We start from the raw sequence: 141,182 nt of genomic DNA on the forward strand, positions 1-141,182 counted from the left end.
ATCGTGGTGGAAGCTGGGGATGGTGTCAGCCCATCAGGTCCTTATTTTAAATGATAACCCCATTAACAGCCGCTCCTCAGTATCAATCCTCTCCTCTGTGCAGGTGTGATGTGGGGGTTGGCTCCTGGGCAGCAACGATTCTTCAGGGCAGATGCCAGAGCCCTAGATTGCAGATAAAGACACTGAGGTTCCCAGAGACAGGATGTGACTTGCTGTGTAAATGGCAAAGCCAGAATTTAAAGTCAAGTCCTCCAACTCAAGATGCATGTTCTTTATTATTATTATTATTATTACTACTACTACTACTAATACTACTACTACTACTACTACTACTACCAGGGATTGAACCCAGGGGTGCTTAAACACTGAGCCACATCCCCAGCCCTTTTTTATATTTTATTTAGAAACAGGGTCTTGCTGAGTTGCTTAGGGCCTCACTAAGTTGCTGAGGCTGGCCTCCAACTTCCAATCCTCCTGCCTCAGCCTCTGCTGGGATGACAGGATGCACCATCACACTCAGGTACGATCCATGTTCTTTTTAGGTGTCAACATCCTCCATTCAAAGGTGGGAGTTATTAACCCCATTTTTCACAGGGAGCAAAACTAAGCTCATAACCTCGCGACAGCGCTGAGCAAACTGAGTTTTGACTGACCTCAAACCTCGGCCAAGAACTCCTCTGTAAGAAACACTGGACTTTGTAGACTGCCAACGTTGGGGCTGACCACAGGACACCCCAGTACATATCTGTCAAATAAACGTCTGACTTCAAAGCCATGCCCTTTGCCCCCCATCTTGCTGCTTCCCGAGAACTCCCATGAAGGGAAAAATTCAATTTTGAGTAACATTAGACTTGGAGGACTTGCATCAGGACTGTGTTTATGAATTCCTTTTCTGTGGGTACCTTTCATGCTCAGCAGAATATAATAGAGAACACTCTCTGAATAGGGTGTCAATCAGATTGTGCACATTTTTATGATTAGCAATTAAGCCTCTTGTGGAATTAATTTCTTCCCCAGGCCAGTTCAGCGAGTTGCTCCTTAGTTCCTTGCTAGACCATGCGCACCAGGAGACATTTATTTTTCTGGGTCTGGTTCTTTCTCCGAACGTTCAAAGCCTTTTTGATTTTGCAACTCGGAGTCTCTAGGGCTCTTTCCTCAAGCTGCGAGTTTCTGAGACCTTACACTTTCCCCAGACTTTGGTGGAACAGGTGGACAACCCAGGTAGTCACAGCAAGGTCAGCTGGCGGTGTCGCGCCCTGGGTTGCTCACCATGGTCAAGTTCACCAGATGTTCTGCTGGTTGGGTCACTGGCGTCCATTCCATCTGCACTCGTTTTAGCCACTGGAGTTCTATGAATTGCCACTGAAGCCCCTCTGAACTTCACTGCCGCCCTGATTGTGGTGGTGGTCAGGATTCAGGAGGCCATTCAGCATCCCACAGAGCCTCAGTTTCAAATAATGCAGTCTGAAGTCAAACCTCTGAGCTGAAAGGGATCCTGCAGACCCCCGAGTGGAACTTTCCCCAGAGTCTGTTCCACAAGCCGCCTCCCCGGGATACGGAACCCAGGAAGGTTTCCTCTGTCGATGAGCCTGGGAACTCTTCTCTTCCCTGCCTCCCTAGGCCAGAGTGTCGGTGCACAAGACTCAAGTTTCCAGATCCTGGGTGGGGGGTGCAGCTCAGAGGTAGAGCGCTTGCCTAGCATGTGTGAGGCCCTGGGTTCCAGCCCCGGTACCATGAAAAAGAAGTTTCCAGGTCCTGCAGTAAATATATTTTATTGAGCTTTGTCCTAACAAGTATTGCCAAAATTTCTGGACCTGGGATTGGTGGGTGGGGTGGCAGAGGTGGGAGCCTGTCCCCAGCCCCCTGCCCAATCCCTCTCCTAAAAACTGCCCACTGGAAAACACACCACCTCTCAAGTTTTCGTATGTGGAAAGTAGTGATCAGAGAGGGGAAGACGGTCACCTGCAGTTGTACGTAGATATTGGCAGAGGTGGGCCTGGAACTCTGTGAGCAGCAGGTTCACAACTCATTTCTTTCTTTCTTTCTTTTTTTTTTTTTTTTTTTTTTTTTTGGTACCAGGGATTGAACCCAAACCCTTTTTTGTATTTCATGTAGAGATGGGGTCTCACTGAGTTGCTGAGGCTGGCTTTGACCTCTCAGTCCTCCTGCCTCAGCCTCCCGGGCTCTTGGGGTTACCGGTGTGCGCCACTGTGCCCAGCTAGGTTCACGATTCTCATCAGCTACGCCTCCAGGTAAGACTGGAAACGGCGATCAGCAGAGACAGCCAGGCAATAACGTGCTAGCTGACCTAGGTTTTACTGTACCAGATAAACTGATTCTGAAGTTGATTATATTGAAAAGGTAACTGTGGAACAAGATAGCTTCCATTTGGGAACAGAGGGTCCAAACATAAGTCATTTGACCCCTTTTCCAGCTATAGATTGCTTCTAACCAAGCAGAGGTTGATTGGCAGGTGAGGAAGGCTGTGGGGGGGCGGGGATGGGAGTGGGTCATGGGTCCACCCACAGGAGTAGCTGCTTGTGACTGTCCATAAGAACAGCCGGGACCCCTGCTGACTGGGACAGGACCCTGCAAAGATGAAACCTCGGGTTTGAATCCTGACTCCACCATGATCTCAGACAGGAATACTGATCTCTCAGGGCCCCAGTTCCCCGCTGGGCAAAGGGGATAATCATAGCACCTTCATTCATAGGGAACGCTGGGTAATAAACACAGCAGTTCCTGGTTTAGAAGCAGTTTTCACAAAAGCTCTGCCGAGGCTTGCTTGGCAGCTCTCTCTCACAACCCTGGGGGCTCGGGAGAGGCCGTCCAGTAGCGTGCAGCTCAGCATTCCACCAGAAGAGCGGCAGGGAGGGAAACAGCTGGGGTGAAGCTAAGTAAAGACATACTCAATCCTTCATTATCAAAGGTGAAGGGCCTAGTTTTTCAAATGAAAATTCAGACGAGAAGTTATGGCAGGCAAATTATATTAACTTTTTGGTTAGCAATCAATAACAAGAGCAACAATGACAAAAAATCCCTCAAAACTGGCTTAAAGAAAAAAAAATGAAGAGGGGTCGGACTGCAGGTGTGGCTGTATCCAGGAGCTCGGGCGATGTCTGCCCTGCTCCATTCCATGGCTCCACTGACCCTGCCGTTGACTCCTCACCCCAGTACTCCCTTCATAGCGCCAAGATGGCCGCAGCATCGCCAACTGAACATTCTACAGCTTAGCCGAGCCTCTCTTCCCCGAAGTTCCAACCAAAGTCTCAGGATTCTTGATGCTCCATCTGGCTCCACTCGTTTTCCCGGGCTCACTGGCCAATCCTGGGTCACTTGCTTCCTCCTGGAGATGAAGCAGACATGAGTTTGGGACCCGGGTCTCCTGCCTCATGTTTCCTACTATCTCTTTCAGTTTCCAAATCTTGTCCTTTTGTGTCCAGCTAGCCTGCTGCATGCTTCCCGGGCTCTCGGGCCGCCTCGTTCAGATCCCCCCGTGAACACATCATTTTCAGGGACTTTTGCCCTGAGTTGGGCCTCTGCTGGCTAAAAGGGAGATTCAGCCGATGCCAGCTCAGACAGAACAGGGCAGCATCGGGTAGGCCCCAGGAGGGCGCACAGGCTACCTTCTCCTGTGCCGCGGTCTCCCCTTATCCACAGGCAAGACCACAACCTGCACATACAACGCCACGATCACCTTTGTGATAAAGGCTAATTTATAAATCAGGCACAGTAAGGGATTGAAGGCAATAATGTCACAGAACAATTATACAATAGACGATGGTCAGATGCACGTGAACACATGCTCTGTCCGTCAGAGTCTCGTCACCCTATAGAGCTCGGCCGCTTCGGCAGCCGACTCTTTTCCTAGGACATCAGGAAGCGTCACCTGTTCACTTAGAGCCCTTCCCAGCTTCTCTTTGGCGATTCTCAACACCAGCACCACAGCTCTTGCGTTCCGGGGTTGTTGTCACCTAGACCAAGGTCACTTGCACATAAGCACTGTGACACAGTGACGGTCAGCCTACTAACGGAGGCAGCCACTCCACGACAGCCGGACAGCAGGCACGATGTGGACCCAGGACAAGTGGTGATCCCCGTCCCAGGAAGGACCCCACAGGACAGCACGAGACCACGTCACGTCTGTTACACAGACCAGCACGCGACTGAAAACCTGTGGGTTATTTCTGGAATCTTCCACTGTGTATTTTCAGATCACGGTAACAGAAACCATAGAAAATGAAACCACAGACTAGGGGGAGCCGCTGTATGATCAATGGTCACTACTGCCTGAGGACTTGACCATCGCAGAGGATGGTCAAGTCCGGACTTGGGAGAAGCAGCCATGGCTGATGAGTAGCATCAGGAAGGCTGGATGGGTGGGGGGAACAGGATCGCCACGGTGGGCCAGATCTCATGAAGGAGACACCAGGGCGCTGTCCACACGTTCATGGACACCTCGCCCTCTCAGGCCCAGGGACACCAGGAAGTGACTCCAGTTTAAGTCAATAGAGCTCCCGCGGCCGGGGTCCTGGCTCAGTGGCGCAGGACTTGCCTAGAGGTGTGAGGCATTGGGTTCTCGTCTCAGCACCACATAGGAATAAAATAAAGGTCCATCAACAACTAAAATACATATTCTAAAAAAGATAGTGCCCCCGTTTGCACAACAAAGATGTTCACCCTAAAAGGAATAAATGGAGACAGCAGATGTCAGGTATCGCCATACTGCCCCTCAAATGGAGTAAGTGGCAGCTTTGGTACCAGGGACTGAACCCAGGGGTATTTAACCACGGAGCCACATCTCCAGCCCTTTTTATTTAGAGACAGAGTCTCACTGAGTTGCTTCGGACCTCACTAAGTGGCTGAGGCTGGCCTCCAAATTGTGATCCTCCTGCCTCAGCCTCCCAAGTTGCTGGGATAACAGGCGTGCGCCACCACCCCTGGCTTCTCTCTCATTTTTGAAGGCTAGTTTTCCTGGATATGGGATGCTTGGCTGACCATGTTATTCTTCAGCACTCTGAATAAGTCATCCCACTGTCTTCTGGCCTCCATGGTTTCTGAAGAGTTATCAGCCATCAATCTCACTGAAAATGCCTTATACACAATAGGTTGCCTCTCTCTCTTGCTGCATTTAGAACACCGTCTTTTTTTTGTTGTTAGTAATTTCCACAATTGCAGAGTGCTGGGGACTCGAACCCGGGCCCCCAGCATGAGAGGCAGGCACTCTACGAGATGGGCTATGTGGCCTGCACTGGAACACGGTCTTTTCAGTTTCCAACAATGTGATCATGATGTGTCTCAGTGAGGATCTGAGGACTCACTGAGATTCTTGGTTGTTCAGATTTATATCTCTGATCGAGTCTGTTATGTCTTGGTCAGTCCCCTCTCTCTCCTCCCTCCAAGACTCCTATCATGCACCCGTCGGTAGGCTCGGTAGCAGACCTCAGGTCTCTACTCGTTCCTCCTCCGCCTCTTCTTCTCCCTCCTTCTGTTTCCTCTTCCTCCTCCTCCTCCTCCTCCTTTTTCCTGTTCTCTTCCTCAGATGAGACGATCTCATTTTACCTGTCACCTAGTTTGTCGAGTCTGTCTTCGGCGTGCCCAACGATGCCGTTGAACATCTCGGAACACTTTTAGCATTTTAGTTATTATACTTCTCAACTCCAGAACTGCCCTTCAGCTCCTCTATGATCTCTACTTCCTACCAACATTGTCTACTTATGGAAGCGTCTTAGCTCTTGGAGTGTCTTTGAAGTTCACTAGTTCAATGCCTTTCCTTTCTCATTTCTTTTTTTTTTTTCTTTCTGGGTAGAGGCCATACTTTAAGTCTCATTTCATGACTCATAATTTTTGGTTGAAAACTGAACATTTTAATATCACAATATTCTAACTCTGGAATTCACGTCCCCCCTTCACCAGGGTTTGTGGCTGTTTCCTGTGATCACTATTGTTTGCGTGCTTAGTTCTCTTTTCTGAATTGTGCAACAAACTGCTCCTTATCAGATACCAGCGCTGAGGTGTTCCGTGGTTAGCTGGTGATTTCAGCATAGACTTGCATTGTTCTCCTGGGGGGAAGATTCTCAGCGCTTGCAAACGAACAGTGCGTTCATGGTGGGACATGCCATCGACTTAGACATTCAACAACCCTGCTTCAGTCTTCACTTCCTGTTGTGGGGAGTCTCAAGGTCAGCCCGAGGGGAACTTTTGGGTCTTTCCCATGCTAGGCATGCTGCCCACTTCTAGATCGGTGGGAATACGCAAGAGCTTTTCAAAGTCTTTATTTCCCCAAATTTCAATCTCCTTTCCTCCTGACCCTTTGGCTTGTCTACAGTGTGTCCCAACTATTCCCTGCTGTCCCAAGTGGGAGCAGCCTGTGTATTTCTCTTCTAATATTTTAACAAAGGCCTCCAGGAAAGGTGAAGCCCGCGAAGGCAGCTGGCTACGCTTAGGGAGGCACTAGACACGTCAAAACAGACACCACGACTGTGGGAAGCAGGTCCCTTTGTCCTTCATGGACTCGGGACATGTACCAGGCACGTGGGGAGCTGTCTTCAAGGCCACTGCTGAGCCAGGGGACCTCGAACACCACCACACTCAGGTACCAAGAGTCCGGTGAAGTTCTCGTTTTCTGTTTTTTCTCGATGGAGCACTCTTGGCTGCTGGGAAGTTTCAGTTTTCCAAGATGATTCTGATAGATGTTGCCAGGTCATCTGCTCCTTTTGTGGAGGGACAGGCTTTCGCAGGGCCCTGCTCTGCCGCCTTTAGTCTAAGATGCTGTAGGAAGCAGCGCGCAGTTCAGAGGGGCGGCTGCCACATAGTGCTGGGGCCCACCAGGCGACAATACAGGGAAAGGAGTGCAAGTCAGAGCGGACGAGGTCCACGTCAGGGAGCTCCATGGCCTTAGGCTTGCGGGACTGAGTTTGGGCCTCTTGATGTGCCAGGGGTAAGTGAAGGGGACCTGTTTCTCCCAAGCACACCCAAAGCTACGGCTTCCCTCATCACTTCAAGCCGCTCTCGCCAAGAGAGCAGTGAACAAATTTTAAAAATGAATTCCTAGGCTTGTAAGGATATTAAATCCTGATTACCAGAGGAAACGGGCCTGCTGTCAGATAATGGGATCAGGAAAGAACTCGCTCAGAACTCGGGGGACTCATTCGTCATCTTGATGTCTCTCTGTCCAGTGACGAGGATCACGGGCCATGTAGCAAACACAGTCTCACCACAGCCTAGTGCCTGGCAGCTCAGTCCCCAGGGACAAAGGTCCCGTCACCCCAGCAGACCAGCGCCCTCCGTAAGCAGGAGGGCAGGTCCAGAGGGAGGGCTCTCCAGAACGACTGGGGCGCAGACTGTGACCTGGGAGCCTGTGGTGGCCACGCCCTGCGGCTTGTCTCACAGACACCCTTTCTCACCTTCTGAGCAGAAAGGGTGACGGGAGGCCCAGAAAGAGCCAGCAGCAGGAGGGAGCAGATTCGTGCGGGGCGTCCCGGCCCACCCCTCCCTCCTCAGGTCTCGCCACTTGGGCCGGGTGGCCTGCCCCCTCTCGGCAGCTTCTCCTGGCCGCACGCCCCGCCCCCAGTGTGGCCCTCGGGCGGCCATGTCTGAGGGTGTCAGGGTGCCCCTGTGCTCCCCACTGGCCCCCAGAGTCCCCAGGAGGCTTAGGCTCGGGCTGCTCCCATGGCGACCAGTGCGGTGACACAGGCCTCCTCGGCTCCGTCCCCTCTTTGCCTGCGTCCCATCCCCTGCACGTACTCCTTGGCCTGAAGTAAGCGACTGGCAGTCAGACCCTTGGCTTGCATTCTGCTTCTGGGGGAGCCAGGCGGAGACCCATCCGGCCTCTCCTTCCCACCCTCGAGGAAGCCCGGGTGCTCCTCCCAAGTGCTCTCCTTCCCTTCCGACCAGGAAAACGGGGCACGGAGGTGGACGTGACGCTCTGCTTCCTGGACGGCTGCCCGTCACACTTGGAATGAAAACCACCTCGACAGTCGTGGAGTCTCCCCAGCAGTGTGCGCGACCCAGGACGTCTGACCCTAGCCTGCCTCCGCCCCCGGCACCGCACGCCACCGCAGACCCATCCTGCCCCTTGGTGGCTTGGCACGCAGGCTGCAGGTTACAGCGTGGATGTCATTTCCTCGGGGAGCTCTTCTCCAAGCCACTTCATATAAACCGCTTCTCTCCCTGGTTTTCTTTCAAAGAGACTCGACCTGCCTGTTCCCTGCTGTTGGCTGTTGGGGTATGTGTCTTGGTCCATTTATCCAATGGACATCTTTCTGCCAATCAGACCACAAAGAAATGTTGGAACAGGCCCTGAAAGTCTCTGCAAGGCAGGTGGATGGGGAGGGGGAGGCTGGTGTCCAAGGATGGGGGTGCCGAGACTTGCCAGGAGCACAGAGCCCTGGACTTGATCTCTAGTCCTGCTCAAGGACGGGAAGTGGGGGAGCATCTGCAAGAACTTCGAGAGCTGACTGCTCTCTTGACCCTTGACCCCTCTAGCGAGCTTGTTTTTCAGCGTCTCCTGACAGCAAGTCTTCAAAAGAATCCTCCCCACCATCCTCACCTTGGAGTCCACACGCTCTCCCAGTCTCAAAATCAGGCGTTCAACCCATGTATCTCCACAACGTTCCCAGGATCCACAATGACCTCCAAGCTGCTAAGTCACAGGGTCAATGGTCACTCCTCATTGCTTCCTGACCCAACAGCAGCAATGGACAATGCTGGTGACTCCCTTTCCAGAAGCACTCTGCTTTCCAGATCGTTCCTCTTGGTTTTCCTCCTCTGTCTCCCACTGCCTTTGACCTGAGGCTGCAGGGCTTAGGCCTGATTCTGCTTCTTCTCCAACCACATGCATTCTCTTGAGGAGTGACGTCAGCCTGTCTCATGTAGGTTTTAAGGGCATTGCTGAGGTTAACGACTCTCAAACCAGTATCACTACGCTTCACTCTGTATTCAGCTGCCCCCTGCAACCTTCTCTTGAATGTCACACCCATCTTCTGTTAGTTAGCTTTGTATTACTGCAACAAAATACCTGAGATAATCAGCTTAAAGGAAAGAAAGGTTTGGATCACAGTTTCAGAGGATTCAGTCCATGACTGGTTGGCTCCTTAGTCTTTGGGCCTGTGGTGAGGCAGAACATCATGGCGGGGAGCACAAAGTACAGCAAAGCTGCTCACCTCACGGTGGCCGGGAAATGAAGAGAAGGGCTGGGATCCCAAAGATCCCTTCAAAGGCACACCCCCAATGACCTAACTTCCTCCCAATAGGCCACACCTTTTAAGGGTTCCACCACCACCCCCAAGAACACCGCAGACTGGGGACCAAGACTTTAATACATGGGCCTTGGAGACACTTCATATTCAAACTGTAGCACAAACCAAAATCCGGAGTCTCTCCTCATCCCAACCTGTTCCTCCTGCCTTTTCTCCACCTCAGTATTTAGCAACTCTGCCCACGAGCTCAGGCCAAAGCCACTGTGTCCCCTTGACTCCTTACCATTTCCAGTCCATGGGCATGGCAGAAACTGGTCTGTTTCTCCCCTTTCCTTCCTATAGTTCTGTCTGTGACCCTGCAGCCTGAGTGACCTGTCAAAAGGTCGACAGGGTCAGTTTACTTCTTGGCTTCCCACATCTGCATCAAATAAGTTCAAAATCCCAACAGTGATGCACAAGGTCCTGTGTGATCAGCCCCTGATGCCTTCTCTGTTCCCTCATCTCCTCAGCCCTCCTCTCCTCTCTCCCTTGGCTCTGCAGATGTTCCTTCAATGTTCCAAGCTCCTACCCCAGGGCCTTTGCACTGCTGCTGTTCCCGCCTGGAGCACCTCCCACAGATGGGCCCCAAATATGAGCCCACATTTCTTCAGCTTTCTCCACACATGACAGCTACTCTGTAATACCTTCTTTGACCATCCTGTTATCCACAGCAACCTCATCCTAAAAACTTCCTATGCCCTCTGCGTGCTTTGATAGCACCTATCCCTGTCTGACATTCTCCAGGTTCTCGTGTATCATCCATCCCCATTTGAGAGTGAGTTACACCAACGCAGGAGCGACGTCTCCAGTCACCTCTGTAGCCCCGGTGCCTGGAACAAGTCTCACTAAAGGAACGAATCTGGTGTGCTCAATGAAAGTGGGTAGATTGAATCAATGCATGTTTACTTAGAATTTCTCTTTTCACATGCACCTCAGGGATATGTTCAAGATGTCATCTAATAAAGAGTTATAAACTGGGATTCTAAAGAACTAGCTTCCTGCTGACTCCTTATTGATTTCTTTGTATGTTTTCAGAGCAAATATGCAAAGCATCACGACCCTCGAAGGCTCATCTGTTCCCTCTGGTCGTCAGCTCACAAAGGGCACAAGGCCCTTCTTTGCTGGTGGGAGGCCCTGAGTCTCTGCCGTGATCTCCCCAGATGACCTTGGTCAGGTCTGGTCCCCGCATCAGACTCCATTTTGTCCCCAAGCACAGCCTCGGGTCTTCTTCCCTGGTGTTCCGCAGCTTGTTTCCACTTGGGACGGTCCTGACATTGGTGTCTGACCTCCCGGGAAAAGCACGTCGGATAAGCAGGCCCCACAATCTCAGAAGCCCTCTCTTCACCTACATTCCTTCACGAGAAACCCAGCACCAGGGTTCCTGGGACTGCCCCTCATTGATAAAGTGTCCCGAAACTTCTCAATGAGCCACACACTGTACATACCACGATAACAGACTATATCTGGCCAGCCCGGAATCCTGCCCGTGTTCCAGAGCTCGCCATGGCCATCCGTTATCTGCCCAGTATGAATGACCAGAGGCAGAAAAAGCACAAGGAGCCATACTGGTGAAAAGTGGAAGTGATTAACCGATGTCGCATGCCCCTGTGCCGGTCCCAGCCGGCGACAGGCGGAGGGCGTGCTGACAGCGGCCGGCCTTCACACCACACCCTCAGCACTCGGCAGGAAACAGATTACTTCAGGGCTCTCGAACCTGTCAACGGCCCCAGCCCTCTGATGAGGTGGACAGAAGCTGAAAAGGACAGTCGCAGGAAGTGGTGAGCTTCCTGCCCTTGGAGGCCTTCTGGTCAAGGAGGGTACGCGACGGATGGGATGCTGCAGAACAGGCTGCACCGTGGAGTGACCTATCTGCCCTGTGCTCCACGGTGCCATTGTGACAAGCACAGAGACGCAAGGGCCAGGACTGAGCGGGCTGGGCATCAGTTAGGGACAAAAGGCGAGATGCCATGAGCTAACCTCCTAGGAGAGCCAGGCCCAGGTGCCAGGAGGAGATCAAACCAGAGATAATCGGAAAAAAACGAGGCTTTCGGGACCAGGCAAGACGTCACAGGAGGGGACAGAAGCCGAGAGAAAACGAGTCAAGATCAACAGGATCCGAGGACGAGGGTACCAAGCAATCGCCGTCCTAAGCGTGGCAGAGGCTGATGCCTGGTGCACTGGCCTGACATTAGAAATGGCCGGAAGTGGGGTGCCCGTCACGACTTGCGGACGACACTGCCCCGCGGAGCCCGGGGTCGCCTTACAAGAGGGCGAGTTCAGCAACTCCTGCGGAGAAGGGGGTCCTCTGCGACTTCGAGCACCCGCTCCATAGGAAGCCACTTCGACGTCCTGGCTTTTCAGCGCTTCGAGGTTACTTTCTCGGCCCACCTGAACGGCCCAAGGCGGACGCTGCTCCGCCTTCCACCCCAGCACGGCCGGGCGGTGCTCCGCGCTGCGCCTGCGCCGCACGCCCCCGTGACGCCACCTCCACCGCAGCGCCTCGGCTGCGGAGTCCCTGCCGGTGCAGCCTGTCTCCCTTCTCTTTTCCACTCCAGTCTGCGGCCGTCTGCAGTCAGGCCAGCAAGAGCGCCGGTGCCCCGTCCCAGCCTCCGGCGCCAGCCCGTGGCTCTGGCACCGGTCTGCAGGGGCCGTGCCGAGCGGGCCTGGCCGGGGGCGGTGAGGAAACTGGACGGCTTCCCAGCCTCTCACGGGTCAGGTGTTCATGGCCTCATTCTTTGGTCCGAAGAGAATTCCTGGAACATCACCCGTTTTCTGATATCAGTGCAAAAACACCTCCAGCGCCAAGCGGTGTCCTTTGGGGTCACATCAGGGGACCCTACGGGCACCTGCTCTTCAGGATGAGAGGGATGGGCTGAGGGCAGCAAGTAGGGGTCCCCTTTGCGGGGTCGTGGGGGCAGCGAGGGGGGATTTTCTTATCAGAGCATCTGGAAGTTGTTAGAGGGTTTAACAGGGAGAGGGGCCACGATCCGGTGTTCGTTTTTACAATCTGTCGGCACGTGGCTGACAGGGTGGAGAGACCACGAGGGTGAGGGAGAGGCCACCGTCCACCCGCTCATTCTCTGCATAGTCACTGTGCCCCGACCCTGCAGGCACGGGCACCAGAGGTCAGTTCCCTGCCTCTTGGAGTTCATGGGGGACAGACAGCCATCCGATGAACAGGAGAGACCATTTCCAACGTGGCAAGTGCTGTGCAGAAAATAAAACAGGGTGCTGCGATAACGAGGGGCCAGGGAGGGAGGTGATGGTCACTTGAGAGGTCACAGGCTGGGCCTTTCGGAGGAAAGGACATTTGTGCTGAGACCTAAAGAGCGGGATGTGTGAGTCATGTGCAGATGTCGCCGGGAGGGGGTCGTGTTGTAGGCAAGGAAACAGCAAGTGCAGACCTGGAGGCAGGAACGTGCTTGGCCGGGGCTGGGGCATGGTGGCCAGGGTGGAGAGGTCAGCAGGGGCCACCCCAGGCCACCCCCTGCTGCCCAGAGGCAGGAGTTCGGGCTTTGCACCTAGGGAATGAGACACCGTGACAGGGTTCTGAGCAGAGGGGCCAAGGACCAAATAAAGAGGCTGGCCAACTACAGCCGGCCTACGGGGTGTCTCTGGCCCGCCGTCTGTCTTTTACAAGTAAAGTTTTACTGGGACAGTCTGGCCCGCTGGTTTACACATTCTGCTCTTACACAGCCATGTTGAGCACCTGTGACAAAACAAAAACCACCAGCCCCACAGGGCCTAAGCCATCCCCTCCCTTTCTGGCTCTTCATGAGGAACCTCTGCTGACTCCTGATCTAAAGGATGGTTTCACTTCTCTTCTCAGCGATGGTTTCTGCTCCTTCACCATCAGAGCATGGGCCCTGCTCGGCCTGCTGGGCTCGCCCTTCTGGGTGCCTGTGAACGGCTGCTGAGGACAGATGCTGCCTGGTGTCCAGCAGCCAGCCGGGCAGACTCTGCTTCGCCTGGTGAACTTGGCAAGAGGACTCGGTGGCTCCTCACGGAACCCCCACCCAAACCATAACCGCCTGTCCTTTGTCCGAGGCACCTCGTCACCAATTTGGGGCTCAGGAGACAGCTAAGCCAAGCAGCTGCTTCCCATTACCTGATTGTCCCATCTCCGCAGCCCGCCGTGACTGCCAAGTATGCCCACACCACTCCCAGCAGGGAGCAGGGGACACTGTGAGAACCGGATCTCATTTCCAAATTGCAGGGCAGATTGGTTTTGTTTTGTTTTGTTTCTTAAGAAAAACATTAAATAAGTAGAATAGTTGAGCCTTGTGTTAGAAACTAACCCCAAACATCTGGGGGGTTTGTGCTCTGGAAGCTGATTTTCATTCCTTTGGTCCTAACTGATAAATATTCACAGAATAATTGAGTTAGTATTTTTTTTTAAAGGATGAAAACCATCCATGTTATGCAAAGAAATGGTGAGGGTGAGGGCAGGGACAAGGGCAGAAGATTTGGGGTGACCCAGCCAGCTATTCCCTAGTATCCCACTCTAGTTGGGAAGTCAGATTTATTTTCGAATTTATTTTGACAAGCATTTACTGGGCGCCTACTCTGTGCCAACCACTGCTGAGTGCCGGGGAATCTGTGTTGAGTTAAAGCAAGTCCCTGCTGCCTGGGGACTTGCAATCTGTTAACAACAAAGGCAACAGGACACTAGGACGGTCAGAGAGCAGAAGCGAAGAACTTCTCCTGACCTTTCAATTCTCAGGACATGCCTCTAACCTCAGTATAGGTTATTGTTATTTATTTACTTATTTTTTGGTACCAGGGATGAAACCCAGGGTTGCTAACCACTGAGCCACATTCCCAGCCCTTTTTATATTTTATTTAAAGACAGGGTCTTGCTGAGGTGCTTAGGACCTTGCTAAATTGCTGAGGCTGGCCACCAACTTCCAATCCTCCTGCCTCAGCCTCCCGAGCTGCTGGGATGACAGACGTGCCACCACACCCAGCTGTCATTTCATTGTCAACTAGGATTTGGAGCTGTATCCATCTGTCTTCAGAGACCCCTGCTGCTCTTCAGAATGGGAGAACTAGGACTGATCAGTGTAAGTTCCAGGGAGGTGGGTTCTAACCCCAAAATAGTGTGAGATACGAGCTGTGTGCCAAGGGTGGTGTGTTCAGAGGCCTGCTCAGATCAGGCCCTCCAATAATCCCGTCAGAAAAGTCTCTCTCCGTGGCTTGCATCTACCCTCTCTTGGTCTGACTTCGGTATCAAGCAGGGTGTCCCCCATGGAGCAGCGGGATCCCCCCAGGCAACCAGCCTAAAACTGCACCTAGTGGTCCCCACAGAGAAACCACGTCTTTTCCTTCATTTCAGAACAAGCCCCACAATTAGCTCTGATTGGCTTGGCTTCAGTCACATGCCCATCTCTCAGCCAATCCCTGCAGCCATGCAAATGTAGGACTCAGCTGAGAAAATTCCCCAGACCACATGCACTGAGAGCAGTTCTCACCCCCTGCCTGGTCTGGAGGGGGTTTGTCACCCAAGGGTTCATGAGTCGGAAGCTTCCTCTCCAGCGTGGCGTCAGACGTGGTGGGTGTTTAAGAGGTGAGACTGAATGGGAAGGGCTCACTCACTGAGGGGCTGCACTCAGAGGGGATTAAGGTAGCTCTCATGGGATCCTGGTTAGTCCTTGGGAAAGGGTGAGCCTGGCCCCACCCCACTCCCTGGCTTCAGGTCCCACCCTGTGAGCTCTCCCTCCCACAGGCACACTGGCTGTGAAGCCACCACCATCTTGTTGTGGTACAGAAAATGGGACCCTCAGCAGTGGCTGGAGAGGGTTGCCTGATTTTAGATTTTAAGCTTTCAGAACTGTGAGCTAAATAGGCTTTTCTTTTATAAAGTATCCAGTCTTGGGCATTTTGTTATAGCAACGCAAAACAGACTAGCTCAGCCCTCTGTCTTTCAGGTTTCCCTAATGCCACTCCTCTCAAAGACACACAGAGGCGGGGCTCTCTGGATGGAAGGATGGATTTGGAGCTCAACAGACCTGGCTAGTTGACTGTGTGACTTTGAGTGAGGACCCTCCTCTGAGCCTCATCTATAAACTAGGGATCGCAGTAGCTTCCTTGCTGGCTACGGGGATGATTAAATAGATACTTATCACTGAGCCTGGGCCAGGAAACGATGCCAGCATCCCCTGGAAGGGGTCTGCTTCGTGGGAGAGACGGAGCCAGGCCACCTGAGGACCAGGGCTGTGGGTGGTCGGGGATACACCCAGGCTGGCAGGCGTGGGGCAGGCCAGGTCTGGCTGCAGGCGGGATGCCGAGCCCCGACACTGAGCTCCTGGGAGGGGCCGCCTGGACAAGCTGCTGTGTGCGGAGTCCTGGCCAAGCCCGCTGCCTCTCCAACTTCTGCGCTGCCAGCTCCCCAGAAAGCTACTGGCCCAGAACGAACCGGCTCAGGTCCTTAGAGCAACGCTGCCAGAGGAGAACGGCCAGAGGTCAGCCCTTGGCTTTCCGGGGGCTGCATGAGACAGAGGGGAGCGGGAGGAAGTGGACGTCAGGGTCCTCCGGTCCAGCGGGAACGGGGGTCACGGAGGCAAGCACAAGACCCTGCAGCCGAGCCACCGAGCTCCGAATCCCGGCCCTGCCTCTCCCCAGCTCGGGGAACTCTCCTCCTCTCAGGATAAAGGTGACGGCCATGACGACTGTGCCGTCTCAGAAGTCTGCTGTACGACGTGGAGAAGCAGATGTGCAGAGTATCACGAGACAAAGGAAGGAAGAGGACGTCAGGACATCAGGGTGCCTCTGCATCCTACACGTCCTGTGGCTCGAGTCAGTGGAAGCCACAACAACCCATTTCTGTCAGGATGATCGATGGCCTGGGCCCCTCGGGAATGGAGGTTCGGGGTGCCTCACATGACCAGGGAAAGGGCCACGAGCAGCCAGAGCGCTTGCTGAGGGCAGAGAGGACAGGCAACAGGCAGCAGACAGAGGTGGTCATAGAGCCAGGACAAGCAAGCGGCCCGCTGCAGAAACGAGGACAGGACTACCATAGTCATGCACATGGTCACGCTTCACTTAACGGCAGAGACACGGGCTGACAGACACAATGCATCTGTTAGGTGACCCTGATGTCACGTGAACATCACAGAGTCCACTTAAGTAAAGAGGACAGCCTACTGCCACAGAGACCACGCGGCGGGGGTCTGCACCCTACTGCTCCCAAGGCACAGCAAGCACAGCAGGGCGTTAAATCAAGCACAGAAGAACACAATGCGACCGAGAGACACGGATGCCCAGGAGGCCGAGGCAGGAGGATCACAAGTTTGAGGCCAGCGTCAACAGTTTAGTTTGGCCCTAAGCAATTTGGTGAGACCCTGACTCGAAATGAAAAACAAAAAAGGGCTGGGAATGTAACTCAGTACTACAGCGCTCTGGGTTTTAATATCCAGTACTGAGACAGAGAGAGAGAGAGAGAGAGAGAGAGAGAGAGAGAGAGAGAGAGAGAGCAGCGCCTGCCCTACAGTGAATGTTTTCATAAGTAGAAATACACTCTGAAATACTGACTGAAAAGTACAGTGTAGTGCCAGGTGGGTTTTTCTGCTAAAACAAAACAAACACCCAAACCCTTCTTTAGCTGTTCTCCTCGGGTGGGTCTGCTGGTGACATACCCTCTTCGTTGTCCACGTTTGAGAAGGTTCCGATTTCTTCCTCATTCCTAAAGGGCAGCTTCCCTGGGCTTAGGACTCAGAGTTGACAGTCCTCTTCTTTCAGCACATGAAAAACCTCACTCCACCTCTTTCTGAGAAGCCTGCTGTCCTCCCGTCTCCTCCTGCCGCCTCCTCCTCCAGCTTCCCTTGTCATGCTGAGCGGATTAGCCTGCTTACGTCACTGAACTCTGAAGCTCTAAAATGTCTGTTGGGATCTTCTTCTACCTTCGATTTCTTTGTCGAGGGCCTCTTTTTTTGCTTTTGCTTTTTCAATGTGTTCCTAACAGCTCTTTGATGAGACTTCATGGTGGCCGCTTTCAGATCTGTCAGACCATCTCTGCCATGCTTGTGGCACCTAGTGACTATCAATTTTTTTTCCCCTGGTACCAGGGATTGAACTCAGGGGCCCTCGACCACTGAGCCTCTTCCGCAGCACTATTTTGTATCTCATTTAGAGACAGGGTCTCATGGAGCTCCTTAGCACCTTGCTTTTGCTGAGGTTGGCCTCCAACTTGCGATCCTCCTGCCTCAGCCTCCCAAGCTGCTGGGATGACAGGTGTGGGCCACTGCACCTGGCTGTGACTGTCTTATTCATTCCATTGGAGAGCTTCCTGGTTCTTGATAGGACGAGCGTTTCTGGCTTTGCTGATGTTGCTGGACACTTCTGTATCTAAAGGCTTCTGCCTTGCTGGATCTTCCTGAGCCCATTCCACAGGGGCCACGTGCGGCACTTGCTCACGATTCACGAGTGAAGGCCCAAGTCCGGGGCCCCATTCGGCCTCCATCAACACCCAAGGCAGGGCTCTGGCAACTGCTGAGGGGGGTGAGCTGTAGCTCCCTAGCACTTTGATGAGGAGACCTCAGCATGGGAGGCCACGCCCAAGGTCCCACCTTCCACTGACCTTTGACACCACTCCAGTAGGAAGAGCGAGAGACGCTCATCACTGCCAGTGAACATGCAGACTTCCCAGACCTTGGGTCCAGGGGAGTGGGAAGGGTGACCTGCTGTCACAGCCCTTTAGCTGGCCCCTCCCACGCCATTCCAGCAGAGGCGCCGAGGTGCCTGTGCTCAGCCTCATGCAGACGAAGGTGAGGCTCCCGGTGTAGTCTGGACGTGGTCTGAGCGCCCCTCATGATGTGGGCAGCTTGGTACCCCAGGGCAACGCCGTGGTGGCGGAAACTCTAGGACATGGGTCCAGAGGAAGGTGGCGAGGTCACTGGGCGCCACCCTTGGAAGTGGTCAATACTGTGCTCAGGGGACACTCGTCGGGGTGCACACGTGCGTGCTGTTATCGGGAGCAAGCCTGGCCCTTACTTTCTCTGGCTTCCCATCTCACTGTGCCATCTCCCCTTGGCGCTGCACTCTCACCATGATGCCATCTACCAGAAGGCCTAGCCAGAGCCACGCAGATGCTGGCACCAGGCCCTGGACCTCCAAACCTGTGAGCTAGCCAGATCCCTTCGCTCTGTAAAGCTCCCAGCCTCGGGTATTTTGTTACAGCAACAGATCATGGGCCTCAGCGAGTCCACGTGCCACTGGCTGGTGTATAGATAGGCAGCAGGTTCCCTGAGTGTTCCGCCTTGTCAAGACGCCCTTTTTCCTATCGATGGGCTGGAGAGAGTGGAGTTTTGTCGGGATTTTGTTAGTGTCTCCAAATCATTACCTTCTTTGGCTCCTAATTCTCTTCCCAGGACTTTTTGATTCCCCGGTGAGCTTGGGACATCTGTGCCTGCGTGACATGCTGCTGCAGCATCGCTGGAAGTGTGGACTGCCTGGTGCTCTCTGCCCTGGGAAACATCCTGAAGGTAGAGAGAGGTGATCAGGCTTTGCTCCCGGTCCCTGGGTCCCCCCGTGAGAAGCCCGGACACTGACGTCCCCCGCAGAGGCCAACCTGCCTTCTCTCCCCTCTTCGCATCTAACCTGGTTGCTAACTTCCCCAAACAGGAGGCACCCAAAGAGATCCACAGGAAATGGCTGAAAACTGGAGATAGAAAAAATGGTGAATCTAGGTCAGCTGCAGCGTGGATGATTTACAGAGTTAATAATAACTCCACAAGTGTGTGCGCAGAGCTGCAAGTCCTCATGGATGTGCTCTTTCTGCCAGGTTTCTGGTACCCAAGTTATGCTGGTTTCATAAAAGGAATTTGGAAGCCTTCCTTCTTTCTCTATGCCCAGAAATGCTTTAAATAGCATTGGAGTTATCATTTCTCTAAAGCCTTGGTTGGCTACATTTGTGGGCCTGGTGATTTTCCCCTACTATTTTTTAGGGGGCAGGGAATACTGGGGATCGAATCCAAGATGCTTTACCACCGAGCCATACCCCCACATCCCCAGATTTTTTTTTTTCCTCAGCATCTTGCTAAGTTGCCCGGACTGGCTGCAAACTTGTGATCCTCCTGCCTCAGCCTCCTGAGTAGAGGAGATGACAGGCGTGCGCCACCACACCCAGCATGCCGTGTTTACTGCGGTTCTCCGAGGAGAGATGACAAGCACGTCCCTCATCCTCAGAAGTGTCCTCGTGTCCCTTTGCAGCCCATCTCTCCCCCACTTCTATTTGCAGACACTCCCTTCTTATTTTAGATTTAGATTTAAATTTTTATTATCCATCGGCTTGCATCATTTGTCATTTTAGAAAAATGGAGTCAAACAGCAGCACGCCCTTTCTTTGCTGGACTTTCGCCTGCAGCTTACCTATTTTATGGAACCGCAGTTGTGCATGGGGTCATCACGCAGCATGCGACTGTATTTTGAGAATCACTCGTTAATAGTTCACTCACTTTACTGCTGAGTAAAATTCCATTGTAGGAATACGCCACCATTTGTCTATATATGCGCGAGCTAAGACCGCTGAGTTGTTTTCAGTTTGGGGCCAGCATAAATAAAGCTACTGTAAACATTAAAGTACAAATCTGCAGTACACATGCTATTTTCCTCCTCTTGGATAAATACTCAGAAGTGGAAAGATCAGGGCATACGATAGGTATGTGCTTGACCTTTTTAACAGATGGCCTATTTTCTAACGTGGCTGTTCCACGTTACACTATATGAATGTTCTAGTTGCTCCCTACCCTGGTCAGCACCAGGTACAGCCAGCCCTATGAGTTTTGGGGGGGGGGGTTGCTATTTGATAACTTTCTCAAATTCTTTTTATTTTAAGATATGCTGCCTCTCCAACAGACCCAGAGGCAAAACTCGGGTACCCGTATCTCACTGCGAGGTCAGGAACGGGGTTACTGACGGTGGGAAGCCCGGAGGAGATGCAGGGACGGAGAGAAAGCAAGAGATGGGTAGTGCGAACCTTGAGCTGAGAGCGACCCACAGGCACACCAGAGACCAGCCAGCTCCAGAAGAGCTACCCGGCTGAGCGCAGTCAACTGCTGAGCCCTGAGCTAAGTAAGAAGCCATTAAATTTAAGCTGTCATGTTACCCGGCAACAGCTGACGAATACAGCGTGTAAACTGCTTAGCATAGCGATCACTACCTGATCGACAGACCTGATGACCACCATCGTCACCACAGTGGTGACCGTATCCGTGCTCAGGCTTCTGCTGGAAATACAAGAAGAGGCTGTTCCGTGACCTCTTCCCTAAAGAAGATCAGGCATGACATTAGCTGCAAGACAAGGCAACAAGTACCTCCAGGGAACTTTGTCACTATTTATTCTTCAGTTGTGACAAAGGCCTCAAGTGCCTGCTAAGGGCGCTAGGCTTGTGTGCACAGTGAAGTCACTAGCAGGTTCTAAGGCCAAGAATAGGTGAGACAGGAGGTATTTTGGGAAGACCCTCAGTGAGTGGAAGGATCGGAGGAAGAGCCGGTAGGGGGTCTGGAGCTGTGGTCCAGGGGAGCAGCCAGGGGCCTCCTGCTCGCACCTCCTCAGCTGCTCAGGCTCCAGAACCAGCTGCAGGCCCCCTGCTCTCCACTGGCCTTGCCCCTCGTGAGGGGCTCTCCTGCATTCCTATGCCTGCCTCTGGGCTCCTCAGGCATGCCCTCGGCCAGGCTTCCTCAGGGCCTTTGCACGTGCTGCCTTGCTGCTTCCTCTCCCTCTCCAAGTCGCTGGGCCCACCCTTCAACTTTCTGCAGCTCCAATCAGTGAAGCCTTCACTAAATCAGGCTACCTGCTGTCCCCACCTAAAGGCCACGCACTTCCCTATGTCCTCCTGAGCAACTTGGCAACGCTTAAGTACTGTGACTGACGTGTTAAGACCTCCTGCTTGGCGGTGGTGGTGGTTCTGGGGACGGAACCCCAGGGCGCTTTGCTGCTGACTCGCATCCCCAGCCCCTTTAACTTTTTTAAGACAGGGTCCCGCTAAGCTGCTGAGGCTGGCCTCGAACTCGCAGTCCTCCCAAGTCACAGGGATGACACGTGTGACCATGTGGTGGACATCTGTCCCCTACCAGCCTGTGCGCTCCACCGGGGAGAGATCTGGGTCTGTCTTGCTCACTGTCCTGCGCCGGAGCCTGGCCCAGTGCCTTGTGTGCCAGACGTGAAGGAAATGCTAAGCTGGATGGAGGCTCTGGAGGAAAAACCGCTAGGGACACAATATCCCGTGATAATCCAGAATCTCACCTCGTGACATGTGGGGACAGGCCACAATCCTTAGAGCCCTTCCCTCAGGGGACAAATCAGTCTCAGCCTGGAAGTACGGCCTAGGACTCTGGCACCAGGTTTACAGCCAGAGGACATGTTTCATCTGGTCAATAAATAATCCCTCGCACTGGCCCTGGTGGCTGAGCAGAAGGTCTTGAGGAGAGAGCAACACCGACGCGGAACACCGAGTTCCAGCCTCAAGGACACGCAGCTCTCCTGCAGGGCTCTGATGTCCACTGGAATAAGGAACGCGTTCCCTGGCCATCCTTTGTAAACAAGTCTGTGAGCAGAAGCAAACAAAGAAGCCCTGCGTGCACATCTGACGCTGGGAAGAGCACATCTGGGCAGCAGCAGACAGACGAGAGAGAGAGAGAGAGAGAGAGAAAGAGAGAGAAGCAGAAACAGCAAAACCATCCGCCCCAGAGAGGACAGGTGCCGCGTCCCGCCCCTCCGCTCTCCCCTGCTCCAGCCCCACAGTCATCCATGGGTTTATCTGTCCACATCTCCCCCAAGGACTTAAGTCCCATGAAGGCAAAGCAGAGTGGACATGCTCATCGTGTCCCCACTCCTCGTGGCTCAGGGCTCGGCACAGAGCTGCCTCCGTGAGCGCTGGCCGAGCTCCCGGGAGGAGTGGGGAGGTCGACCAGGCTGAGAACGGGCTCCTGCGCCCAGTACGGAGAGGAACGGAGCGGACACGGAGCAGACACGGAGCAGATGCAGAGGCTCTGGAGCGAGCCATTCCTGAAGCCCTCGCCAGCACCGGAACTTCCAGTCACGTGTGCCGGGGTGTTCCCTTGTTGGTTAGCCGGTCCACACAGAGACTGCTACACAAATGTCCACAGCATGTTACTCATGACAGCCCTAAGCTGCAGACACCCTGAATGCCCCCCAATAGGTAATGAATATAGCAATATATAATTAATTCATATATCAAATACAACTCAGCCAGTCCTTTTTATCATTCATCTTGAGACAGGGTCTCGGTAAGGTGCCCGGCTGCCCTTGAACTTGGGATTGCCCCCCACAGCCTCTCAAGTCACTGGGATTACGGGGCTGCACCCGCATTGGCGGTCTCTGAATTTTTAAAAAGTTAGATTAGATCCTCTTGAATTCAGAGTTCTGCGGAAGGTCCTGGCATCCCTCACTTCTTGGGTTCCCGTGGAGGAAGTGTCCTATAACCAGAAAGGCAGCAGGACAGGAATCCAAAGGCCCAGGTGCTGGACACTGGCCTGGCCAACGGTTAGGGCCGCAGAAACGGCAGAGGAAGTCAGGGAGTGGCGAGAAGACAATGTGTCACAGAGGGAGAAGACCACGGGAGACGGAAGGGCAAAGACCAAGACGCCCAAGGAGACGCGAGACAGGTGGCAGCCTGGGGCCCGAGGCAGCCATGTCTGCCCTCTGCTGGGCTCTTCCGCCTTCCCTTCCACCTCCCCGTAAGGACCCCGGGGCCCCACGCCCTCTGTTGTACCCACCAGTAGTGAAGATCTGATTTCCACTTGAGGGAGCCCCTCTTCCTTGTGCAGCCCTGACAGTGTCCCCAAACCACGAAGTCACCCCTCCTTTGTGTCAGCCTCGCCCCAAGAACTAAGAGTGTCTGGAGAGCAAGGACCTGCCCTGCTGGCTGCATCCTCTGGCCTTCCACAGCTGTCCCCAGCAGGCAGGGGTCAGAAGCTGAGCTGAGTGGTTAATTCGCTGTCCCCACGACCAAGCCTTCGAAGGCACTGTCCTCAGGCCCTCTGGGTGTGTTAGGACCGTGGTTCCAGCCTCTGGGCCTCCCTGGCTCTAGTCCTGTGGGGAAGCTGTGCTGCCGTTACACAGGACGGGGGCGAGGGGAGCCAGCCACCCCGGCTACCAGGCTAGACGGGATGCGCGCCAACAAGGCAGGACAGGCATAAAGGTGCACATCCACCACGGTGCCTCCCCAGACACCACGAGTACAGTCGGGCAGACTCGGGGGCTGGAGCCGCTGTCCCGGACACAGCGAGCCCAGAGGCGTTTGCAAAGGGCACGTGGGGTGTGTGTGTTGCACAATTTTCCAGTGGTCGGGGAACAAGGGGCTCAGCAACCAGGTCCAGATCCTCCCCGCCCTGCTTCCCTTCAGGCAGCCGGAAGGCTCAGAGCCTCCACTAATCGTCACAGAAGCCACCCGCTTTAACACGTCGGGGTGACACCCAGTCTGGGTTCCACCAGGACCTCTCTCATCCACTGCCAAGTTCATTTCCTCTGAGGGCAGCCCTGACCACAGGCTAGCCAGCCTCCGCGTGGTGTCCAGGATGGCTTTCTGGGTCTGCGCAGTCTCAGCCGTGTCAACAGAGGTTTGTCTGCAAGGCCAGCTGAGGGATCCGGGGCTGCCCCATCTTTTGCCCCTGGTCTCAAGTGCTGGACTCTGCTGAGTGTCTGCTTGTGCTCCAGGGACGACACTACCACGGTCCGCGTGCTCTTCTGAGCGTGGTGGGGGACGTCCCCAGCATGGTTCTTGTCTGTATTTTCAAAGTCCTCCTGCAAGAAAGGGGCGCCAGGTCTGGATCTCTGTCCTAATGGCGACTGCCTCCAGGGCTGCGCCCACAGGAAGGTCAGTCTCTGAAGGATTGGGGAGGAGGCAGCTCAGCGTCCACTCTTCCTCCCTCCCCACCTGCGTCCACGCTGGCTAAGGTGCATCGTTCAGACCTTACCCTGCAGTAGATTCTGGTCCTGCTAAGTTGCTGTGTGACCTACGTCTCCTGGGTGCCATCTCTGTGCCTCAGACTTCACACCCAGCTGGCCTTTCAACTGGGTGATTCCTGGCTTCCCTGAGCTGCAAATCCTCCAATCCTGTGCTAGAGATCAGAATTCCACTTGCTTTTCAAAACCAAAGGCCAAGAGCCAACGGACAATCCTTCATTGCCCCTCCTCCTCCCCAACGACGGGAGCCTTGGCTTCTAGGAGCGGGCGTGACCATCTCTCCCAGGCTGCAAAGAGGCACAAATGCCACCGCAGGACTGAGAGGACTCTGCAAACCCAAGTGCACGATGCAGGTGTTTACAGCGGTCTGGCCCGAGCCTCTCCCAGGCCCCACGCATGATCTGGTGAGACTGGTGTGCCAGCTTCCCGCCAGCCGCCCTGGGCTCCGTGTTCCTAGGAGGGTCCTCCCTCCACAGACAATGACCCTCCACAGCTGCAGTGACCCGTCCTTGCATGCCGGCCCGGTGCTAAGTGTAGTGTGTGATCACGTTTCTGGGATGCAGGCACACGGGGTCACTTGAACCTTAAAGTCTCAACACCACAGCACAAGGTCAAAACGATGGGATCAGCAGCTCTGCCTGAGGCCCACACGCAGCAGTGCTTTGGAGTCGGTGTGTGTGTGCGCGCGCATGCGTGTGTACGCTGTGTGTGTACACGTGTGTGTGTCTGCTGAGGTCTGTTTGGTCCCTGTGCTAGTCAGATTTCCACCACTGACAAAAACACCTGGCATAAACAGCTTGGAAGGAGGAAACGCTCACTTTGGCTCATGGTTGCAAAGGTTTCCATCCGCGGTCACCTGGCCGTCGCGGGGAGCCTGTGGTGTCAAGCCACATGGCTGCATGTGAAGCAGGGGAGGGAAGCGGAGGTGGGGAACCAGGGTTCCAGCGTCCCTCAAGGCCACGCCCCCATGACCTACCTTCTCCCACGAGGCCCCCCTCCTCCAGGCCACAAGGCCTCCCCAAAGGACCAGAGACTGGGAACCTCGGCTCTTAACACATGGCCTCCGGGGACGTTCCCGATCCAAGCCAGCCGTGTGAGTGTGCTGGAGCACGTGTTGGTGTGTGTGCACGTGAGTGTGTCCGAGTGCTTGTGTGGTTGTGCCCTAAGCCTGGAGGGGTGTCTGGTGTGCGCTGGGTTACGTGCATCTGGGCACGGGCAGTAAACGAGCCCCTGGGTGGGAAGCATGGGGTCTGGACCACGGCAGTGCTAACGAAGGCGAGCATGACGAATGCTTGGGGCTTCCAATTTTTCAACCTATATTTTTGTCAAAGGGTCACATTCAGTAAGGTGCCCCGTTCTTCACTGTCGACCCCGATCAATCTGTGCATGTGTACACGTGCACACCACCACCACCAGGTCCATCCAGGAGCTGAACACTCCAGTTCCCTAGCAGGCTCCCTCCAGCCTCAACGTCTCCATTGTTCTGACCTCCATCATCCTAAATTAGCATGTCAGGGCTTGAAGGCCACAAGAAGGGGACCACACGCTAAGTCGTCTCTGGTACCGGGCTGCTTCTGTTCAGCAAAATGCCTACGACCGACCCGTGTTGTTGTGTTTAACAGCACGTTTTTCCTCCTCATCTGCCGCGTCGTGTTGCATGGTGTGAACTTACTCCAGGTATCTGCCCACTCTCTGTTGATGGAACTTTGCTGAGCAAGACTTCTGAGGATGTAAGCCATGGCCACGCTGGGCATCTCCCCAGCAGAGGACTTGCTAGTCCCTGGGTCTGTACTCGGTTAGCTTGAGCAGTTGCTGTCAAATAGGTTTCCAGGGTCACGTGAAGTGGCGTCCTCTGGGTCACGTCAGTGATCACAATCGAGGGTTGCCCTTGCTCCGTCTCCACACCCTGGCTGTTGCAGGCTGGTTTTTCCAGAACAGACACTGTGACAGTTGGGTCGTGAGTGTTCGTTAGGGAATAAGGACACCTGTGAAGAGAGGGCGATGGAGCAGAATAGGGCAAAGGGAGAAGCTGCAGCCAACCCAGCAGGGGCTGGGGTGAGGGCAGCAGAGACCCACATCCAGCGGAAACCCAGAGCAGGTCTCCAAGCCCTGCCTCACTAGGTCACCTGGCGTGGACTCACCCAGAGGGGTGTGGCCTTTGGTGGCAGATGGTGAGGGAGCTCACCCCTGGAGCACCTACGGGTGGCAGCATCCCCATGCACCACACCCCGCTAGCCAGTTCACCCGGCAGAGCGATGGCCTCTTACTGTGATTTCAATCTGCATTTCCACAATGACGCACGATGCTTAGGAGACTTCCAGCCACTCGATGTGCTCTTTTCTGCAGTGGCTGATCCTGAGTTTGGGCCATTTCGTAAACTGGTACGTATGCCTCTTTCTTATTGGTTCTCATAAGATCTTTATATATCTGGATATGAGTTCTGGTTTACAGATATACGGCACACATCTGCTTTCAATCTACTTGAGGAAATTTCTGGCCGGGCACAGTGGCGCACGCCTGTACCCCAGCGCTTGGGAGGCTGAGGCAGTAGAACTGTGAATTCAAAGCCAGCCTCCGCAACTTAGCAAGACCCTGTCTCGAAATAAAAAATAAAAAGGGCTGGGGATGTGTGTCTGTGGTCAAGCACCCCTGGGTTCAATCCCTGGTACCAAACAAAAGAGGAAGAAGAAGAAAAGAAAAAAATTCTCTGTTTTGCCCAAGCTCATCAGGATATTCCCTTTTCTTTTTCTAGAATATTCCTGACTTGAATTCATATCTATAATCCACCTCATATTAATATATGTGCATGGTTTAAACAGGTTTTTTCCCCACAAATAAATATCCATTTGAGCTAATATCAGTTATTATAAAGACCATCTTTCTTATTGAACATGGTACCGGTTTATTCAAATGAGGGAACTGAATATATATGCGTTTGTCCCTAGGTTCCCGATTCTGCTCTGCTGGTCCGCTTGGCTGAGTATACTATTTGCACACTATCTTATTCCTGTGGATCATAAAACTCTTGGTAACTGGTACGGTTAGTCTTCCAGCTTTGTTATCTTTTGAGATCATGTGACCTCCTCTAGGTCCTTTGAACATCCATATAAATTTTATACTCAATGTACCACTTTCCATGTAAATACTTGCTGGGACATCACCTGGGTCTGTATTGAACGTAAAGATCAATTTGGGGAGATCGTAGTACAGTCCTCAATGTATTCAGGTCTTAATTTTCTGCAATGTTTTGTAGTTTTGATCACAGAGGCTCGGTACATCTTTAGATTTATTTTTAAGTCTTTCATGATTTGGGATATTACTGTCAGTGTCAAATTTTTTCCCTGCTGTGGATTGGACCCAGGGGTGCTCTACCACTGAGCTACATCCCTAGCCCTTTTTATTTTTTATATTAAGACAGGGTCCAGCTAAGTGGCTGAGGCTGACCTTGAACTTCTGATCCTTCTGCCCAAACCTCCAGGACTGTAGCTGTGCACTGTACACCCAGTGAACTTTTTCTAACTGTTGCTGGTACACAGAATCTCAACTGATCTTCCTATGTTGACTGTATCCGGTGATCTTGCTTCATTTACTCGTTAATTCTTTTTTTTTTGGGGGGGCGGATAAAACTCAGAGCCTTGATCACGAAAGGCAGATGCTCCACACTGAGCTACATCCCAGCCTCCTCATTAATTCTAGTAGCTTGCAGAAAATTTTGGATTTCTTCCATACACAACATTACTATCTGAGATGACAATAACGACAGTATGCTTCCTTTCCAATCTTCATTCGTCTTATTTTTATACCTCGCCTCACTGAACTGATCAGACTGTACAGTACAGAGCTGAACAGAAATGGACAGCTGCCCCCTCCTTGATCCTGTCCTTGGGAGAAAGACACTGGTACGTAACCGTGAGTGATGATGTGAGTCGTGTGCATGTGTGAGCACACGCGTGTGCACAGCAGGCACACTTTGTCACAGGAAGAAACTTCTGGAAGTCTGGATGATGAAGGGTGTTGAATCTAACAACTATTTTGCTCCATCTGTTGCTTCCAGCTCACAGCTGCAGCTGCAGCTCTGCAACACAAGGAAGAGGCTGTGTCCAGTCCAGATGAGCAGCAGCCGCAGGGCTGGGACACGCCCTCCAGATGCCAGGCAGCGGCCCTCCCGGGATGGCGCCTTGGCCCTCAACGTCTGCCCCGCTCCTTCTCGGACCTTCTGGGTCTCTGTTCGAGATGGAAGCCAGGCCCTCTACGGAGCCCTGAGCCAACACCCGGCTGGGCGTCACGGAGGACACACTTCCCAGGGGCGGCCCTGCAGGCTCTTGGCGGTTCCCACGCGTCACACCGCTGTGCAGCTCAGAGAGGGAAGAGACTGGCTGCGCGTCATCCACCCCGCAGGGTCCCCCGCCCCTCGCCAGGGACCAAAGGTCCTCGAAAAGAGCAGTGGGAAACACACCGAATGGTCCCCTCCCTGCGTCCCCTTCCCGGGCCAGTTTTCCGGTGGATGCTTGGCCTTCCCCGTGTGGTCTGGGACGGCTTCGAACATTTCCTTCCAGAACCGCAGGAAGCCAAGAACAGGAGCTGCTCCAGGCCATTTGTGTGCCTGGGTCTCCTTTCAAAGGATTTCTGGGTGGATGGAGACGTGGCTTGCGGACAGCCAGAGGAGAGGCCCGTCGCTGTCTCACATTCTGGCGTGGTCCAAAGCTCACACCCCCCAATCCCCAGAGCAGACGCCTCGGTCCCCTGGGATAAAGCTCAAGAGAGCCATGACAGTTGCTTCCGCTGCCTCTGTTCAACCTCCCTCTCCACGTCCCACAGCAAGTCTCTGATCCCGCCGGACTACCTGGAACTACACAAGTTCCACCAGTGACAAGTGACAGGCATTGAGGGAAAAAGACTTCAACCCCAAAGAGGGTATTCACTGATTCACTGATACATAAAAAGTCTTGGGGGAAATGACTGCAGGTTCAGGTGCTCAAAATCTGTCATCGAGAATGTGACTTTAGCAGGTCCAGAGGCACATACCTGTAATCTAGCAGCATGGGAGGCTGAGGCAGGAGGATCAGAAGTTGGAGGCCAGCCTCAGCCACTCAGCAAGGCCCTAAGCAACTCAGCGAGATTCTGTCTGTGAATAAAATATAAAAAGGGCTGGGGAGGTGACTTTCTCCATCTTGGCCCTGCTTCCTCTCGTATGGACTACATTCTCAGGCAGGCGCTTCCCTTGGGTTAGCAAAGAGGTCTGGGATCACGCCTCCCACCCGGAGTCGGTGAGTCCAACAGAAAGGCAACGACCCTTTCGATTGACGACATAAAAGTCTTAAGACCAAGGCTCTCAGGGGCCCAGCTCCATTCACACACCCACAAGGACCATCAGCCCTCTGTCAATACGTGGCCCACCACTGTGGGAAGGACAGCTCCTGAGAGGGAAAGTGGGTGCTGCCACGGAATCCAGGGTGAGGCAGGCAAGATCACCAGATGCTACTTCTTCCAGCGGCCTCTGCCCACCTCCGTGCCTCTTTTCCTTTCTGGAATGTTCTCTCTCCCAGGAGTTAAGCTCCACTTCCTTCCACTGGAAGCCTTCCCTGATCTTCCAGCTCAGAGCCTCCTCTGAACGCACCCTGTGCCAATGGTCTATATTTCCGATGTTATCTTAAAATGAAAATAATCTGATTACTTCCTCCCAATCTTATCAAAATAATATCATCCCCCAAACCAACCAGAAAACACGACGCCTGCTCCAAGAGCGAGGCAGGCGCCCGGCACTGCGGGGTGAGAGCGGTGGGAAGGAGGGCGGGAGAGGGCTGGGAAGCCGAAGAGCTCCGAGGTGCTGGGGGGAGACAGAGGAGCGGGCAGGACCTCACAACGTGCGCTGGCTTTTCTGCCCTCGGAGGATCTAGAGCAGGACAGCAGCATGCTGGGCGGGCCCTGGGAAAGCTCTCTGGGTCACAGAGGGGAGAACAGAGGGGCCAGGTTAGACTCAGGGAGGCTCTGGGGTCAGCAAGGCTAGAGACGATGCTGGCGTGGCCCAGGGCGGCGTGGAGAGGGAGACAAGTGGGTGCGCTTGGGTGGGAATGGCAGAGCCGGGGCCCTGGTGTGAGGCTCAGGGGGGGCACGGGGCTGTGAGGGGAGGGTATGCACCGCCACGGCAAAGACAGAGCAGGGGACACTCTTCAGGTTGCATCTGAAATGGCCTTAGACGCGCACCGCACACGCCCACAGCACCTCTGACCGGTCCTCCTCCCTCTCCCGTCGGTACTGCGCATCCACAGTGCTGCTGGCTGAGCTGCGGGCCCGTCCACGGCTGCGGGCCCAGCGGGCTCGGCCAGACTCCCGGTGGGCAAGTGTTTCTGCACCGGCCCCCAGGACGAGGACAGCTGCGGGACTTCACCTGTCCCCGTACCTTGATTCCCACTGCTCCCCAGTGTGGGGACGCCTTCACAAGGAGCCTGCACCGGCCACTAGATGGCGGTGTTGCACAGTAGCCCCTGGGCTCCAGCCCACCGAGACGCCCCAGGGCAGAGGGCATCCCAGCCCCACCTGCACCCAGGCCACCTGCTCGCCTTCCTCAGACCCCGTGGCGGGCGGACCCTACGTTTCCACTGCCCAGAGTAATCCATCCCAAATCCATGACTTCAGTTATTTAGAAGGCGGCAAAGTTTAAAAAAAAAGGATTTAAATTTAATTTAGATTTTAAATATAAAGGAAAATGCGGTACAGGCAGTACACAGACAAATCGCTGTCTTCTCTGCAAATTTCAGGCTTTCGGCTCTGGACCTAGATGAGAAAGTCTGATGGGTTCACCAAATCTTAGAATGACTGAATTTTAAAACTTGAATATTTAAAACGTCCACTCCACAAATGGATTCTTGGAACCACAGTATAAAGATACTGTGGTTTCTTTTCGAAACTACTTAAGACAACCATACAACTCAGGATCCTAGAGAGCTTGGGATGGTAGCCTCTCGGAAGATGCAGCTCGCGGGAGCCTCGACCCCCACGTCTCCCCCGCAGCCCCCCACACGAGCTGCCCGGCAGGGTCAGCCCAGCCTCCTGCTCTACGGCGGCCAGGTGGGTGACTGGTGAGCACACGTCCTCCCTCGCACATAACACGCGCTTCCTTCGTATCTGGCGTCCCCGAGTGTCCGCCAAGTCACTGCCCACTTGGAGCCTCCATTCTGCTCTTCTTTCAGATCGGATCTGGGATTGCAGAAATCCAGGGAGACCTTCCTGCCTTGCTTCCTTCCTGATCTCAGGGTTCAGATGTCCATCTGGAGACAAAACACACCAGTTCCCAGCTCTGAGCCTGTACAAGTCTTAACAGACTCAGCTCAGATGTCACCTCCTCTCGGAAGTCTTCAGGGTCACTCCTCCCGCAGAGCGGAGCATCTTCCGCATCGTACCCCTCATGTGCCTGCCAGCCATGTGCTCCCAGCTGTGAGGGCTACGACCACTGTGGAATGACTGCCCCGCACACACCATGTCGTCTGAATGTCTTCAAGTCGGTGACCTGGGGTTTGCCGACTCCAAGGCCCAGAGAGGCCAGTTCAAGAGGCTGGGTACTGCCGTGGGCCAGAGGACGTCCCAGAGTGACTATTCAGACAGGGGGGCCTCGGGGAAGGAAGGTCCAATGTTAACAAGTTTGATTTTCAAACCCAGATTTTTAAAGTACCAGCCACCAAGTATGAAAGTCTGGTAATTATTTTTACACAAAACCTCTCCTTTTGCGTCAAATAATGCACAGTACTTGGGGAACCCGGGCTTCAGGCCCTTGCTACTCTGGGTGATTTGGTTCTTGCAGTCACAGATGAGCTGCGTGGCTCCTAGCAGACAGGATGGCTGTCCTGTTCATTCATCTGCCTGCAGAGCATCTAGAACCTTACCTTACTGCAGACCTGAGGCAGAAGTCCACGTGTCACTTTGGAATATGACGCCTAAATTCTTTGATACTTGTTCCATCAAAAGGTCAGGTATAGCCCAGTTCGGAGGCGCACACCTGTAATCCCAGAGGTTCAGGAGGCTGAGACAGGAGGATTCCAAGATTGAGGCCAGCCTCAGCAACTTAGTGAGACCCTGTCTCAAAATAAAAAATAAAAAGGGCTAGGGGTGAGGCTCAGGGGTTCCATGCCTGTGGGTTCTACTGCTAGTGTCCCAAAAAAGGGAAAGAGGCGGGTGTCAAGGAGCTCTCCCTCCCCTGGAGCCCAGATCCTGTGATGGCTTGACCCACTGAGAGGACACAAGTGTCATCACACCAGTTCTTGCTCTTGGGATTCAACACCCTGCCCTGAGAAAATCCTAGCAGCCCAAGAAGAGGCGAGTTGCTGAAGTAAGGCCCTCTCCACCCTCACCCTGCAGAGCTCCCCACACCCACGGATGACCGGCAGTCATTCGCCATGTGTGGGCCATCTTGGAAAAGGACTGTCCAGGACCCTGCCAAGCTGGCCCAGCTGACACCACAAGGAGCAGGAGCAGACAGCCCTCTGCCCAAGCGCTGCCTGGCGCGCGTACTCCCGAGCAAACACGTAAGGGACCTTCTCGAAGCTCCGAAGTGACCTTTGTTATACAAAGGGGTATCTGGACACCGCCCTTTCTTGCTGACTCTGGAATCGTGGGTCCTTTCCCTCTATGGAACCTAAGTCTTCTCATTTAAGAAGTGTCCCCGGGGGAGCGTGAACGTGGAGGGAGCCGTGGAGGGAGCCGTGGCGCGGCAGCGGGCGGGCCAGGCAGTCCAGCCCCGCGCAGGTACGCACGGGATGCATTCCCAGATCAAGTCCTGCACACGCCATGCTGGGCAGACAAGTTCAAAGCTGCCCAGACTAACGACTGGAGCAGCCTCGCCATCCGTCACTGGAGAGAGGCCTGAGGAAACGGTTTATTTACAGACTTTTAAATGAGTGGATTAGAGTCCTGCACAGCCATGTGCAGACAGCTTCCCCAGAGAGAGGCTGAGGCAAAAAGGAAAAAAGAAGACCAAGTCACAGAGCCACTCCCGCGGTACAGCTCCATTCACACAAAGCCTGAGAGCAAAGGAAAGCAAGCACGTTCATGAACAGGGACGCACGTGAAGGCAGGCGGGCAGGGGCGCTGCACGCGGGGAGTCACTCGGAGAGCCAGGGAGAGCATGGAGGAAGGACCAACACGGGAAAGCTGAGCCAGGGAGGCCGGGCTCCTGCCACCTGAGATGACCGAGGAGCGGGTCAGAGTCGGAGCTACGGAATCGCAGGTGTTTGGTAGGTTTTTTTTTTCTTACTTTTCTAAGTGTTAAAGATATTTCTTAATTAAAACGAATAGATTTCCCGGAGTTCAGGTCAACGGTGAGCAAAGCCTGTCCGGGGCCCCAGAGGTCACCAACCGGCTCCACGCCATGGCTGCCAGTCCCAGAGGTGCAAGACCAACACAGATCCTTGGTGTGGCCACCGCGTGTGTGAGAGGGATCCCTGGCCCCATCCCCACATGACCCTGGGGCCGGTCGCCCCCTCAGCAGCCCACGGGGGCCGGTATGCACGTGCTCCTCCAGCTTCTTCCAGGCCCGATGGTCTCCTTGTCACTGTGCCTCTGCACACGCACCCACCTTCCGGCCTCTCTCCCGGCAGCCCCTGCCCCTCCACCCCCAGGCTCGGGTCCCCACCAGTGCCTGGGTCCCTCCTGAGCCCAGACTGAACAAGCTCTGGCTGGCCAGGAGGGCTGGGAGCCAGGCCCAGGAAAGGCCAGAGAAGTTGACGGGCCCTGAAGTGCCACGCACACCAGACCCCGCACCACGGCCGCTGTGGACACAGGGCAATGGACGGGTCACGCGCACTGGGCCAGGACGCTGCACTCGTCTGAGCATGAGCCTCGCACAAATCACCTCACCCGAAACCACCTCGAAGACAGCGCAGGTCGACTCAGCGCCGACCCCGTGCAGTGCCCTGTGAGACGCGCACGGCCAGGAGCTGGCTCCGTTACAGGAATCCCACCAGGTTGCTCCTCAGTTATCCCACTTTACAGATGAGCAAGTGAGGCCCAGAGAGGTTAGGCAACTGCCCCAAGTCACACAGCCAGGGAGTGGCAGAACAGGACTTAACCCCAGATTCCTGGCGGGAAGTCCAGGCCCTCGAGCGCAGGCCACAGCAGCCCAGGCTGGGCTCACCACGCAGCCGGGCGACTCTGGATGAAGAGATGTGCTCAGGGCCCTGCTCCTCAGGCTCCGACCTGCACCCAGAGCCCAGCCTCCCAGAAGGTCAGAGGAAGAGTAGCAGCAAGGGAGGCGGGTCCTGAGCCAAGAGCACCGTCCCTTCCAGGAAGCCGGAGCCCAGCCCTCCCTGGGCGACACACCCTCTCGCACACCCCAGCACCTCGCCAGCAACAGAGCGGGACCAGGTGGGCTTCCCGTACTGAAAATGAGACTGCGCACAGTCCCCAGGAGGGGACTGGAAAACGCTGCCGGGGCTTGGCTGAGGGGGCCCCAAGGGCAGGAGAGAAGGAATTGCAGAGAAGTGGACTTGCTCAGCTGGCCCTGCCCTGCCCTGCAAGGTCAGCTGTCAGGCCATCAGCTCTAGGCCTGGTGGCACCAGCGGGGTCCACGGTGAGGGCAGGTTCCCTTCCTGCAGGGCTGGGCTCCCAGGCTGGCCTGCGGCTCCTCACCAGTGCTGTCCCCACCAGGGGCCCGCCACCCACCCCTCGGTGGCCTCCCATGGAGTCACTTCCACGAAATCACCTGCCACCACCTGATTCCGATGACACTCTCGACAGGAAGGACCGCGGGTTCCATCCACTTACAAGGCCAGGAACTGCAACTCAGCCAAGCGCAATCTCAGGCCGCCACGTCCCATCCAGTTAATGAGTCGTCACAAGTGAGCACACCAGTGAACATGGTCCCCAAAGTCCCATCGCCACCTCCCCATAGATTTAGCTCTATGTCAATGGAACGATGCAGCCTGTATCCTTCCCTTCCCAGCCGCTGGCTTCTCTTGCTCAACACTCTGGGCAGTTCATCTGTGCATCTGGCTGGGGTATGCTCTTCTTCACTGCTACGTAATACTCCAGGTAGGGGTCTGCCAGTCACCCTCTCACCTGCTGATGCTCGGAGCCTGCTGGAGACAAGCGAAAGCCACGGAGGCAGGTGCTCGCTTGCTCCCCATGTTTGAGAAGGAAGCAGAGAAAGTAGAGAAAGACTGCCGCCTGGATAAACCCTGTCAGTTCACGTGCTTTCAGTGGACTTGAAAGACGCCTGGTCTGAGAGGTCACACAGGTGAGCGACACTGTTGTCCCTCCCTGGCTTGCTGCAGGGCTTGCTGATGGCTCTGGCACCTGGTCCTTTTTGGTTGAATCCATGGACTCTCGACTTGGGCCTGCACGGTGCCTGACGCTCACCCTCACCTGGCATTGGCCGTCACCTCCCGAACACGCCCCCTTCTGAGGAGCTGGGTACGCCGGTGGCCTAGCGATACCCACACCTTCAATCACCTGCTTCCTGATCCTAGAAACACGCCTAAGCTCGAGGCTCGGGAGGCAGCCTGGAGACGCGCTCTGTCTGCACCACTTGGTCACCCCTGAATACACTTGCAACGCTACCGTTCCCAGGACGGCGCACCGTGTGGCGGGCTAATCGGGCTTGGTCCAGTGTCAGAGCTGGAGCTGACTCCAAGGCCGCGCTGGCCCACCGGGAACATGGGATGCCTCGCCCGACGTGCCCTCCTAGGGGACGTCTCAGCTCAGGCCGCCTTGCATCTGTCCCTCATCACAGGCCCCATTCAGTGCCGCTGTAACACAGGTGAAGGTTCCATCTCCCGCCAACTGGAGCGAGGTGCCCTCCTTGAGCTGCAGATTCTGGGTGAGTGTGTTCTACGCATCCCTGGAGCTGAGTAAAACAGTTTTTTTTGTTTGTTTGTTTTTGGTACCGGGCATTGAACCCAGGGGCACTCTACTAAGCCCCATCCCCAGCCCTCTTTATTTTCTATTTTGAGACAGGGTCTCACTAAGTTGCAGAGGCTGGCCTCCTACTTACAATCCTCCTGCCTCAGCCTCCTGAGCTGCTGGGATTACAGGTGTGTGCCAGCACACCCGGTTCATTCATTTATTTTTGAGACAGGGTCTCACTAAGTTGCTGAGGGGGTCGTGAATGTGCAATCCTCTGGCCATTGCCTCCAAGGTCACTAGGATTACAGGAATGCACCAGTGCACCCAGACCAACACTGGCTCTTGATAAAACCTCTATCCCCATGGTACTGTCCCTTTCCTTACTGGAACGGCTTTTTAAGTATCTCTGAGTCAAAATGACTCCTGAGTTCCCCCACTGCCTCAGATCCTGCTCTTAGCTTTACAAAAATTAACTGAGAGTTTTAAATGGTGATCACTGTTACCTGAATGTTTGTGTCCTGCCAAAATTCGTATATCGAGATCCTCTCTCCCCCAAGGTGATGGTATCAAGAGGTGAGGCTCTGGTCCGTGATCAGGTGGGTCATGAGGGTGGAAACCTGATGTCTGGGTCAGTGCCCTGATAACAGAGGCCCCAGAAAGCTCCTTACAATCCTGCGCCACACGAGGACTCGGTGGGAAGGCACCATCGATGAGCCAGAAGGCAGACTCACCGCACACTCACCCACACGAGAATCTCCCGGCACTCCGATCGTGGACTCTGCAGCCAGCAGCACTGTGAGCAACGGATTTCTGCTCTTTATTAGCCACCCAGACTGTGGCATTTTGTTACAGCAGCACAGACAGGCAAGGGCAGCAACAGAGGTTCACGGTTTAAAATTCAAAAATCTCCAAAGGAAAACCAAGAATTCAGGCTTCCCTTCTTACCTGTCTGTGCCCGGGCCTCCAGCCCTTTCTCGTGGTCTGCTCCCACGTCCCCAGTCCCTCTGTATCTTCCAGAAACATTCTGTCATCAATAGGATTACTTTGGCATCTATATTTCACACAAGTGATATTGTATACACACTCCTCGTCTTGCTGTTGTTTTTACAGGAAAAAAAAAAAAAAAAAAGAAAACCGGATCGAGCAAAGCAGTTCCAAACCATAGCTACTTCTTAAAATTTTTATTTTGAAATAGTTTAAGAACCACAAGAAGTTACAAAAATAGCACAAAGAGTTCCCAAGTACCTTTCACCCCGCTTCTCCCCGCGGCCCAGTGATGACATCTTACGTAACCACGGCACATTGTCAACGCCGGGGAACTGACACAGGCACAATGTCGTGAACTGAAAAGCAGATGCTATTTGGACTCCACCAGGTTTTACATGCAGAGGTTGCTGGGGCCGGTTCTGTGTTAGGGTGCAGGGCTCTATAAACTGTTGTCACGGCGACAGGCTACGTGACCCTTGGGATCGGGCCCGTTCCAGCTGCCACAAAGAAACTCCCTCATGTCAACTCTCTGCTCTCAGCTTCTCCGGGCCCTGCTCCCTAGCAACCACCCATCATAGAGACACGGTTCTGCATCACCCTGATCATCGTGTCACTTTGACGAGGTTATGTAAATGGAATCACACGGTAGATAACCTTTCGATGCTGGCATTTTTTTTTCTCAGCATAATTCCCTTGAGATCAGTTCAGCTCAGTTCACGACGTGTTTATCAATAGCCCACTGCTTTCTTTGCTTTGCTTTTCCTTTTTCCTTCTTTTTTTGATACTGGGGATTGAAACCAGAGGCACTTAACCACAGAGCCACATCCCCAGCCCTTTTTATATTTTATTTGGAGACAGGGTTCCACTGAGTTGCTTAGGGCCTCGCTAAGCTGCTGAGGCTGGATCTGCACTCGTGAGCCTCCTGCCTCAGCCTCCTGAGTTACTGAGACCATTGCTTCTCATTACTGTGCAGAATTCCACTCTATGGATCATCACCTTTTGTTTAGTCACTTACCTATGCAGGGACATGTGGGTATTTCCAGTTTGAGGCCATTACAAATAAAGCTATTGTGAAGGTCTACAGGCAGGTTTTTATGCAAGCCAGCCTTCATTTTTCAGAGACAAATACCCAAAAGTACAATCGTGACGTTACATGATGAGTGCAGTTTAACCTGATAAGCAACTGCTAAACCACTTTCCAGAAAAACTGTGGCTATGAGCAATGTCTGAAGGTTCTGGTTGCTCTGGGTCCTTGTCACCACTTGGCACTTATATTAGGCTGCATCACAATGAAAAATATCTGAGCTAATCAACTTTGAAAGAGGAAAGGTTTATTTTGGCTCACTTGTTTTTGGGGGGGCGGGTACCAGGGATTGAACTCAGGGGCACTCAGCCACACCCCAGCCCTATTTTGTGTTTTATTTAGAGACAGGGTCTCACTGAGTTGCTTCACACCTCACTTTTGCTGAGGCTGGCCTTCAACTCACGATCCTCCTGCCTCAGCCTCCCGAGCCCCTGGAATCACAGGCCTGTGCCATTGTGCCAGGTGTGGCTCACATTTTAGAGGTGTCAGTCGGTGGCTGGTTGGAGTGCTGCTTTGGGGCGTTGTGGCTGGGCAACACGGCATGGTGGGAGCAGGTGCAGAAAAAGCTGCTCAACTCATGGTGGCCAGAGAGGAAGGGGGGGCTGGAACCCCAAAAGGCGCTTCAAGCTCATGCCTTCAGTGCCCTCATTCCTCCCACTAGACCCACCTCAAGGTTCCAGCAGGAGACCAGCCTTCAACACCTGGGCCTTTTGGGAGACAGATAAAATCTAAACCACGGCAGCATGAATATCTTCACATTTGCGATTTTATTCGGTTCGCAGTGAATGTCGTCCCTGACGTGGCTAAGGATCTGGACATCTTTTCTCCTAATCGTCTGCATCCATCTAACCCTGCCTCCCTGGAGAGTGGCCTCGCGCTGCAGGCCGGGCTCAAACTCGCGATCCTGCAGCCTGCGCTTGGGTGGCTGGGACTGCAGGCGTCCCCTCTTCGGGGAAGTGTCTCCGAGGCTCCTGCCCACTTTCTCCTGGACAGTCTGTGTCTGACTCTGGGTCTGGAGGGCTCTGACAGTCTCCACAGCCTGTGTTGGATACGTGATCTGCAAACGCTTTCTCCCAGACGCCGCTGGGCTCTGCATCCTCTTAGCAGAGACTCGGCAGAGCTGGGGTTGTCCATTTCCATGGTGCCCGACGGATCCACCGTTCTCTGGTGATCGGCACACCTGGACACCCTGCTTTCTTTCAATACGTCTCAGGGAAGGTTCCAGGTCAGCAGGAAAAGCGCCTCCTCCTCGTGCCACCGCTCATTCACCCAGCTCCGGGCGGGCACGCGCCTATCCAGAGCTGCGCTGCTCCACACAATGCTGCGATGGGTCAGGTCGAGCCTCAGGCTGCAGCTCACAGTTTCCATCCTTGCAAGTTCGAGAAGTGAAGAACGGTCTCTCCGTGTGGAATCAGTCTGATTTTCTGAAAGGGCTTCCTGTGAACGTCCAGTGCCTGTTCCGTGCATGTTTGCCCTGGCCCTTCTGAGGCGGGAGGCCATGAGGTCCCCCTCCTGGAGCTGGACCATTCTGGTCCAGGAGAGACTGGCATCTGAACCAGTGGACTCAGTGAAGAAGAGGCCCTCACCCGACGGGAGCGGGCACCATGCCACCCGCTGGAGGCCTGGGGAGACGCCACCACCGTCCCCGGCCTGGGACATCAGCCCCACCGCCCGCCTATGCCTTCGCCACCCTCCTGAGAACGACCCTGCTGGCTTGCTGGTGCCAGCAGGATGACAGGTGTAGGAGCAGAGCTGCCACAGACACGCTGTGGACCCACCATGGGCGCAGGGCCACCAAGCAGAGCCTCCCGACCTGCCACCTGGCAACCTGCAAGGGGCGTCCTCACATGGAGCTCCGGGCTCGGGCAATGTGTTCCGTGGCGCCGTCTCGGCACCGCTGCCTGACACAGCTGTGGAGACTGGTGTGCAGACAGCAGTGTCGCCGCCCGTGCCCTGCCCGCTCCACCTGGACCCCTTCCTAAGGCGACTCTTCCCCTTCATGAATAAGTTTTGGGGGCGGGCAGGCTCCCTGTCACATGGAGTCAAAAAAGAGCACGGAACTCTCTCCCTCCTTCCTTCCCTGACCCTGGCTGAGGTCGTGTGGCAGAGGCAAAGCTGCAAGGACGGTGAGCGGCTACACCCAGCCGTGCCGGGAGCCGGGCTTCGCTCTGCTTCCCCAGCCTTCCTGGACACTCTGCGACCCGCATCATCCTCTTCCAGGAGACACTTCTCCATCTAAAGATGCCTGGTTCCGTCTCCCTGCCTGCAGCCATGAAGCCACCAACACGGCCAGCCCACCTCCACGTCCACAGGCGCCACGTGGAGCAACAGCACCTGCTTCGTGGGACAAGGCATGAGCACCGCTGCCGGGAGCTCAGGGGAACAAACCCAGGCTTCTGGAAGCTGCGTGTGCTTGTCTCCTGGAAAGTTTCCTCAGAAACCCGGCGGCTGTGAGCCACGGTGGAGGGTGCCAGCAGTGGCGGTGACGAGGAGGATGAAGACAGCGAGACTCTTCCTGCCAGACCCAGTCCACATTCTTTCCTGGTGTCCCTGGGAGGGCAGGAGCCTGACAGTTTTTACCGCATTTAGCCTCGTAACCACACGGAGGGAAACACTAAGCCAGGACAGAGCTACGATGTGGCCTGTCCGAGGTCGCGTGCCCTGTGAGCAGGGTGCTGAGCTGATCCCGGGGTCGGGCTCCAGGGCCCGCGAAGCAGGATGAGGTGCCGAGAACAGCAGGCGCCATGCAGCGTCTCCTACACGAGGTCCCAGGTGGCTGGCTCCTCACGGTGGCCCTCCCCGTGCCCACCGGCAGCCTTGCTGAGGCCCTGGCTTCAGCCCCTGGTGGACCTGAGCCCGCGGCATTCGAGCAGCCAAGCGGGCTGGTCCCCGGCAGGAGCGCGTGGCGCAGCCACGGCTACCTCAGCATCCCGTGGCCGCCGCAGGTGACGGGCCGCCTTCCTGGGCCCCTCGTGCCCAGGGTGGGGCTGCAGCCACGTCACCTCACCCCTCAGGGAAGACACCCACTGCCCCTCAGCCCCAGGCCTGGCTGTGCCCCAGCGGCCGTCCAGACGCAGGCGCTGCCCAGATGTGCCCACTGGGGCTGAGAGCCAAGGTCCCTGTCCAGCACCGCACAGCCACTCAGTGTTGAAGCCGAGGTCCCAACCCACACCTGCTAACTGAAGGCGCATGTGGCATCTGTCACGCAGACCTGGCTGACAGTGGCTCGTTTCTGTCCCCTGAATAAAAAGAATTTTTAAAACTTGCTGACATTTATGGAGTGTGAGCTGCTAAGAGCCAGACCCCGTGCGAGTGACGTCACTTAACTTCTTCAACTGTCCTCGAAGGGCCCGGCCACGTTCACCCTGGTTCACAGAGAAGACCAAGGCACAGGGTGGCAAGGTGATACGGAGGCCATGTGTCCTTCCTCCTGGTCTCTGGCGTCCTCACCCTTCCTCTGGGAAGGCTCCTTGTTTCTCCTCGGAGACCCTCAGCCCCTGCTGCTGGCAGCGAGGTCCAGTTGGTCCACGCACGTGCCCTGCCGAGCGTGTGACACGGCCCAGGCTTGGCCAACCGGACGCGCTCTCCTGGATGGACTCCTGACTGCTGTGACAGCTCCACGCGCCACCACAGAGGACGCTCCACCAGGGAGGCCATCGGCTGCGCTTGTCGCCAGGGTGCGACCGAGCCTGTGCGCTTTGGGATTCCAACTCCGCAAGAGCCTCCTCTTCGCCCGACAAGGCACCAGAAGCAACGCGACCAGTCTGGCTCGGCGCTCGGCACCCGGCCTGCCCCGAGCCCAGCGGCAGCCCAGTCTCCCCAGGCCGGCTAACGCGGTTGGAAAGGCCTTCCAAGTCCCCAGCGCCAGCCCGAACCACCCGGCCCCACGTGATCAGGAGCGAGGGGAGGCGGCGAGCTGGTGTTATCCCATCAGGACCACAGCCTGCGCCACACACGCAGGAGAGGCACTGGTCCTCCCAGTACAGAGGAAAACAGAGAGGGCAAGGGTCTTGGCCAAGGCCACACAGCACCTCAGAGGGAGACAAGCTGGCACAGGCTGCCCCGCCCACATCCCCCGCTTCTCTGCAGCACCTTGCTTTGTCTCTTTAAAGCACTTCTGAAGCGCCCAGGCAACTCCGGGATCCGGGAGCACGTTTTAATCTCCGGCAGCCACGCCCCCTCCATCTGCTGGGCTTGGGCCCTTCTCACCCCTCACGCCCCCACTGTACCGCGCCAGTTGGTGTGGGCTCTGCAAATGCAACCTCATTTAAATGTCAGCTGCAGCAACACAGAGCTCGGAAAGGCAAACAGGTGACAGAAATAGACGTGACAATCACAGTATCCCAGACTCTCGGCAGGCACTTCCAGCCCCTCTTAACCCTTCCTGGGGCGGGCAGCTTTTGGAGAATCAAGATAACTCCAGACCACCCCGAAGGAATTTGTGGCGCATAACATGTTTTTGACATGACATTTTAGTGGGGTCATGGCCCATTCCACCTGGACAGCTTGTGTTGTTACTCCATCTCAACAGACTGGGTTCCAAGATTTTGACTGTCATAAGCCATCTGAAAAACCAGGCCTGGGGTGCATGCCTGTCATCCCAGTGACTCAAGAGGCTGAGGCAGGAGGATGGCAAGTTGGAGGCCAGCTTCAGCAACTTAGCAAGTCCCTGCCTCAAAATGAAAAGTAAAAAAGGGCTGGGGATTCTGCTCAGTGGGTGAGCGCCCTGGGTTCAATCCCCGGTACTGAGAAAAAAAAAAACCCACCCTAGGCCAGGAATCTGGAAGGACTGGCCTCCGTGAATTCTCAGACAGCCGCCGGTTAACGAGCTGTGAAGACGGCTCACGTCCAGTCTGGAAGCAGCAGCACTTCAGGGGCCACCTTTTGCAACCAGAAACTCACCCCCACTGCTCTCTTTGGGAGAGGGAGCCTTGGGGTTCAGCTTCAAGTTGAAGGCACTTCCGTGGGGACCACTCTGAGGGAGATGCAAGGCTAACGCTCCGCAGGGAGGACAGCCTCTGCTCCCAGCCTCCACGGCCGTGACCCCAACTCCCTGCCGGGTATAATTCAAGCCACCACCGGACAAACTCCAGGGGCAAGCTCGTCCTGCACCTCCTCCAGCAGGTCCTGGCCAAGGTCCTGAGTGGCCTTAAAGCTGCCTGCCTTTGTCATCCCACCGTGTCCCAATCTTCACCAAAGGAGAAGGCTGGTGGCTGGGACAGAGACCAGCCCCGGGCCACGTTCCCCTTGTTTTAAGACTGTGCCCTTGAAAGACCTTGGCCTGTCCCGTGTGACCTTCTCTGGTCCTCTTGGCTCCTTTGATCCTAACACGGATGGCAGGGAGAGGAGGGTGTCCTTGGAGAAAGAGGCAGGGACAGGGACGGAGCTGAAGGACAGGCCAGAGAGAGGCATCTGAGAGGAGGGACAGAGCTGCTGAGGGGCAGTGAGAGGGGCTGGGGGTGGCCTGCAGGCACAAGAGCAGGGGGGAGCGAGAGACCTGGAGGGATGGACGGCGATGAGGGAGGGACCAGCAGTGTCCGCCGTGGCTGCATGTTCCTGGTCAGCGATGGGCTTTGTCACTTGGTGATCCCTGTGTAAGCCAAGTGACCTGGGGTTCCTATATGTGGACCCAGGCAGTCAAACGCATAGTCTGCGCCCATGACCACTGCACTTTCTGTCTCTCACGGACATCAGGAAGGGCCCTGGGCTGGACGTGGAGCTGGCGGGCAGCAGTGGCTGGAGAGGGGCAGCTGCTACCTGCCTCGGGGGCCGCAGGACACCCACTCAGAGGGCTCGCGGCCTGTGCTGAGGGCATGGCGCTGGCAGAGCAGGCCCAAGAGGCCAGTGGCTGGGCTAAGCTGGGCCAGGAGCCATAGGCCTGGGGGCCGTGCCCAGCCCCTCCACCCCTCAGGCTTGCTGCATTGTGGTCACGGTCACTGTAGAATGTTCTCTCTGGCCACGAACGCTGGGCTGTGACACGCCACCCAGCACCAGCCAGAGGAGAGGAGGGCCCTCCTTGGCTGCCACAGGGATGACCACCCACCGCAGCTCCACCTCCCAGCGCTGGGCATCAGGCACCATGGGCGGGAGTCTGTCCAGGGCGGGGAATGGGCCGCCCTGGGGCCCAGCAGGTGTCGTACTGACCTGTGACTCAGACTGTGAACTCCAATGTCTGGCGTGTGGACACAACAGCCACTGCCACCCGCCAGCTCCACGTCCAGCCCAGGGCCCTTCCTGACGTCCGTGAGAGGCAAAAGGTGCAGCAGTCACAGGCGCAGACTCTGCGGTCCTACTGCCCGGGGCCACATCTAGGAACCCCAGCTCACTTGCTTACACAGGGATCACTAAGTGACAAGGCCCATCGCTGACCAGGAACATGCAGGCACGGCGGATACTGCCGACCAATCAAGACACTCTCTCACTGAGCCCGAGTCCTCCTGTGTGTCCAGGGCTCCAGGAGGCCACTCCTGGTAGGCAGGAGCTGGTATCTGGATAAACTCTTTTTGCCATTTCTGTTGGCAAAACCTCCACAAAGCACCGTTCCCGGCACACAGACTGCGTGAACGTCAACTGCCACTCAGTCTCCGCCACAGGCGGGAACACTTGGCCACTCTCTCCAGATTCCGCTCACTCACCCCAGTGGCAGGGAGCACTACCTGCTCCGGCTGGCCGGTTCTGACTGCCAGGAAGTCCTCCTCCAGTCCCCCCTCTGCCTCCCACCCCTTTCCTCAAATGGCCTATGATTCTGTGGCACAGAGCCCCCTTCCTTCCTGAATTAGCTGTCACCACAGCTTTAGGTGATTTATTTTTAGATAATAAACTTGACCCTTCTGATGAGTACACCTCCTCTCTGCCGGCATGCGCTTCACCCCAGACGAGCTAGGTGCGTGAGAACGTGCAGATGAGTCGGCCCGTGGAGACTGGGAGATTGGTTGAGCAACAGAACGGGAGCGACAGAGAGATTGGAGGCAGAGGGACAAGCGAGAACGTATTTCAAAGCCTCATAACACAGCAGGCCAATGTCACTCCTTATGTAAGCCGAGCAGCTTCTCGGGGGATTGGGGCTGCATTCGGGGCCTCATCATTAGCTGATTAAGGCTGATTACTGCAAGGGGGAGGGGGCGGGGGAGGGATGTGAAGTTACGTAACTCCATTTATTTGGATTGAATCCACGCTTCTAAATTTAGGAGCTGGGAGACTTCAAAGATGAGCCCCTGTCATTTGAAGGTGATGCTGGCCACACAGGGTGGTGTGGGCCCAGGAAGTGGTGGAGACCCAGGTGCACAGGGCGGTGGGGGTTCCTCCCAGGGGCTTCACCTCACGGGGAACTTGTCCACAACAGTTCAGACTCTGGAGCAGGTGCTCATGCGAGGGCACAGGGCAGCGGACGGCGTGGCAGTGAACTAGAACTCAATGTCCTGCGAGGCTGGGCAGCTCTAGGAAAACCTGGACAGTCGTGGTCACCCCCAGGGCATGGCATGTGTTCATGTGCGTGGCCAAGTGGAGCCATTTCCAAATAGATTTCCTTTCTGCTTGGTTTCATGGCTTTGCTGTTCCAAATATTCTGTGCAAGGGGGTGGAAAATCCCGGGAGCCATTCAGGCTGAGCCTTCACCAGGCCGTGCAGAGGACCCCCGCGCAGGCAAGATCGGGTAGATCCACACGGGGACGAAGAAGAGATTTTGCAAATGGCTGCAAAGGACACTCCAGTAAAATCACTGACAGAACATGCTTCTGCAAAGTGGAAGTGAAGCTTCCTGAGCAAAGGGAGTCCTTTTCTGATTTGCACAAAGACGACATATGGACAAAGAGCGCCTGGGCCCTGGCCTGGATCTCAGCACACAGGAGGAGACAGCGCTGTGGGGAAGAGCTGCCGAGCCACCACCGTTGTCAGTCCCAGAGACGCTCACCCAGGGCACCGCAAAGACGGCGCGGCAGCGCAGAGCAGGCACGTGCAAAAGCACGTTACCAACTCTGGAGAAGCACGCCCATTCTAGGAAGGGCCACGAAGCTGCGTTCTAGAATGAAGACAGACCCGAGCCCAGCGCCTCTCCAGCTCCACAACGCAAAGAATCAAGTGGAAAAATGGCTACAGAGGCCCGACTCCAAAGCGTGGCTCCCAAATAGCATTCCCAAACCCCTGATTTCTCTCTCAGTGCTAACTGCAAAGTATCCAGCCAGTCTGGATACTAGAATGTGGTATTTTCTTTGAAACCCTATGGACTCAGAAAAAAGGTCAAGTTCCTTACCTCGGCTAAAAATCCTTCCTCCTCCTCCCGGCCCATCCTGTCCCCTGCCACACTCAGACCACCCTGCCCCTCACGGTAGGCCACACCAAGCCCATCCCTAGCTGGGATCTTTGCACGTGCTGTCCCTCTGCCGCAAACACCCTCCCTTCGTCTTTTCATGACTGGCTCCTTATCCTCACTCAGGTTTCAGCAAAAACGTCACCTCCTCCATGTAAAGTAGCTCAGGTGTCTCCTACTACCTCATCCTATTTTAATTTTCTGTCTTATCCTTCTGGATCTCTTACTTTATTTCTCTGCTCATTTATTTTTTGATTCTATCACCAAAATTTAAGCTCCATGGGGGCACAGAGTTCAGTCTGTCTCGCTCACTACTGCATCTCATGCCACAGGTGTATGAGTCAGCTTTCCGTTACTATGACAAAATACCTGAGATAATCAGCTGAAGGAGTTTATTTTGAATTGTGGTTTCCAAGGTTTCAATCTGTGAGTGTTTGGCCCTGTTGCTTTGGGCAACGGGACATCAGTGTATGAAAACACATGGCAGAGGAGGCCTGTTCTCCTCATGATGGCCAGGAAGAAGAGAGACTCAGGAAGAGGCCAGGGCCCCACTACCTCCTCGAAAGGCAGCACATTCCCCTGATGACTCAACTCCTTTCCATTAGGCCCCACCTCCTAGGTTCCCCAGCTCCAGACAGCACGACTCGCTGGAGACCAAGTCCTAACACGTGGCTGGGGTTCGCGATCCAAGCTCTCGCAACAGGTGTCTAATGGAGGTGTGCTTGGAGCGCAGTGCGTGCTTACGTAGCCCTTCGCCCCCCTCACCGCCCCTGCACTTTCCCTTCTCGGACTCAAAGTCAGGGTGACTTAACCTTCCACCTTTCTCGTCTTTCTGAGCATCTTGGGTCCTCTTCTCTTTGACCCTGGGGGAAACGTGGGAATCTTGGCTGGGAGGAAAGTTTCTGAAGACTTAAGACGCTGCTGCCTGCAGGTCAGACGGCAGGTACGGAGACACAGCGACAAAGGCGGGGCAAGTGCTGGTGTCCTTCTGCAGAAGGGTGTCCACGGGTCACAGTTTCTTACCTCAGGGTGACCACAGTCAGTTGATTATGTATCTTATAAAGAACTAAGAAAGGAGTTTGAAGATTCCCAACATGAAGAAATGTTTGAGACCAAAACGTTTGAGACTAATTATTCTGATTTGATCTAGCATCAGATTGTCAGTTTACCCCATAAATATGTAGAATCGCTATGTATCAATCTTAAAACATTTTTAATTAAATAAAAATACAATATTTCCAAGTACAAGTCAGAAAACCAAAAGAAATCTTAAACAGTCTACACCTTACAAAAAACTATTTTATAGGTCACTTTAGAGTGAAGACTGAGTTTTTAATTTTCTATAAACAGTATGACAAAAATGCATCATTCTATAAAGATAAGCAATGAAATCGGTGCTTTTCTCATATTAGCATCCTTTTTTTGTGTGTGGGGGGAGATACTGGGGGTTGAATTCAGGGGCACTCAACCACTGAGCCATCTCCCCAGCCCTATTTTGTATTTATTTAGGGACAGGGTCTCCCTGAGTTCCTTACGGCCTCACTTTTGCTGAGGCTGGCTTTGAACTCGCCATCCTCCTGCCTCAGCCTCCGAAGTGGTGGGATAGCATCTTTATAACCCAATGTTCAGGGTTTTGTCTTGAGAGTCCCCCAAGCTGACAGGTCTGCAGCCCACCTCTGAACTGCCTCCCACATAATCAACAGCCGGAGCAGTTTCTTGGGCAGACACAGGCGCCCAGGATCCCTCTTATTTTCCTACCACTCCGGCTCACAAGGCAGCTCACTACTGTCACACTGGTAGCTCTGGCGGGCTGAGGAGTCACACCAGGGCCGGTGACAAGCCTACTGCAGTGGTCCTGGGAAGAGAATCAACAGGAGGAGCAGCGACGTGGGGGGTGAGCGGCAGCGAGGATGACTTCACCCTCGCTGGACTTTCTGGCTTTCCCTGGCCCTCAGATCCCTGGAGCCGGGCTTCTGGGAACGCCGCTGTGGGCGGGAGGCAGCGAGGCCGCTCCGTCCCTGCCTGGGGTGGCATCCGCAGCACCCGGTCCTCCCCAGAGCCAGCCCAGGCCGCGGCCCACGCAGAGCCCCGCGGAGGCCCAGGAAGTGCCCGGCCCCGGCGCCAGCGGCCCGCCGCAGCCTGCCCGACCCTGGCCCGGCCCGGCAGGCGGCCCGGCGTGGGCGGACACGTGCAGGGCGCCCTCCCCGGCCACACGTGCGGCCCCGCGTGCGCGCTCTCCCCTCCCGGCGCGGGGCTGCGGCCAGCTCGGGGGAGGCGGGAGGCCGGCTGCCAGCTGCGGGGAGGGGAGGCAGGGAGGCTCCTGCGCAAGCGTGTCCCGACCTTTCCAGGGCCAAGAGGACCACGGCCATGGCGATGCCCACCGGTGCGATCATGTCCCCAATGACGAGTCGGAGCCAAGCACTAACAGGCACCCACTCATTTAATCCCCCAGCGAACTTACTGCCCCCACCTGCAGAGGAGAAAATGAGGGCAACCAGGCACCCCCACAGCAGTCCTTACTGCCTCTGGTCACGAGGCCCCGGCTACCAACAGCAGGTCACCCCTCACTGAGCCTCAAATGCACAAGTGACATAGGAGAGCACATAAAATCCCTTCCTTCCGGCCTCCCGTGTCACAGATGACAACTCTTGAGCTCTGCTTCCTGCTGTCACCAAGTGACCTGCTGCCCTCCCCTCCGCACTGATGCTCCGCTCCTCTGGGGCCAGAGAAATGGAATCAGCCAGCAGCAAACCGACCCTCTGAGACCATTGGGGTCCAGACAGGGAACTAAACTCGAAAAGCAAAGCCAAGGTGGCCGCCTGCAAATCAGGGACAGCCCCTCACCAGCAGCTGAGCCTGCAGGAAACTTGATCCTGGGCTTCCCAGCCTCACAGCTGGGGGAGAATAAACCTGAGGTCCCAGCACCACGGAAAAGGAAGAGGAAAAAAGAACATGCTGGAGTCTGGGAAAGATAAAGCCACTCGGCTCAGCAACACTGGTGCTCAAGTGGCAGCGCTGGCCTCTGAGCCAGGACTGTGAACGAGCTCCGGCGGGGCCTGCCGGCGTTCCTGAGGGGGTCTCTCCCCTACCTGGAAGTCCCCCTCCCTCTCAGATGGCAGTTAGGGACTGGGACCCCAGGGTGCTAACCCTGCTTCCTTCACCCCAGGGTGTTCAGCTGGGCAGGGGAGGAGCCAGGCTACCACCAGGGGTCTGAGTCCACTTCCCGCCTCTAGGTTCAGGGGAAAGAGCCAGAAGGGGAAAATAAAATTAAATTAAATTTAAAAAACAGCATTTCTTGTCACTCTTCCTCCTCTTGGAGATTCCGGGCGCCTGCCTGCTTCATCTCCATCCTGGATCTGCCCGCCCGGCCCCTCATGAGCTGCGCAGGCCCAAACTGTAAAGGCCCCGAGATGCCTCTCTGACGGACCAGAGAGTGTGGGAATCTCTAAGTTGCACAGCATCCCAGAAGCAGAGGCTGCTGTCTGCCACCTGAGGAGGACGATGCGGTCACGCTCTTGGCCGCCCCAGTCCTGGACCCAGCTGTGGAGCCAGTCTGTGCAGAGACTTTCCATTTTTATCTAACCACTGAGGTGGAGTTTCACGCCCAAATCGAGAATACGGAGTTCCCGGCCGCCGCCAGCCCGCCATCCACACCCTACGCAGCCAGGAACAGGGGCCGGAATCTGCGGACCTACCTCAGCACGCGGTTATCCACGTTTTCCTTGTCTCTTTTTTCTTTTTCGGTGCTAGGGATGGAATCCAGGAGCGCTTCGCCAGGGCCTTTTTGGTATTTTATTTAGAGACAGGGTCTGAGCGGCTCAGGGCCTCACAAAGTTGCTGAGGCTGACTCGGAACTCACAGTCCTCCCGCCTCAGCCTCCGAGCCACTGGGACCGCAGGCGTGTGCCACCGCGCCCAGGAGTGGACATGGCCATCACCCAAGTTCACAGAGCACGAGGGCTCCGTCTTGGTGGTGGACTCTCTGCGGGTTGGGACCAATGTACAACGACACGTATCCACCAAGACAGCAGCGTGTTCTCAGGCCTAAAAATACTCTGTGCCCCGCCTATTTTTTATTTGTTGAATTTCTCCCTTTGCAGAAGAGAAACTCTTCAGGGAGTTTCTTCCAACGTCAGCATCAGGCACGGGGCCTTCCCCACAGCGCTGCTACCTGCTGAGTGTGGTACTTCTTCCACGCACCCCACAGAGAGGTCCCGAGGCCAGCACAACCTGAGCGCCGACATGCGTCTGACATCACCAGACCTTCAGCTCTCTCAGCGACTCGATGGGTGCTCATGGCTTGAATTTCCATTTCACAGACTGGGAGACTGAGGCTTGGGGGGTGAAGTACCTTGCTCAAGGACCCAGGGACACTCAATGACACAGCTGGGGTTCTCACGCTCACTTCCTGGACTGAGCTAACATCACTGCATTTTGAAAGCACCTTGTGAGGGAGGGATTCTCCTGCGTGCCAGCCCTGGTGACAGAGACTGTGATCAGCAAAGGAAGGGCCTGAGGACACGGACTGCCCGATAGCTTGGCTCCCCAAGAGGGAGTGGAGGCCAAAGGCGCCCGCCCTGTGGCCCCCTCTACTGTCAGGCTTGGCTCTGGAAGAACAGGAACCTGAGCCTAGGATGGGAGGAAGTGATCTCCCATCTCCCCAGCCTGCCACAGGACGCAGGTGAGAAGAAAGTACACACCCGTTCAGGGGAGCTGCCTGTCACATTCTACACTGGCCTAGCCCTCACAACATCCACAGCTCGCTGCCATCCATCATCACACCTCAGCCTCTGATCGGGGTTGCCTCCTCCAGCTGCCTATGCAGTGCACTGCACAATTACGAGGGGCCTCAGTCACACACTCTGTGACATGAACATTAGCCCCTGGGGTTGTGCGACACGGTGGCCCTTCTTACGTTGATCAGGGAGACTTCATCCACTTCATCGTTGCTGGAAACGGACACTCGGGCAGACGCTGATTCACTCACAGATCAAAGAGTGCCAGTAGTTGCAACAACAAAAAAATCTATCATCTTTTATCTCCCCTTTCCCTAGGCCTTCCAAAACGAATTATTTTTCTTCAACTTTGATGTGCTTTAAAAACAAATCATTTTAAACTTCTATCTATGGAGTTATTTTCGAAGCGGCTCCATATTCACATCACATGAAATCTAAGAGGTCCGAGAGGGCATCGCAGGAGAACTGCTGGCCCTCCCGGAGGCACTGCTATCCTGTGTGGGTATCGTTCCAGAGACGGTCTTCGCGGGTTCCACACCCGTGGGAACACGGGACGCAGTCTGCTCTCCGTCGTTGTGACTCCATCTCCCACAATGCAGAACATGTCATGCTTTTCTGACTTCATTTCACTGTGAACAGCCCCGCCCCCCATGGGGCCCACTGCTGTTCACCTGGGTGTCCCATCTGTCCCGGGAGCAGACAGTGTTGGGGGAGCGCCCGGGGGGTCCAGTCCAGCTCTCTTACATCTCGATGGTTCGTTTTTGAAAGGAGGCTAAGCCATCGCGAGGAGAAGGCTCAAGCTGCCCTGCCCGACGGCTTCCCCCCTCCCTCCACCTGCAGTCCTCCCGCCAGATCTGCGGGGCACGGCTTCCGGGAACCTCCCGATCCATCGGCACATGCTGGCATCCCTGGGCACCACGGCGTGGCCTCTGCGCAGAACCTCGGCCCATCCTCCCCCCACTTCAATCACCTCTAGACTCATGGTCCCTGGCACAGCATGGCCACCTCAGTAACTAGTTCCTGCACCACCGTTCGAGGACGTCTGTGTGGGTCCCACTTGCGTTCAGAATGCTTCTGACCCCTGGGAGGAGTGCTGGCTGTGGCACCCACAGAGCCATAAGGCTGCTTGCCTTTCACAACTGGTCAGGGAACAGCACGCGTGACTGACGGCAGCAGTGGCCCTGTCTCCTGCCCTCGAGCTGCAGTCTGCTTCTCCCTGTCCTGAGCCTGCTCAAGGGACCCGGTGGGGGCTTGGGGCCTGGCTAGCCCCTGAGACCAAGCCCAGGCCAGGTGTGTGGGACCCGAGGCCCCGGAGAGCAGAGCGCCCAGGCAGGAGCAGCCCGCCACCGGCCGCAGGTGGTGAGACCAGGGAGAAGCCCGGCTCCCTGCCGACCCTCAGACGCTCAGAGGCGTCGCCCACGGAGCTGCTGACTTGGCTTTTGGAGGTGTCACACAGCTGTCACGTCACAGGCCACTGACACACTGGCTCTGGGCCATTTTCCCATTGACAGCTGGATCAGCCTCGTGCTCTCAAAGGCTGCTGGAGCCTTTCACGGACGGCACCGCGGGTGGCCATTCAGCGTCCTGTTGGTGGACTTCTGTGGTCTGCTCTGTGCCTCTGTCTCCATCTTTGTGAAATCGGGCTGACACACCTGTGCAGCCAAGTGAGGTGGGTGGCAGCGGGCACTCAGAAAGTTTCCCAGCGAGCTCTCTCCCTCCTTCCTCGGTGTCCAGGCAGAGCAAAACAGCAAGAGGCCTGTCCACCGCCACTGTCTGGGAGCTGCTCTCTGGGGCTGTGTCTGGGCCTGAAGGAAACACTGCATGGTGGACCAGGGAGGCCTGTCATGTGGCCTGTCGTGAGGCAGTGTCCTTTACTCATGTCCACCTGGGCCTGAGAGGACCCTGCTCCCGTCTGCACCAAGGACCCTGGGAACCAAATGACTTGTCAAGACGTAGGAAGACGAGCAGGGACGACTTGACCCCACGTTCTGTGATCCTGGACAAGGACCCTCTTCTTCTCACTCAATGAGCAGTGGGCAGCAGAGCTGCATGGACCCTGGGTCGCCTCACTCACATTCTGTCCCATGACTGGCTGCCCTACCATGTGTGGGCCCACAGAGCCCCCTGGATACCCATAGCTTGGACTCCCCAGGACCAAGAAGCCCTGAGACTCTTCAACCCAAGAGGCCACTTCCTGGAGATGGCCACCAGGTTCCAGAGCCTCAGAAGGACTGGTCCACTTCCCGTTGAAACTAAGCCTTAGGGTAGGTCAGAGGAAGGTCCCAGTTTGCTGTGGTGAGGGTCTCCTGTGAGACTGGCCACCTTGAGCATGTCCTAACCTTATTATAGGTATGACCCTTTCCAAAAAATCTACAAGCCAGGCATGGTGGCAGCGGACACCTGTATTCCAGCAGCTTGGGAGGCTGAGGCAGGAGGATCACAAGTTGGAGGACAGCCTCAGCAACTAATTGAGGCCCTAAGCAACTTAGCAAGACCCTGTCTCAAAAAAATATATAAAAAGGGCTGGGGGTGTGGTTCAGTGGTCAAGTGCCCCTGGGTTCAATCCCTGGTATCCAAAAAAAAAAAACCCACAAGTTAAAATTCCCAAGATAAAAAGGTTTTTAAAGCAGCACAGTAGGACAGGATCACAGTAAGTGACACGTGCCCCTGAGGACAGGCGGAGGCAGGGTCTTCCCATCCTGCCGCTTGCCCCCACCCATGCCCCCGCCCTGGCTGAGCGCCCTGCGCCGTCCTGATCCACCACCGCACGTTCCCCGCACAGCGCCCACACAACCCCAAAACCCTCTCGACACAGGCGAGCTCGGAGGCCGTCCTCCACGAGGCGCAGCTCGAGCCTGCTTTCCCTGAGTGACAGCCTCGCCAGGCTCGCGGTGTCTGAGAGCGCAGCTTTGGGTGGCAGGGTTTCCACATCCGCCAAGAGCCCAGCGGATGGGCTGCTGCCCGCCCTCGGCTTTCCGCCCAGAGCACCAGGGCCTCTCCTCTGCCCAGGGGTGGCCCTCTCGCCCCCTCTCCATCTCCTCTGCCCGCGTGTCCTCCCCGTTCCTAGTCACCCAGCTGGCCCCTCAATCCAGGGGAGGCCCGCAGGCCCCAGACGCTGGCTGGGGGGCTGCCGCGCTTCCCCATGTCTGCGTCTGACCTGCCAACAGGGGTGAGCGCCCAGGTCACAGCGGGGTCCCACTCCCCTGCACACCCCTCGCTGTAGTTCAGGGTTTCACCAGGTGCGCAGGTGACACTTCTGTGGCTTTGGGCTGAGGCCTCTGGCTCCCCAGACCCATCCAACACCGTGTCTCCTTCAGCTGTTCCCCCACTGCAGGGACAATGTGCCCTCGGCCACCCTGGCCTCCTGGCTGTCGGCTCCCCGGATCTGGTGCTTCCCACCCACCTGCACCCGACACACCAGCAGCACCCCATCTCCTCAGCCACGTCCACCTGAGCGGGCTGGGCCGCAACGGAGGAAGACACCAGGCTCCAGAATCAGCCCGTGCGCTCGCTGCCTGACTTCAAGCTCCTCCTTTATTCTGTGTGGCCCTCAAGGATGGAGTCACCAGAGAAGAGGTGGGCGCGCACCTGAGAAGAGGCGGGCGCGCACCTGAGAAGAGGCGGGCGCACACTGACCGGCTCCTCCCCAGCTTTCGGCTGCCAGGGCGCTGCGCTACTTCTGGCTCCCTCCTCGCACCCAGAACTTAGGAGCTTCCCAGCAAATGTAGACCAAGAATGCTGACGGCCCTACTGCATGGCTTGCGTTGCGTCACGCTGTGCTCACAGCTGCCCACGATCATGGGCTGCCGTCCAGACGGTGACCGAGTGGGGCCAGACGCCCCTCAGCCGTAGGAAGAGTCCAGACCACACGTGCAGAGGCCGTGGGCCCCGCCCACGGTCAGGGTCCATAAGGAACTGGCAGCGCTGGAACCCAGGACCGCAGATCCCACTCCTATGTGAGCACCTCGGCTCTCACCGTGACATGGCGAGGCGGGCAATGCCCACTTCACAGCCAAGAAGACCGAGGGAGGCGCCACCAGGAACAGCACAGGCAGGACGTGGCCCAGGCCCGGGGACTCGTGCCTGTGCCTGGCAGGCCTCCGGGGTTTGCTGGTGGTTGGGAAGTGAGGAGTCCTCTCTCCTTCCCTCCCTTTCCCTCTGGCCTCTCCCTGTGCCCAGGGCTCTGGGTGCAGACTGTGGAAGGACAGGTGTGTTGAGAACAGGACACGGAGTGCCCAGGAGGACACGCCGGGCACCAACTCACAGGTGGGAGCTGGGCCCTGGCGGTGGCCCAGTGTGCCTGTGTGGTGGTGTTGCTTAGAGACCTGGCGAGGCGGGAGCTGGCTGCATCTCTGTGGTGGCCGTGTGTTTACTGTGGGGCTGGACGTCACGCTGGGCACTGTCGACAAATGGAAAATGGCCAGAGTGCCAAGAGGGAAAAATGACCTCCATCTTGGTGTCTCGCTGTCTGTCTTTGGTATCCCTGAGTCTTGACACTTCTTGGCCCTGGGGCGTCAGATGTGGGAATGCAATGCCTCGCTGGCCTTCACCACCAATGCTGAAAAACTGTCTTCTGCCCAAGAATGTCCCCTGGTCCCTTGGTACCACCCTCCCCGCAACATGCACACACAGGTTTGAGGACTCCTGCAGCTCTTGGAGCATTTATTCAGCACCTACTCTATACCAGGCACACACAGTCAAGACACCGACTGCAAGTGCTGCCTCCTGTGAGCCGGTTCTGCACTACTAAAGCAAAATACTTGAGGTGGACCAACGATATAAAGAAAAGAGGTTTCTTTAGCTCACAGTTTTAGAGAATAAGAGTCCAAGATCTGGTAGCACCATCAATTCAGCCTCTGGTGAAAGCCTAATGGCAGGTGGTATCAGACCACAGAAGCAGGTGTGGGAGGAAGGAGTTGAATCTGGAAATAGGAAATCAGGGAGCAAATTGGGGTATGGGCCTGCTCTTACAACAAGTTGTTCTTGCAACAGCTCAGGAGTTCCAGCAGAGCTCCTTTAGGGTTAAGGGTACAGCTCAGTGCCAGGGTGCTGGCCACGCATGCGTGAGGCCCTGGGTTCCATCCCCAGCTCCACAAGAGCAGAGCTGAGCTGAACTGAGCTCCTCGAACCCCGCCAGGACCTCAGGGCCTCCCTGAAGGCCCCACCTCCCCCTGACAGCCAAGATTCCAACACATGAGCTCATGGGGATCAAACCCAAACCACAGCACAGTGCCTAGACAACCTCTCTGAGCCTCAGGTGCCTGCACACGGGGCGATGGAGGACACGGTCCCGCCTGCCTGGAAACCCTGTGCAGAACCGAGGTCCTAGAGTCACGTGCGACTTAAATCAGTTGAGTCTTCCAAATCTTAAGAGTTTTTTTTTCTTATTTCATATTGCAGGTGGGATAGAAAAAAGGTGGAAGAGGAAGAATAGGAGGAAGAGAGGAAGGAGAAGATAAGGACAAGCAGAAGTATTTACTGACCTGTCAAAGTAATGAGAACAAGGACAAAATATGTTGGAGATATCCTTCACGACCGAGGCCATGCCTCTGACTTTTTGTAGAAAAACAGGAGTCTAAGATAATGCCAAGATTTTTGGGTGGGGGGGCGTGTGCACCAAGGAGGACTGAACCCAGGGGTGCTTAACCACTGAGCCACAATTTTTAATTTAGAGACAGGGTCTCACTAAGTTCCCCAGGGCCTCGTTAAGTTGCTGAGGCTGGCCTTGAACTTGTAATCCTCCTGCCTCGGCCTCCCAAGCCACGGGGTTTATAGGCGTGCGCCACAGGCACTGCAAGATTTTTGATCAAAGCAAATGAAGGAAGAGCTGGCTTGAGGCAGGGAAACCAAGAGACTGGCGTTTGAGGTGTCCATTAGACAACCCCAGGGCACATCCAAGAGGTACCCGGATGGCCCAGCCTGGAGTTGGGGCTGGGGCCGAGATGGTGGTGCACAATTGGGGTAACAACCACAAGGACTGAGGGGACCATCAAAGGACACAGAGTCAGAAAAGAGTCACCGGAGAGTGCCAGGGCACCCTGCGTGCGTGCACAAGAGAGCAAACAGTGAAGGAGCTGGGAGGAGCGGACGTGGCCACAGCGAACAGCAGTGAGGCTGAGCTTCAGGAGGCAAAGGGCCAGTAAGAAGAGGGGACGCTGCGGAGACAGGTGCCCCGAGGGCGAGGCCCCGGGAGCACATTCCTCCTCCTGGCATCCTCGGACCTGAGCCTTCTGCTGAAATGTTCCTCCCACCACCCCGCACCCCCAAACACACACTTGCCTTATTTTGTTAATAAGAAAATAAATGATGACTGATACCTTTCCAAGAGATTAAGTGCCCGAAAACAAAACAAAACAAAACAGCTTTTGCTCCATTCCGTGGTTGCGTCACCGCGTCCCTTTCCAAAAATAACAAACTGCCGAGAACGCAGACAGCACGGGGTCTGTTGACACCAAGGAAGTGCCCAGAAGAACCACGACCTGCTGGAGGGCTGGAGCCCCAGGACACCCACGCGCCCCACTGTGGCCTCCAGGCTCCCACCAGAGCCGAGCAGTGGAGCAGAGAGGGCCACTGCCACGGGATGCGGGCAGCTGCAGACTGACCTATGGGCGTCTGGACTCGCCCAGGCCCCCCGAGCTGGCTCTGTGCTTCTGGGCGGCTGGGCAAAGTGACCCCACTGCTTAGTTTCCCAGGTTGGGCTTGGAGGGTTTGTCCCTTTTCCCACAGTGGCTCCTTTTTTTGGGGGGCAGGGGGTACTAGGGATTGAACCCAGGGGTGCTTCACCACTGAATCACATCCCCAGTCCTTTTTATTTTTTATTTGGAGACAGGGTCTCTCAGAATTGCTTAGGGTCCTGCTAAGTTGCTGAGGCTGGCCTTGCGATCCTCCTGTCTCAGCCTCCAGAGCTACTGGGATCACAGCTGGGTGCCATGGTGCTGGCAGGCAGCTGCCTCCTCCAGGAGACCCCTAGCTTGACCACAAAGGACCAGCCTCAGTGGAGTCTGGCTGAGGACTACTAATGTCTTGGGCTGGCACTCAAGGCTCCTGCCGGACTCTCCATACTGTCTCCCTCAGACCCTGCCAGCACGCACCTGTGCCCTCCCACCTGAGCCTCCACGGCGGCTGCCAGGCATCTCAAGTGCTCTTCCTCCCTCCCCTCACCAACCTCTGCATGTGCCAATTCTCTCCATCTCTTAAAACCAAGATGACAGAGAATCTGGTCCTGGATTCCACCTGCCATCCAGGTGTGATGATACATGGTGCCCCTTTCCCATATTCCACAGTCACCCTCTCACAGAACCAGCTCCAAAGATACCTCTAGGGAACCACCCTATTTCCAAAGGAAAGGTCCTGGTACTTGGGAATGAACCCAGGGACATTTAACCACTGAGTCACATCCCTAGCCCTTCTATATTTTATTTAGAGACAAGGCCTCACAAGTTGCTAAGGCTGGCCTCAAACTTAGGATCCTCCTGCCTCAGCCTCCCGAGCAGCAAGGATTCCAGCTGAATGTACTCTTTCTTACTGAGCCATCTGAAGGACATTTAGATGCTCCTAATCTTTGGTCACTACACACATGCTACCCTGAACATGCACAGGAGCCTGTGTAGAGATTCTTGGTTACAGAATGTGACCTTTTTGGTTCGAATAAGGAGATGGCCTTGAGGTTCTTGATACTGGGACAGAGCTAAAGTCACTCGCCAGCCCCACAAAGACCCACGGACAGCACAGACATGCAAACAGGGACAAGGATGGGGGGGCGCTTCCCCTTGGCTCATCTCCCACCTTGGATCTGTGTGATCCGAGCAACTGCAACTCCAAGTCCACCAGCCAGCGGGTGACTCTGCGAAATCATCGTGGCCCAGATATTGAAACAGGAGGTCCTTTGCCAAACAGCTTCCATAAAAGAATTAAGACCAATTATCCTCTTAAAAAATAATAACTTTTAAGATGTTGGAAGCCTGCAACTTTAAACCAGCTAGATTAATAAAAATCTTTCTGAAATATGAACTTGGCGTCATGTTTTAGAAAGTTTTTTTTTCTTCCTTCCATCTTGCTAACTCAAGACAGGCTTTGAAAACAGACCTCTTTGACTTGGCACCCACGTCCCCCAGCTAAAAAAGGCTTTTTGGTTGTGCTTTGTTTTTATTTTTATTTGCGGTGCTGGGATTGAACTCAGGTCTCATGCATGCAAGGCAAACACTTGACTAAGCTGCACACCCACTTCTTTTCATTTTTTTGAGACAGGATATCACTCAGTTGTTGAGATTGGCCTCCAACTTAGTCCTTCTGTCTCAGCCTCCTGAGTAGCTAGAATTACAGATATGGGCCACACGCCTCATCCCAACAAAGGTTTTCTGACACATCAATTTTATTGTCATGTGCCTTAAGAAATGAAATGCAGCCTGTAGTCCTAACCACTTGGACGTTCAAGACTAGCCTCAGTGAGTAGGCAAGAACCTGTCTCAAAAAAATAAAAAGGGCTGAGGATGTAGCCCAGCGGCTGAGTGCCCCTGGGGGTTGGAGGTTTGAGGCCAGAGTCTGGGGGTGTAGTTCAGTGGTGGAGCACTTGCCCAGCAGCACAAGGTCCTGACCCTGAGGGAGTTAAAAAATAAAGCTGAGACTGGGGCGCAGTGAAGGAGGGCAGCCCTGACACTGGGAGAGCTGGGTGCCCTTGGGAGGCGCATGGCCTTCTGGAGGTGGCAGTCTGCTTAACGAAGGAGGTTAGATGAGACTAAGACGCTGGGACCTTAAGCCTCTAAAGCGAGCTGATCTACAAGCTCTGACAGCGGGGCCTGCGCGTTGGTGCACGGGTGCCCTCTCCTTTGACACGGCCTTGACTGCAGAGGACAACTTAATCTGACTTAGCAGTCTCAACTTTACTTGAACTTGACGTGCAAATAAAGCACTAATGTCAGATTTGGACAACCAAAGGGGATAAGGGAGACCTTTCAGGGCCCGGCTGCCTCAGTCGGTCTCGCTGGCCTGTGTGGGTGCTCTGGCAGGAGTCTCAGGGCTGAGAGGTCTTCTGGAAGGCTTGGGGCAGTCGGAACTCACATTTCTTCTCCTGGCAGGTTACCAGGGGATAAAGCGCCTCCCGCAGCTCCCAGCAGGTTGGGAGCAGGAAGTGGGGTGGTTTGGGCAGCAGGAATCTGGCTCCACAAAAGCCGCTGACAAGCCATTGTTCCAGGGCTTAACTGGGGGCCCCTTCTGCTGGCAGCTCCCTCCTGTCTCCACCGGAGCCAAGGTCTTCACCAGACACAGAGCAACAACACAGTGCGTGCCAGAAGCAGCCTGGACGCTCCTCTCGCAGCCAGTCACGCTCCTGCTCTAGTACCCTCCATGACTCCCCACTGCCCACCCACTCCTAGCCTGCTGCTCCAAGCTGACTGTGATGTGGCCCGACTACCTGGCTACCCAGCTTCTTATGACTTTTGTTTCACCTTCATTACCTGGTGCCAAGCCAGGCACCCAGGGCCTCAGGCCCCCGAGGCAAGCACTCGGCTCTGGGCCTTCATTTCCTTATCTGTGAAACGCATCTGTGTGGGGAGATGGGGCTGTGGAGCGTGCTTTCCAGAACATGAGAACGAATGGCGGGCGCCCCTCAATTCCACATCACCTGCACCCGTCAGGGCTGCCAGCCCCCCCCCCCCCCCCCAACCCTGGTTCGGGAAATCAGCAGGCGAACTCCCAGAGCAGCCAGTGAGCTGGGCTGCCCCTGCAGGCAGGGCACTAGCTCCCCTCCACTCCTGCAAACCTGGCTTAGCTTCCGGATGTTCATCCTGCACCGCGCTCCACGGGAATCCGACTTCCTAGCTCTTGGGTAGCAGGGGACCTAGGCCAGCAGGACTGTCACTTCCCTTCTGTTCCACCTGAAGCCTCCTGCCGAGGCTTCCCTCCCCTTCCCTCCCCTCCCCTCCTGTCCTCTCCTCTCCCCTGCTTGCTGGTGCCGCCATGCCATCGACTGTTACCTCCTCTCTCCTGGCATTTCCAGCCTCTCCTCCCCCAGACCCCAGCACACCTCCCCTTCCGGACACATTCCTGCCACATAATGTCTACACAGTGCATCAGACAGCGGGTGGCCCTTCAGCAGGGCTTCAGGAGGTGAAGAGGAGTCTGGCGAGACTGCAGACTCTGGAGAGCGGGCGCTCAGGAAGAAGACTGGCCCAGGCAGGGCTGGGAGCCTGCATCCCAGTCAGTACCGGGGGACTTCCCATGTGGCCTCAGTGCCTGACTCCATGGCACAACGTGATCTCACAGGTCACGAGGGCCAACCGCGTGCTCTCTGCCAACTCCGCATTCATTCAGTGGCACCGCCTTGGTGGCATGGACTCCCGGGGGAGCCTCTGCGCGTGGAGACTGAGCACATGGATCAGGGCTTCCCCCTCCAGAGGCCCGCACACCACCGCCTGCCACCGGGAAGCCGCGCCAGGCTGGATTTCCAGGGGCCTTCGACTGCAAGACCTCATGACCACCTCAGCCCTGGAACTTCAGAGACAGTCTGACAGTCTGGGCCTCAGAACACAGCCATGCTCACCTATAATCCCAGCCACACAGGAGGCTCCAAGAGGAGGATCACAAGTTTGAGGCCAGCGTGAGTAACTTAGGGAGGCCCTGTCTCCAAATACAAAGAAGGCTGGGGACATAGCTCCGTGGTAGTGTGACCCTGCAGTCAATCCCAGTACCAAAAAATAAACAAATATGCCAGGCACGGTGGCACACGTCTGGAGTCTCCGTGGCTCGGGAAGCTATTCGAAGCCAGCCTCAACAACTTAGAGAGGCCTTAGGCGACTCAGCGAGACCCTGTCTCCAAATAAAAAGGGCTGGGGATGTGGCTCAGTGCTTAAGCACCCTGGGTTCAATCCCCAGAACCCAATAAATAAATAAACAAACCCTGAATATGAGCTTCTAAAAAATCCCAAACATATCATCTTATTATATTCACATACTTATTTATTTTAAAAAATTCCCTAGGCTAGCTGAAGTTTTAAAACAAAAAAGCATTTATTTCTAATAAAATAGCAATACCTTAAATTAGAAAACCCCCAAATTTCTCAAACTGAAAAATGGGGAGATTGTTTCATCGGGAGAAGTAGGTACGGGAGCCCATGCGAGAGGCCAGCAGTGAAGTCCACAGCAAACTCGCTGCAAGGGACACTGGCCTCTGTCCTGCCGGCACCAGGATGCCAGGGCGGGCTGTGAAGCAGACAGGAGCTAACACAGGGTTCTGTCTTGCCCACCATCTTCCTGGAAGAGGCCAGAATGGACGCAGGGAGGCCAGGCGAGCGGCAGTGTCTGGAGAGGCAGTGCCAAGTGCTCACCTGACAGCCCTGTTCTCCTGGGCCGCAGCCAGACTACATACCCAGGCTCCTCTGCGGGTGGGCGGGGCTGTGGCGCAGCTCTGCCAATGGGACGCGGCAGAAGCGACCTCAGGCACTTCCCCACCTGACGCAGAAAGCTCCCACGCCACCGGGCCAGGCTGCTTCTCTCCTTTTGAGCTCCACAGGGTCCAGGGAAGGACTCCAGGGCCTCAGGGAGAGTGGAGGCGAGCGCTGGAAGGGCCCAGATGGCTGAGTGACTGTGGAGCACAGACCCCATCTCCAGAGCTGGGCTGTAGCTCAGTGGCGGACACCCCGGTTCAAACCCCAGTAACGGGGAAGAAAAGAATCCCGCGGGCCTACTGCGCTAATGATGCTGAAACCACAGGTCAGCGAAGACTTACTACGTTCCAGACGCTAGGCCAAGCACGACCCGCAGCTTCGTGTGACCTCCGACAGAGATGGGAACAACCACTGACCTCATTTCCACAGCTGAGGAAACCGAGGCTCAGGGAGCGTTCGCAAGCCAGGCCCTGAACGCGGGTCCGCAGATGCCGGCACCCGACACCCCAGCACGGGCCAGCTACCCGAGCAGGCAGTGACACGGCCTCCAGGAGCTGAGCACGGTCCCCATCTCCCGATTCTCCCAGACCGGCTGTGCTCTGCCTGGGCCCCCTTCCCCTCTCTTCAGGAGGCATGGAGCTGGACGCCCCCTTTCGTGCCCTCCCTCCCTCAGGACTGTCCCTGTGCCAGGTGCTGGGGCCTAGACTCCTGGCCCCACCACTGCTGGCATGGTGAGCAGATCACAGGAGCCAGACGGTGGCCCCAGGTGGGCACAGATTCCCAGGCAGTCACTCCTCAGCACTGGGCCGCGGCCCGGCATCCAGATTAACTCCGGGCCAGTTAGGAAACCCATTCAAACCACCTGGACCCAAAACAGGGCTGAAGGCATCACAGACCCGAAGGCGGAGGTGCACCCAGAGGCCATCACAACCCTCTCCCCCATCCCTGCTTCCTGAGGAGAGGGCAGAGGCGGTGGCCTGCCCGTCCAGCATCCCTTCTCATTTAAAAGAGGCCTGATGCTCTTCTTCCACATGTTCTTTTCCCAGCCTTCACTGCAGCCATGAGACAGTCTCGGTCAAGGAACAGCAAACAGACATGTGCTCTGAATTCTGGGAAGAGTTTTGTTTTCTTGGTAAAAGTGACAAACTCAGCTGGCCTACACCTTCACCCTTTCATTCTCCCCTGAATGCAGATGCGATGGCTGGAGCACAGGCAGCCGTCTTATATCCCTGAAGGAAACGCAAAAACATTACAAAATTCCAACTGGGACCCCACTGAGTAACTGAAGCAATGTCTGTGGTCTACATCTCTTGTCACATAAGACAAATACAACTTTATGTGCTAAGCCACAGATGGTCAGATTCGTTTGACTGCAAGTGAAAGCTGTCTTAAAGGAAATGATGGCTGTCACTTTCTCTGCAGCTTCGTAAATGGAAACATCTGCCTCTGGCCCCTGAGTTTCATATTTTACAGCCTCAGAACTCAACCTTCTTAGTCCCAAGTTCAAAAAAATTTTTTTTTCTCTGTTGGGACTCATTTGCCCAGTTTAGATCAGCTGTGCCCATGCCAACCTTCCCAGGCCAGCGAGAGCAGGCTGCCATCAGCCCAGCTGGTGCCAACCTCCAGACCGATCCACAGTGGCCAGAGGGGAGCGGGAGGGGCGCTGCTCGCACGTGTCAGTGAGAACCTCGGGGCGGCCTGGCCCGCGGTGGCACTCAGATTGCCCAGATCAAGGGCACCAACAAGGTCATGTGCACTCAAGCCCCTCCCCCACTCCCGTTCATCACGTCACATTTACTCGACATTCGCTGTCGCACGGTACGCGGGCAGGCTGGGCTTTGAACTGGAACTTCTGGTGTCCAAGATCCGGCCCGTTTCCACAGCTGGACTCTCAGCCAGCCTGGTGCCATCCCATTGTGGCCCTTGGACTTGGCACACAGGCCTGGAGTGAACTGGGCTCTGCCCACGGCAGGCCAGCTCCCCGTCTGCAGCAGGCAGGGTCCCCTCTGTCCATCTGCAAGTCCCTTCCTGGCTTCAGGGGCCTCGGAGCCAGCAGGTTGGATGCTGTTCCCAGCTGTGCCACTCCTGGCCACTGGCCTTCTCCTGAGCATGAGCCCCATCTACACATTTGGGGCTGGCCTGAGCTGCCAGGGTTTTGGGTTAGGAGGATAGGAAGACAGCCCCAGGCCGCACAGGAGGAGCTCGATAAAATCTAAAAATAAAGATCAGCAGCCCTGGGGCACCTGTGACATACCACGGGCAGGGTTTCCAGAGACGAGCAACGAGGGAGGAAGCCAGACCTGGCCCGGACATCAGCCCCTGGCCCCGGGGCGCCGACCACCCTGGAGAGGCAGTAGGGCGGGGAGGGTCTCCAGTGCCTGCCTCCCGCCTGCGAAACCTCCCGGGGCTGGTTGGCAGAAGTGGGTCAGTGGTGCACGCCAGTTCCCAGGCAAGGGCAGCAGAAAGCTGTCCCTGTCCATCTGAGGGCTGGCAGCCACCAGAACCACATCCGCACAGCAGAGAGAAACCAAGGGCAGCACTGGGCCCTGCCGCTGACAGCTGCTGGCCACAGAAGAGAGACTGACCTTCTCTTTGTCCCCTGGGGAGCTGGGCAGGGCTGGGTGGGTGGGTGGGTGTCAGTTACGAGCCATGCATTCTGGCCACGGTTCCAACGCTCCCTGGCGCCTCTTTGGCCACAGACCAGGGGCTGCCTGGGAGACATGTGCCACCACATTCCCGGGCAGCCGATCTGACAGTGGGGGCTGCAGGGCGGCCTCGCTCACAGGATGACGGGGGTTGGATCTGCAGGTGAAGGGGGCCCCAGCAAGTTATCCAGGACCTGCAGACCATCAGCCCTGCAGCTGCCACATTCACGAGGGACGCGTCCTTTCTGCTCACTACAGCCCTAGGAGGGGGACATGACCTCCATCTGGCACAAGGAAAAATGGAGGCTGAGAGGTGAGCTGGATTGCCAGTGTCCTGCAGGAAGAAGTGGCAACTGTGATTTCATACCCAAGCCCGACCACAGAAGGCAGCCTCTTTCTCCTACAGCACCTAGTCTCCAAGAAACCTCAAAAATGTCTATCCTTGGCAGGCATGGTGGGGCATGCCTGGTATCCCAGAGACTCGGGAGGCTGAGGCAGGAGGATCACCAGTTGGAGGCCAGCCTCAGCAACTCAGTGAGGCCCTAAGCAACTCAGTGAGACCCTTGTCTCTAAATAAAATATAAGAAGGGCTGGGGAGGGGGCTCAGTGGTAGAGCGCTTGCCTAGCATGTGTGAGGCACTAGGTTTGATTCTCAGGGCCGCATATAAATAAATGAATAAAATAAAGGCCCATCAACAATCAAGGGGGAAAAAAAAAAAAAAGGAGGGCTGGGGAGGTGGCTCAGGGGTTAAGAGCCCGTGGGTTCAATCCCTGGGACCAAAAAGAAAGAAAGAAGTAAAAAGTCAAAGTGGCATCATGGTGGCCTGAAAAGCAGCCGGGTGGGACTTAAGGGGACTGACCCCTTCCCTAAGGTCCGCGAGGCCTGGCCTGGCGGGCAGCGTGCTTGGAGCGCTGCTCCTCCGCACCCGCTGAGCTCCCTGCCTGCACTGCCAGGGCTGCACTCGGATGCAGCCTCCTCCAGGAAGCCCCCACATTTCTCCTGGTGAGCCCACCGCAGCCCCCACAGCGTTTCCCTCAAGAGCATCTGAACCAGAGGACGACACTGTTCCTGTCACGCCCCACAGCACCCTGTGGGGATGGCAGGGACCTGGCATACGGCCCAGTCCCCCAGAAACATTTACGGAATACATGGCTGACCAGAGACCTCACCCGACCCCAAAGGACGGACCACAACCCTTATCTGGGGCAGGGAAGGCATCTCGAGCCACAGGGACCTGGACAGGCAGACCCAGGCGTCCTGGTGGCTGCAGGGGCTGCTGAGAACCTTGCCCCCACTCAGGGTGTGACATGTCCCCAGGCCTGGCCCATGACATTTTTTCCTGTCGACTCATTCCATGATTCATCCTCAGCCCCTGGCATGCTATGCCTGCCCCAAGGCCACGGGCCCTGGTGCTAAGTTTAGTGCCTGTAAAATGTCCCGTGGAATTCCAGACAGGGCCGGGGGCTGGTGGCACATTCCTCAGGGCTTCCTTGGGCCCTCCCACTGGGCCCTGGCTGTGAAGGGGAACCAAGAAGCCTTCTGTAACCAGTCTGAGGACCGCGTCCTCATGGCAGGATCGCGACCAGCGGTTGGTCACAGAACTCAGGACAGAGGTGTCCTGTGCTCTCAGAGGGGCTGGTGTGCAGGCGCGGGGTCCTGGGGGAGGCCGGCTCAGGACGACCCCGCTCCTCGGGGCCCCACTGACATGCTGGACCATCCACTCCCAAACACACGCTCCCCAGGGGGTGAGAGCCACCACGCTGCCGTGCAGGAGGCAGTCCAGTCCGCCCTCTGGGGCTCAGACCCACCCGCGAGGCGTTCAGAGGAAGCACCCCAGCTCTCTCCCTGCGCCAGGTCCACCCACGTCCTCCCTGTCTGCTGTCCCTCCTCCAGAGACGAGCGCAAGACCCTTCAGCAGAATAGAATGGAGGAGAGGGGTGGAAGGACCCCTCCTCTCCTCTGAGCCGTCTACACCCACGGAGGCCGAGGACAGCTAAAGTGACCTCGACTTCTTTTTTTTTAATTTGTTCTTTTTAGTCATACGTGACACTAGAGTATATGCTGACCTATTTATGCCAACATGGAGAACATCTTACCCTAACCAGGATTCCAGTCTTGTGACTGTGTATGTGGAGACTGCGCTGCAGCCACATCATATGTACACGGGAAAGTTAGACGCCATCTGCCATCTTAAATCCATTTTTTTTTTTTTTTTTTTTCGGTACTAGGGATTGAACTCAGGGGCACTTGACCACCGAGCACATCCCCAGCCTTATTTTGTATTTTATTTAGAGACAGGGTCTCACTGAGTTCCTCAGCACCTCGCAATCCTCCTGCCTCAGCCTCCAGAGCCACTGGGATAACAGGCCTGCACCATTGTGCCCAGCTGTCGTCTTAAATTCTTGGTTGTGGTTGAGCTTGTGGTCCATTAAGACCTTTAGATCTTGTTTACAAGAACATGTTCCCAGGAAGCCTGCATTTGGCAGCTGGTTTCAACTTCTCCCCCACTTAGAAGAAACCATATATACCTCATCATTTGAGGTCCCCTCAGGGGACTGTCACTTCTACAGAAGCTAGGAGGAGCTACCCTATTAACAGTCTGCCCAATGTTGAATACCTCCAACAAGTAGCACTGAGTCAAGTCCTTTATAAAATGTCATACACACACACACAAGGATTACAACTATTTAAAGAATAATATCTTTAAAACAATAAAGCACAGTAAACTAATTTAAATCAATGAGGAAAGAAAAGTACTTTCAACAAATAATGCTGAACAATGGGATACAGGTATTGGGGGGAATGTACCTCCACTGCTATTTCACACCTACACAAAAAAATCACTTCAAAATGGATCTTAATGTAAAAAGCAGAAGAAACGGACAAATACCTTTAGGACATTAGGGAGGCAAGAATTTCTCGATCGGACATATGAAGCACTGACCCCGAAAGAAAAAAAAGACAAGTTGAACTACATCTAAATTCAACTTTTCTGCTCATTAAAGGACACCATTAACAAAATTACTAGGCAAACCAAAGACTGGGGAAATTTTTTCACTATACCTGGATGCATGTGACTGAGGACTTGTTACCAGAACATATAAATGACCACAACTCAACACAAAGTAATGATAAGAGGAGGGAAATATTCATTACCCTGATTTGATCAGTACACGTCACCGGTACAGACTGAACACCCCACCACACCTCAAAAATATGTACAATTATTATGTGCAAATAAAAAAACATTTTGAGTCACACCGCAGCCCTTTTTATCTTTTTTATTTTGAGACAGGATCTCTGTAAATTGCTGAGGCTGGCCTCAAACTTGCAATCCTCCCGCCTCAGCCTCCCAAGTCCCTGGGATTACAGGCATGCACCACCGTGCCCAGCTAATGTTTTTAAATGTTGGAGATGGAAATGTTAAGTACCCTGACTTGAGGATCACACATGTGTTCACACCCTGAATTATCATGCTGTACTCCACAAACTTGTACAATTAAAGGAATAAATTTTAAAATTTAAAAACCACCACAAACTCCAAAATACAATAGCAAGATGGACCCTCTGCCGGTAAATCATGGTACAAGACTTGAACAGATACAACCGAAGATCTACTAAGGGCTGAAGAGTACATCAAAATTACATAAAATAGTGCTCAACACCAAACAAATACAAAATATTAAAGTCATAACCTGATGTCATCTTTTTTTTTTTTTTTTTTTTTTTTTTGAGGCAGGGTCTTGTCATGTTACCCAGGCTGGTTTCCAACTCCAGGGCTCAAGTGATGCTCCTGACTTGGCCTCCTGAGTAGCTGGGACTCCAGGCTGAGAGTCACGATGCTGGGGGCGCTGGCGCAGGCCTGTCATCCCAGCGGCTCGGGAGGCTGAGGCAGGAGGATTTCAAGGTCGAGGTCAGCCTCGTCACTAAGGCCCTAAGCAACTCAGCGAGGCCCCGTCTCTAAATAAAATATGAAAAGGGGGCTGGGGATGTGGCTCCCCTGGGTTCAGTCCTAAATACCCACCCCCCCAAAAAAAAAAAAAAACACAAGTCACCACACCTGGCTCTCAATAACATTTTATACCAAGTAGTAAGTGAATTTGTTTTTATTTTTATTTATTTTTATTTTATTTTATTTTTGGTGCTGGGGGTGGAACCCACGGCCTGGCAGAGCCTAAGCCAGCGCTCTACCCCTGAGCTACGGCCTCAGCCCTGAGATGTACTTTTTTTCAAGTATTAGTCACCTTTTTGTCACTCACTGTCACAAAACTCCCGAGATCATCAGCGTATAGAGATGAAAGGTTTATCTGGACTCACGGTTTCAGAAGCTTCAGCCCGTGGCCTGTCGGCTCCGTCGCTTCGGAACTGAGACCAGGGAGCCCATCATGGCGGCAAAACGCTCAGTCGCCAGAAGCAGAAAGCGGAACCGGAAGGGGCGGGTCCAAATACGGTCTAGTGACCTCACTTCCTCCGTCTAGGCCCCGCCTATTAAAGGTTCCACCACCTGCTGGGGAGCAAGCTTTTAGCACGTGAGACTTTGAAGGACAGTTAAGATCCAAACCCAGCCTGATGCATTACCCATGCCTGTGATCCCAGTCACTCGGGAAGCCGAGGTGGGTGGATTGGAAGTTCAAAGCCAGCCTGGGCAATTTAGTGAGATCCTGCCTTAAAAAGGACTGGGATGCAGCTTAGTGGTTCAGTCAGTGCTTGCCTAGCAAGTGTGAGGCCCTGGATTTAATCCCAACAACCACCAAAAAAAGAATCCAAACAAGAACATTCGCATTGTGTCTTCACTATTCATTCATATTATGCGTAGCTATAATTCATTTATTTTCATCACTGTAGAGTACTCCAAGGTCAAACTACATTATGCCTTATCCTTTTTCTGCTAATGGATATTGGGCTATTTCTAGGTGACACCAAATAGTGCTTATTTATGTCTTCCAGAGCCTAAGTATGAGTTCCCTGAAGTTACAAACTCAGGAAAGGACTTGCTGGGTTATGGGAAATCTCTAGTTTACTTAAAAAAAAAGGTCCAAGTTCACTGGACCTTACTGGGTAGTTTCCAAAATGGCCACCCCAATTGACACTGAGGATGAAAATTCCAACTGCTCCAGATTGTCCCCAAACCTCAGGATTGTCAAACTTCTGTATGTTTAAAAACAAAGAGAGTTACGGCAAACCCACCTGACCTCAGGGCCATGAAAGCATCCAGTGACTGAACTGAGGGTGAAGTAGGGAGTTGGGGGGACCCAGGAAAACTGGAGCACACCCCTCATCAAAAGAGGCAGCCTCAGCTCTGCTTCCTGACTGCGGGTGGCAGAAAATGCAGACCCAGGGCTTCCAGAGTGCTTGGGTTTTGCAAAGATACCAGAAATCCAGATTTTTTTATGCGAAATCTGATTCTGAAATGTCAGCAGTGATTTTTCACATTTGTTTAAAACACTGTCTGGACAAAGCACATTTATGAGCAGAACCCAAACCCTTCTGTTAGATTGATTTTGCCACAGTTCAATTTAATTCAAGGGGCTGGGGATGCAGCTCACTGTAGACCACGTGTTTAGCACACACGAGGCCCGGGGTTCCATCCCAGCACCTCCCAACACACACGTGCACGTGCACACACACATGCACACACATACACATGCATGCACACACACACACAAATCAAGAAAAATTAAATTCAAATTATAGACATTGAAAAAAAATTTAATTATAGCCACTGGAACTTGCTGGAACTTCAGCAGATAACTTCAGTTCCCCATGGCCTACGTGCTTTGTGCCCTAGAGATTGTCACTCCTGATTGGCATGAGTGGGTCTCCCATTCTTCCTTCTCTTTTATTATTCAGAAAGCTCCATTTTCCAGAAGGTCTGTGGGCTCAGAGGAACAAGGTAATGAGGCGTAGCTCCGGTCACCTAAACCTCACTCATTCTCCTGTTCTTCCATGCGTCTCCTGGGACCACCTACAACTCATTCTCTACTCTAATGTCTAGAGGTTGTTTTTTTGGTTTTTTTTGGGTTGTTTTTTTTTTTTGTTTTTGTACCATGGATTGAACCCAGGGGTGCTTAACCACTGAGCCACATCCCCAGCCCTTTTTTGTATTTTATTTAGAGACAGGGTCTCGCTGAGTTACTTAGGGCCTCCTTAAGTTGCTGAGGCTGGCCTCCAACTTTCGATCCTCCTGCCTCAGCCTTCCAAGCTGCTGTTATAACAGGCCTGTGCCACCACACCCACCTCCAGGTAGAGTTTTTCAAAGCATCAATCAGGTGCTTACATCCTTCAACTGATCCTTATGTCCCTGCAGAGAATCCAAACCCCGGAACAAGGACCAGTCATTGAATCTTTGCTACAGACTCCCTCCCTGCTGCTCCCTGGCAACCCATCTGGCACCCAAGTGCAGTCACCATTCGGGGTGTCTGGCACATCCCGGCCTCTGCCCAGATCACCCTGCCCTGTGATCTTTCCATGGGTGATTCCATCTTTGCCTCTCCATCTGGCATAAACGCCACCTCCGTTTATGTAAATAGCAAATTCCTCCCTCCAGCTGCCCTCCCACGCGGCCCCCTGCGGATCTCGCTCTTGGCATGACAAGAGGAGCACAGGACACAGAATCGGAGCCTCAGCTCGGTCCCCGCCCCACCCGCAAGAACCATGCGGCCTTGGGAAGCGTCATTCTGGAGGAGGTTGTGAAGTCAGCACCATCCCGAGGGCAGAGGGCTTGACCAGCGCAGGGACATATTTGGCGCTGCCTCCTGCAGGGGCAAAGAGCTTGACCATCCCCGGGACATATTTGGCGCTGTCTCCTGCGGGGGGGGGGGGGGGGAAGAGCTTGACCGTCTTGGAACATATTTGACGCTGACGCCTGCTGGGGCAAAGAGCTTGACCATCTCGGAACATATTTGACGCTGACGCCTGCCGGGGTTTTGCAAGGCCAGGAAGTGGGAATGGAGTCTAGGGACAGAGAGTGGAGGCCGGGGTTTTGCAAGGCCAGGAAGTGGGAATGGAGTCTAGGGACAGAGAGTGGAGGCCAATGTCTTCCTGGCCTAGGAGTCAGGAAAGTGGGCGTGGAATGGGGCAACACAAGGGTCCCCAGGCCTCACCCAGATCTCATTGTGTCTCCCCTGTCCTCTGACCCCACTGGGATTTCTTTTTTCCCCCTCGGGCCTGCTAGGCAGGCGCTCCACCACGGAGCTGCAACCCAGCAGCTCTGCAACCCAGAGACCTCTTGATGTCACCCTGCGGTTGGGGAAACTCTCCCTGGGAACACTCTTTAGAAGTCAGAGAAAAGACCACATTTATAGACCACCTACTGTGTCCCAGGTCAGGAGGAAACCAGAATACAGAGAGGTTAAGTACATTGTTCAGGGTCACACAGCCCCCGACCAGACCGAGCTGAGCTCTTCTGCCCGCAGGCCTCAGTGGCTCCACACCGAGCGCCCATTATATACCAGGATGGTGTCATCGTCTATGGAGGTACGAGTCCGCATAGCTAATCCCTCACCACCCTGAGGTCAAGGAATGCCATGGGGTCAGGGCTTCACTTGGCTTGTGCCCCTGCCCTCCCGGAGGGGGAGCCCCGTTTTGCGTCACCCAGCTGACTTCGGGCTGGAGGTTTTGCAGGGCACAGAACAGGCGGGCTCAGGATGTACCAGCTGCCACAGGGGGTCAGGGTGGGTCAGAGCCCTGAACCGTGGGAGCTCCAGAGAGCCCGGCTCAGCTCTGCCCTCACCTTGGGGCTGCAGTGACCTCTCCCAAGCCAGGGCTGGGCATGCCAAGGGGCTGCGGCAGCCAGCAGAGCGGAACACGCCTCTCTGATTAGTCTAATAGATGCTTAGTGGGCGTCTGGAGAGGCCCCAGAAGATTCCAGGTTCTGATCGGCAGAACCTGGCTGCTTGGTGGTGCCGATGGGCATGGCACCCCAGCCTGCCGGCTTCCGTCTTCCTCCCATCCCTCTGACATCTGCAGACCCACCATGTGCCAGGTGGGTTCTACCTTCTGGGGCTCCTGGAATTGGGGGGGGGGTCACTTTCCTCAGATTTGCTGAGTTGGAGAGAAGCGTTCTGGCCCCGGGTTCGAATCCCGACACTGCCACCTGCTCAAAGCATAGCTCCAGGCAAATGGCTTCCCATGGTGACATTCAGCTCATGTGGAGTGCGCCCCGGGAGCCTCCCCGCCCACCCAGCTAAGTTAAAGTCCTGCTGCCTCCTCCAGGAAGCCCTCCTGGTCTTCTAATCCCAATCAGCCTCTTCTTCCTGGACTGTGGTGGTGCTTCCTGCTCCCAGCATGCACTGGGAAACATCAGGACTAAACGGGAGAAGGGACCATGCGGCTCAAACCATCACCACCCTATTACCCAGGAGGAACTCTCTGGGGACTTGCCTGAGACAACCGGATGACCCAGAGACAGTCAGCGCCAGAACTCAAGCCTCAGGACTCCTGGTCCCGGGCTCTTTTGCAACACGGTCCTCAGAGTCAGCCAGGCTGGTGCTGTAGAGGCGGAGCTTGGAAGTCCGAGGGACCCGGGTTCGAATCCCAGCTCCCCAGGTACCAGCTGGGAAACCCTGAGCTTGCTCTACCTCAGTCTCTGCAGGTGTCAGCGAGGGTGGAATAATTATATACTTTGTTAGGGTGCCTCTTACACCAGACCCTTGGAGAGAAGCAGGTGGCCGGGCACATGAGATTCGCTGGCTGCTGTCCAGCCCTCGCCTGAGAATAAATACCCCCTGTTCTGGAAAGCCCATTGTGGGTAAGAGCGTGGGCTCTGGAGCCAGACTCTCCTGGTTCAAAGCCTGGCTTTGTTCCTTCCAGCTGTGTGACGTTGGGCAAGTTACTTAACCCCTCTGTGCCTCAGTCCTCCATCTGCTAAAAGAAAATGAATGCAAACCAATCCTTGTGGAATGAGTTAATATTGTGAAGTGCTCAGAACAGGACTGGCCCTGGGTTTAAATGTTAAAATACAAATGCCTGGGGCTGGGGTTCGTGGCTCAGTGGTAGGAGCGCTTGCCTAGCATGTGTGAGGCACTGGGTTCGAGTCTCAGCTCCACATATAAGTAAATGAATAAAAGAAAAGTCTATCAACAGCCAAAAAAATTAAAACTAAATAATAAAATACAAACGCAAATACGTGACTTGTGTGTTCCTAATGCTCATCAGAACACCTGGGAAGTTTAATCCGCTCCTTTCTTTCCAGAGGGCCCTTGGCAGGGGAGGTGGATGGTTGGCTCAGGCCTCAGAAAGAGTGGGAAAAATTAGCTAAGAGCAATTTCTGCTGGTCCCACCCTACCATTTAGGGGAATTGTTTTGGGGGATCTCAAGAAGAAGGCCTAGCCCAGTGGGTTCAGAAAAAGTACTGGGCTGGACGCAGTGGCGCACACCTGTAATCCCAGCAGCTCAGGAGGCTGAGGCAGGAGGATCGCAAGTTCGAGGCCAGCCTGAGTAATTTAGTGAGGCCCTGAGCAACTTAGCAAGACCCTGTTTTGAAATAAGAAATAAAAAGGGCTGGGGATGTGGCTCAGGGGTTAAGCGCCCCTGAGTTCAATCCCTGCTACCAAAAGGAAAGGTGTTGGAATCAGACACATCTTCCTGTCTAGGTATCTTCAATTCAGCGCTGGACCCTGAACTCCACCCATAAGCCTCAGTTTCTCCAGCTGTACTTGGACCAGATCACAGCGCTACTTCCTGATCCTAACAGTGGCCTCCCTTTCCTGCACTGGGTGAGGCTCCAGTCCTTTAAGGCCTCCCGGGCCGCCAGGACGGTCACTGTCCCAGAGGACAGATTTGAGAAATCGAAGGTGGTTGCCAAGCAACATGTCCACCTTTGCACAGCTGTGCAGCTGCCCAGGGTGGAGTTTGGACGCAGGGGTCCAACTCCAAATGCAAGCCCTTAAAGCGGTGTTCAGTTACACCCCCGCCTCTGCCCAAGGCAACAAGGGCTGAGCCCAAGCTCAGCACCAAAGCACGTGCTGAGCATGCCCGAGGTCCCGGGTTCCGCGCCTGGGAACGCGCACACAGACCGCCCCGCAAAGGGTCTGGTCCCGCGTCTGCTCCAAAGAAGTCCTGAAGCCAGGAAATCGGGAAACTACACTCCACTACATATGACGTAGCAACGTGCATTCTGTCACGGATAACTGATTACAGCCAATTTAAACTTTTTAAAAAAGAAGTATTGAGGAAATGGTCAACAGAATTAGCACCGTAAGAGGGTCAGGGTGTCGCGTGCCTGTCATCCCAGCAGCTCAGGAGACTGAGGCAGGAGGATCACAAATTTGAGGCCAGCCTCAGCCACTTAGCAAGACCCTAAGGAATTTAGCAAGATAGTGTCTCAGAATAAAAAATAATTTTTATTCTGGAGATGTGGCAGAGCACTCCCTGGGTTCAATCCCCAGAATAAATAAATAGATAAATATAAATAAATAAGCAACCCTGGGTTCGTTATGAGTTATTATGACTCTGGTCTACTGCTCCCAACAAAATCAGCTGCAGAGTGCATGGAAGCACCTTTGCCACAGAAGGAGGAACGTTGGGCAAGACAGTGTGGCTTGGGCATAATAACATTTTCTTTTCTTCTTTACTCTTCCTCTCTTATGTATTTATTTTTATTTTTTGGCAATACTGGGGATTAAATTCAGCCTCAAACATGGTAGGCATGTGCTCCACCACTAAGTTACACACACACACACACACACACACAGTCACACAGTCCTTTTTTTAAATTTTTTTATTTTTTGCAACAGGGTCTTGCTAAGTGGCTGAGGCTGGCCTCCAAATTGCCATCCTCCTGCCTCAGCCTCCTGCACCACTAGGATGACAGGTACATGTCACCACGCCCAGGTTTATTTTTATTTTTAAAGTTTGTAACTTTCAGTCCCTGAAAACCTAATGCCTAAGGCAAGCACGGTTTTTCCTTTGGGTGATGGTGCCAAGCACGGAATTACCCAGCTCACCCTGACCTATGCCAGGCCCCTGATCCTCACTGGCCCTGGCAAGATACACCAGCACCCAGGCCTGTTTCCCTGTTGACCCCCCTCCACGGCCGTCTGCCGTCTTCCCAACACAGGTGACCCTTCTACAGGATGGAATCTGACCCCATGTCACATGCATTCTTGCAAAAAATACACATGCTTCTATTTTTTTTAATCCATGATAGACCTTTATTTTATTTATTTTTTTAATTTAAATTTTTTTGTGTTGCTGGGGATCGAACCCAGGGCTCTGTGCATGCTAGGCAAGCCCTCTACCGCCTGAGCTACATCCCCAGCCCTTACACTTTTATTTTATTCATTTATTTCTAGGTGGTGCTGAGACTCAAACCCAGTGCCTCTCACATGCTAGGCAAGTGCTCCACCACTGAGCCACGACCCCAGCCCCCTATGCTTCTGTTTTGCAGTAAACTTTTTCAAAGTAAACGATTCACCCAGAAAGAGCACAGTGTACACAGAGCTTGTGCATTTCACAGCCTGGACACATCCACATCCCTGGATCAAAAAAGCAGAATAGGAGCTGGGTGCCATGGACCACGCCTGTCATCCCAGTGACTCAGGAGGCTGAGGCAGGAGGATCACAAGTTGGAGGCCAGCCTCAGCAACTCAGCCAGGACCTAAGCAACTCAGCAAAACCCTGTCTCAAAATGAAATAAAATAAAGGGCAGGGGATGTAGCCTGGTGGAGAAGGCCCTGGGTGTTATCCCTAGTATCACCAAAAAATAAAATTTTTTTTTAAAAAAAGGAAAAGAAAAGCAGAGGCCGGAGCAGCAACTACGGGAGGCTGAGGCAGGAGGATGGCGAGTTCGAGGCCACTGAGCAAGACCCTTTCTCAAAATGAAAGGCGAAAAGGACTGGCAATGTGGCTCAGGGGTGTAGCACCCCCCAATTCAATCCCTAGTACTGCCAAAAAAAAAAAAAAAAATTGAAAAGGAGGAAAGAGTTCTGTTGTTGAACTTGAGGGTTATTTCCAGCCCGGCGCCACTGCAAACACGGCTGCACATTCTTGGACGAGTCCTTCGCGGGTTCTGAGTACACATTGCTGCCGGGTAAACAGCAAGGGGTGGAATTGCTGGGTCATGCTGTGCGTTCGGCTTCGGTGGATTCTGCCAAAGTTTTCTAACGTGCCTGTGCCATTGTCTACACCCGCCTGCCATTGTCTACACCCGCCCGTTGCACAGGACGGTTCCGGTTACTCTGCACTTTCGCCAAGCGGGTATTATCTGTCTTTTTTTGGACACAGCCAGTACCTCCATGGACGTGCCTGGATCGTTAATCTTTTTGCAAAGAAGATTGTTTTACAGTTCTCATTTTATGTCTTATTTCTCCGCCTCTGCTATCCGGCATCCTTCCTAGCAGCTAGAAACAGCAGCTCCCGAGGCCGAACACTGTGTATCAGTCAGGGTTTCTGAGCTTCATGTTGTACCTATTATCTCATTTAATCCTCCCAAGTACCCCAAGGGGGAAGTGCATTTTACAGATGAGGAAACTGAGGCTCAGGGAAGGGAAGAGCTCTCCCAAAGCACAGCCGATGTCAGTTGGCAGGAAAGTGTCTAAGGGAGAACTTCAGCCAGGCACGGTGGCACATGCCTCTCATCCCAGCGATTCAGGAGGCTGAGGCAGGAGGATCGAAAGTTGGAGGCCAGCCTCAGCAATTTAGCAAGGTCCTCAGCCACTCAGCCAGACCCTGTCTCTAAATAAAATCTAAAAAGGGCTGGGGAGGTGGCTCAGTGGTTAAGCACCCCGGGGATCAATCCCTGGTACACAAACAGTGAGAACTTTTCAGCACACGGTCAGGGTGGACCTTCTTCTTTGCCGCAAATGTGTCTGAGGGACAGAGAGTACCTCCTGTACTCCCGATTCTGGGAAAATCCTAGTCCTTCCCAGACTTCAGACTTCCTACTTTTAAAACAATAGAGTCCATCATTGGGTACAAATAAACCTCTGTTTGCTGCATGGTGATTCCCACAATTTTTTATTGAACCCCCAAGACATGCCAGGAAGTCTCCACGTATTATCTCATTTAATCCCCACAAAATCCCTTCAGGTTAGATGTTGAAATCAGCCTTTTTTTTTTTTTTTTTTTCCTGCTGTTGCTCTTTGTACTGGGGCTTGAACCCTAGAGCCGAGAATGATGGAGTCCAGGAAGGTAGAGAGCTTCAGGCAAAATCACACAGCACATGGCAAAGGCAGGATTTGAATCCACTGAGGTGTGTCCAATTCCCCTAAGGATCTTATATGTGGAGTTCTGCCCAAGCTTTGCAGAAGCCACAGGACGGCCTGGGTGCTAGAATGTATCTAAATTGCTCACAAAAGATGATGATTTGTTTTTTTTTTTCTCCCCAAACTAGAGGGGAAGGGAGTGTTAAATAAGCATCTACTTATATGACTTTGCAATTCCAAGATGGCTAAGGTGGATACCCAAGAAAAACGAAAGTCCATACCAAAAACTTATACAGCCCGGCTTGGTGGCGTATGCTTGTAATCCCAGCAACTTGGGAGGCTGAGGCAAGAGGATGGCAAGTTGGAGACCAGCCTCAACCACTTAGCCAGGTCCTCAGCAACCCTGTCTCAAAATACAAAGGACTGGGGAAGTGGCTCAGAGCGCTGGCCAAGTCTGTCTGAGGCCCTGGGTTCAATCCCCGGCACTGCCAAAAAGAACAGTGATACCCACCAAGAGTGAGCAGGACGCATACTGCATGGGACACCTTCCGAGGGCTTCCTGCCAGCTCAGCCCTGTCCTTGCCCCACAGCAGCCCTATCTACCCTGGGAGGCCAACCCTCTGAGCAGGTTGTCAGAGTGGACCTGGTATCCAGGTTTGACTCACTGCAGCCTCGTGTGCAAGGTTAGTTCTTGCTCACTTCTATATTGGTGTTCTTTTCTGGGTATCTCAACGATTTCTTCCAACTCCTTCACTTTTCTGTTTAGTCATCAAACACTTATTGAGCACCTACTGTATACAGGCTTTGTGTTGGTCTTGAGACAAACACCTCAAAGAATAAATATGAGTTGGGCGTGTTGGTGCACGCCTGTCATCCCTGCAGCTGGGGAGGCCGAGGCAGGAGGATCATGAGTTCAAAGCCAGCCTCAGCCACTTAGCGAGGCCCTGAGCAACTCAGTGAGACCCTGTCTCTAAAAATATACAAAATAGGGCTGGGGATGGGGCTCAGTGGTCAAGTGTCCCTGAGTTCAATCCCCCATACCAAAAAAAAAATACCCAGTTTGATTGGAATTTTACATAAACAACAAATCTCCCTTTAGCATAAGTATGTCCCACACCATCTTTGGGATATACTTATGCCTCCGAAAGTTCTTGTTTATCTGCCATTCTATTTGAACTGGGTGTCCTGTGTTCCATCGATGTCTTGTCACAACACATGGTCCTCAGCAGGAAACCCGGAGGCTGGGGCTTTGGGGCTGCGGGTGGGTCTTTCTGTTCGTGTTTTGAAGCTCATCCTGCAGTTGGCTCAGAGCTGGCGCCCGCCCTGGCTACCGGGGAGACATGATGTAAGATCTCCCTTTATCAGATAGGCACGCTCAGGAAGGCTGTTCGAGACTCGGAGCCAAGGCCCCTGCGGTGGGACCGGTAGTCAAGGGCCAGCGCGGGGTGCAGATCCCAAACCTCGTGACCTCCAGCCAAAGACCATCCCCAGGTTTGGCGACCTCCCTGCCTCTGGGAAAAGCCAGGCTCTGCCATCCAGTCTGCAGCTTGCACACACTGGGATGACAAGCAGGGCTGATCCAGATTTAGGACAGAGACCCTCTTCTCTCTGAGCCCAACTGTCCCTGCCTAACAAGGGGCTGTTTAATGACCCTCTTCACAGTGACCTGGGGAGCGGATATGGCTCATTTCTTCAGTCAGGGCCGGCAGGAGCCTGCTCCCTGCCTCCTCCCTCTCCCCAGCTCTGCTGTCCGTCAAGTTCCTTGAGTATGTCCTGGCCTGGAACGATTTTCTAATTTTCAGGGTTCCCCCCACCCCCAGTGCAGACGGAAAACAGTAGCCTGGAAGCCGGGCACGGTGGTGCACACCTGCAATCCCAGTGACTGGGGAGGCTGAGGCAGGAGGATTGCAAAGTGGAGGCCAGCCTCAGCCACTTAGTGAGGCCCTAAGCAACTCAGCGAGACCCTGTGTCTCAATAAAATATAAAAAGGGCTGGGAGGTAGCTCAGAGGTGAAGCGCCCCTGGGTTCAATCCCTGGGACCAAAAACAGAAAAGAAAACTAACCTTCCAACTGTGTTGTGAACAGGACCGAGTTCTGCAAAAGGGTCATTAGCAGTGGGTGATGTGGGCACAGCCCTGGCAGTGGGTAAGGGGAGGCTGCAAGGGGTGCCCAGGTGAGAGAGCAGAGGTTTAGCAGCTACCCCCAGTGCCAGGTTCCGCACAGCCTAATCCCTTTCTCTGGCACGGGCTAGAATACCACGTGGCGACCAAGGTCCTGTCCTGTGGGATTAGTGAACGCTCCACACTTCTTATGACTCCAGGGAGGGAGGGAGTCATACCAAACTGTAGGCGTTTGGAATCCCACAGAGTCTTTCTCACCTGATCCAGATTTAGCTGAGTTTGAACCTTCTCTCCTGCCATGGGAGAACATTCTCCTGAGGACTAAGAACACTGAGATTTTTCTGGCAACTGAAAAAGGAAGTATAGCCCTGTGTGTATTCCCGTGACTGGGGAGGCTGAGGCATGAGGATTAAAAATTGGAGGCCAGCCTCAGCAACTTACCCAGGTAACTCAGGGAGACCCTGTCTCAAAAGAAAAATCATAAAGGGCTGGGGAGCCGGGTGCGATGGCACAGGCCTGTCATCCCAGTGGCTCAGGAGGATGAGGCAGGAGGATTGCAAGTTCAAAGCCAGCCTCAGCAAAAGCCAGGCCCTGAGTAACTCAGTGAGACCCTGTCTCTAAATAAAATAGTGCTGGGGAGGTGGCTCAGTGGTTGAGGGCCTCTGAGTTCAATCCCCAGTACCCCTCCAAAAAAAGAAAAAGAAAAATCAGCAAATTTTACTATTACATGATTTAACCAGCCAGTGCAAAGGCCCTGAGGCAGGAATGAACTATGTATGTGTAGCTGGATTTCACCCTACAGACCCTGCAGCCCAGCAGAGGATGGCTGAACTGCTCCCCTCCCCTGGGACTAGAGCTGGGCTCCGACCAGAGGGTAGATGCTGGGGATGGTGGCCTTGTGCGCCCCTCAGCAGCCCCACAGCCCTAGCCTCAAGCAGAACCCGGATGCAGGCCACCTCACAGCTCTGGTCCTGGGAGACTGGGTTCCCTGCGTTTCCGGCGACACACCTGGTGTCTGGGAGCAAAGGTCGCTGCCTGCGGGGCGCAGCTCCCTCATTCACTGGGCTCACTGCTCGCTCATTCATTCAGGACTCTTTCATGGAGAGCCAGAGTGCAGCTCCGGCATGACTCAGATCCTATTTGTGGCCACAGAGCATCAGAGGCCATTAAGACTCTGACCCAAAAAAAAAAAATCTCCGAAGGGACTTGACCTGGAGAACCAGAAGCTCTGCGGCGGCGGAAGGAGCAGCCTTCCTGGCACCTGCGCCCCGCGGTGGCTTTAGTGGCGGGGGACCCGCCAATCATAAGATAGGACGGTCTCACCCGGGTGCCGGGCCTGGGGAGGAACGTGGTCCCTGGTCCCTGGGGAGCTGCGCAGGGCCCTGCGGCCTTCCCGGGAGTTGGAGGCTGCGCTCTGTCCTCCTCCCGTGGCCTCCCCAGGACCCGGCTCCGCTCTCCTCCGAGTTGGTTCTTGGACACACTCAGCCTGAGATTCCCAGGGCTGAAAGGACACCTGCCTGGGGCCCTGCTAACCCATTCTGTCCCCCGGTAGGGCTGCCAAGGGGACATTCCTACACTTGCTCATATAAGTATGTCCTGGACATCAGGCTTGGTGGTTTCCTGGTGGCTCAAGGGGACAAGGCAGGATTCATCCCCCGCCCCCAGAGGTCAAGGAAAACAAGGGAACCACTCAGCGCATTGCTTTTATTTTTTTGGTCCCAGGGATTGACCCCAGGGGTGCTTAACCCACTGAGCCTCATCCCCAGCCGCTTCTATATTTTATTTAGAGACAGGGTCTCGCTGAGTCCCTCAGGGCCTCACTAAGTGGCTGAGGCTGGCCTCCAACTCCCGATCCTCCTACCTCAGCCTCCCAAATCCCTGGGATGACAGGCGTGCGCCACCCTGCTGGACCCACCTGGTTGCTTTTACTGGGTCCACGGTCCTCGTAAAGCATCCTACTTCCTTTCCTGGTTGGGCTATGGCGTCTCATCCGATCACAGGAACAAGTATCAACAAGGGTATTTGTGTCCCCTAAAGTATTAACTAGAAAAGAAGCCATTAGCTGATCAGCAGCATATTCACTGAGAAGTCAGGTGCTTACGTGAAACAAAGATGTTAGTTGCTAATTAAAACATAAGCCAAAAGTAGGGCTGGCGTGTAGCTCAAAGGTGGATGTCTAGCATGTCCAAGGCCCTGGGTTCGATTCCCAGAGCACACACGTGCACACACACAACACAAATTTGCTAAAATAACAAAAAAAAAAAGAGTTAGCTGATCATTTAGAGGTAAGCATTCCATCTGGGCTGAAAGCATGGGTTGGCTGGTCACCAAAGTATTGGCTGGAAATCTAAACAGTTAACAGATAACTAATTGGTGAGAGTTTACAAAATACTCATTCAAAAATACAATTTCTACAATTCCGTAATAAAGTGACTCCCACAGGGTGCGGTGGTGCACGCCTGACATCCCAGCAGCTAGGGAGGCTGAGTCAGGAGGATCACGAGGTTGAGGCCAGCCTCAGCAACTTAGCCAGGCCCTAAGCAACTTGGTGAGACCCTATCTCTAAATAAAAAATAAAAAAGGGGCTGGGGATGCGGCTCAGGGGTTAATCATTCCCTGGGTTCAATCCCCAGTACCCCCAAAAGTTTTTTTTTAATTTTTGAAAAACCAAAATGAGGTTTTCCAATGCGCTGAGCAAAAACAGTTTGGTTGAAAAGACAGAACAGCTTGAAGAAAACAGAAACAAAGCAGCAATTAGAGGCGAGGGGTGTAGCTTGGTAGTACAGTGTATGCTCAGCATGCGTGAGGCCCTGGGCTTGACCCTGACAGTGGAAAAGAAAAATTTAAAGAACAGATTGGTCATTTCAAAGTTTTTTCCTTGTAAGGCTGAGAGAGGGAGAGAGAACAATAGGAAAATAACTGATTACTTAATAGCAGGTTATTTTAGGTTACTTCTTTTGTGTAAGGATTAAAGCAGAAGGAATCTGTGGTCATGCCCATTCAAACTGGACTCTTTTGGAAATTTGTTATCTCTTGAATCTTTTTTTTTTTTTTTTTGTACCATGGATTGAACCCAGGGGCACTTAATCACTGAGCTACATCCTCAGCCCTTTTTAAATATTTTATTTTAAGAGAGAGTTTCACTGAGTTGCTTAGGGCCTCACTAAGTTGCTGAGGCTGGCCTCCAATTTTTGATCCTCCTGCCTCAGCCTCCCTGGCTGCTGGGATTACAGGCGTGTACCATCGCTCCTGGTTTCTTGAATCTTGATTCCTTGAGAAATCACAAAAACACCTAGTTTCAGCTTGGTGACCCGGAACTTCAGCATGAGTAACTCCATTTTGCTTTTAAGCATGATCTAAGGGGCCCCAGGGCAGGAACTTAGTCCACAACAAGGACTTCTGGCCTCCTGTTTTTTTGTTGTTTGTTTGTTTGTTTTTTCTTTTTTGTGACACTAGAGATTGAACCCACTGAGTTACAACCCCAGTCCTTTTCATTTTTATCCTGAGACAGGTTCTCACTAAGTTGCCAAGGCTGGCCTTAAACTTGCAATCCTCCTGCCTCAGCCTCCAGATCAGCTGAGATCAGGCATGGGCCACTGCACCAGGTCCTCCTGTAATTTTTAACAATATTCAAAATAACTCTCAAACATACTAACTCTGGAATGCCCATTTTTTAGAGGAGATGGCTGAGGCCTAGAGAGGTAATACAACTTGGCCAGCACAGGCAAAGGCAGGAACCAGCCTGTACAGCTGGTGAGCAGTCTGTGTAGTAGCCAAGCTCCCCTGAGCCTGGTCTCCTGGGGTTCTGCCTGGGTGGTCCTGTCTGATTGGCTCCTGGCTGGACTGGATGACTGACTCTCTGGCCAATGAGACGCCAGCAAATGTGAGGCGAGCTGAGATTCAGAAAGCCAGTGCCCACTGTCTTCCTCTAGCAAGGCTGCATCCCATAGCCGGCTGGAGCCTGCCGCCCAGCCCCCCAGCCATCACCCCAGACCTAAGTGAGGCCATCTTTAGTCACCTCCCCCAGCCCCAGGAGCCCACAGCCGCACGATGGGGCCCAAACTAAACCAGCAGAAGAGCTGCCCAGCTGAACCCAGACCAGCAGGCAGAGCTAGTAGGAGTATTGCTGGTTTTCTTTTATTGTTTTTTAATTAATTTATTTCAGGGGGTCCCAGGGATTGAACTCAGGGGCACTCAACCCCTGAGCCACCTCCCCAGCCCTTTTTAGATTTTATTTAGAGACAGGGTCTCACTGAGTTGCTTAGGGCCTTGCTAAGTTGCTGAGGCTGGCCTCCAAATCTTGATCCTCCTGCCTCAGCCTCCCAAGTCACTGCTCCCGGCTATTTTGTTTCTGATGCTGGGAATGGAACCCCAGGCCTCCTACATGCCAAGCACGCACTTCACCGCTGAGCTACGCTTGCAGCCCAGCGTGCTGCTTTGAAAGAGTCTATTTAAGGGGGGTTTGGCAGCACTGATAAATGTGACAGGTGTAACGTCACACATTTGTCCTCTCAGCTCCTCAGAAGGCTGAGACAGGAGGATCACAAGTTCAGGAGCGGGGGGGGGGGGGGTGTAATTTATAACTCTACAGACACCATTGAGATGCTCTCCATTCCCACCAGCCAGAATGTAGGATTCGCTGCACATAATATGTGCTCAATGCATGCATGGGGGAGAGAGGGATACCAGCCCGGGGGTAGTATTTGGTGTCTGGGGTTTGAGTGAATGAGTGAACGATTCTCCGAAGGGCACATTAAAAGACTCCCCGCCACCCCAAATCCCTCTGGAGCTAACATTCCAGCTCAGTGGCTGGGAAGTAATCATCTCTGCTTCCCACTGACTCTCACTTCTCAAAGCTGTTACACAGTCTGTTCCTCCAAGGATCTCTCTCCCTCTCTCCCTCCCCCTCTCTCTCTCTCTCTCTCTCTCTCTTTCTGAATGAACAGTAATCAGTTGACTGTGTTCCTTTTTAGGTGACAGGTCTACATTTTCAAAGGGGTCTTGAGGGTAAAGAAGCTAAGGACTTGGAGTTTGTTCAGGCAACATCCAGGATTAGGGATCAGAGCAGGGCTGGAGTTAGGACTCAGTCTATGACCAGGGTCAGGGCTCAGTTTGGATCCAGGATCAGGGCTCAGAGCTATATATAACTTGGATTAGGATTTGGGCTCCAAGAGGGACAAAAATCAGGTTTGAGTGTATGGGATCAGGGCTTAACTCCTTCCGTGAACCAGGATTATGGATTAGTTGTTGGTAGGGTCAAGGGTCTAAGACCAGGATCAAGAGTCAGTCTATAGCCTGAACAGAACTAGGGCTCAGTCTGTGAGCCGGATCAGGTCTCAGCCTGTAACACACTTCTATCTATGGCCGGAGTCAAGGGCCGGAGTCAGAATCAAGGATAAGGATCAGGGTCCAGCCAGGGAAAAAATATCACAGCCGATCTGCGATCAGAGAGAAGTTTATCGACAGTTCGAGGACTTAGTCTGGGGACAAGGTCAGACCTTCTGCTCTAACTAGGAAGAATCAGGGTCAGTCTGGAGCCAGAGCCAGAGCCAGTCTGTGAGCAGGGTCAAGTTCAGTTTATAACCAGGTTAGGAGAGGAACGAGGACTCAGAGACCGGGATCCAGGCTCAGCCTACTGAGAAGCTACTCCGCGGTTCCCTAATGACCCAAAAGAACTGCTTCCAGATCCACTGAGCTCCCTCCCCAAATGGGGGCCCTCAGAGGCGACTGAGTGTTTCTTCCATTTCTTAAAACTCAGCCTGTTGGCGGGAACGTCTCCCCGGGTGCTACCCACTCAGCCCTGCAGGGGAGCTGGCCTGGCCTCCACCCAGCCCCTGCCTCCCTGCCAGGGAGCCTCCTGGCTCCGAGGTTATTAAGGGAGGAATCTGTGGGAAGAAGAGAGTAAACAAACTCCGTCAGGCCTGGCCGGGGCCGGCGCCTGCTCCTCCCGCGGCTGGCGGGGACCAGCAGAGGCTCCAAGAAACCCAGAGGGAGGCTCCCTGGCAGGGCCCACCTGGAAGGAGGCCCGCCATGGTAATTAAACGATTCTGGTCTGTGTCCCAACGCGCGGCGAAGGGAGAGCCGGGGCCGGGGCCCATTCACCCCGGACTCCAGGACTCTGTCATCATCGCAGGGAAAAATAAGTTTCGGAACTTACGTAACCCCACTGTGCGGGCCCCGAGGGGGAGGCCCGGCCTGCTGTTCTCTTCCAAGATACGCACATCTCGTTAAGCTGCACCTGCTTCCCAGGGTCACCTCTGGGGGCCACAGGACAGGGAAGGGCCTTACCCACTGAGCCCCAGCCCCAGCCTTTTTGATTTTTAATTGAGAGACAGATTCTTACTGAGTTACTGAGGGCCTCGCTAAATGGTTGAGGCTGGCCTCCGCCTTTCAATCCTCCTGCCTCAGCCTCCCAAGCTGCTGGGATTACGGGCATACACCACCAACCCCAGCAGGAAGTGAATTGACCATGCCGGGAAGTATATACGATAGGAACAGAGATGGAGGCAGGAGAGAGGATTTCTGGATCGGATCCCAACCACCTCTGTACATCTGAGATTGCAGGAAGCCCCGCCTCTCTTATTTAAAACTGTTTCCGACCCTTGGAAATTGAGGGATGTCATAAAGTGAATCTCGCAGAGGAGCTGGGGGGCATCTATTTGGTTCAAGACATTCCTGGCGTCTTCGAAATAGCCCCAGCTGAGGGCAGAGGTGCACGCCTGTAATTCCAGCAACTGGGGAGGCTGAGGCAGGAGGATCACAAGTTCGAGGCCAGCCTCTGCAACTTCACAAGATGCCATCTCAAAATTTAAAATAAAAAGGGCCAGGGATGTGGCTCAGGGGTACAACGTCCCAGGGTTCAAAGAAAAAGAAAATAGCCCCCAACAGAACCTGAAGGAAAAGTCCTTACATGTGCAGGGACCACTCTGAGCTAGCAGCAACACAGTAGCACAGAGAGGGAAGCAACTTCCTGGGTGTCACACAGCAGGGTCCAGGTGGGCCTCCTGGGGAAGGGAGGTGACCAGATTCAACCCTCAGGGCGAGGTCCTCTCGTTTGGGGTCAGAGGGTCCTTGACATCACCCTCAATCAGGAAGGAGAGTGTTTATTTTCAGTTGAATATTTTCCCAACCACAGACGAGACAGGATGGGACCGTACATTCAAAGTCCCCGCAGCTTAGGAAACGGCACTGTGCATCCTGCCCGGTTACCTGGCCTCCTCCTGGGGGCCTGCTGCCCACCCCCGAGGCCTCGGGTCTGGATGCCAGCTTGGCTCAGAACCACGTTTGTGGCAGAGATTGGCAGTGGCCCCACGCCTCTCCTGTGCCCCCTCCTTGCGACTCCCCTGCCTCCCCTCACACCCCAGCCCCACCGAGGTTAACCCGGTCGTGGGAGTTCCAGCAGACACCGCAAGGACAAGCATCTCGGGCAGGGGAACAGCATGTGCTGTAGCTCAGAGGCACGACAACTGTGTGGTCTCCTTGGAGAAGGGCCAGCAGGATCTGAGACAGAGCATGAGGCTCCTGCCGGGTGAGGGGTGAGTGATAAGACAGAAGGACGGGTACGGCCAGTTTGCCGCAGGCCCGGAGTACCAAGGACCTGTGTGTTATCTTGGAGCAATCGGAAGCTAAGGAAGTTGAGTGGGGAAGGAACAGGGTCAAAATGGGTTCCAGGCCAGGTACGGTGGTGCCTGCCTGGCATCCCAGCAGTTCAGGAGGCTGAGGCAGGAGGATCGAAAGGTGGAGGCCAGCCTCAGCCACTTCGTGAGATCTTAAGCAGCTCAGCCAGACCTTGTCTCTAAATAAAATCTAAAAAGGGCTGGGGAGGTGGCTCAGGGGTCCCTGGGTTCAATCTCTGGTGCCAAAAACAAGACAGAAACGTTCTCCAGGGGGGCCTCTTCTGGGGGGCTTGGGCGGTGAAGGGGCTGCAGAGGCAGACGTGAGGAGAGGATTCCGGGTGAAGGAGGCCCCGCTGAAGCAGGTGCAGAGGGGGGCCAAGCTGAGCACCTCCAAAAAGACAAAATAAAAACCAAAGCAGCGGCAGCTGAGGGACTGGTCGGCTCTCCCTGGTGAACTCCTATTCATCCCTTGATACCCAACTCATGGCGTCCCTCCCAGACGACTGCAGACAGCATTAGCCTCTCCTCCAGACTCGGGCAGGTCAGTTCTTTGACTGCCGCTCACTGCCTGGAAGGTCTTGGGGGCAGAGGGTCGGTCTCACCCATTCCTACTCAGGACCCAGAACAGGGTATACAGTAGGTGCTCATCTGGAAGAGGAAGAAGAATACGCAAGCAAGGAAATAAGTGAATGCCACGATTCTCGCACCCCAGAAGCAGGGTGCATGGCTGAAGACATGTTAAAAAGCCACAGACCCAATGCCCACCTCCAACTCTGCCTCTGGCTGGCTGGGATTTGAACTCCCTGACCCTCTGTTTCCTCTTCTGAAAGACTCGTTGTCCGTCCCGCTGAGCGTGCGGCCTGAAGAGCAGGTTCGGCAACAGCCTGTTAACAGACAGCACAGCAGAGCAACGGAGAACGTGGTTCACGAAGCCAGGACCTGGGTTCCCATCTCAGCTCCGCTGCTTACCAGCTGTGTGGCTTTGGAGAAGTTGCTTGACTCCTCTGTGCCTCGTTTTCTTTAGTCATGAAGTGGAGAATAGCAGCGCCATCTCACCGGGCTGTTTTGAAGTCCTAATGAGGAAAAGCCTGTGAAATGCCTATAAGGACGTGGCCAGTACCACCCGCCGCCCCATCTTCTCTGCCCTGCAGCAGAAGGTGCAGGGGCAGCTGTCTCAGCGTGGGCCCTCTCTGCAGAGGCCTGGCGGGCCCAACGCTGCAGGATCCGCTGGTTTCCAAGCAGAAACCCCATCGATTAACCGCCCACCCCATGTTAATGGGAGGCATTTCGGAACCTTCTTTGCAGGAGGAAAATGCAAAGCAAATCGCGCCGAGCGAGAATTCCAACTTAATGGCTTTCGGCCTGAGCGGCGCTCAGAAGTGCCTCTTAAAATCTCAGATCAGAGCGCTCCTTTCTGCTCAGCCAGGTCGAGATGCTGAGCAGTATTATTCTAGCCCCTGTTTCTGTGGGTTTGAAGGCGCCGGAGTCTCACCCAGATTGTGTGCTATGATCTCCTTTGCCCTCTGAAGACGGTGTCATTGTGGTGGAAGGTGTAGTCAGTGGAGGCTCAGAGAGGTTGCTTGATAAGGAGAAGGTCACGCAGCATAGAAGCAGAGTCAGCATTTGAACCTATGTGGATACAACTCTAAAAGCAGTGACTGTTCTTAGACATCAGTTCTTTTTTTTGGGGGGGGGGGTACCAGGGATTGAAACCAGGGGTGCTTAACCACTGAGCCACCTCCCCAGCCCTTTTTATATTTTATTTAGAGACAGGGTCTCACTGAGTTGCTTAGGGCCTTGCTTTTGCTGAGGCTGGCTTTGAACTCGTGATCCTCCTGTCTCAGCCTCCAGAGCTGCTGGGATCACGGGTGTGCACTACCCCACCCGCAAGACACTGGTTCTTACCATGGGCTACACATGCAACCAAAAGGGGAGCTGCTGTTAGCCCCACCCTGCACTTTTTAAAAAGTTATGCTTGTATTTTGGCACCAGGGATTGAACTCAGGGCCACTCCACCACTGAGCCACATCCCCGGCCCTGCCCTGCATTTTTTAAGCTGCCCAGATGTGCCAACCTCTCTTGTCTCTGAGCCTCCGCACATGCTGTTCCCTCCGTCTGTTGGACACCCTTCCCCACATCACCCCTGCTGACCAACTCCTGCTTCTCCTTCAGCTCAGGCGTCTGGGAACTTGGATTGTTCCTCCGAAGCTCTCCACAGAGGACTTGGGCTTGGTGGCATGATTCCAAGAGTGAGCGTCCTGGAAGAACCAGATGGAGACGCCATTGCCTTTGTGACACAGCACCGAAAGTCACAGAACCGGGCGCAGTGGCGCACGCCTGTCATTCCAGCAGCTCAGGAGGCTGAGGCGGGAGGATCACAAGTTGGAGGCCAGCCTCACCAACTCAGGGAGACCCTGTCTCCAAATAAAAAATAAAAAGGGCTGGGGAGGTGGCTCAGCGGTTCAATCCCCAGTAGCCACCCCCCACCAAAAAAAGGTCACATCGTGTCATTCTGCCCTTGTGACAGGCTCGCCCAGACTCAAGCAGAGAGACTACGAAGACCTGGTCCCCCGGAGGAGACGTGGCCATTTTTGAAAAATATGAAATGTCACCAAGGAGGAAGATAAAGGCGAGAATCACGTAAACCTGGTGGCTGGGGACACTAGGTGTGGGGCAGGCGTCCCGGACCCTCCCGGCATTTCTGGGCGCAGTGGGAACGTTTGGGGACCTAACACATCTGCCACGGGAGCCTCCGGGCGCTGCTAATCTCGAAGATTCCTCCGTGGTGGCGAGAAAGTGGGACCAGCCACACGCGATTTCTACAAGGCACAGGGAGGACCGGGCTTTCCCCAGTGCGCCTGGCCAGCCCAGGAGCACGTCCTCCGAGGGTTGCCAGGAGGAAAGAGCCGCCTGGCGTCCACCTTTCCAACCTGGGGAAAGGCCTGGAAGGCTTTGGAGAGGCGGAATCTGGTGCATGGACGTTCCACACGGAGGCCGCAACCCACGTTATGATTATGATTATGATTATTTTTGGTCCTGGGGGTTGAACCCAGGGGTGCTTCACCACTGAGCCACCTCCCCAGCCCTTTTTATATTTTATTTAGAGACAGGGCCTCACTAAGTTGCTGATTGGTCTCCAACTTGCTATCCTCCTGCCTCAGCCTCCCAAGCCGCTGGGATGGCAGGCGTGCCTGGCCCAACCCTGATTTTTACCCCCAGACCCTTCCTCATTTTTCCTCTTGCTAGTTGGGCCCAAATAATTCAGATTTCCAGATCATATAGAGCCCCACAGACTCTGTGATTTAGTTGCTGGCACCCTCTTTCAGCTAGCTGTGGGGACCCCCGTCTTTACCCCTCGTGGATCTAGCTGCAGGCTCTTGTCACTGCAGGCTCTGTCTCCTTGGCCAGGAAAGACAAAGCTGTGTGACCTGAGGAAGAGATCTTTACCTCTCTGAGCTTCTCCTAGTTGCAAACTCTGAGCTCCCAGCCTCGCAAGGTCAGTAGGAAGTAATGCAAAGGTGCTTTGCAAAGAGGCCGTAATGGGCTGTAGGTGGTCGGGCATTGTTAATGGCGCTCTTGGGGGAGACGTAGCTTGGAGGCAGTGAGCCTCCCTAGCATGCAGGAGGCATCGGTTCAGTCCCCAGTGAGGGCGGGGCTGGGGCCTGGGGCTCTCCCACAACCAGGCAGAAAAGCATTGAGCATCTGCACCGGGCTCAGCAGCAATGCCTAGAATCCCAGCAGCTTGGGAGGCCAAAGCAGGAGGATCACAAGTTGGAAGCCAGCCTCAGTCACTTAGCAAGGCCCTAAGCAACTCAGCGAGACCCTGTCTCTCAATAAAACATCAAAAGGGCTGGGGAGGTGGCTCAGGGGTGAAGCACCCCTGGGTTTGATCCCCAAAACCAAAAATAAATATATAAAATTTAAAAGGAAAAGGAATGGAGGAAAGTTGCATTGGCAAGAGGGCCTCTGAGTAGAGGCCTAAGAGGGGAGCAAGGGAGTCAGGTGAGAGTTCGGGAGAAGAGCAGTTCAGGCAGCAGGGAGCCAGTGCAAAGGACCTGGGGCAGGGAGGTGCCTGCACTTGGGAGGGGCGGCCAGGAGGTCCATGAGGCTGGAGCAGAGTGGGTGAGGAGGACGGTAAGGTCTGAGAGGAGTTGGGGTCCGAGGACCGCAGAGGGGAGGGGACAACGCAAAGCCTGACACATTCGTCTGTTTTCGTCCCAGTTCACGAGACGCCACCTGTGGGTCCCAGCTTGATCCTCAGCCTCCTGCTTAACCCAGACCGACACGTCATCGCGGCCTCTAACAGTGGCGGATGCCCAGGGGCTTTGGAAAGCACTCGGCTCACACAAGGACGGCCGCACTACCAATCCATGGCTTTTCAGATCAAAAGTACGGGGTCGACGTCAGGGTGCCCATTTCACAGACCGGGAAGGGGAGGCCCAGCTGGGAGGCTGAGGCGGGCTGCACCTCCAGTGCCCAGCGGGGACCCCCTCCCGGCCCTGCTGGAGCCTCTGGCGCCACCCCTGGGCCTCCTGGCCGGAGTCCAGCAGGCCGGTCGAGGCAGGTGTGGGCAGAGCGAGCCCAGAGGCGGAGGACCTGGCCTGCCAACCCGAGGTCGCGGGGCAGAGTCGGGAGGAGCCAGCCCCGCCCGGCCCGTCAGCGCCTCTCAGGCGGTCAGAAGTCAAGGCCAAGAGTCACTCAGGAAGAGGCACCCGGGACCCCCGTCTCCAGGTAGGACGGCTCCTTCCCACCTGGTCACTCTTCTTCCACGTAATGAGAGACAGTAAGTGACGTGCCCCTCTTCTCTGATGAACCCTGGGGGGTCTCTAGACACCTGTGATGGGGAAAGCCACCGTTCCGTGGGTGACCTGCAGAGGCAGATGGCCTGAGCAAGGATCCCAGCTCTGCCACTGACCTGCTGTGAAGCCTTGAGCTAGTGACTTAACCTCTCTGGGCCTCTTTCCAGGTAACTGGGAGATAGTTATAGTACCTACGTTGAGAGGGGTTTTTGTGAGTGTGGTCGGGGATAACACAGGGGAAGTATTTAGTATCTCAAAAGCTCACAGAGCCGGGCACGGTGGTGCACACCTGTCACCCCAGTGGCTTCGGAGGGTGAGGCAGGAGGATCACAAGTTGGAGGCCAGCCTCAGCAACTTAGAGAGGTCCTAAGTGACTTTGCAAGACCCTGTCTCTAAATAAAATATAAAAAGGGCTGGGGAGGTGGCTCAGTGGTTGAGCACCCCTGGGTTCCATCCTTGATACCAAAAAAAATATATGTATATATTTTATATATTATATATATATAATCTTAGGGTCTCACCTTGGAAGGAAGAAATCCAAACACTGTCTTCTAAAAGCCAAAAGAAAGGGCAGAGAATGTGGAACCACAAGGATTTGGATCTAAATCCTGGCTGCAAGAGAGGAGCTCAGAAGCGCCCAGCACAAAGGAGATGGGAAACTTAATTACTGATTTGGAAGGTTCCGGAGCAAGGAGTATGGAAATGGGAACTGTATCCCATGAATTGTTACATGTTAGTAAAGTTGTTCTCAAAATGTATCCAAAGACATGGAAAAGCGGCTGGGCCTGACCCCGCAGTTACCCCTGGTTGCTGAACCCAGGACGCAGTGCATTTAATGGATGCATTTGTATGAACTGAAAAATACCATTGTATAATGAAAATAATAATGAAAGAAAGAAGTTCTGAGTCTACTTCCATTTGGCAAATCACTCTTCCCCACTCTGACCCTCAGTTTCCTTGTTTGTCCAAAGTGGCCAGTAGAACATCCCCGTCATCCCAGCGGCTAGGGAGGCTGAGACAGGAGGATCAAAAGTTGGAGGCCAGCCTCAGCAACTTCACGAGGTGCTAAGCAGCTCAGCGAGACCCTGTCTCTAAATAAAATACAAAAAAGGGCTCTGGATGTGGATCACAGTCAAGTGCCCCTGGGTTCCGTCCCTGGTACCTAATAATAATGATAAGGGCTGGGGATGCAGCTCGGGGGTTGAGCACTTGCCTAGCTAGCGTGAGGCCCCAGGTGTCCCACAGAAAGAAAGGAAAGAGGCACATTGACGAGTGGACTCACAGAGACTTGCAGACACCCTGGGAAAGAAAGCTGGCCTGGGCCACCTGCCCCACCCGGAGGCCTGCTGCTACCTGCCTGTCTCCCGGACAAGCCCTTTCGTCAGCAGGATGGTAAACACGCCCCCGGGTTGCCCAGCCTCTGCCTGCTCCTTACGCCGGTTCTCAGGCCCCAAACCTCCTGCCACCGGCACCTCCCAGGCACGTTCTCTTAGATCCCAGGGGTTGAACCCCGGGGCACCGAACCACTGAGCCACATCCCCAGCCCTTTTTAGATCTGATTTACAGACAGGGCCTCGTTAAGTTGCTGAGGCTGGCCTCCAACTTGCGATCCTCCTGCCTCAGCCTCCCCAGCTGGGGGGATGACAGAAGTGGATCTGCCCCGGTTACGTGCTTGGTTCCTGTCTATGATGAACAGCCGCCATCTTACTGTGGTCACCAGCTCCAACGTTTGACTGAATGTCATTGAAGGTCCAGAACGATCCCAGCCTTCCCCTCAATTGGGACCCTTGCCCAGAATGTGTGTCCCGTCCCTTGCTGTCCACACCCCTGTGAACAGCCCTGGAAGGGAAAGCAGGGTCCATGACCTGCCACCTTACAGGTTCGCCTGGGGTGAGGAGGACAGTGCAGGTCAATCAGACCTGGGTTACCAAGGTGGGGCTTTGGGAAGGTCGCTCAGCTCTGCGACTCAGTTTCTGCATCTACAAAATGGGCATAAAAACGGTTGGCTCAGCAGGGCAAGGTGGGGCATGGCTGTCATCCCAGCAGCTTAGGAGGCTGAGGCAGGAGGATTGCAAGGTGGAGGCCAGCCTCAGTAACTTAGCAAGGCCCTCAGCAACTCAGCGAGACCCTGTCTCTACATAAAATATAAAGAGGGCTGGGGACATGGCTCCCAGGGTTCCATCCCTGGGACCAAAATAAAACAACGGTTGACTCTTTGCGAGGTTGTGTGGTCATTTCCTAAGCCCTCTTCCTGGCCCATAGTAAGTCCAATATTATGGTCCGTAAAAACAGAAAGAGAATCCCTGTTTCAACAAGGTGGTCTCTGGCCCTGTATTTGATTGTTGCGTGTATGGACAGAAATTCAGGGCGGGTGCCATTGGGTACACGCCTGTCACCCCAGCGACTTGGGAGGCTGAGGCAGGAGGATCGGCAGGTGGAGGCCAGCCTCGGCAACTTAGTGAGGCCCTTTCTGAACATATAAAAAGGGCTTAGGATAGAGCTGAATGGTAGAGCACCCCTTGGGTCCGATCCCCAATATCAACCCCCCCAGAAAAGGAATCGGCTCGTCGCACATTCTCTGAACATGACCACCGGGCAGAGTGCACTGGAGGCTGCCCCGGTATGATGGAGCCTGCATTCCTCCTCCACGCAGCCAAAGTGCAGGCTCCTAAACCCCAAGGAGGCCCAGCACCGGCCTCTGGAGGCCCCCAGTGGTCCTTCGCAGCCTCCCCAGGGCGGCCCGGGGCGAGGCCCCACAGGGCGCGAGTCTCTAAGGGCGCCTGGTGTAAGGCTCGGGGGCCAGCCCCGCCCTTCACCGCGGACTCAGTTTCCTTGCGAGCCCCAGACTGGCCGCCCTCCTGGGCAGGGCTGGGTACCCAGGCTGCCATCTGAAGGTGGTGCCCACACACTACGTGGAGCCCGATCTTGGCTGCGTTGGCGGCCCCCCCCCACCCTCAGTTTCCCTCTCTGGAAAACAGGACGACTTTGGAGGTTAAGGATGTTGTGGCCTCTTGGGCTGCTCCAGTGTTCCGGGGACCCAGCCAAGAGTCACCACCCGACTTCGGCTCCTTCCCATTGGCACGTAGGTAGTGATTCTCGGGAGCCAAGATTCAATGTCCCTGTGCGGTGGCGCACACCTGGAATGCCAGCGCTGGGGAGGCTGAGGCAGGAGGATCAAGAGTTGGAGGCCAGCCTCTGCAACTTAGCAAGATCCCAAGCAACTCAGCAAGACCCTGTGTCTAAAGAAAATATAAAAAGGGCTGGGGATGTGGCTCAGTTGTTAGGCACCCCTGAGTTCAATCCCCAGTACCAAAAAAATGAACTCCCCCCCCACAAAAAAAACCCTCAAAACTGAAAACGGCTTGGTTTTTTGTTTTTTTATTTTATTATTATTATTTTGGTACCAGGGATTGAACCCAGGGGCGCTTAACCACTGAGCCACATCCCCAGCCCTTTTTGTGTTTTATTTTTGAGACAGGGTCTCACTAAGTTGCTCAGGACCTTATGAAATTGCTGAGGCTGGCCTCAAACTTGCGATCCTCCTGCCTCAGCCTCCTGAACCTCTGGGATTCCAGGTGTGCACCCAGCCCACCTAGCAGGGAGCCCCTTCAGCCTGAACCACCTCACCATGGGGTCTTCCTGAAAAAGATCCACCAACAGGGCTAGGAATGGCAGAGACCCGCCTGGGGCCCTCGGTCCTCAAGGAAATGCCCATGAGGTCTCCAGCCCGGCCTGCCCCGGCCTCAGCTCTGAGCCAGCTCTTCTGCAGGGTTATGTCCCAGCTGGTGCCTGGAGCCGAGCCGCGTGAGGGTGGGCGGCTGCCCTGGCGGCAGCTGCCACTGGCAGGTTGGGTGGGAGCCTGTGCCAGGCACTGGGGTGGCTGGTCGCTGGGGTGCGGCAGGGGCTGCCTCTCGGGGGCGTGGGAGGGAGGGGAGGCTGGGGAACGAGCTTCCTGCCTCCCCGCCTGCGTCTCCAGGGCTTCAGCCGATGGCCACAACCCAGGGCCCGCCCAGCAGGGCTCAGGGATGCTCACAGGTGCTTCTGGAATCTTCCCTCTGCCTGGGGGGCTTGGGCTGTGCTTCATTCAGATCAGGGAAGAGAAGACCCGTGCAGAGGAATGAGGGGCCCGGGTCTGATGGGGACATTCTAGCTTCCTTTTTATTTATTTCTTTGGTACCTGGGGCTGAACCTAGGGGTGCTTCACCACTGAGCCACGTCCCAGGCTTTTTTAAATATTTTATTTAGAGACGGGGTCTCACTGAGTTGCTCAGGGCCTGGCTAAGTGGCGGAGGCTGGCCTCCACCTTGCGATCCTCCTGCCTCAGCCTCCCCAGCCGCTGGGATGACAGGCCTGCACCACCTCGCGGGCCATGGGTTTTATTTTCTATTTTCCCTTCTTGGCGGTGCTGGGGATGGAAGCCAGGGCCTCACGCCTGCTAGGCGAGGGCTCTACCACTGAGCTGCCCCCCTATACCCTCACCTTCCTCATGAAGCCCACAGAGATTTGCTCCCTGAAGGAAGACTCCAGATGATGAGAGATCTTTCTGGCCTTCACTGAATCCGCCAGCAGGCCCGACCTGCTTGCTTCACCTCTGCATGACCGAGACCCACAAGCACACGGGCCTGAAGACTGGGCCAGGAGACCAGAAGGTTCCCAGAGTTCCTTCAGCCAGTGCTTGTTGCAAGACCCCTAGAATGTGGAGTCCCACTTCTTCAGGTGGTTCCTGGGGAGCAGCCTGCCCCCCACAGAGCAGGGCTGACCTCCGTGACCCATTGGCTGTTGCACAAAGAATGAGGTTAAGTCACCCACGCATCTGCCCCTGCTCTCTGGGACTGCTGCCTCCGGGGGCAGCAGCCTCTCCAGGGGGACTGGATCCTCTTCCCAACAGCCAGCTGGCTGACCTGGTGAGTGAGCCACCTGGACAGGAGGCTGAGGCAGGAGGATCGCAAGGTGGAGGCCAGCCTTAGCCACTCAGCGAGGTTCTAAGAAACTCAGTCTTTAAATAAGAGACCCTGTCTTCAAATAAAATATTAAAAAGTCTGGGGATGTGGCTCGGGGTTAAAGCCCCTGGGTTCAATCCCTGGTACAAAAAAAAAAAAAAAAGAAAAGAAAGAAAAAAAGAAAAGGAAGCCATTATTTAGCCTGGCTAGGCTAATGGTCTCAGCCCTCGGGGGCCATTATGAATGGGGCCCCAGATCCACATGTGACTTCTTTCTACCCCAGGGGTAGCTTGGGGTGCGACATATAGGTCACAGGGTGGATGCCGGATCTCCAAGATGCTGAACAGGAGAGTCCTGAGCCACACCCGGTCGCAAGCCTCAGTTTGCTTTCTTGTAATGTGGGGACAATCATGATCTTATCCAGAGGCGAATGGAACAGCATTCAGCGCGTGTGAGATTTAAGGATCCAGCTGGGCGTCACCGTACAGGCCTGTCGTCCCTGCGATGGGAGGCCGAGACAGGAGGACCATGAATTTGAGGCCAGCCTCAGCAACTTAGCGAGGCCCCAAGCACTTCAGCCAGACCCTGTCTGTCAATAAAAAGTTAAAAGGGCTGGGGATGTGGCTCAGTGGTGAAGCGTCCCTGGGTTCCGTCCCCAGTACCAAAAAAAGAAAAGAAGAGAACACCGATTGAGGCTCCGTGGGAGTGGACACTGTCTTGTTTCCATTTGACGGATGGAGAGACTGAGGCTCAAAGCGCTGACTGAGGTCACAGAGCCAGGCCCGTGACCTTGTGAGGCCTTGCACAGAGACCCTGGGAGCCCAGAAAGACACAGCCTGGCTCTCGGGAATACTCAGGGCCTCCCTCCTCCACCGGCCAGAGGCCTCCCAGACTCAGGGCCTCTGGTGAACGGGAGGAGGTGGCGGGGACCCGTGTGCAGACTGGCCTCCGTGTCCAGGGTCAGCCGTGTGACAGATTAGTGGGTCCTGCGAGCGGCACGGGGAGAGATTGCCAGGGATTTTGCTCTGGAGCAAATGTCTCCGGGGTCCCCTCCCTCTCTGGAGGGTGGGGGACAGAGAGGCTGGGCTTTAGGGGACCAGGGGGCGCTGCCCAGCTCCTCCTCATCCCAAGTTAGGAAGGACTGAGGTTTTTATGGTGGAAGGAGGCCTCAGGGCGCTGTGTCTCCTTGCGCTGACCTCTCGGAAGGCATTTCCCCATTTTAGAGAATGAGGAACCAGAGCGAGCTTCCAGGTGACGTCCACGGCAGCCCCAAAGCAAGACCCGTGAAAGCCTGTGGTCCTGGCAATTTGGGAGGCTGAGGCAGGAGGATCACAAGGTTGAGGCCAGCCTCTGCAGCTGAGGGAGGCCCTGAGTGACTTAGAGAGAACCTGTTTCTAAATTTAAAAATGAACAGGGCCGGGGTTGAGCGCCCCTCCTCCACGCCCTCCTGGCCTGGGCGAGGTCCTGGCCAAGCCCTTCCCTTCCCTGACACTCAGCTGCCCTAAGGGACAGTGCAGTCTGGCCCTTCCCGAGGTCCAATCGGCCTCTGACTCCGAGGCGACCTCCACACTGTCCAGAAGTGTGAAGCGCCACGCCCAGCAGCCCCCCACCCTGGGTCTCCTGGGCGGGGACTGAGTCTTCCGCGGTCCATTCAGCGCTCGGGAAGGTGCCTTTCCCGCTGGCCTCCAGGAGGCTGGAGGCAGAGCCCAGCTCCGAGCAGCCGGTGGGGCTCAGTGGTGGAGAAGAAAGAGGTCCAGTGCAGGAATGGCAGCCAGCCCGCGCCCGGCTGTGGTCCTGAGCCCGGAGCGCAGGACGGGCCAGGCGTGCTGGCATTTAGGGGAAGGAGGGACCACCATGGGGGACTCTCCTGAACCCGGCCAGGTCCTCAGCTCGCCCTCACCTCAAGCCAGAGGGACAAGGGAACAGGAGGTGGTGGAAGCAGAAGGGGAGAAGGGACATTGGCTGGTCCTGAGGAGGCCCAGCCTGGAGGATTTTATATTTTTGGTATGGGACATGGAACTCGGGAGTGTTCCACGGCTGAGCCTCATCCCTAGCCCCTTTTTATTTTGCGGGGAGGTGGGGTTCGGGGACTCGAACTCAGGGGCACCCACCCACTTAGCCACGTCTCCAGCCCTGCCTATTTTTTATTTAGAGACACGGTCTCACTAAGTTGCTTAGGGTCTCGCTGAATGATTGAGGCTGGCCTCTAATTTGTGATCCTCCTGCCTCAGCCTCCGGAACTGCTGGGATGACAGGCATGTGCTCCCATGCCCCCACCTCCTTTTTATTTTGGAGATAGGGTCTCGCTAAATTGCTTAGGGCCTCTGTAAATTGCCGAGGCTGGCCTCAGCCTTGCAGTCCTCCTGCCTCAGCCTCCCGAGTTCACTGGGAGTTCAGGCATGGTACCCGGTTCCCGGCAGCAGCTTTTTTAGAGCAGACTTAGCAGTTGACCACAGCCCGGGTGTGTCGTTCTGGTTTGCTTTTGGTGTAGGAAAGAGGACACTCTGGCTTTTCAAGTTCTCTCAGATTTATAGGGAGTCTTGGTGCCTGACCCGTTCTACTTGGAACACCAGGCCTGCGAGTTCCAGGGCCAGCCTGGGCAACTTGATGAGACCCTGTGTCCAAAAAAAGGAAAAAAAGAAAAAAAGAATAGCCAGGCAACTCAGGAGGCCGAGGCCGGAGGATCGCAAATGGGAGGCCAGCCTCAGCAACTTAGCAAAACCAATTCTCAATTCTCAAAATAATAAAAAATCAAAAGAACTGGGGGATGTGGCTTTGTGGTTAAGCACCCCTGGGTTCCATTCCCAGGGCTACCAAAGAAAGAAAAAAATAATAATAATAATAAAGAAATGAAGAGTCTCGGGATGCTGGGGGCCCAGGGGCGGGGACCAAGTTGGGGCTGATCACATGAGACATTTACATCCTCGTGAGGCTGAGGGGAGGTCTCCGGGCAAGGCACCGGCAGGGCTCCACCCTGTAATGCACAAACGGGTACGGAGACTTGAAAGGGGGAGCCCATGGGAAGTGCCCGCGCTCTGGGCCCCTCGCCTGCCTGCCCCGGAGTCAGGAGGCCAGGATTCCAGCCCGGCTCCTCCCCCAAGGTTCTGTCCCCAGAGGGTGGATCCCTGGGCTGAGGTCACCTGCCTCATGACTCCAGGGCAAACAGAGCGGCTGGAGGGAGCAGCCAGCGGCACATTCCTGCCACCAACAGCCTGGCCCCCGGGCCTCCCTGCAATCTTCCCGGCCTCCGCCCCACCCCCACCCGCTTCTGTCCCCTGAACACCCGTCCAGGGATCCACCTGCTCAGGACCTGAGGGATCCCTCCCGCCCTGGGCTGGGCTCTGCTGCTCTCCTCACCAAAGGGCTGGAGGTGTTGGGGCAGGTCAGTTCCATGGGGGGAAAGATGCTCCTGAGGCCCAAGGGGTGAGGTCGCTGGCCCAGTTGACCTTCCTTCCTTCCTTTTTGTTTGTTTATTTTTTGGTCCCAGGGATGGAACCCAGGGGCGCTTAACCCCTGAGCCACCTCCCCAGCCCTTTTCATATTTTATTTAGACACAGGGTCTCCCTGAGTTGATTAGGTCCTAAGTGGCTGAGGCTGGCCTCCAACTTTTCATCCTCCTGCCTCAGCCTCCCAAGCTACTGGAATGATAGGCATGTGCCACCCGGCCCAGCCCAGAAAGGTCTGTAACGTTTTTCTGGACAAAATATCTCCCCGTTGTCCTGTCATGGTTAGAACAACGTGCTCGTGGTGTTGGGGGGTCCAGAGCCCTGGCCCCTTTCAACGCCTCATCTACCTAGTCCAGGTTCCCTGGGGACCCCATGGAACCCAGTTTGAAAACTCCAGGGAGGGAGGATTGTCCAAGAAGCTCCTGCCACCCCGTCAGTCCCCCTCCTGAAAGACTGCCCCCCCGCAGAGCTCTCCGAACTTTCTCCGGCCATTTCCTCCCGAGGGAAATGGCTTTTCCCTGCAACTCACCTGCGAAGCCTTGAATTCTGTCCCTCCACCCAGTCCCAGCCTCCCCTGTACTTGTGAATGTGACCTTATTTAGAAATAGCATCCTCGAAGATGTAATCAACTTAAGAGAACAGGTCACTAGTGTGGCCCGAATCCAGGATGACTGGTGTCTTTATAAGAAACAGGGAATCAGCCGGGCGGGGTGGCGCATGCCCATCATCCCAGTGACTCAGGAGGCTGAGGCAGGAGGATCACAAACTAGAGGCCAGCCTCCATCATTTAGGGAAGTCTCAAGCAACTCGGCGAGACCCCGTCTCTAAATAAAATACAAAATAGGGCTGGATGTGGCCCGGTGGTGAAGCACCCCTGAGTTCAATCCCTAGTACCAAAAAAAAATAAATAAAACATTAAAAAGGTGCTGCTTTCATCAGCTTTTTCGCTGCTGTGACTTAAAAACCCATGCGGAACAATTGTAGAGGAGGAAAGATCGGGGGGCTCATGGTTTCAGAGGTCTCGGTCCACAGACAGCAGCCTCCCTTCCTTGGGGCCTGAGGGGAGGCTGAACCTCATGGAGGAAGAGTGTGGTGCAGGGAAGCAGCTCCCCTGGGGACCAGGAGGCAGAGAGAGACTCCACTCCCAGATGCACATGTGTCCCCACAGCCAGGCCCCAGTGCCACCTCCTCACCACACCACCTGCCTCCAGGTGCCCCCAGCGGGTCCCCCAGGGAGCCAGGCACTGACCGGGTTGAGGCTCTCCCGACCCGATCGTGTCCCCTCTGACCTTCCTGCACCGTCTCCACGGGGGCTCCTGGGGACACCCACACCCTAACACCAGGAAACAGCAGACAGACACCCAGGATGGCCGGTGACAGAGACAGAGAGTGGAGAGACGGAGCCACAGACTAAGACCTGACGGGTACCAGAGAGGCCAGGGCAAGCAGGTACCAAGAGCCTCAGAAAATGGCCTCCAGACTCTAGGACTGTGGGAGAAGGGGTCTCAGTGGCTGCACCCCACGCACCGTCGCAGCAGCCCTGGGAGACGGGCACGCCTCCCAAGTGACCCCTGGTTGGATTTTCTTTGCCCCACACAGACTCACATTGTCACAACTCACACACATTTTGCTAAAAAGTCGTTTCCCTCGCTGCTATAAATAGAGCGCGATCCCTTCCATAAATAGAAGGAGCCTTAAAAATGTGGACAATGAACCAGGCGACCCGGCTGGAGACGCTGGCTCGCTCCATGTTCCTGTTCTGGGGACACCTTTGTATCAGAAGATGGGGGCTGGGGGGGCTGGGGTCGGCATGAGCTCCTGGGTTGTTTCTGCAGCCTCATGTTAAAAAAGTAAAGGGAAAGGCACGGACAGTGACAGAGGGTGTTGAAGACCCCGGGCCACCTGGCTGAGACCTCTTGCTTTATCAGCAGGATAAAGAGAATTGAAAAGAAGAAAATTGGCCGGTTCAGAGGCGCAGGCCTGTCATCCCAGCGGCTCGGGAGGCTGAGGCAGGAGGATCGCAAGGTGGAGGACAGGGTCAGCAAAAGTGAGGCCCTAAGTCACTCAGCGAGACCCTGTCTCTAAATAAAATATAAAAAGGGCTGGGGAGGTGGCTCAGGGGTTAAGCACCCCTGGGTTCAATCCCTGGTACCAAAAAATAAAAAAGGGAAGAAATCCCCCCCCCCAAAAAAGAAGAAAATTCCCTTCGTATCTGAAAACATCTCATTCTGAGACGCCTCCCCTTAATGCTTTGGGAAACTGAGGCCCAGAAAGGTTCAGCCATTTGCCCACAGACACACAGCAAGTCAACAGCCGAGTCTGAATTTGAGCGGATCCAGGTGCTTTCCAGGAAATAGCAGGTCAGAGATTTTTTTGGTCCTGTCCCAGAGTCCCAGAAAATGCAGAGCTGACCTAGCTCACGGGCGACCCAGCTGTTGAACAGGGAGGTGCCAGGTCCCCAGCCTTTCAATATGCAAGTGGAGAAAAACAGGCTTAAAAATGTCAAATAGAGGCCAGGCGCCATGACGCATCCCTGAAATCCCAGCAGCTCCGGAGGCTGAGGCAGGAGATTGTGAGTTCAAAGGCAGCCTCGACAATTTTGCGAGGCCCTGAGCAACTGCCTGGAACTAAAGAATTGAAAAGGGCTGGGGGTGTAGTTCAGTGCTAGAGAATCCCTGGGTTCAACCCCAGGGTGGGGTGGGGGGGATCATCATTGCTAATAAACTGGACATGGGGGGCAAACACCTATAATCCCAGCTAGTCAGGAGGCTGGGGCTGGAGGATCACAAGTTGGAGGCCAGCCTCAGCAACTTAGTGAGACACTGTCTCAAAAAATAGAAAGGGCTGGGGTGTAGCTCAGTGGTAGAGCACCCCTGGGTGTTATATGTGTGTGTGTGTGTGTGTGTGTGTGTGTGTTATTTTTCCAGCACAAACATTGAACCCAGGGCCTCATGCATGATAGGCAAAGCACTCTACCACCGAGTTAGATTCATTTTTAATTTTTATTTTTGGTACCAGGGATGGAACCCAGGGACACTTCACCCCTGAGCCGCATCCCCAGCCCTTTTTATTTTTTTTTATTTTGAGACAGGGCCTCACTGAGTTGCTGAGGCTGGCCTCCACCTTGCAATCCTCCTGCCTCAGCCTCCCGAGCCGCTGGAATGACAGGCGTATGCCACTGTGCCCAGTTATTTTTCTACTGCCAGATGGGTCTTACTAAATTGCCGAGGCTGGCCTTCAACTTGGGAGCCTCCTACCTCAGCCTTCAGAATTACAGGGAACCAAGGGCAGAACCTGGGGTGTCATGTACCTCTCTCTGAATCCAGTGCCCACACCTCTGCCCCCCAACTGGAAAACATAATGGGCCTTCTCAGCGTGGCTGTGTGTCCCGGGACAGCTCGGTCGCCCTTTCTGAGCCTGTTTCCTGGGGCAGTGAGCTGTGTGGGGCTCCTCCAGCGCTGAGGGATTCTGGGAATCTAGGAGTGGGGGTGGGGAGGCACCCCGCCCAGTCCGGAGGGGCCAATCAGGACTGCCTTGGATCAGGCCATAAGTGGGAACAAACCCGGCCCGGAGCTCCGGCCTCCCCGGCTTTGTTTATTGTCTGGGAGCTAAGAATATTTTGAATTGTTGTGTTTGGGAGGGAGGGAAAAAAAAAATAACCAAATATAAGAAAGTCCTCACTGAGCGGCCCCAGCAAGAATGCAGAGGGATCGGGCCTGCCTGGGTCCGTCTGGGCCACCGAGAGGGTCTCCAGCCCACCACCTGCGCCGCCAGGGATTTGGGGCGCCAATGAGGCATTGGAGTTACCTGGAGAGCTTTATTCAAGAAAAGAAAGCTTCATGCCCCAATCAATCAGAATTTCTGAGGTTTCTGGGGGGAGACCTAGGTCTCAGGAATACCCCCTTTCCTTCCACTGGAGAATGGAGCCCATGGTCTTGGGCAAGACCTGGACCACGGAGCCACATCCCCAGCCCTTTTTGTTGTTTTATTTTGAGACAGGGACTGTATGCTGTTGAGGCTGGCCTCCGACTTGCCAGCCTCCTGCCTCAGCCTCCCGAATCCCCGGAATGACAGGCGGGCACCAGCGCACCCCCAGCATCAGGGTTGTTTTAAGCCATGGCAAGGGGCGGCCAGGTTCGAAAGCAGCGGTTCTTAAACTTGAACGCTGTCTGGAAGCCCTGGAGAGCTGGATGGAAATTCTGAAGCCCCCAGCAGACCTGCTGAGTCCCCTCTGCATGTTGATAAGCGTCCCCGACCCCGTCCCCAGGAGATGACATACGCTTTTCCCTTGGAGGAGGGCAGGGCGGGTCTCCCTGGCTCACTGTCCCTTGTCATCGGTGGGGAAACTGAGGCAGAGAGAAGCAGGGCCGGAGCCCCCGAGGACCTTCTCAGGGCGCGAACCCAGGAGTCTCCAGGTGACACGGGAGGCCCCTCCCCTCCGGCTATCCAGATGGTGACTCCGGCAGCCCAGGGGACAGACAGCCCCAGCCTCACCCACTGAGCACCGTTCGCCATGGGCGGGCGGCGCCGCAAGCTCTGGGGGGCAATCGGCCGCTCCCTGCAGGCAGGCCCTGCCCAGGACGCATGCGCAGTCTGGAGGCCGGAACAGGCGGAGGCAGGAGGGTCGCGGGTTCAAAGCCAGCCTGGGCCACTTAGCGAGGTCCTCAGCAGCTCAGCGAGACCCTGCTCTAGATAAAATATTAAAAGGGCTGGGGACGTGCCTCAGGGGTTAAGCGCCCCGGGGTTCCCTCCCTGGTGCCATTAAAAATAAAAATAAAAGAGGCCCGAGGGAAGTCGGAGACCTTTGTCTTTTAGAGACATAGACAGGGGCCCCTGGGGATCTGTGGGGCCTGGTTCCAGCACATACCAGCAGAAGTTAAAGCCCCTTATATAAAATAGCATAGTGTTTGCACAGGACCTACATGATCCTTTAAATAATCCCTAGATTACTCAGAATACTTAATCCGAAGTAAATGCTGTATAAATAGTTGTTATGCTATTTTGCTCAGGGAATGCGGACAAGACCTGCTCACACAGACCTGATTCTTTTTGGTGCCAGGGATGGAACCCAGGGACGCTTAACCCCTGAGCCGCATCCCCAGTCCTTTTTATTCTGTATTTTGAGACAGTGTCTTGCTGAGTTACTGAGGCTGGCCTCCCACTTTTGATCCTCCTGCCTCAGCCTCCGGAGCTGCTGGGATCACGCTGCGCCTGGGTTGGGCATTCTGAATTCTAAAGGATCTCTCTTTAGAATCCAGAAAATCTGGTGGCCTCCTTTCCTTCATTCTCTGATAAGGAGCATTAATTGTGTCATTACAGGACACAAAGCAGAGGGATGAACTTGCAGGAGAGCAATGCAGAAGCTGTTCTCAGGACATTGGCACATTCAGGAGAAGACCCATCCACTCTGCCGCCTCCTGCCTTCTCTCAATGATAGAAAGCCCCTTGCATCCCCGAGTGTCCCCAAGATGGAGTTTTGAGGTTAAAAGTCCCCTCTGGCTAGGAGCAGTGGCGCACACCTATGATCACAGTGATTCAGGAGGCTGAGGCAGGAGGATTGCAAATGGGAGGCCAGCCTCAGCAACTCAGTGAGACCCTGTCTCAAAATAAAAAATAAACAGGCTGGGGATGGGGCTCAGTGGTTAAGCGCCCCTGGGTTCAACCCCTGGTATCCCCACTCCCCCTAAAAAAATCCCCTGTCTTCCTCAGAGGCGGCTCTGAAGGAACCTGCTTCCCTTTTACCAGCAAGGACTCCTCTTTAGAATATTGGTAGTCAAGTGGCGGGCAGCCCAGATATTTTATTGCGGTTACACTGTTGATGGATATAACCAGAGCTGTTTCCATTTTTGGCTCTTATGAACCTCAGTGGAATTCAGGTTCTTGTGCAAATCTGTTGTGTGGCCTCAGGATTTCATTTGTCTGGTCAATACCTGGGTGTGGGGTTGCTTGCTCATAGGGTGAGGTGTTCTTCCTTACCAGAAATACACAATCTTTGCAAGGTGGGGGTCCACTGAGCCACATCCCCAGCCCTTTTTATATTTTATTTAGAGACAGGGTCTCTCTGAGTTGCTTAGGGCCTCACTAAATTTCTGAGGCTGGCCTCCACCTTGCGATCCTCCTGCCTCGTCCTCCCGAGCTGCTGGGATAACAGGTGTGTGACCTCAGGTATAGAAATAAGCATAGAATTGCATTCTTATCTGGAATTGCCAAACTGTTTCCCGAGGAGGCTGAGGCGGCAGATGTTCCCAGCAGTCTTGGAGGAGGGTCCTGGGAGTGGAGGTGACTTGGGGGGGGGGGGGCGGGTGAGAGAGGGAGGCCAGAAGGAGATTCTCTGCTGTCACCCAGAAGTTTGCTGGGAGGGGTGGCCTGGCCGAGGGGGTGGCCTTGGAGCTGCAGAGAAGCTGCCTGTTCACTTAGCAGAAGGTGAGCCTGTTTCCGTGTCCCCTGTGGCGGCAGCTCTGTGTCTCCCACGGGTGGCTTCCCTGCCTGCCTGGCTCTGGGGCTTGTTTTGCTCTTTGCACCGACAGAGAGAAGGAAGTGAGCCTGCAGGACACGCCAGGCGCAGCCCACATCCGCAGTGGTTTCCCGAGGTCCTCTGCGCCCCAGGGCCCCCGGCTGGGCACCGAGGGGACCCTGCCTCCTGGGCGCGCCCCCTCTGCGGCTCCCAGCTGGGCCCAGCCCCGGGCTGCTGGGGCCCCGGGGCACCGCGCTTGGTGGGGAGGAAGCGGCAGGAGCGGAGCCCACAGCGTGGGGCGCAGGGGTTTGGATTAGTGCGCCTGGAGAGGAATCGGGACACCCCGGTAGAGAGGGGTCACATGCGTCCCCGTGGGTCACACGGACCCCGAGGGATAGAGCTGGGATTTCGGGCAGGCTAGAGGAGGAGAGAAAGGCCAGGAGGCAGGTCCTGCAGGTTCCCTGCTGTGACAAGTCTGGGTGGCAGAGCCTCAGCACAGGTCGTGGGGCGCGGCCCAGGAGAAGGCCACCCGGTCAGCAGGCCCGTGTCCTCGGGGCAATTTTGGTGTGATGTTCCGAGAACATCCCCTGCAGGGCTGGTGCCCGGTGGCCTTCCGGGGCTGGTTAGACGGCCCAGCCTTTAGCGCACGTCCTGTGACCTGAAAAGTTGAGACAAACACTCCTCTGGCCAGGCCAAGAGGTTTTTGTTAAGAGTCGCGTTATCGACTGTAGGTCACAATGGAAAGCTGCTTTGAAAAGGACCCTTGGGTAGCCTTTTAAAAAGTCTCATTCATGGCCGGGCACGGTGGTCATGCCAGATGACCTGTCATTGCAGATGCTCCGGAGGCTGAGGCAGGAGGATCACAAGTTGGAGGCCAGCCTCAGCCACTTAGCAAGGCTCTAAGCAACATGGCAAGACTCTGTCTAAATAAAATAAAGGGCTGGGGAGGTGGCACAGGGGTTAAGTGTCTCGAGTTCAATCCCTGATACATAATAATAATAATAATAATAATAATAATAATAATAATAATAATAAAACCTCATTCCCTACCTTAAGTGAAGAGCGGCAGAGGGGAGCCCAGAGCGTGGCCGCCGTCCATGGACGCCTCCCAGGAACTCTGCCCATTGATCGATGTTCATTCTTGAAATGAGAAGAGCTGGCCCGTATTTGGCCGAGGAGGGAAGCTCCGCCTGGCTTTCCTTGAAGGTCCCGCCTCGCTGCCAAAGCTTTCATCTCCCTGGGTTCCCACGGGCTCTTCTGGAAGCTTCGGGCCACTAGCCTCTGGCCTGGGCATTGGAGGAGGGGGTCTCAGACTCAGCCCTGGGTCGGGCCAGCGTGCGGCATAGAAGAGAAAACTACCCGGATGGAAATCGTGGCGCCGCGGGGACCCCACGTCCCCATGTCAGGGGTAATCGCTGCAGAGCTTGTCAGAGGCCAGAGGTGGCCCCATTTTGACATTTTGTGACAGAAACCAGACATTCCCGTTTTTCTGTTGTTGTCGTTTTCTTTTGAAGGACAGGTCTTGCTGTGTTGCCCAGGCTGGCCTCAAACTCCTGGACTCTACAGACCTTCGTGCCTCCGTTTCCTGAAAAGCCGGGACCATGGTGGGTGTATGCGTGAATGCAAAGTCCCCCCCCCCCCTTTTTTTTTTTTTTTTTTTGTAGCAGGGATTGAATCCAGGGGTGCTTTACCACTGAGTTACATCTCTGGCTCTTTTTATTTTTTTTATTTTGAGACAGGGTCCTGCCAAGTTGCTGAGGCTGGCCTCCAACTCGCCATCCTCCGGCCTTAGCCTCCCGAGTTGCTGGAATTACACGCATGCGCCACGGCGCTGGGCTCCACTTTGAGTCTTCCGACTGCCCCTCATCCTAGCTCCAGGAGACTCCATCCCATAGGATGGAGGAGAAAACAGAGGCCCCAAGAGCAGGCAGGCATGCACGCCAGAGTTACGCAGCCGGGAAGCAGGAGAACGGAGAATCTTCCGCCTCCATGCTGAGCTCTCCACGTTCAATCTGTGTCTTCTGGTGGCTGGGATGACAGGACTCGCCTGGGTCCCACCTCCTGTCTGACCATCCCTTCCCGCCTCTTTAGCCACTTTTGCCTGGGACTAAAGTTGAACCCGTTCCTGGGTCCTCCTCCTTCTCCGTCTCTGTCTCTCTCTCTCTCCTCTTTCTCGGGGACTGGCTTCTTATTTATTTGTTTATTGATTGATTGACTTGGTTTGGAGCTGGGGATGGAACCCAGGGCCTCACTCATGCCGAGAACCTGTCCTCCCACTGAGCCCCAGCCGCTGCCTGGCTTCTATATCTAGCAATTGCCCATGGGTCAAAATTCCCTCTGGAACCAGATGGTCTGGATTTGAGTTGCATTTCTATAACTCACCAACTGAGTGACCCTGGGCACGATTCTTAACTCCTCTGTGGCTCTCTTATTTCTTCATTAAAATGGGGGAGGGGAGGTCAGAAGGCTAACATATTTAAATGTGTTGAAAACTGGGCACGATGTCTGGCATGGTGCCCCTTGCCTGTAACCCCAACTACTCAGGAGGCTGAGGCAGGAGGATGGCAAGTTGGAGGTCAGCCTCAGCAACTTGGTGAAACCCTGTCTCAAAAGAAAAATGAAAAGGGCTGGGGCTGGATCTCAGGGTTGGAACTCCGGGTTCCATCCCCAACAGTGTGAAAGAAACAAATAAAATAAATGCATTGAAGTGTGCAGAGCATATGGTTCAGTGCTATTAAAAGGTGTGTTAAGTCAAATCAATGCAGCCAGGCGTGCTGGCCTGGTGGCGCGCACCTGGAGTCTCCGTGGCTCGGGTGCTGAGGCAGTGGGATGTCCTGAGCCCCGGCATTTGGAGACAGCCTGGGTAACACACTCAGAACCCTCACCTCAAAATAGAATAGATACCCATTTGCTGAGCACCTACTATGTGCCAGGCCTGTGCAAAGCTCCTGGACTCAAGACCAGATCCCACCCCTCGAGGAGCAGAAAGTTGGGAGGAGGAAGACCGACGGACGTGCAAAGCTTTCTCCTCGTGACCCAGGCCATGATGACAGTAGGGCCAGGCAATGGGGAGCCCCCAGAGAAACCTCACTCACACCCAGAGAAGCCCATGGCTCTGGGGTTCCATGGTGTCTCTTCTCCGGCCTCAGTTTTTCGCCTGTAAAATGGGTGTAGTTACTCTGAACAAAAGGGAGACTGCAGAGGCCACCTGGAAGACAGCATGGTGGAGGTTCTGCTGGCGCCCGGGTGTGCCCCTGGGGTCCCTAGGGAAGGGTGCAGAGGCACTGGGGGACCAGGAGAGGCCAGTGCAGGATGTTGGTACTGGGGTCTTGATGAGGTGCCAGAGAGAGAGGGGCATGGAAAGAGACAGAGAGAGGAGAACGCGGGGATCAGAGAGGGAAAAGACTTTGCCCTAGGTCACACAGCACAAGATGACGTCTGAGGATCTGCTCATTCAAATAAGGGGAAGAATAACGGCACATTCCACATCTGCACTGAAAAACAGTCGCCTTAACTGACGCTGCCTGGGCGCTTCCTGGGTGCCGGGAGCTGCTCTGTGCTCTTGACACTGTTAACCTTAGGTCCTCCCAGCAGCCCCAGGGATTCCTTCCGCCATTTTCATTTCTGTTTTACAGATGAGGAAACTAAGGCACAGAAAGTCTGAGTGACTTGCTCAAAGTCCCAGGGCCTGCCGAGCCAGGATTGTGGAACCTCCTCCCCCGTCCCCGCTGGAGATCGAACCCAGGGCACCTTTCTATTGAGCCACATCCCCAGCCCTTTTTATTTTTTGTTTTTTCATTTTGAGACAGGGTCTCACTAAGTTGCTCAGCCCAGCTTTGAATTTGGAATCTCCCTGCCTCAGACTCCCAAGTGGGTGGGATTAATGCCCTGCCGGAGCTCTTTGCCTGGGTCACTGTCCCAACCTCAGATCACCCTGGGAGATGGCAGGCGTCCTTATTGCGCCCATTTTTCAAAGGAGCACACCCACCCAGCTGGGAGGCCCTCCTCCCCAAATCCAGGTGGGTGGGTGGGTGACTGGTGGGGTGGGGTGATCGTGGTTCCGAAAGGGGACCGGGCAGGGGTGGGGATCGCTTTTGCTCTTCCTCCGGAGGCAGGAGGGGCCGGAGGACAAGGCTGAGCCACCTGGCACCGGCGCCAGGACCGAGCGTTCCCTGCACGGAATGAGGGTGTGTGCGCGCGCGCTGGGCGAGGCGAGCCCGGGCTCTTTGTGTGTCCGAGCCCGTGCGCGCGTGCGTGCCTGCAAGCGCCTGTGTGCGTGCGTGCGTGTGTGTGTGTGTGTATGTGTGTGTGTGTGTGCGCGTGTGTCCGCGCGTGGGCGGGGCCGCGCGCCCAGGCCCCGCCCCGGCCCCGCCCCCGGCCCGGCCGAGCTGGTATTTTTCCACCCAGCAGGATGGGTGATGCTGAGCGCTGCCTGTTCAGACAACAGACACGCGAGGTCAGGAAGAAGCCGCTTATAAATTACCGCTTCCTCCGCGCGGCCGCCAGCGCCGAGCTCCGCGCCCTGGCCCCGGCCGCTGCCCAGCCATCGGGACCTCCAGCCCGGACGCCGATCGGCGCCCAGAGCGAGAGCGGAGCGCAGAGCCCGCGGGCCACAGACCGAGCGGGCGGGCAGCTCCCGGCCAGTGCCACCGAGCGCCGCCGAGCGCAGCGCGCCGGCCACCGCAGGTACCCGAGGGACCCGGAGCGGGGCGCGCCGAGCCGCCCCCTCCCCGATCCCGCGCTCGGCCACCTCCCCGCGCCCCCGCAGGTCCTGGCCTCTCCGTTTCAGCGACCCTTTCGCCACCGAGGGAGGGACCCGGGCTGGCCAGTCCCGCTGGGGACCGTGTTATTGTTTCCCTAGCGAAAGGGCTCGGGCGCCTGGTGCGCGGCAGGTGTGTGTGCGCCCGGGTGTCCGTGTGTCGCGGTCCCCCCGGGGGTCCGGGTCTGCCTCCTCGTCTCCGGATACGTCTGTGCCTCCGAGGGCGGCCGTTTCTCCGGGTCGCCAGCAGCGTGCACATGGGCGATCCGGAGCGGTGTGCCATTCTCTGTGTCCCGGGCTGTGCGCGCGCGCGGATACCTGAGGGTGGCGTGGCTCTGTGGCCGGGGCTCGGGGTTTGGGCTCCGGTGGGTGCCCGTGGGCGTGAACCCAGTGTGACCGTGTCTCCGAGGCCCGGGCGGTGTGCACGTGTGTGTCCCCGAGTGTGGCTGTGCCTCTCGGTCCCTGGTTCTTGGCACTCGTCTGTGCCCCTTGGCTGTACCTGTGAGGTGTCCCCAGTGTCAGAGGCTTGAATGGCCTGGACCGGTTCTCCAGGGCGGGTACCGCATGGGAGGAGAGGTGCCCGGGAGGCACGCTGCCTGTGGGTGCAGGTGGCGGGACCCAGGCCGGCAGAGACAGCCAGGAGGCAGTGGGCAGCGGGGTGGACGCAGAGCACCTCTTGCCCCGGGCTTCCCCTTCCTTCTGCGGGTTCCTCTTTGGGTCTGGAGCTTCTCCTGCCCCTCCCACCAAGGGAGCTGCCCGGGGGGGACTCTCGGGGACCACCTCCCGCTCCCCCAAAGCTTCTGGAAGGGAAACTGCAGGCGGCCCTCCTGGACACTCAGAGGGAGGTGTGTGCTGGGCAGGGCCACTGGCTTGGCTATTTTGGTCACTGCCCGGCTTCTGCCAGATCCCAGCCTCCCCCAGGACCAGCCCCAAAGGCCTGGGAGGCAGCCTGGGCCCCCATTTCCTGCCTGGGGAAAGAAATCCACTCAGTCACCACCAGACGCGTCAACGCAGGGTCTCGGGGTTGAGGGCTAGTGGCGCGCGGCTCCATGGGGACTTCAGTAAACCGGGGCCCCCCGATTTGGCACAGCTGATGTTCAAATAAATGTCGTGGAGGAGGTCTTGAAAATTAAAAAGGAATTTTATTTCATTTTTTTGTTGGCTGGGAGGGAGGGGATCGCGTCCAGAGTCTCCCAGCCAGAAGGAGTTTATTTTTATGAGAGCGAGCGGGTGAGCGCTTAGCAACCGCCTGTCTCCCTCGACCGGGGACCGGGGAGTCATCCGGGGAGCGTGGGGTGGGCGTGAGGAGGTGGGGCTGGGGGTGGGGAAGGTAGTTCACCATGGCGATGTTTCAGGGACGTTAGAGAGGGGACCCGGTGGCCGCAGGCTGAGAACCCACCAGAGAGTGGGACTGGCAGACGGGCTGGAGGCTGTCGTCCACCTGGTTCAGTCCCCAGCTGACCTTGGGCACACCTTGGCTGAGCCTCGGTTTCCTCATCTGTAAAGTGGGCGGGGCATACGGTCCCCTGGACCGGTAAACCCGGGACCTGAGAGGCGGGACCTTGGCTCTAGGCAGCTGAGCGTGCTCTGTCTTCATGGTGACCTTGGGTGATTCTCTCTGAACCTCAGCTGGGCTGTCCAGGCAGCAAGGACGCCAACGCCAAGCCGCGTGGCCGCGTCCTTGAGGGGATTCAGAGAGATGAGGCCACCTAAGCCGTGGTAAGCTGTAAAGCCCAGTCCGGGCTGCAGGGCGGCCGATTAGAGGGTGTCACGAGCTCCCGGGTCACTGTGGTATGTGGCAAGGGCCGCGGTGCAATTCTGAGCATTTACTCTTCGGGGACACCCTTGTTCTTGCTGGGAGCCTCTGCACCTCGCTCCTTTCTCCTCATCCTGAGGCATTTGGGCCACATCTGCTGAGCAGCCTCTGGAGACCTGAGGGTAGTGCCCATTTTACAGATGGGCCAACTGAGGGCCAAGGAGAAGACTTGGCCTTCACTGGACAGTACCAGAACTGGAGCTTTGGGAGAAAGGTACCCCCATCCTCAGGGTTGGAGGGGAAGTGAATGGGACCCATGGGGACATCAATTCTGTGCCTGATTCTTTCTCCTTTCTCTGTGCCTTCTCAGGGAGCCCTGATTCCATTCCCGGGATAAGTGTCCGCCTCCCGAGATGCAGTCTGGGCTCTGGATACAGTGCTTTCTAACCCCGTTGGTCCTTGTGTCCTCAGGGGATGGGGGAGCAGTGCATCTCTGAAAATCTCTCCTAAGATCTTGATGATAAAACACTTGTGAGCACATTCCTGGATACAGGAAAGAGTGGCCAGTGCATTGCAAGGACACCCTGCCCCCCGTGCAGCTTCCGGGGGTCGGAATTGGGGTTGGCATTCCAAGAATTACTTGGGCTGTAGCTCCGGAGGCTGAGGCAGGAGGATCGGGAGCTCAAAGCCAGCCTCAACACAAGCGAGGCCCTAAGCAATTCAGGACCAGTACAGGCTGACCACCCCCACCCCACTTCTACAGAAGGTCAAGGGCAGGAGCCAGATTCTTTGGGGGCTGTGTCGCTTTTCTGTGTGGGCCGACCTGCCCTGGCCAACAGGTTCTGTTGGAGTTGGTGGCTTCTGGGGAGGAGCTGAGGGTCTGGCCAGGGCAGACTTGGAATGAGAGTTCTTTTATTAATATGCTTCGTTTAGTCAGTTAATAAACCTTGTCGGAGGTCAGTTCTGATTGGGGCCAGGATGCTGGCTTTGAAGGAACATGCAGTCCAGCGGGAGAGAGGAGGAGCGGCTCCAGTGACCGTTGCCATCCGTGGGGTGACACCAAGAATTCTCAAGGAGTGACCGGGTGTGCATGGATGGTAGGGCAGGTAGCAGAAGTCAGTGAATTAATTAATTGGTCGCAGGATTGACTCCAGAGGGGCTTTACTCCTGAGCCACATCCTCAGCCTTTTTTTGTTGTTGAGGTAGGACCTCGCTAAGGTGCTGAGGCCGGCCTCCATCTTACGATCCTCCTGCCTCAGCCTCCAGAGTCACTGGGATGACAGGCCTGTGCCACCACCTCCAACCAGGCTTGGATTTGACGGGAGCCAGATGGTGGAGGTTTCTGGGGGGTCTTGGGCTTTACTTAGAGGTCAGCAGGACTGAAGCCAGGCCAGCCTGGAGCCTGGGAGACCCCTGAGAGTGAGCAAAGAATGAGGCTGGGGTCCAGGAGGCTGAGGGGGGCCGAGCCATTGGGTAGGGTCCCCAGCTTTTTCTCTGCCAGGGAGTCTTGTCCTGAGCTTGTTCTGGAAGCAGGGGGTGAAACCTGGACATGCTGTTTAACAGGTACACAGGCCATTAACTCGCTGGCTTTGAACTCCCAGGGAGGAGCACGCTGTCCTGGCAGCTCCAGGGCGAGCCCTGGACGGGGCTGCGTAGGCCTCTCCTCCCACCTCACCTGGCCAGGCTTCCTGGGGAAACCTGAGCTGAGGCCAAGGCTAGCAGGTGGGGCTCAGGGGATTGAGAGAAAGGGAAGAAGAAAGAAGAATTCATTTTCTGTTTCTGAAAAAACAAAACACCCAAAACAAAGCAGAGGGAGGAGGGTAGGGGAGGAGGGACGGCTGCCCTAACTGTCTTCGGTCATGAGAAGAATCACTCAGCTGGCTCAGGAGGCTGAGGCTGGAGGATCACGAGTTCGAGGCCAGCCTCGGCAAAAGTGAGACCCTAAGCAGCTCAGTGAGACCCTGTCTCTAAATAGAATACAAAATGGGGCTGTGGATGGGGCTCAGTGGTCGAGTGCCCTGGAGTTCAGTTCCTAATATCTAGACAGACAAACAGACAAACAAAAAACCAGAATTACACACCTGTGGTCCCAGGTACTGGGGAGGCTGAGGCAGGAGGATCATGGGGAGCCCACGACTTCCAGACCAGCCTGAGCAATGTAGCAAGACCAGTTTCAGGGTGGGGGAGAAAGAAAAAAAAAAAAAAAGAATTATCTGGAATACTTTTTTTTTTTTTTAAACCAATAAATTGAGATTCCCAGGCGCACCCTGCACATCCTGAAGGAGAGTCCTGGGGAATACAGTTCTGGAATCTTTTTTCTGTTTGGGGGACCTGGGGCTGAACCCAGGGGTACTTTACCACTGAGCCACATCCCCAGCCCTTTTGATTTTTTATTTTGAGACAGGGTCTTGCTAAGTTGTTAGGGGTCTTGCTGAGTTGTGGAGGCTGGCCTCCAACTTGCAATCCTCTTGCCTCAGCCTCCCAAGCCACAGAGATGACAGGCGTGCACCACTGCAGCTGGCTCTGGCCCTTTTATTTTTTATTTTGAGTTGCCCAGGCTGACCTCTCAAACGTGTGACCCTCTTTTTTCATCCTCTCCAGTAGCTGGGATTACAGGCATGTGCCTCCCAACCTGGTGCAGAGTCACTTTTAATCATAAAAATAACATACCATAAGCATTAAAACTAAAAAAAAAAAAAACTGTATTAAATTCAAAGTGATTCTTTTGGATGCTTAAAAAGAAAAATGTCAAATGTAGGGCTGAGGATGGAGCTCAGTAGTAGGCAGTCCCTGGGTTCGATACCTAGTACCAGGAGGACAAAAAAACCCCAAATATCCTTTAAGGTTAAGCCTTGTCCCCAGCGTGCAGATTTGGCTGTACCCCGAGCCGTCCCTCTGGATGCGACCCCTCCTTATCACTTTTTGGAGGTCGTCATCTCGGTTTCGATTTCCTCTTCAGACTCAGCAGTTGTTCAGGATTTCTTCAGTAAGGCAGGGGGACTTTTGTTTTCTCTTTAACAAAGGTGGCAGCCGACCGGTCTGGGTCCTGCCCGTCGGTCTGTTCGGACAATGGACCATGTGGACCAGCCTCACGTCAGAACGCAGGCTGCCAGGGCGTCTGGGATGGCTGGCCTTGCCCTTGGGAGCCACCGACCTCTTTGGTCAGGCCTGTCTAACTGACCTTGAGGGCTCCCAGCTCCGTAAACGAGAAACTTCCACCCAGCGGCTTTGAACTCGCCCCCAAGTTGCACAGGAGCCAACCACGCTCCCCCGCTGACCCACAGGAACCCGTTATTTTTGGATGTTATTTCTGCAGGACCGGGGAATTGAGACCAGGGGCGCCCTACCACTGAGCCACACCCCCAGCCCTTTTGATTTTTTATTTTGAGACAGGGTCTCTCTAAGTGGCTGAGGCTGGCCTCTAACTTGCGATCCTCCTGCCTCAGCCTCCCGAGCTACTGAGATGACAGGTGTGCCTGGCCCCATGCAACGTGGGCCCTTATAGTTTTTGAGACAGGGTCTTGCCAAGCGGCCTGGGCTGACCTTCAGCTGGCGACCCTCATACCCCATCTCGATCATCCCTTCCCCCAGGAAATCTCTGCACCCGAGGTGACTTGCCTCAGCTGACACAGCTTAGGACAGGGTGGAAGGACACTGGAGTCAGAGTCTCCTTCATGCCTCAGCCTGTCTTTTACTGGCTGCACTGCAAAATATTTATTGAGCACCTACTGCCTGCGAGGCATACATACAATGGTCCCCATGCTGAGTCTCGGGCGGGAGGAGGGAGCGGACAAGATGTCTACCAGGAGGGCGTTAATGAACAATCCAGGCGGTTGAAACCAAAGGCAGAGAAACGGGAAATCAGGGACAGGTGTGACAAAGGGGTCCTTTTGGCTGTGGAGAGTGGGGACTTCAGGAGTGTGGGGTCACCCGGTTAACGGCTCCTGCCCACCCGCTCTGTGGGCCAGGAGCCTGAAGATGCAGCCGTTTGAAGGAGCCTCGTTCTGCCATCACTCAGAGATCGTTCACATCCCCTGGCAAGAGGCACAAGGAGGACACTGTTCAGGGTTCTGGTTCACGCTTTTGATTTTTGCACTGGGGACAGAACCCCAGGGCCTCCTGCCCAGGAAGTCTGGGGTTTCCCACTGAGCCAGCTGCACGTCCAGGTCTTATCCCCAACTTTTGTTTGAGGGTGTTCACATGCCCAGATTCTGGTTTTATCACAGCTAATGGGAAAACGGGTGCGAGGCAAAGGGATACCAGTCAGAAAGACTCCTTAGGGCTTGGCTAAGATGGGCCCCAGGCACATGGTGTACGGCTGGAATCTCAGCAACTCAGGAGGCTGAGGCAGGAGGATGGTAAGTCGGAGGCCGGCCTCAGCAACTTAGGCCTTAAGCAATTTAGTGAGACCCTGTCTCAAATTAAAAACTAAAAAGAGGCTGGGGATGTGGCTCAGGGGTTAAGCACCCTGGGTTCAATCCCTGGTACCAAAAAAAAGAAAGGAATCCTAGATATCCAAGATGGGGTTTCAAGATGGAGGAATTCGGAGGAATGTCGATCTTGGGGCCCACTGAGCTGCTTTGGCCACGATCTGGACGAGATTGTGGGGGAAAGGAGAGGGTTGGTGGTCCCAGGACAAGGAGGACCCGCAGTGCCTCCTGGGTGTCTCTGTGCCGTCTGGGAGCTAGCTCTCCGCATGCTACTCTCCTGCTCAAGAGCCTTCAGTGGCTCCCTAGTGCCTTCTTTCCTGGTCAGTGCTGGAAGGCAGGAGGGCCACGTCCTCTCCTCTAGCTGCCCTGGGCTCTTCCCTGATCCCTTCTGATCCTCAGTGTCCCCCATTAAATGCAGCCCCATTCGGCAGCGGAGGGACAGCCTGCAGGTCCCGTGTCCACGGCGTTTCGTCACTGTGGTAAAAGTGCCAAGTGACTCACGGCCATGTTCCTCCGTCCTCTTTCCAGCGGAAAGTCCTTTAACCCGAGGCTGCCAGTTGCTGGGGGGCGGGGGAGTGCGGTTGGCGGGTGGATTTCAGCAGAGTCATGCTCAGTGGGTGCAGGGTGCCGGAAAGGGGAGGTCCCGGGGACTCCGCCCTCTGGCTCCTCGGCTGATGGGCACCTGCTGCTCCACCACAGCCCGCGACACCCAGTGTCAGTTCTGCAAGCTGATGTCGCCAAAGCCACCGTGCCCCCTCCCTGTGCCAGCAGCAGCCAGCTCTCAGCAGGCCACTCTCCTGCTCAAGAGCCTTCTGTGGCTCCCTAGTGCTCCTGAGTCTGCTGTTGGAAGCTGCTCTGGCTCTTGCCTAGCGCTGTCACCTACCCCAGCTTCACTCCTCTCCCTGGTGATCTGGCTGGTTTCCGGTCCTAGACTGAGCGGCAGGCTCTCTCCAGTGGTCAGTCCCAAGGCCTCCCTCCCTCCTGCGACTCCTTTGTGTTCTTCAAGGGCGTGGTGAAGCTACGTGATCTGCGAAGTGTTCCCTGAGCCCCCACAGAGGTCCTGACACATCAAAAAAGATGACCTGAGCCGGGGCGCCCCAGCCCACGCCTGTCATCCCAGCCTCTCGGGAGGCTGAGGCAGGAGAATCGCAAGTGGGAGGCCAGCCTCAGCCACTTAGCGAGACCCTGTCTCAAAATTTAAAAAATCAAAGGGGCTGGGGGTGTGGCTCAGGGGCTAAGCGCCCCTGAGTTCCATCCCTGGGACCAAAAGGAAAAAAATGACGAGTGTCAAAGCGGAACGGAACTCGCCCTGATCTGAGCCCGCGGAACCCTGTTCTCTTCCCTTCTCCTGAGCTCACACGGGTATGGCCTTGTCTCGTGTTCGTCCACCTGATGTGGGACACGTCGGGGGCAGGGACGGAGGCCCCAGTGTCCAGTACAGGAATCTGGCTCACAGTAGGTGCCCAGCGGACATTGAGAATATCTGCCTCCCTCGCTCCTGAGAGGAGGCCTGTGGTTTGGACTTCTTTTTTCTTGTTAGCAGGGATTGAACCCAGGGGCGCTTACCCCCTGAGCCACCTCCCAGCCCTGTTTATTTTTTACTTAGAGACAGGGTCTCTCTGAGTTGCTTAGGGTCTCACTAAAGCATCGAGGCTGGCCTCCAAATGTGCGATCCTCCCGCCTCAGCCTCCCTGGCACCAGCAGGTACTTACATGGGGCTCCAGTCCCCGGTGGTATGGCTGTCGAACAAAATGGATCAAAGCCTTGATGGAGTTCTTCCTTTGGCAGGAGCACCGTGTTAAAAAACTTACACACCTCGGGTTAATGAATAACCATGGAAGCCCTGTCTAAAATCAAAGAGTCACATCTGGGCAGGGGGACATCCGGGTTTCCATGCCGTAGCTTCTGACTTGCTGTGTGACCTTGGTGAACTCTTCACCCTCTCTGGTCCTCACTCTCCTCACCTGCCTGAGGCCACGCAGGTCGGCTTTGTGTTTGAAGGAGACAGACTGGGAGAAAAGACCCTGCCCTGTGTGGGAGCGTGTGTCACCACACCCCCTGGGTCCCCGTCTTTCAAGATGTCCTGACTTTCGGCTTGGGTGTGGGGCTCCGGGGAGCCGTTCTAGGCGGGAGCAGGAGGACCCGGGGCCTCCCTCCATCGGGGGACCGGAATTCCCGAGATCTGCGCAGAGCTGTCGCTGCGGGATTTTTAGTATGAGAACTGGGAGCAACCTGAGTCTTCCGGCCACTATTTAGCGGAAGACGGGAGATGAGTCGGAACCTTAAAAAAGGAAAAGAGGAAAAGAAAAAAGAACCGCGAGCTGCCGGCTCCTTCCCACGGCCCCGAGGGGTCTGTTTCTGTCCTCTACGCCTCACGGTGGGAGGACGGCCCGAGAAACCTACCGGGCCCCTCAGAATGATCTTCACGACCACCGGGTGCTTTTGCACTGTCCCTGCTGCCAGCCTTAGCCTCTTGCTGAGTGGTTGAGGCCGGCCTCCAATTTGCAATCCTCCTGTTTCAGCCTCCTGAGCCTGAACCTGCCGGGATCGCAGGCGTGCAGCGCCACCTCCAAATTTTTGGTTTTGCTTTGCCATGATTAGCGCCCACCTGCATCTGGCTGGTGGGGTAATGCAAGCGGATGCATCGGGTGGAGGGCGTCCCTCAAGGTCATGACTGGGGCAGCCGACCAGGGAGCAAGGAGTGCTGTTCAGCTTCAGCCCTGCAGTCCAGGGTCTCTGGTCCAGCCGTTCTGGGTGCTGGGTTTGCTCTTGGCGTGGGGGATGGGGAGGAGGCTGTTCAAGGCTGGAGCCGGAGGAACCCCGGGGCTGTCACCCCAGGAGACACCCACGGTGGCCTCCTGCCTCCAGCGCCCGGCGGGCAGCGCCTGCTCCAACCAGAACATAAAAGGCGCAGCCTTCTGCAGCCCCACAGCCGCCACCTGGAAGGCCCTTTGCAGTGTCTATATTCCCTTGACCGAGACCGAGTTCCCAGGCGGATGGACGCCCGCTCGCCAAGCGCTCCTGCGGAGGACGCGGGCCGCCTCGGCCACCGTGCGCTCACCACGAGTCCATCTCATCTTGATTCTTATTTCTCGGTACCTGGGATTGAACCCAGGGGGCTTCACCACCGAGACGCGTCCCCGACCCTTTTTAGTTTTCATTTCGAGACAGCGTCTCGCTGCGTTTGCTCGGGACCTGGCCAAATTGCTGAGGCTGGCCTCCACCTCTCCATCCTCCCGCCTCAGCCTCCCGAGCCGCTGGGATGACCAGCGTGCGTCCCCCGCGCCCGGCCTGTTCTCTCTCCTCACGCCAAGTGTGGTCCCCAGAGCAGCCGCGTGGACGTGGCCAGGGAGCCGGGTGGGAAGGCAGGATCTCGGGCCCCATCCTGACTGGTGGTTCAGGTGGGGAGAGTTTTTTCCTGGGAGGCGAGACCCCGCCTCGCGACGGAAAGTGCAGAAACAAGCCATCAGGTGACACTGTGGGTCCCGTCCGCACAAACCGCACCAAACTCTGCCACCGGTCCCCAAACCCCAGGCCCCAGCCGAGGGCAGGTAACTCGCCGAAGGTCACCAGACTGGAGCTGGCAGGCCAGGCCTTTGGGCCAGTGCCACCTTGTCAGGACCACGTGCGGAAGCCTTTGACGACTCCACAGCCTCCTCCGGCCAAAAGCCACAGGCGGCTTCTCCAGGCAGCCAGTCGGTGTCAGCCCGGGGCCAGCCAGGCCCTGCCGACAGCCAGGGGCCCGCAGCGGGCCGCGTTAGCCAGCCGCCTGCCGGGAGCTCTCGGGACGTGCGCCCGGTTCTTGGAAGACCAGCAGGAGGACTCTGGAGTCCGAGGGCTGAACCCGGGCGCTTAACCCCTGAGCCCCCTCCCAGCCCTTTTCACGTTTTATTTAGAGACAGGGTCTCCCTGAGCTGCTGAGGGCCTCGCTAAGTGGCTGAGGCTGGCCTCCAAGTTTCGATCCTCCTGCCTCAGCCTCCCGAATCTCTCGGATCACGCGCGCAGCTGCTGATTGAGTTTTAGGGCATTGCATTCAGAAGAGGGTGCACGCGTGGGTTCGCGTGAGCACGTGGGTGTGAGTCCGTGTGTGTATATGTGTGGATATACGTTTATTTTCTTTTTTTTTAGGGTACCGGGGATTGAACCCAGGGGTGCTTAACCACAGAGCCACCCCCAGCCCTTTTCATGTTTTATTTAGAGACAGGGTTTCGCTGAGTTGCTTAGGGCCTGGCTAAGTTGCTGAGGCTGGCCTCTAACTAGCAATCCTTCTGCCTCAGTCTCAACCTTGTGATCCTCCTGCCTCAGCCTCCCGAGCCGCTGGGATGACAGGCGTGGGCCACCGTGCCTGGCTCAGCCTTTATACTTTAAAGAAACTGCAGTAAAATGCACATAGCATAAAATCACCCACTCAGTCATTTTTAAGTGTGCAGCTCAGTGGCGCCAAGCGTATGCACGGAACTGTGCCACCATCACCCCTACTGATTTCCACAACTTTTTCACGTTATGACACTGAAACTCTGTCCCCATTAAACAGGAAGTCACCCCCCACCCCCTTCCCCAGTTCCTGGCACCCCCATCCTACTTCCTGTCTGTGAATCTGACTCCTCTAGGCACCTCATATAAATGGAAGCAGACAGTCAATACTTTTCCTTTTTGTGACTGACTAATGTTTCTCAGCAGGAAGTCCCCCAGGTTCATCTATGTATCATGTGTCAGAATTTTCTTCCTTTTGAAGGGTGAATAATATTCCACCATGTGGATAAACCTCGTTTTGTCCATCTGTTCATCCATCCGTGGATACCTGGTTCACTGCCACCTTTGGCTATTGTGAGAAATGCTGCTGTAAACCCAGGTGTGCCTGATGGCCTTTTGTGCATGTGACAGCAAAGCAGACTTTTAATTTTATTTCTTCATATTTATTTTTGGTGGTACTGGGGACATTGAACCCAGGGGTGCTTAACCACAGAGCCACATCCCCAGCCCTTGTTATACTTTATTTAGAGACAGGGTCTCACTGAGTTGCTGAGGGCCTCACTAAATTTCTGAGGCTGGCCTCCACCTTGTGATCCTCCTGCCTCAGCCTCCTGAGCTGCTGGGATGATAAGCAGGAGCCACCGAGCCCCACCTTGCGCACACCTGTGGCTTTCCAGGTCCGGAGTCCCGCTGGGGTTTGGCGAGGCCCCTCCCCAGGGTCGTCCTTGGGTAGATGACCTGGAGGCCCGCGTTGCAGGCACTCACCAGGTCTCTTCTCTTCTCTGCTGTAGGTCCAGAACCAGAACCACAGTCCCTTCTGAGGAGGCTCCAGCATGTGAGTACCTCCTGGCCTCCCGCGGGGTCGCCATGTCACGGGTGGCAGGGATGATCGTCCTAGAGGCCTCAGGACTTGGTCCACGTCACCTCCAGGTGGTCAGTCTCCTGTGTGCCCGCGTCCTGTCGGGGGAGCCTTGCCTGCGTCTGGTGTGGGGGCCAGATCTTTGCTGAGTTGGTCCTGAAAAGGGGGACCCCCACCCAGGTATGGTGGCATATGCCTGGGATCCCATTTGACTTGGGAGGCTGAGACAGCAGGATCAAAAGTTGGAGGCCAGCCTCAGCAACTGGGCGAGGCCCTAAGCTGCTCAGTGAGACCCTGTCTCTAAATAAAACATAAAAAGGGCTGGGGGTGTGGCTCAGTGGTTCAGCACCCCTGGGTTCCATCCCTGGTGCCAAAGGAAAAAGAAATCAGTGGGGACCACTAGGTGCATGTGCACAGGAGGAGCTGGGGACTGGGGCTTCCATCCCAATTTTGTCTGCTCAGGGCTCTGGGTGGAGCTCAGAGCCGGAGCACCTAATATGCACAGTCCTGGGTTTGAATCTTTGTGCTGCAAAGAAAAAAAAAATTGTCTCTAATCTGTTAGACTTTTGGGGGTGGGGGTGGTGCTGCGAATCCAAGCCAGGACTTTGGACAGGCTAAGTAGGACACGGTACCACCGAGACAGGGTCTGGGTAAATTGCTGAGGCTGACCTCCAACTTTTGATCCTCCTGCCTCAGCCTCCAGTGGCTGGGATTACAGGCATGTGCCCATAGTCCCCACTAAACTTTTTATTTTTAAAAAGTTTAAAACTTTTTAAAAACTTTCTACTTCTTTGTTTTGCTTTTTTTTATATTGGGAATTGAACCCAGGGGCACTTTACCCCTGAGTCATATCCCCAGTCCTTTTGATTTTTTGATTTTGAGAGTGAGTCTCGCTGAGGCTGGCCTCGAAATTTTGATCCTCCTGCCTCAGCCTCCCGAGCCACTGGGATGACAGGTGCCGGTGCCACAGAGCACAGCTGAGTGAGACTTTCTATTTTAAAATATTATAAACTTTCAGAGAAGAGGCCACAGTATTACTGGGAGTTCCTGATACCCTTCACTTAGATTTCCTTATAGCTAATATTGACTATATTCATGTCCTTGCCTCTTCTCATGTTCTATAAAAAGTCACACGAATTTGATTTTTTGTTTCGTTTAGTTTTTGCTGAATCATTGGGGCTTAAGGCAGATACCCCTTTACCCAGTCCTCCGGGGATTTCGTAAGAGCATTGTCTTATATAAGCACAGCGTTGATTACCAACCCGGGACCCGGTTCTGGTATCTAATCTACAGGCCCTAATGACATTTCGTCGACTGTGCTGGTATTTGCTTGCTTGCTTGCTTTTAGTGGAGGATCACGGTGGTGTCTTACTCTAAAAGCAGTTCGAAGGCTATATTCTTCTTTTTTGGACTGATTTAACTGATTTTAAACATCAGGGCATTGAAAATCCTTTAATCCCGGAATTCAGTGAAAAATGTATCTTACATTTAAGCTCCTAAAACTCTCGGGCTCAGGTTTCTTGGCTGATCATCCTTGGTGGCTTCTACTCTGTTCCGTTTTGGAAAACAAGAGCCCTTCCTGGTGTCCCTGTAGACCCCGCTGTGAGTTTTATTTTTCTCTGTGGCTGGGGATTGATCACAGGGGGGTTTCACTACCAAGTCACATCCTCAGCCCTTTTGATTTTTTTATTTAGAGACAGGATCTCCCGGAGTGGCTCAGGGCCTCGCTAAGCAGCTGAGGCTGGCCTCCAACTTTTGATCCTCCCACCTTGGCCTCCCAAACAGATTGGGATTACAATTGTGCATGCCCCCAGCCCCACCCTGCTGAGGTTCCTTATTTTATTTTTTTATTTTTTGTAGTTACTGGGGATTCAACCCAGGGGCACTCCGCTGCCAAGTCACATCCCCAGCCTTTTGAACAATTTTATTCTGAGACGGGGGCTTCACTAAGTTTGCGGAGGCTGGCCTGGAACTTGCCATCCTCCTGACTAGCTGGGATGACAGGCGTGGTGCCCGGCTCCTTATTGTTTTTGTAGAAACGACAGCTGAGCGAGTTGAACGCTGACAGACTCAATCCCCGATGGCTCGCCGTTAGTGCCATTTTACAGATTTGGAAAACTGAGGCTCAGAGAGGTCAAGTGACTTCTCCCAAGATTGCACAGCTATGAAGCAGCGGAATCGGGGCTGGATCTGACCCTGGTCCCCAGGCGGTGCAGCACCGCCCCCAACCCCCAGGCGAGGAGCAGAATCCAGGTCCGGCCCCGCCCCCCAGGCCTCCCGCTGGTTAATGAGTAGCCAGGAGCCTTGGGAAACTGGACGCTGGAATGTGCGGCAGGCGGCCCCACCCCGGCGGGCAGCCTCATAAACGGAGACGGCCAGCGGGGGAGCTTTGGGCGCCCTCCTGGGAAGCCCATTGCACAGAAGAGACAACTGAGCCTGAGAGCTGGTTTCCCTCCCATGTGTCTGGCGCCTCCTCCACACCGCCCTCTGGGCTTGCTCTTGCTGAAAGGGCTCCTGGGCCCCCTGAGGGGACAGGCTTCAGGGTTTGGAGGGAGTGACCCTCGGAAGGGGGCGTGGCTAGATGTCACCACCTCTGAAGTCAGAGGCGCACCCAGCACCCGAGATTTTCCACAGGACACCCTCTCTGATTTTGTCTTGAGATCCCCTGACTCTGAACTCTGGTGGGGGGTGGCGGGGTGTGACTGTGACTTCTAGTCTCCTTGGGAAATGCCACCTCACCCCCGTTTCCCCGAGAGTATCAAACTCAGTATCCCTACCCTAGAAAGCCCAGCCGGTGATAAAGTGATATTTAGGGTTCCTTTACCCTGATTATACATGTGATCCTTTTCTTCTGGTTTGGAACCCAGGGCGTTGCCCCTGCTAGGCCAGCCCCCTACCTCTGAGCAAATCCCCAGCCCTCTTGAATTTCATTCAGTCTCTCAAAGTTGCTCAGGGCCTCGTCAAATTGCTGAGTCTGGCCTCAACCTTACCATCCTCCTGCCTCAGCCTCCTGAGCTGCTGGGATGACAGGTGTGGGCTTCATAAGACAGTATTTTTTTTTTTTTTTTTTTTTTTGTACCAGGGATTGAACTCAGGGACACTCGACCACTGAGCCACATCCCCAGCCCTATTTTGCATTTTATTTACAGTCAGGGTCTCACTGAGTTACTTAGTACCTCGCTTTTGCTGAGGCTGGCTTTGAACCTGTGATCCTCCTGCCTCAGCCTCCCGAGCCGCTGGGATTACAGGTGTGTGTCGCTGTGCCCGGCCACACAGCAGTTTTTATGGGACTCAGGTTACAGGTGAGCAAATTGCAACTTGAGGCAGCAGCTCCAAAGCTGAGTTCAGAGCCATGTGTCAGAATGGGGAGCCTGGGTTTTTCGGTCTCCTTGCTTCACAAGGACCAGGACAGGAAGTGCCTCTTTTCTGGCCCAACCTGTGTGACAGGAAAGCATGGGTCTCCGTGAAGACGCCCGGGGGTGTCTTCCGTTGTGGCTCTTAGTCTTGGCAAGAGTCAAATGGGAATATCTTCAAGGACAGAGTTTCTGTTTAGAAATTGCCTTCCAGAGACCAGAGCTGTCCACTCTGGCAAACTCTAAGAGAAGTTTCTAGAAGGCATTCCCATGTGCTCATGTTCTCTCAGCCAATGAATGGTAAGTCTAGAAACACGGGTGCCCCAAAGCAGGAGCGCCCCGGATCCCGAGCACTGCAGACGGCCTCTGGGTTTGGAGGTGCTGGCTTCCCAGGGCACCCCAGATGGAGGGAGCCTGGGCCAGCAGGTCAGCTATGCAAAGGGATCCTCAGTCCATCTTTCTCCACCCCTTTCCCTGCCAGCTCTCTGGATGATCCTCTGACATGTCCTTGTTCTCTTCAGACCCGAGCCTGTGATCCCAGGGACTCGGGAGGCTGAGGCAGGAGGATCGCAGGTTGGAGACCAGCCTCTGCAACTGAGGGAGGTCCTAAGCCACTCGGCAGGACCCTGTCTCGAAATTAAAAATCAAAAGGGCTGGGGGTGTGGCTCAGTGGTTAGGCACCCCTGGTTCCGTCCCCAGGACTGTAGAAAGAAAAAAATATACACATGTGTCCCAGGGGGTGATGTCATCTTTAGGGACCGCAGCGGCCCCTGGCCCAGCTCCCCAGCTTAGTGCCACAGCCCTCATGGAACTTCCATGTGTGCCCTGGCAGTAGCCAGAGCTAGTTGTGGATGGTGCTTCTGTCCCTCATGTTCCAGCACCTTCTTAATAATCAGCACCAAATTCCCTCCTCGTCTGCCCCCTGCTTCAAGTGCCCGTCTCCGCCTTCCCCGCACGAGGGCTTTCCTTTGTCTATCAAGGAGCATGAGACCAGGTCCAGATCGATGGGAAAATGCCATGATCGATTAGCGATGTCTGTTAAGAGAGGAGGATAGGAGAATGTGGCATGTGTTTCCTGTATGCCATTTTCTTTCTTTCTTTTCTTTTCTTTTCTTTTTTTTTTGGTACCGGGAATTGAACTGAGGGTGCTTCACCCCTGAGTCACGTCCCCAGCCCTTTTTTATATTTTATTTAGAGACAGGGTCTCCCTACATTGCTCAGGGCCTGGCTGGGTTGCAGAGGCTGGCCTCAACCTTTCAATCCTCCTGCCTCAGCCTCTCGAGCCACTGGGATGACAGACGTGCCTGGTGAGGTTGGTAAATTAGAATTCGGATAAACAGCACGTGATTTTTTTAGCTCAGTACATGCTGGATAGTATTTGCTGAGTGTGACAAACCTCCCTCTGAGCATCATTTATGCTCAGGGAGAATGCAGGTGTTGCCATGGAAACCATGCTGGAACTCTTAACTGGTGAATGCAGCCCCAGCCCTGTCCCTTTCTGCTGCCTCAGACACTTCTGTCCACCCATTCTGGCACCAGGGAGTCAACCTGGGGGATTTCCTGGGTCCCAGATGCTTACAGAGCACCTGCTCTGCCCCAGAACTGTACAATCACATCCCCTGAGCCACCGGACAGCCCTGTTCTCAAACTGAGAGGGGCACTGGGTGGTGTCACCAAGGACTGCCAGGCTTCAGGTCCTGGGCTGCCCACCCTGCCTTCCCCTTCTGTGGTCGCTGCCATGATTTGGATAAGTGTCTCCCAGAAGCCCTGGCAATGAAGGCTAGGTCCCCAGCCACAGCACTACTGGGAGGTAAGGAGCCTTTAAGGGGCGGGGTCTAGTGGAAGGTCTTCTGGTCACTAGGGGCGTGTCCTCCAAGGGGATTGTGGGAACACAGTCCCCTCCTCTTCCTTCCTTTCCCATCCTGGCCATGAGAGGAACCGGTTTTGCCAAGAATTGCTGCCAGGATGTTCTGCCTGACTACTGGTCCAAAACCCACAGAACCAAGTGTCCCTGGACTGAAACTTCCAACAAAACTTTGAGCCAAAACAAACCTTTCTTCTTTATAAGCTGATGGTGTCAGGTGTTTGTTACAGTAACAGAAAGCTGACTAAGGCAAGAACCCTGCTGCCCGTCTGGATTTATCCCTCCTGACGGCCTCGTGCCTCTTTAAAAGCTCACAGCTGGGGGAGCAGAATTCATTCATTCCCGGTGAATGTTGAGAAGGGAGGAAATGACATAAATGATCACGCAAACCATTTTTTCACTTGCAAAGTGGGATGGGCTCCCCCTCCAAAGAGGCAGTATGGGTATAGGACTAGAAGGCCAGGAAGGGAAGCGGTTTGGGACCATGAGCCGCACCTCCTTCTGAGCCTGTCTGCTTTCCCCTTAGGGCTGGTGGTGTGAATCAGTGACTCTGGGTTTGATCCCTAGCACCACAAAAAAACAAACAACAACAACAACAAAAAAAAAAAAAACGAAGCCTCATGAGGTTCAGAGAGGTATGTCTCTAGGCCCAAAGTCACACAGCACCTTGAGACCACAGACCTGCACTGCTCTCAGAACACCCGATACTCTTGAGAGACTTGTCCTTCCTGCTTCCTGGGCTGAGTTCATCTACTGTCTGGACTTTGGGTACCCCGTCCGTGAAGTGGGGACTCCGATGCCTGCCAAGTTAGCTGGTGCACAGAGGGGTATTTTGGAAAGCATGGTGCAAACGTTTTTGTGTCTTATTAGGGGTCATTAGAAAGTGTTTTGGGGGATGATTCAGTGACAATCAACGATCAGCCATGTCTCTTGCCCTAAATGAGACAAAACCAGAGTCACCTTCTCCAGGCTGAGTGACGCGTGCGTGGCCCAGCCTGCCGGACGTTTCCAGGGAGCAGGGTCATCCCAGCTTCTTTGAGCCCTGGGGTGAGGACCTCTGGCCTTTCCAGTCACTGGGGACTCTCTCGTCTTCACCCCTCTTCCAACCCCACTGAGTGGGCTGAAGGTTCAGGTGGGAGTATTTGACGGTGGGGGAAGTTTGGGGGAAACTTTGTGCCTCCGCACATTGAGAATTGAAAGTGCCCACTCAGTCCTCATAAGGTCGTGGACTTTTCCTGTGGTTGAACCCCTGGGGACCCGACAGTGCTCTGCTCCCTCTGTTCCGCCTGAGAGCTCCCCAGGGAGCAGACCAAGCGGGCCTCTGCCCCGGAGCCACGTCTCCTGTCCTGGGCCGGAGGATGCTCTGCACAGACAATGTTACAAAGCAGTGGTCAGATGTTTTGAGTGACAGCAGCCTGCCCGGTGGGCTCAAGACAGGAAGGGCACCCTGGCAAGGGGAAATGCTCTGTCAGAGGCCTGGCGGGGAGCCAGAGTGTGTAGGGAACTTCCTGAAGCTAATGGGGCGTGGCCTGATTAAATGGGGCGTGGCCTGGTCAGCTGGGGTGTAACCTGGTTGGGTGGGGCGTGGCCTAACTGGATGGGGCGTGGCCTGGCAGACTGGGGTGTGGCCAGGCTGAAGTGGGTGTGACTTGCATTCTGGGGTGGAGGGCAGAGCTGGGCAGGTGGTCTCACTGGATGACCTCAGATGTCACACCCAGTGATGGGTCTTGACTCATTTTGGGGACCCAACCGCTGGGAACCAGAAGCCCTCCTTCCATGGTCCCAAGTGGCCCTTCAAGGTAGCGACAGCTGTTTGATGGTTGTTTTGACACCTGGCTTCTGCTCAAGGGGAAAAACGAGAGCCTTTGCCCTCACCCGACACGGTTGCAGGAGAATCGCAGGCGCAGCCACAAGTCCCCGGAGGAAACCCACTCTAATGAGATGTCTAACCTACTTTGTGGACTCACGTGGTTTGGGGAGGGCGTGAGGTGCCTTGGGAGGGAGGGGACAGCAGGCCCCTCCGCGGAACGCGCCAGTTTGACCACAGGGCACCGGATACAGAAAGCGTGGATCTGGTATTGTCCCTTCGGTGACGGATCTCCAAGCCTGGGTGTCTGTTTTTCTCTTTTCCCAGGGCTTAGCTGGATGCTCAGGAAGGACCATGGGCAGTGTTTGTTGTACAAACATGTGAAATAAAAGAGAACTGATCTTCCCCAGGGGCAAGGCAGTGGACACTTTCCCCCAGAGCAAATCCCATTGTGCATTGATGCACTTCCTGGCGCCTTCCCACGTGCCCCTGGACAGAGCCCATTTTACAGATCATGGCACTGAGGTTCCTGGGGGGGAGCAACATTCCCGAGGTTACTGCGTGCAGTTGGCAAGTGGCGCATAGGCGGAGGCAGATCAAGACAGGCGTATCTGGGTAGCAGAGGCTGCTGTGGAATTCAAGGAGAACACTGGAGAGGCCAGGAGGCCACCTCCTCTCCAGTGACAGTGTCGGAGAGGAATTAATATAGAACTCAGCTATCAGGGGGTCCGGAGGAACTGATTGACCAAGTAAATACATGAGTCAATTAAAAAGAATGGATTTCTTGGCTATTTATAGTGATGGCCTAAATCTCAGGTATCCTTTGTGCCCAAGGAGGAAAGGAGACTTTTCTTCAGAGAGCCCAGGCTGTGTACAGGGAGGGCAAGCTGTCGAAGCCCTGTGATGGGTAAGGAGTGAGGACAGTTCAAGCCGGGTGCAGTGGCGCATGCCTGTAAGCCCAGCAGCTTGGGAGGCTGAGGCAGGAGGATCACAGTTTGGAGACCAGCCTCAGCAACTCAGCGAGGCCTTGAGCAACTCAGCGAGACCCGGTCTCCAAATAAAAAATAAAAAAGGGGTTGGGGATGTGGCTCCGTGGTTAAGCACCCCTGGGTTCAATCCTCATTACCCGTTCTCCCCCCCCCCCCAAAAAAAAAAAAAAAACAGTGTAACAGCTCAAAGGAGGTGAGGGCCAGGGGACAGCTGGGGACGCAGGCAGGAAGAGAGCCAGACTGTTTTCAGAAGCTGTGGAATAGGAGACAACCCTTGGGTTCTGTCCCTTCCCCTCATTGGTTCATGAAGTTAGCCACGCCCCTGTGCTGGAGCCACCTACTCTAAACAAAATCTCCCCCCTAGCCTGAGGGTTCAGTATTTAGTTGTCCCCACAGGTGTCCTGGAGGCTCACCTGTTGAGAAAAATTCTATGGGAAAGCACTGCTGTCACCCCTGGGCTACTGCTACTACCATCTAGCCCATGCAGACATGAGCAGTGTAGCAAGGTTCTGGGGTTCTGGGTTTGACCCCAAGCACCCAAAATGATGATGATGATAATAATAATAATAATAATAATAATAATAATAATAATAATAATAATAATAATAATACTTCGACTTCCTCCTGCCTCGGGTTGTGGGGGTGGACTTGGTGGCATCCCAGGTCATGAGCAGGAGTTGCCCCAGACCTCCCTGGGGGACTCTGGAGTCCATTCCTTCCTTGCTCTTGTGCAAACTTGATCAAGTCCCTGAACATCTCTGAACTTCAGCTCTGCACCTGCCAAGCCGGGTGCAATCTCTCATCTCACAGGTGAGACTGAGTGGAGAAGGGTGCTGGGTTCAGAGAGCCTGGTGCGCGGGGTACTCAGCCCTGGGCGCCGGGATTGGCTACCCTGGAATTGGCTGCCCTGCGATTGGCTGTCCTGGGATTGGCTACCCTGGGATTGGCTGCCTCGTGATTGGCTGTCGTGGGGTTGGCTGCCCTGCGATTGGTTGCCTGGGGTTTGACTGCCCCAGGATTGGCTGTCCTGGAATTGGCCGCCCCACAATTGGCTGCCTGGTTGGAGAATTTTGCCTATTTTAAAGACTTTTCCAAACCTGCTTTTTGTCCCCTAAGACCTTTAAGACGATGGTGTCGTCAAGGCACTTTACCTTTGTGCTAATTGGGAAATAAGTGAGCAGCCATCATCTGGGATAAAAGTGACTTCAGAAGAAAAATACTTAGCCTGAGCCACAGTGGCTCTTGCCCAGCACAGTGGCAGTACGGAATGTTAGGTGCCACTGGTGTGATTGCAATCCTACAATCTTGGAATTAGGAAAAAAGGTTTGCTCTGACTGAAAAACCAGGGTCCTCCTCAGCCCATCCGGAACAGGGGTCAGTCCCTGCCCTAGGACATTCTGCCATCTGTGACCACCAGAGAAAGGAGTGAGGAGCACAGCTGAGCAAAGCGTCCGGAATGGTGGATGGGCTCAGAGGAACCCCCCTCGGGATTTAGTTCCCTCTTTTTCGTGTCTGTGGTGCTGGGGATCAAACCCAGGGCCTCCCACTGTGAAGTCAATGTTCTACCCCCAAACTACACCCCAGTCCTTTCTTTTCATTTTGAGGCATAAGTTGCTGAGGCTGGCCTCCCACTTCCCATCCTCCTGCCTCAGCCTCCCGAGGTTGCTGGGATTACAGGCCTGCACCATTGCGCCCAGGAAAGAGGCATCCTTTTCGCTGTGCTTTTCTGGAAAACGAAGTGTAGGCATTCTGTGCTCCGCTGGAAGGGGCATTGTGACCTCATGGCCAAAACATCTAAGGCCTCGAACTAAGGCGCGGGCTCTCATCTGCACTTGGCCTCTGGTTCCTCCTGATACTCCCTACCTTGGGTAAGACACTCGGGTCCCCATCTGCCCGCAGAGCCTCTGTCCGTGGCTGGAACCACCCTGGGTCATCTTGTGTGACTCACGTCCTGTGAGGTCACCAACAGCTACGGTTACCTGGGAAATGGGGTTCCGAGGAGACTCTGCAGGGGGAGGGCACAGGGGACAATATGGGAGCCCTTGAGCGCTTCCTGCTTCCTGGGGACCCCAGGAGCCGGGGGGTCTTCGCTAGAGGCCATGGCCGTCCTTGCTGAGGACCGCTTGCCAGCTCGGCCCTCTCCCCAGACCATCCATGGGAACCTCCGTTCTCCCAGCTCCTCAGCCTCTTGGTCAGTGGGTCCCTAAGCTGACTCAAGGTAGGTCGCCGCACGGGTCGGACGGGGTTGGCAGGATGGTCCCGACGGCCGTTATGGAATTTGGGACTCTGGAGTTTCTGGGTCTGGGAGAGAAGTGAGCCAGTCAGTCAGGACTGGAGCTGTCCTAGGTAACCAATGGTTACCGGGTGGCCCCGAAAGGAACCCCCCCAGCAGAGCCTGAGGCTCAAACCTCCTTCTCCTCCTCGTCTGAGTCTGGAGCATGGCGTCGAGTTTCACCAGCTCCTTCAAGTTCAACAAACACATTTGGGCTGAGGAGCTTGAACTGGCAGATTTTTATTTTCAGGGGAATATATATTTTTTTTAATTAATTTTCTGGATGCTGGGGACTGAACCCAGGGCGCTTAACCCCTGAGCCACCTCCCCAGCCCTTTTTATTTTTCAATTTTGAGACAGGCTCTTTGCTGAGTTGCTTGGGGCCTCTCTAGTTTGCTGAGGCTGGCCTCCAACTTGCGATCCTCCTGCCTCAGCCTCCCCAGTAACTGGGATGACAGGTGCGGGCCACCGTGCCAGGCTCATCAGGGACTTTTAGCGTGGGCTCCTGGGCATCAGACCCCATGCTGAGCAGTTTACCTGCATCGGCTGGGATGCTCAGCCCTCCCTCCCTTGAGGTTGAAGCTATTTTCAGGTACATTTTACAGATGAGGAAACTGAGGCACAGGAAGAGGCCGTCCAGAGGGGCTCAGCAGAGACCTCGCCTCTGGCAACCCGGCTCCAGCTATTCCCGGCAAGTCCCTTCCTTCTCCGGCCTCCATTTCCTTCCCTGGATGTCAACTCAGAGAGTTGACCTGAAGGTGACCTGTCCTGTGGTGATTGCCAAGTGCAGGACCCCAGGTCCTCTGCCAAAACCTCGTGGGGTTCCAGGGCTGCCAGGTTGAGGGGTCACAGCACATGCCTTCTGCTGCTGCATTATTCCTTAAATGCCAACACAGCCACCTTAGTGTCCCCAAAGCTCCCAGCTGCCCCAGGTGGCCAGTAGAAGGGACAGCAGCTAGTGTCTCCTCATCCTCTTCCTCCTCTGGGCTGTGAGGGCCACTCTGCAGCTCCTCCCCCTGTGTCTGTGCAAAGCTTTTTTTTTTTTTCTGCTCTCAAGTTCAAGTTCCAGTCCCTATAACTTCAATCTCCTCAACTGGCCACCACCCCAAGCCCAAAAGGGTGCCCCGCACCTCATGCAGACCCTGGGCTGGCTCTCCGATCCTTCATGTCTCTCTCTCTCTCTCTTTTTTTAACTTTGAGACAGGACCTGGCTCACTTGTAGAGGCTGGCCTCTAGGGGGTGATCCTCCTGTCTCAGCCTCCTGAGCCACTGGGATTACAGGTGTGTGCCACCGTGCCCAGCTGGACTTGATCACGTTTGTCTTCATCCTGAGAGCTTGTCCGTTGTGGGACAGATGCTGTTTCAAGTGGTCTGCATAGACACTCACTTTGTCCCTCAACAGTGTCACCAAATAGGGACCATTGCTTTCCGCATTCTCTCTCTGGGAGCACGAGACACACAGGCTTATTGACGGTCTGTGGTCTCCTCTGCTGGGGACGTTGCCTCCAACCCAGCAAGAGGGTGCTGCGGGTGCTTATGTAGGGGGAGGGACCGTTTGGACCCTGTCCCTCCAGGCTGTGGGGGCTTCCCAGTCAGCTGGTGTAAACTACAGCCCAGAATGCGGCAGGTCTTGCCTCAGCCCAACAGGGGTCCACTAGGACCCCCATCAACCTTTTCCTGCTGCTGGTGTTTGTGCGTGGGAAGCTGATTTCTTAGCCAAGTGTTTGTCTAGTTGGGAAAACTACCTGCTGTCTCCACTCTCCGGAAAAAAAGGGGGTGCCCCCAAGTGCCAGATGTGAGCCTGCAGCTCATTCCTGTCCTAGGTAGGAAATGCTGTCCGGGGCCTGTGCAGTGGAACTATTTTTGTTTACCAGGGTGTAGAGCCAAGTTCAAGCTCTCTGTTCTTGCTGGTGTGCCAACCCGGGGTTGGGTTGGGTCTCTGTCTCTCAGGCCCCCGGCTCAGAAGTTCCAGATCATCCCTCTGCTCACCCTGGGTCTTGAATTTCCAAATCCCCTTCCCTCGAGCCACTGATGACGCTTGTCTTCCTCGTCCTGGGCTGGAATCCTGGCTCGGCCCCTTGTTCACGGGCTCACCTGGGAGCAGGGTGGTCTAGTCTGCTTTTTCTGCTGCTGTGACTTAAAGATCTGGCCCGCACAGCCCTAGAGGAGCAGGAGTGGATTTGGGGCTCACGGTGGCAGAGGGCTCAGTCCACAGACAGCCGGCTCCATTCCTCGGGCCTGAGGGGAGGCTGAACCTCATGGAGGAAGAGTGTGGTGCAGGGAAGCAGCTCCCCTGGGGACCAGGAGGCAGAGAGAGACTCCACTCCCAGATGCACATGTGTCCCCAGAGCCAGGCCCCAGTGCCACCTCCTCACCACACCACCTGCCTCCAGGTGCCCCCAGCTGATCCCCCAGGGAGCAAGACACTGACCGGGTTGAGGCTCTCAAGACCTGATCGTGTCCCCTCTGAACCTTGCTGCACCATCTCCACGGGGGCTTCTGGGGACACCCACACCCACACCCACACAGGGCCTGTCTCCCATCTGAGCCTGTCTCTTGATCGAGGGCAGAGATGCTGACCCCCTAGTGACTTGCTGAGGAATAGCTGCAATAGGGCTGGAGAGACCCTCTGGCACATTCTACAGTCCTGGGGCAGATGGTCCTGGGCTCAGAGAGGCTGGCAGATGGCTCCCCGGAGTCTAGGAAGATGAGTCCACACGCATGTATGTGCACATTTATATCATGGATCCACGCACCAACCAGCCATGCTGTCTTTTGTTAATCAGTTGGTTTTATTTTATTTAATTAATTTATTTACTTGGTACTGGGGATTGAACCCAGGGGATGCTGAACCACAGAGCCACCTCCCCAGCCCTTCTTAATTTTTTATTTAGAGACAGGGTCTCCCTAAGTTGCTTGAGGGCCTTGCTAAGTTGCTGAGGCTGGCCTCCACCTTTCAATCCTCCTGCCTCAGCCTCCCAAGCGGCGCGGAGGACAGGCGTGCGCTACCGTACCCGGCTCATTAATCGGTTTGATTTCTTTTGGCACCAGGCGCCTCCCTAGCATCCAGTTCCCTTCCCAGCCTGAGCTGATTCTCATGGAAGTCCACCTAACAAGCTCGATTCTGGGGTGGATCCCCGCCCCCGAACTTACAAAGGACGAGGAGGAGGCCATTGAGCTCAGAATGGGCACAAGAAGGAACCAGGTGGCAGAGACTGAGAACAGGACACCTGGATTCCAAGTGGAGAAATGGGAGCTTTCTCTCCAGGCAGCTGGGAGCCATTGATAGTTCTTGAGCTGGGGGCAGACCTGGAAGGTAGCTGGAGTTTGCAGAGGGAGCAGAGGTCAGACTCTGAGGAGTTTCCAGTGGTTGGTGACAGGCTGTGAGAAGGCAGCTCTGCCTGGGGGCACCCTCAGGACCCAAGGGCATCACCGTGGAGATGGGGACCTCTGGGTTGCTCCGGGAGGTGGCCAGTTCTGCCGGAGGACCACCCTTGCTCGCCCCTGGCATGGATTTTAACCTTCGGTTTTTCTTCCAGCCGAGCAGTAGCTGGTGTTAGGCTCCATCTTGCAAACCCTGGAAGTCACCGCTGTCACCGCCGCACCAACATCCGCCAACCTGACAGAGTTAGATATGAGTTCCATCTACCCAGGTTTGCAATAAGAGCTCGCGCCTCAGCCTCTGGTGCCCACTGTATTCCGCCGGGTGAGGGTCAGGGGGACTGTCCCCTCCTCTGAACCCTGGCGTCTCCATCTCCAGAGTGGGCTTGTGTGTGGACATGCTGAGAATTTAACCCCGGGGCCCCGTCCCCAGCCCCTTTTTATGTTTTATTTAGAGACAGGGTCTTGCTAAATTGCTGAGGCTGGCCTCCAACTCACGATCCTCCTGCCTCAGCCTCCCAGGTCTCTGGGACGACAGGCGTGTGCCTCTGTGCTGAGACTCCTCAGGCCCCACTGGGAGTCTGATTGTGTGCAAGGTCTGGGGAGAACCTCCTCGGAGTTGATGGGGGGCAGGGGAAATTCGTTTCAAAGTCAGATGCAGAATACATTGTGTAAGAAAATCGTTTTCCTAGAAATTTGAGTGTCATCTCTTTTTAAAAAAAGGGGGGGTGGTTTATGGAATGGTGACTTTCCTGGGGGAACTGTGCTCAGATGCCGGAAACACGTCCCTGGTCACCCCACCTCTGTGTCAATCAATGGCACCTGCCATTGTGCCCCGGCTGGCTGAGGCCGGAGAGTCCTGTCCATTACCTGGTGGGTGGAGGAGAACGTTCCAGGCCAAGGGAACTTGGTAGCCCAGGTCAGCCAGGCCTGGGGAACTCGGGCCCCTGGCCGACAGGACGGGTCCATCGCCACCCCCGTCTCGCACCCGGGTCTGATTCTGAGCCAGGGCCAGGTGAGGGCGGGTCAGGACGGAAGGAGAAAGTCCCTCCTTGGCTGAGAAGTGACATGTTCAAAAGAGGAACCGGCAGCAGAGCAGGGCGAGGTCATTTGAAAACACAGAAGGACCTGGGAGCTCCCCGCCCCGCACAGCCCCGGGTGCTGTGCCCATTGCATGGATGGCAACACTGAGGCCCAGGGAGACCTGGCCCCTTGGCTCCAGGCTGCTGAATGGGCCGTGGTTTCCATGGAGCTGTGACTTCCTGCAGAGCCCTGGGACGTCGGGGGCTCCCCAGCTCTGAGCGGGCCTGGGGCCCCGCCACACCCTCGTGTCCCCGAGGGCCTTTTTTCTCTGGGCTTCTCTAGAGCCAGGGAGGCGCCGCCTGTGTTTGCTTTTTACTCCAGAGCGCGGAGGCTGGGAGGCCCGGAGGCCGGGAGGCCGGGCAGGCGGGCGGTGTCAGGAGTCTCAGTCGCAGGCAATGGCTGCTGCGCCTTCCTGGGGTCTTTTTGTGACCCTCCAGAAATTGTCCCGGCTTCTGCCTCGGGATCGGGGTTCGCCCCACCCCACCCCCACTTCCGGCAAACACCAGGCTCAGCCCTGAGGCTGGTGTGTGTGTGTGTGGGGGGGTTGGTGGCCCTGCTGGGGACTTGAGTGACATCTCGGTGGCGGCTGGGTGAGTCAGTGCCAGGAGCCCTGCGCTTGCTGACTCACCGCACCCTCCTCGGGGCTGAGGCGGAAGGGGACGGAGAAGGGGCCCAGCCTCTGCAGAGCTGGGGACAGCTGGTGGGTGGTGCCACCTGTCACCCGGCCCAACACGGTTGAGAGGCGCAGCCCCCACACCTCAGCGTCTGAAGCACCCCCAGCGGCATGCCACCCCAGGAAGGGAGCCGGCCTTCTAGAAGCTTCTGTGTGCGGAATCCTGGGCCCGGGCCTCCAGTGTGGGGCGGCAGACAGGCCCCTGAGCTGCGAGCTGGACAGGGCGCCTCTGCCTCTCGGGGCTTCCTCCCCTCCCTCCTCCAGCTTGAGCTTCGGTGGAGAATGTGCCGGAAGACGTCTCTGAGGCCTGGGGCCCGTTCAGAGGATGTCACCTGCATGTCCCCTTCCAAGCCTCTGACTGGGCTGCTTTTGGGCAGCTGGGGATCTCCTGGCCTTGCTCTGAACTTGCCCCATCCTGTCCGTAGTCCTTCCTCAGCCCAGCCTCTTCCCTGGCCCCTGGCCATTAGCACTGGGAGGACAGGAAGTGACCCCCAGTTCCTGGCAAGGTGCTCAGCCAGCACAGGTCTGCTGACCGGGGGACTTGTGCACATCTAGGGCCTTCTCTCCATCCAGGGGCAACCACTCGGGGCCAGGAAGGGTGTCCCTGTGGCTGCCAGACATGGCGCCACCCATGAGGTAGCTCATTTCTGTGCAGTGGAAGGTCCTAGGCCAGGCAAAAGGAGTCCCTGCCGCTCATCGTTGTGGGTCCCTCTTTGTAGAAGAAGGCAGTCACCTGCCCAGCCCCTTGGGTCTCAGCTAACGAGGAGACTGAGGTATTGGAATGAAATGATCAGAAATCCCACAAAACCCCTAGCAAGAACCCTTAGAAATTCCCTCTTGGGAGCTGCCTGTCCTCCCAGCGGCTTGGGAGGCTGAGGCAGGAGGATTGCAAGTTGGAGGCCAGCCTCAGCCACTTAGTGAGGTCCTAAGTGACTCAGCGAGACCGTGTCTCTAAATAAGATATAAAAAGGGCTGGGGATGTGGCTCAGGGGTGAAGCACCTCTGGGTTCAATCCCTGGGACAAAAAATAAAAAATAATGCCTGGTTTCCCAGATGACCTCACCCACAACAGGCCACCCGCATGCTTGGGTTAGCCTTTGCTCAGAAATAGATGACCAAAGGCTACAGACCACATGACTCCATTAAATGATTAAGTCTTTTTTTTTTTTTTTCTTGGTACCGGGGATTGAACTCAGGGGCACTCAACCCCTGAGCCACCTCCCCAGCCCTGTTTATATTTTATTTAGAGACAGGGTTTCCCTGAGTTGCTTAGGGCCTCCCTACGTTGCTGAGGCTGGCCTTGAACTTGTGATCCTTCCCTCAGCCTCTGGAGCCGCCAGGATCACAGGTGTGTGCTACCGCAGGCATCTGGCTCTCTCCTTTTAATAATAAATTTTGGGATGAATCCAATGCCTCTCAACCCCTGAGCAACATCCCTCGCTCCTATTATTTTATTTTGAGACAAGGTCTCTGCTAAATTGCTGAGGCTGGCCTTGAACTTTGGATCTTCCTGTCTCAGCCTCGGAGGGGCTGGGATGACAGGATTGCACCAGGCCGGCTATTCAGGTGGCTCATTTTATTTATTTATTGGTGCTTGTTAAACACTTAAGGAGGACCAGGGGTGGTACCTAGGAGCGTACTACGGTAGACATTAGCAATGGATCTCAGCACGCCTCCCCATCGATCCCCTGGCTCTCCTGGAGTCCGTTGGAGCCGGGCTCTGAGGGTCCCCCTGGGGTCTGTTGCAAGCTCCCTGTTTGCAGGGAAAGGCCCCACCACAGTGGCTTTGTGCTGCTCAAGTCTGTATTTTTCAATCAGCTGGCTTAGC

At 55.1% G+C, this 141,182-nt stretch overlaps 1 protein-coding gene and 2 long non-coding RNA genes across 9 annotated transcripts in view; 2 read left to right on the forward strand and 1 right to left on the reverse strand.

Moving 5' to 3' along the window:
* Positions 1-2,429: 2,429 nt before the first annotated feature.
* LOC306650532 lies at positions 2,430-69,535 on the reverse strand. Its single transcript, XR_013760951.1, has 3 exons — positions 69,453-69,535; positions 18,577-18,712; positions 2,430-3,673 (listed from the first exon to the last, which is right to left on the reverse strand). It is a non-coding gene; the product is annotated as an uncharacterized lncRNA (long non-coding RNA).
* On the forward strand, positions 14,768-20,388 carry LOC306650528. Its single transcript, XR_013760948.1, has 3 exons — positions 14,768-14,790; positions 18,605-18,718; positions 18,858-20,388. It is a non-coding gene; the product is annotated as an uncharacterized lncRNA (long non-coding RNA).
* A 42,534-nt stretch (positions 69,536-112,069) lies between the features above and the next one.
* Positions 112,070-141,182, forward strand: part of SLC6A6 (solute carrier family 6 member 6) — a gene marked incomplete at its 3' end in the record, with an annotated part of 71,021 nt that continues 41,908 nt past the window's right edge. For 3 of the 7 annotated variants that reach the window (XM_079122546.1, XM_079122547.1, XM_079122549.1), the window contains exons 1-2: positions 112,070-112,341; positions 123,865-123,908. The remainder of the gene's footprint in view (positions 112,342-123,864; positions 123,909-141,182) is intronic. The other 4 variants (XM_079122550.1, XM_079122552.1, XM_079122548.1 and 1 more) reach the window with 4 other exon arrangements.

This window comes from Sciurus vulgaris (genome assembly GCF_902686455.1).
Source record: "Sciurus vulgaris genome assembly, chromosome: 19".
Lineage (NCBI taxonomy): Eukaryota > Metazoa > Chordata > Mammalia > Rodentia > Sciuridae > Sciurus > Sciurus vulgaris.